The sequence below is a fragment of the Harpia harpyja genome, chromosome Z (assembly GCF_026419915.1).
Source record: "Harpia harpyja isolate bHarHar1 chromosome Z, bHarHar1 primary haplotype, whole genome shotgun sequence".
In the NCBI taxonomy this organism is placed as follows: Eukaryota; Metazoa; Chordata; class Aves; order Accipitriformes; family Accipitridae; genus Harpia; species Harpia harpyja.
Window position 1 is genome coordinate 47,447,189 of NC_068969.1, and position 121,318 is coordinate 47,568,506.

General features: G+C 40.5%; 2 protein-coding genes and 3 long non-coding RNA genes across 6 annotated transcripts; 2 read left to right on the plus strand and 3 right to left on the minus strand.

Annotated features, from left to right (window-relative positions):
* Positions 1-10,593: 10,593 nt before the first annotated feature.
* On the minus strand, positions 10,594-24,557 carry LOX (lysyl oxidase). Of its 2 annotated transcripts, XM_052775645.1 has the most exons (7): positions 23,239-24,555; positions 22,675-22,783; positions 21,256-21,393; positions 18,798-18,954; positions 16,256-16,351; positions 15,999-16,114; positions 10,594-14,432 (listed from the first exon to the last, which is right to left on the minus strand). In XM_052775645.1, exons 1-7 carry the CDS (start codon positions 24,023-24,025, stop codon positions 14,426-14,428), a joined length of 1,410 nt encoding a protein of 469 aa, XP_052631605.1. In that variant the 5' UTR covers positions 24,026-24,555; the 3' UTR covers positions 10,594-14,425. The 2 variants fall into 2 exon arrangements, with proteins under 2 accessions (XP_052631605.1, XP_052631606.1); XM_052775646.1 differs by lacking the exon at positions 10,594-14,432 and having other exon boundaries at positions 15,995-16,114; positions 23,239-24,557.
* Positions 24,558-49,922: 25,365 nt separating this feature from the next.
* On the plus strand, positions 49,923-52,638 carry LOC128137089 (uncharacterized). Its single transcript, XR_008233551.1, has 3 exons — positions 49,923-50,335; positions 50,989-51,401; positions 52,367-52,638. It is a non-coding gene; the product is annotated as an uncharacterized LOC128137089 (long non-coding RNA).
* A 19,121-nt stretch (positions 52,639-71,759) lies between these two features.
* On the plus strand, positions 71,760-84,166 carry LOC128136654 (zinc finger protein 474). The gene is given in 3 exon segments (XM_052776575.1): positions 71,760-72,668; positions 80,432-80,612; positions 84,015-84,166. Coding segments are annotated over 3 exon segments (1,035 nt in total). The 5' UTR covers positions 71,760-71,966.
* Positions 75,283-79,002, minus strand: LOC128137799 (uncharacterized). Its single transcript, XR_008233847.1, has 2 exons — positions 78,887-79,002; positions 75,283-77,507 (listed from the first exon to the last, which is right to left on the minus strand). It is a non-coding gene; the product is annotated as an uncharacterized LOC128137799 (long non-coding RNA).
* A 14,062-nt stretch (positions 84,167-98,228) lies between the features above and the next one.
* Positions 98,229-103,337, minus strand: LOC128137233 (uncharacterized). The gene is made up of 4 exons (XR_008233620.1): positions 103,066-103,337; positions 102,496-102,569; positions 99,135-99,302; positions 98,229-99,004 (listed from the first exon to the last, which is right to left on the minus strand). It is a non-coding gene; the product is annotated as an uncharacterized LOC128137233 (long non-coding RNA).
* Positions 103,338-121,318: the final 17,981 nt, after the last annotated feature.

Here is a 121,318-nt window from a genome sequence, read left to right on the forward strand (position 1 = left end):
TTCCATACTCTTGTATCTTTCAAAATCAAATTAATTCAGAAACTTGGTAAATGACTGCAGTAGGTGTAAGATAATACACTGTACAATTCATGTAGCATTTTGTAATGCCCAAGAATAGCCCTGCATCAGACTAAAGGTCCATCTAGCTTAATACCTTCAGCCACAGTCAAAAAGGGATGCTTTAAGCATAGGGACAGAGGAAGTACACAGTGATACATCATCCAACTTCCAACTTGTCGAGCTTCCGGTTTTATAGCTCAGGGACATCTTGTGATATTGTAGCTGATTGTGTTTAATAATCCTCAATGGATTTCTTTTCTGTGGATTTGTCTGCTCTTAAATCCATGTAAACTTGTGGAAGCTGTAATCCCTTAAGGTGTAGAAGTCTGTCCTATGTATTACACTCTTACGAAAAACAGTCTGTTTCTATGTCTTGGCGAAGAAGGCCAGCAGCCTCCTGAGCTGCGTAGAAAGGGTGTTGCCAGCAGGACAGGGAGGTGATCCTTGCCCTGTACTCCGCACTGGTGAGGCCACATCTGAAGTGCTGGTTCCAGTTCTGGGCTCCTCAGTACACGAGGGACAAGGACAGACTGGAATGAGTCCAGGAAAGGGTGACCAAGATGGTTAAGGGCTTGAAATATATGACATATGAGTAGAGACTGAGAGAGCTGGGACTGTTCAGGAGGGGAGAAGGCTTGCAGGGGGATCTTGTCAATGTGTATAAATATGGGGCGGGGGGGGGGGGGGGGGCTGTAAAGAAGATCGAGCCAGACTCTTCTCAGTGCTATCAAGTAGAAGGACAAGAGGCAATGGGCACAAATTGAAATACAAGAAATTCTGCTTAAACAAGAGAAGCCATTTTCAGTGTGAGGGTGATGGAGCACTGGCACAGGTGCCCAGAAAGATTATGGAGTATCTATCCTTGGAGATACTCAGAACCTGACTGGATGTAGTCCTGGGTAACCGTCTCGAGGTGACCCTGCTTGGACAGTGGATTTAAGCTAAATGATACCCAGAGGTCTCTTCCTACCTCATCTACTCCTTGAGACTTTGTACACTTAGGACTGAGTCAAGCGATGACTCCCTAACCATCAGCACCTCCACGGGAGAGTTATTGGATGTGTCTAAAACACGTAGTCACTGTGTAATACCTCAGTGTATTCCACCTGAGATGACATTAGAGTCATAGCACGAACAAGTTCAGTTTTTTTAATGTAGTGTTACTCTGTTGCTGGTATGGCCACCTTTCTCTCTCACCCGCAGACTTTGTATTGTAATATTTATAGCCCAGCAATTTCTGCCCATTCTCCCATCCTGTGTTAAGTTCTTGAAGGCTAAACGTTCCACTTGGTCCATTTCGTATTACTATCTAGGCATGTGTCGTGGTTTCAGCCCAGCCGGTAACAAAGGACCACGCAGCCGCTCGCTCACTCCTCCCGCCCCCCTCCGGTGGGATAGGGAGGAGACGGAGGAGAGAAAAGAAAAAAACCTGGAACCTCGAGGGCTGAGACAAGGGCAGTTTACTGGGACAACACAAAAAAAAGGTTACAACAACAACGGTAGTAATAAAAGAATATACAAAATGAGTGATGCACAGTGCAACTGCTCACCACCCGGAACCCGACGCTCCGCCACCGAAAGTTGAAAGCCCTCCCCCCAGCCCGTTCCCCATTTATATACTGAGCATGATGTCACATGGTATGGAATAGCTCCTTGGCTATTTCAGGTCAGCTGCCCCAGCTATGCCCCCCCACCTCCCAGGTTCCTGTAAAAATTAACTCTATCCCAGCTGAACCCAGGACATTATCCACCCCTTATTCTATACCATCTACATCATGCCCAGATCTTACATTTTCCAATCAACCACTACCACTTTCCTTGTCTTATATATATATATGTATATGGACACACCCCCCCCACACACACACACACAAATAGTATTCCCTTAGTCGATGGGCTATCCCTCCAATGTGTCCATCAATTTTATTTAGTCCATGACTTTGGGGCTCCATCTGTTGTAACAGTTCTTCAGGATAAGAGAGATGGTGTGAGGTGTTAGGTTGTTGTATGCTGCCTCTGGAACTTGTGGCCGGTACATTTGGTGCAACCCACACCCTTGGCCTGCAGGTCGAAGAGGCTGATCTTGAGGAAACTGCTGGGCACCAGTTCAAGTTCTATCACTGTTGTACTTGGCTCAGTTTCAAAGTCCATCCTTCAGTCATTTGGGTAATTCTTACAGTAATACCCTTGATATGGCATATAGACACTATAGATACAATGACATACATTGGCAGGTTATTTAGCAGTTAAATATCATACAGCCTAATTCACTGGCTATTCTCTCCCAAAATCAAATCTCCCTGAGGTACACATCGAACTTCCCCATCCTTCTGCATCACCCACCAGGTGTACCCAGGTCCCTGAGCAAAAACAACCCCTTGGATGGGTTTGTCTCTGCTTGAGGGGGGACTAACCCAGACTGCCTTTCCTAACATACTTCTCATGCGCACTACAGGGACTTTATCCCCTTCTACAGTATGTGGAAGTCTTGGTTGGGCGGGGCCAGCCCGATTGGCGGATCCTCTAGTATTAACTAACCAGGTGGCTTTTGTTAAATGTGTATCCCAATGTTTGAAAGTTCCACCCCCCATTGCTCTCAATGTAGTTTTCAGCAGTCCATTGTATTGTTCGATTTTTCCGGAGGCTGGTGCGTGATAAGGGATGTGATATACCCACTCAATGCCACGCTCTTTGGCCCAGGCGTCTATGAGGTTGTTTCGGAAGTGAGTCCCGTTGTCCGACTCGATTCTTTCTGGGGTGCCGTGTCGCCATAAAACTTTCTCTTCAAGGCCCAGGAGAGTGTTCTGGGCAGTGGCGTGGGACACAGGATATGTTTCCAGCCATCCAGTGGTTGCTTCCACCATTGTAAGCACATGGCACTTGCCTTGGCGGGTTCGTGGGAGTGTGATATCGTCAATCTGCCAGGCCTCCCACTGTTTATATTTCAGCCATCGCCCTCCACACGACGGGGGTTTTAACCGCTTGGCTTGCTTAATTGCAGCACATGTTTCACATTCACGAATAACCTGCGCGATAGTGTCCATGGTCAAGTCCACCCCTCGATCACGAGCCCATCTATATGTTGCATCTCTTCCCTGATGGCCCGAGGTATCATGGGCCCACTGAGCCATAAATAGCTCACCCCTATGTTGCCAGTCCAGGTCCACCTGAGACACTTCAATCTTGGCGGCCTGATCTGCCTGCTGGTTGTTTTGATGTTCTTCAGTGGCCCGACTCTTGGGTACATGAGCATCTACGTGACGTACTTTTACCACTAGCTTCTCTATCCGAACAGCAATATCTTGCCACAGTGCGGCCGCCCAGATGGGTTTACCTCTGCGCTGCCAGTTGCTCTTCTTCCATTGCTGTAGCCACCCCCATAGGGCATTTGCCACCATCCATGAGTCAGTATAGAGAGAGAGCACTGGCCACTTCTCTCTTTCAGCAATGTCTAACGCTAGCTGGATGGCTTTCACTTCTGCAAGCTGACTCGATTCACCTTCTCCTTCAGCAGTTTCTGCGACTAGTCGTGTAGGACTCCATACAGCAGCCTTCCACCTCCGATGTTTTCCCACAATGCGGCAGGACCCATCAGTGAACAGGGCATATTGCCTCTCATTTTCTGGCAGTTTATTATACAGCGGGGCCTCTTCAGCCCGTGTCACCTCCTCCTCTGGCGACATTCCAAAATCTTTGCCTTCTGGCCAGTCCGTGATCACTTCCACAATTCCTGGGTGACTGGGGTTTCCTATGCGAGCTCGTTGTGTGATCAGTGTGGCCCACTTACTCCACGTGGCATCAGTTGCATGATGGGTAGAGGAGACCTTCCCTTTGAACATCCAGCCCAGCACTGGCAGTCGGGGTGCTAAGAGGAGCTGTGCTTCAGTACCAACCACTTCTGAGGCGGCTCGAACTCCTTCATATGCTGCCAATATCTCTTTTTCAGTTGGAGTATAGCGAGCCTCGGATCCTCTGTATCCCCGACTCCAAAACCCCAGGGGTCGGCCTCGGGTCTCCCCAGGTGCTTTCTGCCAGAGGCTCCAGGTAGGGCCATTCTCCCCAGCTGCAGTATAGAGCACATTTTTAACATCTTGTCCTGCCCGGACTGGCCCAAGAGCTACTGCATGAACAATCTCCCGCTTAATTTGTTCAAAGGCTTGTCGTTGCTCAGGCCCCCATTTAAAATCATTCTTCTTCCGGGTAACTTGGTAGAGAGGACTTACAATTTGACTGTAATTTGGAATATGCATTCTCCAAAAGCCCACAACACCTAAGAAAGCCTGTGTTTCCTTTTTATTAGTCGGTGGGGACATAGCTGCTATTTTGTTGATCACATCCATAGGGATCTCACGACGCCCATCTTGCCATTTTGCTCCTAAGAACTGGATCTCCTGTGCAGGTCCCTTGACCTTACTTTCTTTTATGGCAAAACCAGCCTTCAAAAGGATTTGGATTATTTTCTTCCCTTTCTCAAAAACTTCTTCTGCCATGTTGCCCCATACAATGATGTCATCAATGTATTGCAGGTGTTCTGGAGCTTCACCTTTTTCCAGTGCAGCCTGGATCAGTCCATGGCAAATAGTGGGGCTGTGTTTCCACCCCTGGGGCAGTCAATTCCAGGTGTACTGGACGCCCCTCCAAGTGAAAGCAAACTGTGGCCTGCACTCCGCTGCCAAAGGAATGGAGAAGAATGCATTAGCAATGTCAATTGTGGCATACCACTTCGCTGCCTTTGATTCCAGTTCATATTGAAGCTCTAACATATCTGGCACAGCAGCACTCAGCGGTGGCGTGACTTCATTCAGCCCACGATAATCTACTGTTAGTCTCCATTCCCCATTAGATTTCTGCACGGGCCATATGGGACTATTAAAAGGTGAGTGAGTCTTGCTGATCACTCCTTGGCTCTCCAATTGGCAAATCAGCTTATGGATGGGGATCAAGGAGTCTCGGTTGGTGCGATATTGCCGCCGGTGCACCGTCGTGGTAGCAATTGGCACGTGTTGTTCTTCAACCTTCAGCAATCCCACAACCGAAGGGTCTTGAGAGAGACCAGGCAGGGTAGACAGCTGTTCGATCTCCTCTGTCACCAATGCAGCTATACCAAAGGCCCAACGGTACCCTTTTGGGTCCTTGAAATACCCCCTCCTGAGATAATCTATACCAAGGATGCACGGGGCCTCTGGGCCAGTTGCAATGGGGTCTTTATGCCACTCATTCCCGGTCAGACTCATTTCAGCTTCCAATACGGTTAGCTCTTGGGATCCCCCTGTCACACCAGAGATACAGATGGGTTCTGCCCCTTTATAACTTGATGGCATTAGGGTGCATTGTGCACCAGTGTCTACTAGAGCCTTATATTCCTCTGGGTCGGACGTGCCAGGCCATCGAATCCACACTGTCCAGTAGACTCGGTTGTCCCTCTCCTCCACCTGGCTGGAGGCAGGGCCCCTCTAATCCTGGTTAGAATATCCGTTACTCACTTTTCGCACACATGAATCAGAAGTCCCTTCAAGAGGATCAGAAATGGCATCAGCCCATCTACTGCATCTGGGGGACTGCTCACGGGAAACTGGAGCAGCAGCTTTCCAAGAAGAATCCTCTTTTCTGGTTGCTTTTTCTTGCAACTCCTGTACCCGTGCATCCAGGACTGAGGTAGGTTTTCCATCCCACTTCCTCATGTCCTCTCCATGGTCACGCAGGTAAAACCACAGGTTAGCCCGTCGTGTGTACTTTCTCTCTCCTCTCTCTTGGGCAGAGGAGTGCTTACTCCCAATAGCTGCGATGCGGGCCTGTACAGGTAGGGAGGAGGACATATCCACTTTGAATTGCTGGAACTCTCGGGACAATTCCTCTACAGCTGAGACACAGGCCCGTAGGGAGGAAGAGAGACTTCCTTCGTATTGCCGGAGTTGGACAGCCAATTCATCCACCGTTTGTCTATTGCCTTCTTTCCAGGACATTACTGCCAATGAGTTGGCATAGGTTGGGGCTGCACTTCGTAGAAACTTCCGCCACATGGGTTGTGTGCATTGGACTTCATCTGGATCTGGGGGTGACTGCGCATTTTCTGGATCATTATAAATCACCTCCAGCACAGCTAATTCCCTCAGGTACTGGATGCCTCTCTTCATGGTGCTCCACTTGCCTTGGTGACATGTAACTTCATCCTTGAAGGGGTATCTTTCCTTTACACCTAACAGAAGTCGCCTCCAGAGGCTGAGGACTTGTGTTTTTCTCCCAATTGCCTTGTCGATGCCCCCTTCCCTAGACAGAGATCCCAACTGCTTGGCTTCCTTACCCTCTAATTCCACACTACTAGCCCCATTATCCCAGCATCGGAGCAGCCAGGTAACAATGTGCTCACCTGGGTGGCGGCTAAAATCTTTTCGCATGTCACGCAACTCACTCAGGGATAGAGATCGGGTAATTATTTCAGGTTCTGCCTCTTCCTCCTGTTCTCACGATGACCCTGGTTCATCTTCATCTCTCACTAAGCGAACTGATTTCTTTGTGTGTTTCTTTTTCTGTACTGGGGCGACTGATACTGGCACAGGTTGGTTCTCTGGTTTAGCTGCAGTATCTGTCACCGGGGTTGGGGTAGCCACACTGCCTGTTGCCGGGGTAGGGGTAGCCACACTGTCTGTTGTCGGGGTTGGGGTAGCCACGGTGTCTGTTGTCGGGGTTTGGGTAGCCATGGTGCCTGTTGTCCTGTTTTTCATCTTTTCCCCCTTTTCCCCCTGAGGGTGCTGCCTAATATCAAGCAGTGTTTTGTAGATACTGGCCAGGGCCCAGCACAGTGCAGCGAGTTGTACGTCTTTGGAATAGCCACAGCATTTTTCTTTCAAATATTCTACCACTTCATGAGGGTTCTGTAGTTGTCCGGGAGTGAACTTCCAAGCCACTGGAGGTGAGAAGTTCTCTAGATACCTGCCCATATCCTCCCACATGCCGTGCCACCCATGAATATCCAGCTTTGGGGCAGATCTCTGGGTGGTACTCTTAAAGAGCCTTTTTGTAGCCCTAAACAAGACCTGAAACATATTCAGGAGGCATAGCACTAACAGCACACTGGCTTGCGCGTCCCAAGGATATTCAAAATTCTCAAAAGCTGTTGTAATTAGTCGGAAGGAGAGAAGGGAGGCAAATGGATGGGGGGAAGTATCCCCCCCTAACTTCCCCATGGAGTGAGTGTAATTACCAATAAAATCCGATAGAAGGTGCCCGAAGTATGGAAATGATATCACTGCCTCATACAGATACCAGCTTAACCTCATGACCAGTGATGTAATCATTTCTCAAGTCGACATTGCCCAGTACAGCAAAATGATAATACCAATCACTCTCCCAGAGGTGAGAAACGTGGCTACAGGCAATACATAGAGCACATAAGAACTTACAAAACGCCACCATGTAAACAAATGAATCAACATTGTGACTAACATCTATTTATCTAATATAAGAAATGCGTATGACAAATTTGTTTCAACACGCTCTGGCCAGATCTGTCGTTATCTCAACCCTTCGAGCCCCACGTTGGGCGCCAAAAAGGACTGTCGTGGTTTCAGCCCAGCCGGTAACAAAGGACCACGCAGCCGCTCGCTCACTCCTCCCGCCCCCCTCCGGTGGGATAGGGAGGAGACGGAGGAGAGAAAAGAAAAAAAACCTGGAACCTCGAGGGTTGAGATAAGGGCAGTTTACTGGGACAACACAAAAAAAAGGTTACAACAACAACAACAGTACTAATGAAAGAATATACAAAACGAGTGATGCACAGTGCAACTGCTCACCACCCAGAACCTGACGCTCCGCCACTTCCCCCACCGAAAGTGGAGAGCCCTCCCCCCGGCCCGCTCCCCATTTATATACTGAGCATGATGCCACATGGTATGGAATAGCTCCTTGGCTAGTTCAGGTCGGCTGCCCCGGCTATGCCCCCCCACCTCCCAGGTTCCTGTAAAAATTAACTCTATCCCAGCTGAACCCAGGACAGCATGTCTTTGCCCCACTTGGTTAGGCTTTCTTTTCTGCATCCTAGAGAAGTATCAGTTTATGTGGTGTTAACTTCCTGAATGGCATTGCTGCTCAGATTAATTAGAAATTCAAATAACCTTCCATTTCCCAGTGTTTTTTGTTGTTATTTTCACTGTACCATATGGAACAACATTTAAGGCCAGAAGCATCAAAACAAAACATGGAAACATGTTTACTCTGGTTTTGTAGGGAAGGATCATATTTTGTAGAAAAAGCCATGCATTTACCTGCTATATACAAACTAAGTTTTCCAGATGCAAATGCTAATCCTTAATGCTTTAAATAAATAAGCAAATAAATCCTAGTGGAATGTGATGCCAAACAAATTGTTTGGTTTGTGACTTCTCTGGTTCCAATGAAAGGCAAGAAATTTTTCATGGATAGCTTATCTTTCTTTTAGCAGATGAGGACCCCATTTGAAAAGTTGATTCACATTAAAGACAAAAAAGTTAAAGATTGCAAATAGTTTGTAAAAAAAAAATACTCTTTCAGGAGCTTATGTTCTAAAGTGCTTTTTTGCATATGCTTAGAGATCTAGGAGCATTGGTTTATCTTGGCATTTGAGCAAGTTTCTTACTCCATTCTTACAGCTGTAATTTGTGGCCATAGAAGTCTTCCTGAAGGAAGCCTGACTTATCAAAACATCTCTTTTTTCATCTTCAAAAACACTTCTGAGCTTTTACTTTAAAGAAAAGAAAAAAGATAACATACACTGAACATGAATGAGAGAAGAAAGATTAGGTTACTGGCATTGCTTTGTATTTTAATGGGTTACTACTACTTCTGGCTGGTGCTTAGTGACTCACCTGGATCACAGCCTTAATGCACTATACAAATGAGTAGTGGTGGTTGAAGCTTGATAATATTTTTTATGTGCAACTGGGCAATTTTTTTATGAACTGATAAACCCCATGAACTTGCCTGGACATTGTTGATAAAGTTCAGAACATTTTCTCCTCATTATAATAACATAACGTTTTCATTATATCCATGATTTTAACATAACTTGTATCTGTAATACTGTTTAGACAGAGACCTCTGACAAAGTACTACCAATTTATTTTTATAGTGATATGCAAAGTTACTTCATTCTGCGATGACTAGTTCTAAAAAACCTTGAGAACCATGCTTTCCAGTTCAGTACCATACCATAGAAGAAATGTTCTCAGTCAGGGTACCTACTGTCAGATACTACTAGACTGCTTCAGCTGCCCAATTTTTTCACTTCAGACTCACCAACAAAACAATCTCAAATCTTTTAAGAGAGTTATTAGTTTAAGTGTGTTGGTTTTTTGTTTTTTTTTTTAAAGACAGACAGGTGTACTATTGCTAGCACCAGTTTGAAGTTTTCCAAGCAGGCATAAATATTTCGCTCATCAGTTTTTATGGACTGATTAGGTCAAGAAAAATAGGGCTTGAGAAAACTCAGTTACAGCAATACTTTCTTAACCAAAAGTGTTGGGCTGCTTTTTAATTGTAGACTGGTGATAGATCATTTTGTGCTACTAGGCAGGTGATCTAATGTGAAAATGAGATAGTAGAACAGCAAGTGGAAGATACTTGGGAACTAGAGGATGCTTTATTTTCAATAAATTTGCATATACTTTCTGCAATAAATGTATGCATTTTTGACTGCATTTTTGTATTTGCATGGATTCTGATCCACACCAAGTTCTGCACTTTAGGGATAGCACTTGCAGGAATTCTCAGTTTGAAGCTCTTAGCTATAATATGTAGCAGTATAGGAATAATTTTGTTAAGTAAATTATAGAAACATCATCACAACATTGTTTATATCTGAAATAATTCTACATTTATTTTATGAATTTTAAAAAGTTATACATTGCTTTTGCCTCCACTTACTTAAAGCCAAGAGTGCCACTAGTTGATATTTAAGTGTTTGACAACCTCTTACTAGAGTGAACATTCCAAAGTTTTTAACCCTGTTCATCTGTATTAATCCATCAGTGAAGGGACAAGAGATGCTTCATAATTCAGCCTATTTCATCAGTTTAGTATACAGATTGAAGAGGCAGCAGGATGTTGCTTTGTACTTGGAGAATGTAAATAACAAAGGATAAAATGTATCTGGAGTAACTGAGTGTTAAACGTGTTAGTCAATTTTCTAGATTTCTAACGTAGGCTGCTCAAATGTTTTTTCCATGAAAGTAAGGTTTTGGGGGCAGAAATTGTGCAAGTGTTTTCTAAGTTCCTGCTCTTACAGACACAGCCAACATGGTAAGGAAATCTTGTATCCAGATGAATCATACTTCATCCTGTTATGCCTTCACATATCAAGCCTTTGTGTAGTGTAAGAGGTAATTTATCATGCCTTGCAACTTTTTCTTTCTTGTTTCTATCTTGTGACACTTCTTCTGAGACCATGTCAGCATGACACAATCTTCCTCATTTTCATATAGATATAACAACTTTAATTGAAGCTTTCTCACTGAGAGATGGATCTGGCCTGTGCATTAAGTATAATACTTCGACAAGTAGAACGCTTGAAACATTTTATTCAAGTCATTTTCACATAAACTTGCAACCATAATACGGGCATGTAACACAAGAATATGAAAGTGCAATGAAGAATACAAAGCTAGTGCCTGAATATTATAAATTAGAGCTCTTCAGATAAAGATGCAAAGTTATTGAAATTAAGACTCTTGGAAGAAAAGTGAAGGAAATAATGAAAAACCTTCAAAAAAGATGCAAAAACAAGTGGCATTTCACTGTATCTGTAGCATTTAGTTGCATAATAAAAACCTCCCAATAACATACTCTTTGGTTTTAATTCAAGTTAAAATCTTTCAGCACCTTTTAGGATTTGGAGAAAATGAAATGCCTTATCGGCATAAATGTGAGACACAGGATAAACCACCTTTCAATGTCTCATTTATGAAATTCACCCTGCTGGTTTTGAATGAGTACACTGCAAACAATGCATTAATGACTATAGGAAGGTACATTTGGTGTTTGCACTCATTCAACACGGCATAGTAAACTTTGGAGCAGAGAGAAAATGAGTAGACTTTTACTAACACAAAAACATCATCTACACAGTATGTTGGTTCCATTGGTGACCAAGCTGTCATTTTTGTTACACTTTCATCTAGAAATATGCAAATATCAAATGTATTTCAGGATTAAAAAAAATACATAACAAACCCCTTCTGTAATGAGCCTGACATACAGTATGTTCCTTATGTGCAATTTTTATCTAAAGATCTGAAATGTGGGACGTACTTGCTTCACACACATTTTTACGATTTGGCTTTTCAAAGGAAATTTGAGACTGCAAGACAGCAAATTTGTACTAGAATTCTCACAAAATTCAAATCTGATTTTGCTCCTGCTGAGACAAATGGCAAGATACCTTTCAAATATGATGGGAGTAAGACCAATGTCTGGTAAAAAGGATTCCAAAATATAATTTCCTGTATAAAACAAGCTTTTATCAAAACAGTTTTTATAAATGTTTTTCAACAAAAATGCACGTAATCCCATAAATATATTCCAGTATGAAAAAAGTAAGTTAAGGTGTCCGGGTCAAAACTGCAGAGCCAAGATACTGAAAATACTGGTTGGCACTCCCCTATTTAGAACTACTTCTACACATGCTATATAATAAACTCTTCTACTGTGTTGTGATTTACTATAGTTAAACAGGGGAAGTTAAAGTCACATTCCTTCATTTTTTTTAATCCTAAAATCCCTTGTTTTTCTAAATAGACTGTTCATGTCATCTTAGGCAATTTTTGTGCTATTGTACATCACTGTCATGTTGCTTAACACACATTTCAAAACAAATACAATATTTTGCTACGGAAAAAAAAAGCTACATTTTTGTAGCTAAAATATCCCCAATATTCAAAGTTATGGCGTTCAACACCTTTCCAAACCAGGCCATTCCCACTGAAAGGACTAAGTCCAGTATTAACAACTTGCTCCACCTACACAGATGCTCAAGGTCCCCTGGCTCCTTGCTGACTTCAGTGGGGTTCTGCAAGTAGTTTGGGTATAGACATGTGAGCAGGTTACTGCCTCGTAAGCCAAGGGATAAACTCAATTTCTGTTACTGCTCTGTGTCCAGTTAGTGCTCTCTTATCCCACATTCAGCATCAGGCACAATGAGGTACGAGCACACAACCTCTTACCAGGAACCAGCCCGTGCCCACAGCCTAGCTTCCATTACAGTAGCTTTTGTGTCCATTGCCCAAGCTGCTATCAGGACTTTCACCCCAATTTTGACCTAAGTCTATAGAAAGGTGAATGCACTTGCATCTCTTAACACCTCTTAATCTTAAAAACTCTTTGGGCTGAGACTTCAGAAGCCTAGACTTTAAACAGACCCTCATTTTTGCAGACATATGTAATAAATGGCTTTCTAATAAATCTAGTTTCCAAATTTTGTTTCTGTTCATTGCCCATATGGGTGACTGATTGCTAAAATGGATCTCTCGGCAAATAAAAAGGGACCTGAAGGAATAAATGGTATTCATTCTGCACCTGCTCCCAATGTTGGGTAGTAATCACTGGGTTGCTGGTTCTTAGATTCTTTTTAAGTATACATCTTAGTTGTGCAAATTTGTAACCAAGTTATGATTAAGGTGGAAGTACTTTATAATTGCGAAATAAGCTTAAAAATATGTAGTAAAGAACAAGCTGATCCTTAAAGGGTAATAGAATAATTGATAAAAATTCCAAATTAAATCCGTAGGGTTCTATTGCGTAAAATACTTCCAAATACTGCCTGAAGTATTCTCAATAGTGATAATAAAACCTCTCCATACTCCTCAGATTTTTCATTTCTTAACTATACTGAATAGCACATGTATTTTTCAAATTTTTTAAAAAGATATTGAGCTTTCCATGTTTCATTAGGTGTTTTGAATTGCTGATTAAACTTAACCAATACCAATCAATATTTCTAGGTCCCTTTGTTTTAAATGTAGATCCTTCATTTTACATGATCAGAAATCTTCTGAAAAAAACGCCAGATCCCCTTGTGATATGTTATTTCACAGTTTAAAAACAAAATCACAGCTACTGTAGCTTACAGCAGGGTGCACTGCAAAAGCAAAATAATTTGGGGATGGGAGGAGGAGTGGTGTACCCAGCACCAGTTAAGCAGTTCAGCAAAAACTTTAATTTGGGCTGGAAGTTTTTCCCCTTAACAATGTTGTATTTGGTTCCTGAACAGCCTAAAGTAGGATGTTAAATACATTGACTTTTGTTCTCCCTCTATATATAGTATATTTTCAACTTCATTGTTTGAATACTGAGATACACATTTTTAAAGTCAAATACAGTACTTAAAGGGGAAGCAGGTAGTAGGCTTTTTCACAATAAAAATACTTTGTTAGAGATTCTGACCTACTTCTGTTTGTGGTGCCACCTGAGTTAATTGCCTGTATTATTTTGATGGTTAACCTCTTCAGGTTGGATGTTTTTCACAGATGACTACATCAGGGACTCTTCATCATCTCAAGAGCCCTTTTCTTGACAGGTATTTATTTTTATCCACATTAAGTTTGCAGAAGTCTTTTAAAAGCCCCACCTTGAAAAACCTCTTGAACATAGAAAGGTGGATAAGTTCTTTAATTCATTTCCACAGATTAAAGGTTTCTTTCAAAACCCCATCTGTTTTTTACTTAAGAAAATGGAAAAATTTCTAATGTATTAAAAATGTAAACATAACTTTTCTTGCAGGGGTATAACTGATATATATATATATATATATACGTATTTCTCTGCTATATGTTAATATTCCTTGAAAACTGAACATACTTTTCTCATTCATGTCAACGTGTCCTAGCAAGTTTTATTTTAATGGTACTGTAGCATTACTTTTAAGCTAATTTTCATTCTGGTATTTTCGGAGATAGCTGGCATTAGTACTTTCTATTGCATTTTATTTAATTCATTTTACATAAATTTTTGCTACCTTTTAAAATATGTTCAACTCATTCACCACTAATATTCCCACTGAAGTCTATTATCACCTACACTCCAAATTTTCAGGAGTTAAGAAATGCTTATATTTTCATGAATGAGTTAGATTTTCAAAAATTAAAGTATCTGTGCATGAATCACCAGTTCCACACATTTCAATAGTAACAAAAGTAATGCCAATTTAAATGCTTAAAATCCAGTTACAGAGTTGGTTTAGAAGCAGCTGAAGTGCTTCAAAGTCACATAAGGTGTGTGGGTGTATGTGTGTATGTTCTGTAGTTTCGTTTCTATAGTGTTTACATCCTATTGAAGTTTATATAATGATACTTCAGTTCAAAACATTTGGCACCATCTCATCCATTTTCTTGCATCTTTCTCAGTATCTGTCGAAAGAAAAAATACAATGTTATGCAGATGACCAAGCAGATACAAGAAGAGTATCTGCTAAATACCCTTTTGTCAGCTTGAAGGTGCAGGTCAACAAACAATAACAGCAATTTTGATTCCTCACCCTGCATGAATATATTTACTTGATAACATTTACAGAGATAAGATGGGGAGACTACAAGTTAAAGGCATGAAGCATCGATTTCCCTTCCACATGGATCTGAGCAGAAACAGTGTTCCTAGAAGTACCAATTAGTCCTGTTACAGAGAAATGCTTTAAAAGCTCCTGCCACAGCTCCACCAAAAATAATCACTCATGACCCGCAGGACGCCTGTTCTTTTTCCCTCAGTTTTCTGCAAGTCTGACCACCACACAGCAAGAACAAAGAGGATTTGCTGAAGCCATTTAACTCATCACGTTTATGACCAAAGTGTGATTATAAATGCAGATCTCCACACTGGTGTGAAAAAATATTTCTTATTTTAGCCTCATTTAACTAGTGGTTTCCTAATGTGAAATAAGGAATGAATATTTTAAAGGCTAATTAAGCAATAATCACATTAATTCGGTATGTTTGTTACACTGATGCTGTTATAGCAGACTGTACTCGTCACTTATTTTACTTTTTCATTTACTGCTCTGGAATTTATCTCACATGAACCTCTATACAATGTTAATACTCAGTCCTTATGCAATACAATGAAACCACTTGATAAGTATTTTGTATGAGCAACTAACATATTATCCTGAGAACTGCTTACCTCTGTGTTACAGAAGACTGACTGCTTTGTGTGTGTGTCTTTCATAGATACTAAGATACAGTAGATCTACCATAAGAACATTAATTAAATGAATTTGCCTTTTTGGAGGAAAGAAAAAAGATGTAATTGTAGCATTGTTTAAACTTCTGAAGAACTAAACTGTAAATGGAGTGTGTCTGGAAGAACTGTTTCAGGGAGGATGGCTGCAGTGTCAGCAGCAGCAAAGTAACATACATGTGTGAGATTTTGCAGAATGTCTTAAGAGCTCTGTAACTGTTCAACAGTTTTGTGTGGATGCTATAAATGGGTATTGAATGAGCACAGAAAGGTTTTAGTGCAAATACAAAGAAGGCATGAGCCAGAGGTAGTTATCTAGCAGCCCAGACAGTAGCAGCAATTTTGAAAGTGCTATATATCCTGATGGCACAATTGCAAGAGCAAAATTCTCACTTCTGATTGTTTTTCAAGACTAAATAATTTTTAAAAATCAGTGCTAGCCTTATGGAAATAGTTTAATTATCAGAGGTCAGGATTTGAAAGCTATGCAGTTATCAACAGCAAAGCAACTGTTCCCATGATTCCTGCCAAACAAGACCTTTGAAAAGTACCATCTGAATTTTGAATTAACAAACTAGATCCTGAAACCCAAGAAACAACATACTGAAGAAATTGTTTTCACTAGAATTAATGGTGGGAGTCATTTTTTCAATATAAAGTAAATCTCTAAGCTTCACAAATCTGTTTGTCAACTTTAATGCTATGAATATAAAACAGTTGCAAAGACAAAAGAATGTACTTACGGTGAAATTGTACAGCCAGAGGCATATGCATGGTGGCCTGTATAGCGTATATCGCAGCGTACTATATTGTTGGAGTAATCAGATTCAGGCACCAAATAGCTGGGGTTTACACTCACCTTAAGGGGAGAAAGCACAGTGTTGTCTACTTCTAGTTTTGAGTTGATAACTTACATTCAAAAGCACATACACATATGATTTGCTTCTTTAAAAAGACAACAAAAACAACCCCCAAACCTCCCCACTCCCAATACCCTTACCTTCAGAATGTAATTTCCAGGTTTTACATCTGTAATATCAATCCACTGGCAATCTATATCAGCATTGTAAGTGTCGTAGCAGCCAGGGCTCAGTCCCTTAAAAATGAAGTTAAGATGGATGTCAAAATATCATTGGGAATAGTAACATTCTAGACATTAGGGACACTCAGACTGAATTTCACTTAACCATCACATTTCACTAAGAAAATTACCTCAGGATATGAGGCTTAATTTTTATGGGCATTTTATTTGAATATCTAAACTAGAACACGTAAGTTGAACATACCACTTTTATAGACAGCATGGTACTACTACTGCATAAGAAACACCTATACTATTGGTAGTTGTTCATCTTTGCAATATCTGTATTTTATTATCACTTGTTACAGTAGTCCTTTTATGTAAATATTGTTGATGCTATTACTCACTATTCTTTCCAAAAGGTGAGAATAAAATCAAAACTGACCAAAGACTGGACCTAAATATCTGTAAATGTCAAGTAAATAGCTTCTGAGGTCCTTGAGTACAAACTTGATCACTGTGTTGGAACCTGTCTCTACCCTTAGGAATGATGCCACTTTTTTGCTATAGGTGTACTCTGCCAAAGTGCCATCTTTGAATAGCAGAGTCTAGGGCCATTTTCACATTGCGTTTTGCATGGAAATGGCGTCTCTTCAGGCAAATAGTGATGCAAGAATCTGAGAGAACTGAAAATGTAGCCTTTCTTCTAGATGAATTTTTTCTGAAAACTTCCTTGCTGTTAGGAACATTAGAGAATCTCCATATATGATTCTATCAGTGGTTCAGATCTGGTGTCTTTAACCGTGGCCGATACAGATTGCTTTCGGCAAAGCTGATCTGTTCCAGCAACACACGGGATGCACAGAACCCAAGTCCTGCAGGAATTCCCTCTTGACCCAGCTGGTGATCAGCTCAGACTCTCGCATGTGTGTGCCAAGTCTGAGGCTGGAGGAAAGTTTTACAGTTCAATTACAAACCCCTGAAATATGGGCTTCCAGTGGAAATGCTGACACAGCCATGATTCTAGTGACACAAATACTCCAGCTGTAAAATATGTATGTTGCTTAGTTTGATGTCATAGTCTACAGCAGGAGAAAAGGTATTTATAAAACCTCTTCAAAGCCTTTACGTATTGCAGATCATTCATTATATTTAAGATTCAAATGTGGACACGTCAGCCAGTGAAGCATAGCTGTCATTTCTCTGTGATAAAATAACTACCTCCTAGATTAAAAACTGCAGAATAAGGGATACAAGTTTATGTATAAGTATGGCCACATTGAGTTAAACCACAGATCCATCAAGCTCAGTGTCATGTCTCTGACAGTGGTCAGCAGCAGATGCTTGAGGAGAAAAGAACATAAGAAATGGGATGTGTAATGTCCTTTACCCAAGCAAACTCCTTCCACTGGGCATTTAACTGTATTTAAGACAGGAGGTACCATCAGATTTTTATGTTTAATAGCCTCCATTACTTTGTCTAAATTTTTTTTGAACCCATGTAGATATTTTTGATCTCTGCAACATCCTATGGCAAGGAATTTAATACTTTATTCGTGTGTCAAAAGAGCACTCCTCTCTGTTTTAAAGCTGTTGTCTGACAGTTGTTTTGGATCTCCCTAAATTCTTGTACTGTGAGAAACAGTGAATATCAACAATTTCCTCTTTCCATCCAGCACCACTCAAGATTTGGTATTATTTCTGTTTTTCCAAATGGAATAGTCTATGAAATCTCTTAGCGTGGTAGCCATACTACACTGCTGATCATCCTTGTTCTCCTAGGGTTGGTGGGTTTGGTTTTTTAAGCTTTTCTGTAGCAGTTTTGAGAGGTGGTGACCAGAACTCCATGCAATATTCATGGTAGGAGTCTATCATGGATTTGTGTAATACCATAATGGTACATTCCATTTTTTATCTATTCCCTTAATAAGCCCTAACACATTTAGGCCTTTACATTTGTATATGACCCATCATAATGTTCACATGGCTGCCACTCTCTTTTAACAGCCTTCTATACACATATAAAACTATGCTGTAAGTTTTCAGTGCTGGACTGCCAGCTGGTAGCTATAGATATTAAGGGAATTGCGCAACTTGCAGCCTCGTGCTCTGCAAGGGAGAAAATATCAGCTATGAACTCTGGGACCAGCCAAGGACATCACCGAGCAGTTTGTGGGGGATGGACACTGGAAGCGACTTCTTTACTGACTCTGTCTTGAGTTCCCTTTAGCTCGCTTGACCAGTTCTATAACCACAAGAACTTGTGGTGCGTTTTAATATAGTTCAGTTACCAGTGATGCTAGGCTAATGACTGTCTGTGCATTTTAATGAGACACCCACATTTAGCAGCAACTGGGTAAATGACAAGTTTCCAAGTTGCTATCCTGGCCTCTATGATGGAGAATTTCAGAGCTAGTTAGGGCATCAGATAATTTAGGGCATCAAATGATTGGTAGAAAAAATATCCAAAGATAAATTAGTGGGGGAAAAGAAACTTGGTTGTCTCTGAACCAACTCTTACCTGCGTATGTGCTGTACACGCGTACCGTCTATAATATCCATAATCACAGGAGGTATCTTCAAGACAGAAACTTGCTTTGTGTCCTTCAGCAACTTTTCTGTGTGAGCTTGCATCCAACAAGTCATAGTGGCTGAATTCATCCATGCTGTGATAATGTCTGTTAAACCATAGATACATTATTAAAGATGGATCAGATCTTGTCAGTAACATTATAATCTATTCCTATTCTGTTAGAGCTGGCCAAATTTTATTTATTACACAGAATCTGAGTGTTAGTATGCTTTCCTATTATTTGCCATTCAATTAAGTTTTATTTTCATTATTCTAATTTTCAATGACTATAAAAATGCCATCTTCTATAAATAAATAATAGATTTTAATTTATTACGGGAAATACTCCATAGCAGCACTGTTTTCTCCAAAATTTTCTGTTTCAGCTCTTTTCCAATAACAATAGCAAGTATTAAGTAGTTCATATTTGAATTGTACATCTTATAACTGCCTTAAGCCAGAGTTTCGCTAGGAATGCTTACCTTACATACTATAAATTCCAGGGAAGTTTGCTACTTGCTAGCAAAAACCCAACAATTTATTTTCACATTTCCATGGCCCTCAATCAATGTAACACATACATAACATGAGTGAAAACAAAATCTGCATAAAGAAATCAGTGTCTGTGTACTGGCAAGGCAAATCTCTTCCAATGTCAGTGATTTCTGTAATCTATACTTACTGTAGTCTCGATTTCAGAAGTGTGTATGCTTTTGATCTAGGCACAGTGATGCATTTTGCTTGCTCTCACACAAAGTGAGCTCTAGCTCTTGCTGTGGACTTGAACACCTATTACTTTTGTAATTTCACTTTTTCTAAACGCGTGGAAAACTAAACTTGTACTATCTACCTGCACTTTGTCTGTGCAGCATTTGGCTGCTGTTACTTATGAATGCTTTCACCTTGAGAGGTATATGAAAAAGATATAATTAAACAGACTTCAAACCTATTGTTAAAATGAAGACGAGCACACGAGTCTCACAAGCATGCATGACAAGAGCACAAAACCAGTCCACAGATGATGATGACTAACACTGAAGTCTGATGGCTAGCCAAACTTATTGGCAGTTATACTTCATTTCCAAATGAGCTTGTTTCACTGTCATGGAAATGATCACGAGAAATGCATTTTTTTTTTTACGCAATGTATTTTCTGTCCAAGAACTGAATCCACATCAGAGACACTTTGCATCTGGATAGTGATAGCTGGGCTATTGTGGCAGAGTAAGAAACTGCTTTTCTACAAATGGAAGATTTCAACTGCTCTCTACCCATTTCATCCATTTATCAACTTTGTAAGCACCAGGATTAGGGTTTTCTGTTGGTGGTGGTTTTTTTCAGGGGTGGGGGTTAACTAAAGCATTTATGGAGGCTTTTTGTGTTTGGTTTGATTTATTTTTAGCTTTTTGATCCTTACAAGTTTTATAAACCAGTAATACCAGTCTTTTTTTGAAAGAATTTGTTCTAATGATACTGATTTTTCATTCAAAGCTTAAAGTCTCTGCAGCTAGAGAGAAATACTCCATTGACTTCAGGGGCCTTTAGGTCAAGCCCACAGTACATACTATTTTTTTAATAGAATAATATTAAGTTATCACTTACATACCTGTAATAGCAGAATTTTATTTTAAGTAAGATGGAAGTAAGGTAAGCTTTCTAGCATTTTACAATTGGTCCTGCTATGAAATAGTGAAAATTGGAACAAACCTGCAAAGTGTTGCATGTGAATTTTCTGAAAAGCTGCAAGTTCACAGTGTTACCTGCTCCCAGAATGTTGAAAATGTTCTACATTTGCTTGCCATGTTTCCAGCAGTTTTGCTATTTCTAGAGCAATAGTGCTATGTGAAAGTATCATATGATAAGGATATTGATAATAGGATCAGTCAGCTCAGTACCTTCTCTTTTCCATATTGACCAAACCATTCCTTGTCAAGAACTAACCCATGAAATTGAGCTCAAGAAGTATGAGTCAATGTTTACAATGATGTATTATAGGGAACATTCTAGTAAATGTAGATTTTAGGGTTTCCACAGTTATTTTTACATGATTGGGACTTTTATTTACTGGTTCCACCTAAATGTAACTGGACTATAACCTATGTAAAATATACTGAAATGGAGAAGGTGCCACGGCCAAAACTGATTTGAGACTTGTATTTATAATCAATTTATACTTGTAAGAGTTTTATACTTATAGATAAGCTTCATATCCATTTTGGTTTCATGTGGCTATATAAAAAGTAATCACCACCACCATAAAATTAATCAGACAGTAAAAGGCTAAAGTTTCCCCATGGTTCCCCCCCCCCCCCCGCTTCACTGCAGTTTTAGAAAATGTCACCTTGTAAGTGACAATTTGTTAGTGAAAAAGATAATTAGAAGGTACCATACTGAGCACTTCACTCACTGGTGACAGCTGTGCCACTCCCATGAGTAACGGGGTCTGCTGGGCAGAAAATCTGACGTGCCTTGATTTTTCACTCTTTGGGGGAATCTCAGGAGCACCCGATTGTCATAGTCTCTAACATCTGCTCGATAAGCTGAACTGCAATAATGCAAAAAAGAGCCATAAGTATATGCAAGAAACACTTTAAAAAACACTTTATATTGTCTCAGAAGTAACTGACAGCACAGATCTTTTCAGCCCCCGTAAAGCTTGTGCATTGGAGACGCACAAGAATTCCACACGGTTTGCTCAGAAGTGCCTGGTGTCAGACCAAGACCTGAGTAAGATTCAGATCTGCTTCTAATAATATAAACAGGAGTTTGACCACCGACTCTCTGCCTCCATCTCTAAAGCAGATCACCGTTTAGCTGTAAAATTACTCTGGTACCAAAAATACAATTTTGTTAGTTGCTGTTAACCAAAATAATTCACTGTGTATGTAGGATCACACAATAGATGTTTCTGTTGTAAAAAAAAAATAAGTAAATGTATGCCTCAGGCTATATTTTCCCATTCCACATAGCTATTATCTACAGTCTTTTAAATACTGGAATATTTTAATCAATTGATAGCCAGCAAGAACATTTCAATCAGTCTTCACTGTAAAGTTAGCATAAAAAATACTGCTTTTTATGCCATGTTTTCTTCCAGCAAGTGAAGAAAGAGCATGACCCTGGAAACAGTCTGACATGAATTAATGATGCTGGTAAATAAATAAATCTGTTTTGTATGATAAGGTATCAAACGAGTTAAAATGGTTAAAAACAGCCACGTTGATTTCTTTCCAAACAAAACAGGAAAAATCCCTCCTTGCCAGCTGGACAGGACCTAACTCATAGCAAAGCTGTTATTTCAACCCATTGAAAGACTTTGAAACACTTTTCAGGGAGATTTTAGCCTTAAGAGACATTACAAGGCATAGGCCCAGAAACAATTAGCATGTTGTAATTTTAATAGTAACTTGTGCTGGTTAAGAATAGGTGGGTTTTTTTTAAATGGAGTAGAGTATGATCTGGTTGGATTAGAGGAGGGAGATGAAAATCACTGGATTCAAGTGGGTTTTTTAGGTGCCTCCATTTTACAAAATTCAGATATGTTCAAATGAGCCTGACAATAGAAATGTGCAATATAACTTTTCACAGAATGTAGGTTCTTCAAAGCATCTGTAGTTTGTCTCTCTAATATGGTGGTATTGTTTTCTTATGTGCGCACCCTACCATCTGCCACCGGCTTAGAAGAAGGTTACTAAACTGGGCTACATTTCCTCGGGCCCTCCACCCTCACTTTTCTCCACTCTTCACCATGTCCTCAGGTACTCTGCGGTGGGCACAGGAGCACAAGAACCCACAGCGAACGGGCAAAAGCCGGGGTGATGCCTACCTTGCCAGGCAGTTCTCCTCGGCAGCACATCTCAAGTTATACATGGACATCCTCTGGACATATGTGGACGCCTGGATGTAATAGGGATCCGGGACTAAGTCAGGGAGACCTGCAGTTCATCAAACCAACCACATAAGAGCAAGATCAACCCAGGACACGTCTGCAAGTACTTGGCTTCCATCCCAGTCGCTAGGAGCCGCCGTTTTGCTACGGACCCCTGCCCCCCATCAAGCTCGCTCTCCCCTTTTTGCTCAGGCCCTTCGGCTTTTCTCAAAGACCGCATCACGAGCACGACGCTCGGACACCCGCCGTGGGCTTCCCGCCGTGCCCCCGGCAGCTCCTTAGCCCCCACCCCGCAGCGACTGCCGCCCACCGGGAGCCGTGCAAACGCCTGCCCGGCCCGGTTTTGCCCCGAGCGAGGGGCGGGCAGGGCCGCCGACCCCCGCACCGCATCCCCTCGGGGCGCGCCGCGCTGGCACCGGCGTGCGCGGGAGCGAGCGGGGCGGCGCGGCGGGGCCGGCGGGAGGGCCGGGCCGGGATGGGATGGGATCGGAGGGCTCTTACCGTACTGGAAGTAGCCGGTGCCGTAGCCGGGCCTGTACCTGCTGCCCTGGCGGGGCCTCTCGTAGGTGTCGTAGTAGTTGTAATAGGGGTTATCGTCCGTGTACTTGTAGGGGTTGTAGGGGTCATCTCCTACCATGACATCGTCCCGCCCGGGTCTGAAGCTGCTGAGGGGCGGCAGGCCGCCGGCTCCGGTGCTGCTCCGGTTGCCGTCGGTCCCGGTGCCGCCGGCGGGGCTGGTGGGTCGCGACGCCCCCGAGGAGGCGCTCCCGGCCGCCCCGGCAGCCGCGGGGGTGGCGCCCCCCCGGCCCCGCTCCCCGGCGGCCCCGCCACCCCCGGAGGGAGCCTGGTAGCCGGCCTGGAACCAGTGCCGCGCTCCGGAGCCCCCCCGGCTGCCGCCGGCGGGCTGGGGCTGCGCAGCGGCCGCGGGCTGGGGCTGGGGCTGCGCGGCGGCGGCGGCGGCGGCTCCGGCCCCGGCTCCGGCTCCGGCTCGGGCGGCGGCGGCTCTCCGCGGCAGCGTGCCGTTGTTCCGCAGCAGCAGGATGGGGCTGCCCGCCGCCTCCGCCGCCTGCCTGCGCCGGGGGGGCTGGTACTGGGAGCCGAGGCTGAGCAGGCTGTACACCTGCCCGTTGTTCTCCCACTGGATCCGCTGCCTCCAGGCGGCTGGGGGCGGCGGGGGGTCGCGGCGCAGCGGCGGCGGCGGCTGCTGGCAGCCGGCGGGCCACAGGCAGCTCCAGTAGATGCACGCGTGGAGCTGGGCGAGCAGGAGCCCCGGCGGCGCGAAATGCATCTTCTCCTCTTTCCTGGGTGCCGACGGGGCAGAGAAACGGGCGAAACCGGGGAGCGAGCGAAGAGCGAGGGGCGCCTTCCTGCCCGGGATGGGGCGGGAGGTGGGGGGGCGGGGAGGTGCGGGGGGGTGCGGGCTGCGCCTCTGGAAGGGTTAGGCGGGCGGCGGGGTCTCAGGCGCGGCGGCACCCGGGCGGTGCCATCGGGCAGGTCGGGCCGTCGGGAAGGAAACCCGGCCCGGGGGAGGCGGCGGGAGCGGCTTTTCTTCTCCCCGGTATTTATAGGCGAGGGGATGCGAATGGGAGCCGGAGCAAACAATCAGCCTCTCATCGTCCTCCGGCCCGCGCTGGTGTCTGGAGCGAGGGAAGGAGGAGGAGGAGGAGGAGAGACCAGGGACTTTAAACTTGCTGGCACGCTCGCAAAGTTACACAAGCCCCGCTGGCTGGGCTGGCTGCGCCCCCGCCATTTGTTCACGTAATGCGGCTGGAAACGTGCGGCCCTGACAGTTCCCCCACGGCCGCCCCCCGCCCGCCGCCGCCGCCGCCCGCCCTGCGCGGGGGCGGCCGGGGGGGCGGAGGGGGGACGGGGAGGCGAGGGGCGGCGTGGCGGCGGGGGCTCCGCATCCTCCCTCCCTCCTTCCTTCCCTCCCTCCCTCCCTGCCTGCCCCCCCCGCGCCCCGAGCCGCGCCGAGCCGAGCCGAGCCTGCGGCGGGCGAGCGGGCGCGCTCAGACACACGTAGGCTGCCAGAGTATGCCGTGGGGCAGTGCCAAAGTATGCAAAGGAAAAATGCTATTAGCTCATCAGCGCTGGAGAGACTAGAAACGGGGTGGCGGGGAGGGGGAAGGGGCCGCTAGCGAGAGAGGAAACATGTTTCTGGAAAATGTGCTGGCCGGCACATCTCCTGGGCTGGAGCAGCTGCTGGGGACCTTCGTCTCAGCGCTGAGTAACAGTCGCATCCCCTTAATGACCTCTTAATTAGGAGAAAACCTCCATCAAATAAACTCTTGACTATTGACTTTTGAGTTTTCTGCATATGAGTCAGACGAGAAAAATACACTGGCGGTGCTCCTCCCGGAGTAAGTTTTCATTGAAAAGTGAAATTTCACATGGGAGAGGCTTAGCCCCGTCACCAGAACAAATAAACCTGGCTCGGGCAGCGTCTCCCCAAAACTGTGTTGGAGAAGAGGAGCAGGCTGTGGCCCGAAAGCCTCTCCCTCCCTTCTTGCTTTTACAAGAGTTCATCAACGCTGTGTTTTGATAAGTCCAATCACCCAGCGAGGGAAAGGAATTAAGGTCCGTGGATTTCAGCCAAAACTCCTTTTGGGTGTATTTTTCCAAGGGCTGTTTGCTTATGAATCCTTGTAAAGGAATGGCGGAGAATACACAGCAGTTCTCCTTCACCAAAAGTTTGCTGGTGAGGATATTTCTTAAGTGATTCCCATCAAAGACAATTAGCCCAGGCTGGAAGTTTTTACCCTACTGAGCTAGATGCAAGGCACCTTCCTGCCGCTGCTGGCTTCCCCAGGTCAGGTTCACAGTCCACATGCTACTGGCTGGGCAGATATTTGCCACTGTACTTTGATGTTCTTGATACAGTTCTCCTGTCATTTTCTTGTGTTGTAGTTTATTTTAATTGCATATTACTTCAAATGGTTCACACTTCATAACCAAAGTCCTGCAAAACGTGGTCCTGCAAAACGTGGTCCTGCATCATGGCTGTGATGGATTGTGAATGCTGATTTATACTGCTATCCCATTAGTAGTAGTAGTACTTAGCTTTAAAGTAGCTCTTTGTAGCCCCTGAAATCAGCGTTGCCATCCTGGGCTTCGAAGTTACCCCTGCGGACGGGTGGGTCAGAGGCTGTGACCAGTGCTTGGTACCTACCACTTGCCACGCCAGGCTTGCCTGCTCTGCTCTTGAGCTTGGGAAACCTGTACTGCAGGCAAGTGTGCAGCCTAGTGGACTTAAGCACTGTTCACTTCCCTGCAGTCACCCAAACAACCTAGAGGATTAAAATCACCGGAAAATCAGCAGTTGACTGTAAAAATTCCCAGCCTGGAGAACACCGAGGAGCACAGGGCAGGTATGCATCGAAGAGAGCAAAGTCTTCTTACTGGGGAATACCCCCATATAAAGCGGGTGTTTGTTACCACTGCTAGCAAGCACCAGGCTGGTGGGGACCATCCGCTGGACTGGGCCCCAAACCAGAACCAGTAACTCATCTCTTCCCAAAAGCAGGTTGTGCCTGATGCTCCAGCTAGTACTAGCCTGGGCAGCCTGCTACAGAGGTGGTTGGGTTTGGGTTCTCTTATTCTTCATATCTGTGGGCTGCTCATCCCCTCTGATCTTTCTTATTGTGGCTTTGAAAATATTATTCTCCATTTATGGGTTTGCCCGGAACAATCAGTGACTAAGACTGAGTAAAATGGAAAGGTTGAAGATAGGGAAAATACAACACTGAAGGAATGAGGTTTCTGTCTTTCTAATCTTCCTCTAAATCTTACTAGTGTTACAAACAGCAGGTTGTTGCCCAATGTGTGATATTAGACAATGTTTCCACACAGTGGGATTCTAGCCATATTTTTTTTTTTCCTTAATAAGTAACTATTTTTCATGAAACTGGAGAAAGCATAGCTGAGGCTAGTCCTGCCCATTTATCAGCCATTCACATTGTTTGGAACTTTTTCCATAGCACTAATTTAATTTTCCAAAGCATTAGTATAGGTTTCATGAAGCATGAAAAGCACTATCAGCATCCCTAGAGAGTTGCATCCTTCACTTATCATTAGGTGCCTATGTCCATTCAAATACTGTCCTCTCCTCACAGGTTACCTAATTATACTTAGCTTTTATACCTTGGGTCTCTCTAAACCATTAAAAAGCCCACCAGTATATGTGACAAGAAGTATGGATGTGAAATTCTCTGCAATACTTTAAAAGTCTTGTAAGCAAGCCAGGTACTGTGATTGCATAAAATGCCCTAAAAACTCCTGAGTACTCTGGTATTAAGCTTTCTCATTAGGTTAATACAGCTTCTTTGTAAAGCCCAGTTCTGATACTGAATCACAGTTAATTTACTTACTTAAGCATTTGCCTACATCTTTCACTTTGGGATGAAATGACTGGTATGTCTGGGTACTTGTTGCACTGGCGATTTTGATTTCTGCCACCTACAGAAATAAATCCAGTCTATATCAAATGAGAAATTAAAATTCCCCTCACCAGAAAATGACACTAATTAAAGCAGGTATCAGAAAGTAATCACAATAATTTCTCAAAACCTGAGATCAGGAGGTATTTTATATTTACCAATTACCAATTAATTGGTAGATTGTTGAAGTCCTCATTCAAAGGTTACAAACGGAAAAAATGTCTTCAATGGCATGCGTAGTGTTTGAAGTCCTCCTTATGTGTACACCACTATTAAACAGCAGTTGTGAATCTCAAAAATGGAAAAAGATTAACCTGTTCTTCAAAAAAAACTTTAACAACAACAACAAAAAAACAGAACCAAAGCTCTTTGAATTTGGCATGTCTTAGTACATGTCCTAAGAAAGACAATTTAAGGTTCTCTAAGCTCACTGTTTTGTGTGTGGATGAAAAAATTGTGACAGTATAGAAAAGCGGAAGTTATTTTAAATGACAGACAGTTTACACCAGTCACATTATTTGTTACTTTTAATGTTATTTTTAAAAAAATCATAAATTCTGTTGTTATAGGATGGCTAAATTGTTTTCTTGCTTAGTGTTAAATTAGGATGCTTAGCTAGAGTAACATACGTGAAGCAAGAAATATAAATAATTTTATAAAATCCTAACATGAAACTAGATAAACTTAATATGTGTTAAGTGTATTTTTTTGAAGCTTGTATTTATTTGTTTGGGATTGAAGGGTTAGTTATTGAGGAGTCGCTATGAAAAAAGTTGAAGAGTAGTGGCTGGTTTCAGCTTTCTGTATCTGAGAAAAATTTAGTTTAATCATCCAAGTTATGCTTGAGTAGACAAAGAACTTACTCTGATTCTTCTGTTCGCATAAACACTAATTTGCAACTAGATTATTCAAATTTATCTTGTTTTGCAGATCTTATAATATTTTTTATAACTTGTAATTTTTTGCATTCAAATATTCAAAATGGGGTGATTTTGTTGCACACTAGAACACTATGGATTTTTCTGAAGCAGGTTTTACAGCAGGTTGAGGTATATTTATTTAAAAACTCACTTGTCAATGTATTGGAATAAAAGGCTCCTAATTGTAATGAATTTCCCTTAATAACTGGAATTAAGATGTTAAGGTATCCTTTACAGTACGTGAACTTCACTAGAAACTAAGAACACTCTGTAATGAGTTGTTTTTTTTTTTTTAACAAACCAACTTAATTAGAGACCAGGGTTATAGGCTTTTTCTGACATCAGTAGTCTTTGGGGCAGATTGCAAGGATTTATTTTCACAAAAGTTAATCCTCTAGTTAAATTTAGCTACCATTTATAGGTCTGATTTTGGAGTCTCTAATCAGGCAGCTTCCTACAACCATAAGTAAAGTGCAAAAGTAAACTTTCAGATTTTTTTCTGCTCTGAATTTATAAAGGAACACATAGATTTTTTTTTGCTTCAATGAACTTGTAAATGTGTTGAAGAAAGAAAATGGTTAGAATTTTATCAGTAGGTAAACTCCTCAATTCAAAATTTTCAGCCAAAATGCCACCTGGCCCCTATCTAATATTTTGGGTTTATTTATCTGCATTACAAAACTAATTTGTAGTTACTTTGTTTTATACACTGTGGGCAGAGCTACTGAATAGCACGTATCTACTCCCAGTGAAGGAAGTTAAGCACACTTGTCCATTTCTGCAGGATCTGACAGCATTATCAAGAAAAGCAGCTACAGGACCTGAGATAGCTGTTCTTTTCTTGAATGAGACCTGAAGACAAAAGCCTTCTGATGTCAGTGGATTTTTTGTCAAATCAGGGTTTGCAATGAGCAGTATTTTTTAAGTTTAGAATGTTGATGTGTTGGTAAAACTGAATATGAATGGTTTCACAGCATGCAGTTAAATGGTTTCTTACTTGAAGCTAGATTTTAAAAGAGCACAGTGAAAGTTAAACAAAACCTCTCCCTTCTTGAATTTATAGCATGTTTCATCTCTGAATATTGTTTTCTAACATTTCTATTTGTTTTCTGTTGGTCTCCCAAAGGTTTCTATAACAAGTGAGATTTCTAAAAAAGTGAGATAAATAGACAAATAAGTAGCTACTGCAAATTCAATCAGAGATTTGAAAATCCACTGAAGTTATTTCTTTTCTTATGCGTCAATGTCTGTAATGAAAGCTTCCCTAACTATTGTCTTTGAAGTATTCATTGCAATGGTATACAAAACTTACCATCAGTAATATAACTGGGTATGTTTAGTTTGATTTCAGTAAGTTGTCTGATGACATGTACAAAGGAATAGAAATCCAAGACACTCACAGTAAAAAGCCCACTGTCTGTGCATTAATTCCTGTGATACGTACCAGTTAGCTTCATTTAGCAAGGTTAATAAAATTAAAATTAGATTTGTACAGTGCATGTGTAAACAGTACATTTTTGTTTAGGGAGTTCAGTCCTGAATTGTCTTCATAAGCAGAGCATATGCTCAAGAACTGCCTACCATCTCAGTCACAACTACCTAATTTTATTCAAGTTTTTGAATACTGAGAAGAGGTTATCATGATAAACTTGAAAAACCTAAGTAAATTCAGAAAAAGCAAATGTTTGGCTGAACAGTTCTATACACAGGCATGTCTTTGTTGTGGCAAAGCTCCGTGATGATCCTTCCCTTCTGTGTGTTTTGCACAAAAGCAAAGAAATCCAGCTAGTAAGTCCAAGCTGAGGAAGACTTGAGAAAACAATTAGTTTTGAATTGAGGCATTCACCAGGCTGTTCTGAGATTAAGAATGTTATGTATGAAGGGAGAGGCATGGATAACATTTGAAATCCATCGTTTTCCTTTCCTCTCCAGCAGGGGAGAAGTCCTTGTAAATCTATCACAAAGTGGAACACTGTTAAGAGCAGAACAAGTTGGCAGAAATTTTGGAACATGATTTAACTATGCATCTCATCAAAGATAGTTAGACAGTGCAGCAGTGATATCTCTAAAACAAAGCTAACTTTGTAAAAATAGCATAAAGGAGTTCCAGATTCATCATGTCTTGTTCATCATATCTAGGTTGCTTAGTTTACAAGTAGATATAAGTCCTAACTTTCCTATATACCTGGATCTGATAGTTCTTTTCCATCTAGCATCATAACCATCCCTGAATTTGCATGGCTGTCACAGAGACAGGCAATTTTCCTTGTGAAACTTTAATGTCTGATGTAAAAATACCAAAGAAGAGCCCACTTTCAAATCCCGAGGTGAATTTTCATAATTGACATTGGAAAATAATCCTGTGTTACACTGACAAAGTGGCAGACAAAGGCTCAATTAAAATAGCAGTCAATAATGCCATTCATAACACAAATGTGAACACGTAAAAGGTGGGACAATGATGAAGGTAATAAAGAACTGGCAGAGGAACTCCTGTATCCCTATGACTAGGATTTTAATTGTCTGCTGCTTTGTTTTCACTGAAGAATATATACACAGTAAACAACAAACAAAAACCGCCACATCTTTGCATTAGAGAGCTTGTTTCAGAGGTAAGTATCAAGGACATCAAAAATACAGTTTGCAGTTTGTATTCAAAAAGAAATGAGGAAAGAATAGAAACAGATGGATGGCCCAACTTCTCCACAGTGAGATCTACTTCTAGCAGGACTCAGAAACTTATCTAAGAAAAGGTCTTCTGATAGAGATGCAGGTTCAGACTCATAAGGTACCTTATATTAGCCATAGAAAAACAGTACAATTTAGGCATCTATCAGCCCTTAATCCCTCCTAGATGTCTCCAGCAGTGTTTTGCTGTATGTGATGTTGTCAGAGTGTAAATGTCTGATCAGGGGGCAGGATGTTTCTAAAATAAATACCCTCACATTTGCAACTCAGTCTTGGTTCCTAGCCTGGTATTGGCAAGCAAGTGTTTGATATTATTAAGACACATTGGCTCTGTTTTGCTTATCAGACAGTTATGTGTAGAAAGTTTCATCTGTAAACCCTGAAAAAGGCTTTCTGTGTGGATTATGTAAACAGATGTGGTGCATCCTCCTGAAAGCTATGTCCAAGGCATACAGATGACAGAGAACTAATTAGATACAGCCAACATGGCTTCACCAAGGGGAAAATCCAAAGAGTTGCAGTCAACACCTCAATGTCCAAATGAAGATCAGTAAAAGGGGTGTCCTTCAGGCGTCCATATCGAGACCAGTACTGCTCAATATCTTTATTAATGACACGGACAGTGTGATTGAGTGCACCCTCAGAAAGTTCGCGGATGACACCAAGCTGAACGGTGCAGTTGATTTGTTAGAGGGAAGGGATGCCATCCAGAGGGACCTTGACCAGGCTTGAGGAATAGGCCCATGTGAACCTCATGAAGTTCAACAAGGCCCAAGTGCAAGGGTCAGGGCAATCCCCAGCATTAGTACGGACTGAGGGATGAATGGATTTAGAGCAGCCTGCAGAGAAGGACTTGGGCGACAGTGGTAGGTGAAAAACTGGACATGAGCTAGCAACATGTGCTTGCAGCCCAGAAAGCCAACCATATCCTGGGTTGCATCAAAAGAAGGTTGGCCAGCAGGTTGAGGGACGCAATTCTGCCCCTCTACTCTGCTCTCATGAGACCCTACCCAGAGTACTGTGTCCAGCTCTGGGGTCCTCAGTACATGAAAGACATGGACCTGTTGGAGCGGGTCCAGAGGAGGGCCACAAAAATGGTCAGAGGGCTGGGACACCTCTGCTATGAGGAAAGGCTGAAAGAGTTGGGGTTGTTCAGCCTGGAGAAGAGAAGGCTCTGGGGACACCTTATAGCAACCTTTCAGTATATAAAGGGGGCTTATAAGAAAGATGGAGAGAGACTTTTTACCAGGGTCTATAGGGACAGGACAAGGGGCAATGATTTTAAAGTGAGAGCAGGTAGATTTAGATTAAATATAAGGAAGAAATTCTTCACTATGAGTGTGGTGAGGCACTGGAACAAGTTGCCCTGAGAAGTTGTGTGTGCCCCCTCGCCGGAAGTGTTCAAGGCCAGGTTGGATGGGGCTTTGAGCAACCTGACTTAGTGAAAGATGTCCCTGTCCACATCAGGGAGGTTGGAACTAGGTGATCTTTAAGGTCCCTTCCAACCCAGACCATTCTATGATTCTGTGAAAACAGGTATATTTCCAGTCCTGAAACAAATCAGCTTACATACAATAGTGGAGATATGCCAGTTTGCCTAAATTGATGGTCTGGACTGGTGAGCATTTCTTTGCTGCTGAGCATTTCTTTCTCTGGGCATAATTAAGTATAACTATTCTAGGAAGATTGAAAAAAGTAGTGTCTAATTGAATGAGTCTTTGGAAGAAATGACTTTATTTATTTACCTTCCTTATAAGATGAAGAGAACACTAAACCTATTGAGAAATTTTTTGTTGTTCATATTCTCATCCTTTCCAAGTACATGATTTTTGTCCCATTATCATTCCTCTCTACTACTCTCTTGGTTTTTTCCAATTGTTATGCCCTTTCTCAGGCCAGTCTGTAAGCTCTCCAGGGCAGGGACCATGGCTTCACATGTATAGGCTCAGTGACGCTCACAATAGGGCACTGAGCCTATTACTTTTGGTGACCGCTGCAATATGAAGAGCAGCACTGAATACAGAATGCTGTATTGAACAGATGTGACATTTAGAACATGTGAATGCCCTCATGCAGCTGTGTGTATTATTGAACAAAGTTGACACTCAGCAATTCTGACTCAAATGAAACACCCATAGTGGTTTTCCCTTTGGTCTAAATTTCATCATAATATTTTGTCTTACATACCAATATTATGAACTCTTTTACTATTCTGCTTTATAGTAAATCCTTTTTGAAATACATTCCTAATCTAATTCCTATTTTCATCCCCAGGTAATTATCAGATTTCACTTTAGGTCTTCTCATTGCTCAGATGATTGGAGAAATTACTTGAAGTAAAACATTAAGTCATGCATGTAGCTTGAAAGGAATGTTTATAGAAAGATGTTAAAGGTATACCAGGGCAATGACTGTCATATTTGCTTTACCACCTAAGAGTAGAAGAAAAGAGATATACTTAGAAAGTGCTTGTTTGGCTTTAATGAGCTGAAATAAAAGTTGACAGTAAATACTATTTTCTCCTCACAGTGAACAGACTCAAGCAGCTACTAATTGAGGACCAATCTTTGAGCATAAGCTCAGAAACTTTCATGGTATGCCAGGTTATTCTGTCTGAGTTGAAGCCTAACACAATAGTTGGTGTAACTGCACTGCATGTGTGTCATTTCAAAGCATTCAAAATTATCTCAACATTTGATGTTATGTAGCCAAACAGAAACTTCCATGAAAATAGATACATTATTCAGGAATGTATACAATCAGTTGTGCTAATTTCAGTTGAATACTGTAGTGGCAGAGGTGGCTGCTGCCTTCATCTGAGAAAGTGGAAGCCCTTCCCCATCCCTCCAGCTGACTTGTTTTTTCCTCTGTGATCTATGTCTGGGCTGTGTGACTGCAGCAGGTCAGGCAATGGGGTGATGCTGCCAACAGTATCTGCAAGAGGATAGGCAATGGGATGAGGGAGAGAACAGATGAGAATCGGTCAACTCTGGTGCAACACTGACTTCTCTGTAGCTTTGGAGGTGCTAGGGAAAGGCTGTGGTTTCACACAGTGGCTGGATTTGTATGAGTTATCTGTGTGGTGGCATGGGAGCGGGACGTGAGGACATGAGATGGGGAAAAACAGGAGCAATTAAACCCCTTACTTATCTTCCCCAGTAAATCTACAGCTAAACCCACAGTAGTTTTTCTTTTAGTCTAGTTTTACCATGCTAATTTCCTTCTGTACTTGTTCAGCAAAAACTCCTGTATGTATCTATCTATATAACATTGTATCTAGGTACAAGTACCATATCCCAGCATAGCTTGAACAAAATCAAACTCTTGAAACTATACAAATACACAGACCATCCTAAAAAAATACATACAGTCCTAAGCTTTAGGAGATTTTATATTTCTGGTCACCATCCATGCTTTGTTTTGGAGAGCTCAACAGTAGGGTGGCTGTTCTGCAGAATGGGGTGTCTCACCAGTCATAGTATGACAGATTACACCTTCTAGCACAACGATCTGAAAGGACTATAGGGAGGTGTGACTGCTCCTAGGTTTTCTGCTTTTCCTAGTGGAAGCTTACTGTGGCTGCTCCACTGAAGTCAAGCTGCTTAGAGAAAGCCAGAAAGAGTTTCTCCAAAAAGCCATGAGAAATCAATAAGGAAAAAGAAAGTCTTGACTTGGTGACATTGTTTTGTTCAGTGTCATGGACCTCTTGAGGAATAAAGAGCAGAGCCTATAGGAACTCCTATAGGCCTTCTCTAGGAATCATATTAGCAGAAGAGACGCTGTAGGAAGAGAGAACCTGAATGAGCATTGGCAAGTTTAAGAAGCAAAGATGCTGCTTGAGGCAGATGAAGCTTACTGAATGTCTGGTTCCAGAAGCAGGTGTTTCCCCTACAGACACACAAGGAATACAGTGTGTCTGAATTCCCCTTTAAAGTTTTGTGGACAATACTCAATTCTAGTGAACAATTCCCATGGAAATCAGCTGGGTTACACCAGGGTGGGACTTTGCAGCTGAGAGTAGAGCATTTAACATGTTTGTATATGTCCTGTGATATATTTTTTAAGGAATGAAAATTCCTCCAGATCCTGTATTTTTCACATTTTTTATTGTAACTCTGGCTTTGCATTTCACTTTGCATTAAAATTAGAATGGTTTCCAGCACAACTCTCCTGTTGTAAAACTTTGGTTGATTAAAGGTTAAATTTGACTATGGTGGGAAGTAGAAGCAGAGCACAATTTAAAATGCCTGTGTTAATTAAGAAGGGCAAGATACTGTCTTTCTCAAACTACCTTTTGCCTTTCCATCATTACTGTACTGTCCTTACAGGTTAGTATTTGGCAAAGACTAAACAATAACAAGTAGTAACTTTAGTTTGCAATACATCATGGAATTTATTATAGAAAGCACATTATAGAACATTATAGAAAATTATAGAAAAAACATTATAGAAATCTCTCCCATCACTGTTCTTTGCACACCACTGAGGAAGAGCATGTCATCTCTGTTAAAGTAGTGTTAATGAGCAGTGTTGGAAAGGAAGAAGATGAAATATTCTTTTATAGAAACCTCTGGGGAAATCCATAAGTAAGATTACATGTGTTAGAATTTGGATTGGAATTTGGATTTACAAAATTTTAAGCCAAGAAGGACCTATACGGTCTGATCTTCTGCATAACACAGGCAATGTAATTTCACCCAGTAATTTCTGCATAAAGGTCATAATTAGTTGCTGAGCTAAGATATCTTTTTTAGAAAGACAGTCTTGGATTAAAGAGGTCAAATGACAGAGAGTACACCACATCCCAAAGTCAGCTGATGCAATAGTTTTTCCCTTCACTTCAAAACAAAACAACAAAACGAAACTGTTCCTTATTTATAATTTGAATTGAACATCTTCACTGAAGCTGTCATTCAGGACAGCACCTGTAGTAAAAAAGCACCTGCTAACACAAGCATGAACATGTTTTAAGCATGAAAAGCAGTGACTGGAGAAGTAAGAAAAATAAAGCAAAGTTTTGTTCACTGTTCTTGTTCACTCACCTTTGTAAGGTCCGTTACTTTTCCCTTCTGGCTGCTTTCTTCATAGGTGAGGACCAGGGTTGTGCTAAAGAGCTGCAGCAGCTTTGAAGAACCTTTTGAAATGAACACTACCATTATCCGTTCTTTGGAGTGACTGTCCTTCACTGGTTTTCTACCTGTGAGAAAGGAGCGTGTTGCTGTAAAGGAACAGTTTCGGATATGGTATCTGGTGTGCTGAAAATGTATTTATCTAACTTCGCATTCTTCATGCCAAACAATGGAGTGCTAGTGGACTGAAAAACCACCCGTGAGTGTCAGCTGGGGGGAAGAGACCTGCTTACCCCCCAGAAGCATTTTGGGAAGTTTTGTGAAGACAGTCTGATGCCTTTTTCTCAAGGAGTCATTGAACACATTATTTAACAGAAATTGCTAACTCTTCTCTTTTGTTACATGGTTTTTGCTTTCTAAACACTGAGATCAAAATGAATACTGAATCACTTGAAAAAATTCAATTTCCTTCACCACTCAAAATTTATGTTCAGAACACACAATCATAGTTGTAGGTTATAAAACTACATTTAAGATCCACATTCTAGTGAAAAGGCATAGTGGGTGGAGGGACTGCTCAAAAAAAGCATGGTACCCGGAGACTGCAGAGCTCCATGTACTCAGTCCTACATCATGATTTGCAGCTTTTGCCTAGGCTTAAAATACATCAGGTAAACTATATCCTGTACCTGAAGAAACTGGCCAGGTTCCTTTCTTTGGGGTTAAAAGATAGCAAACAGAGGCCAGAAACAAAGGACAAATTTCCATTGTTATTAGTGTGACCCAGTCAGTCCTGTCTCACCTGTGCACCCCCAGCTGTCTGGTCCAGCTCCACGCTTTATGTGATCAAATCCTTACCGAGGCATACTCCTCTCAAGCAGCCTACAAACAAAGTGATAGCACCCCGATTATAAAAATAATGCTCTTATAGATAATAAAGTTTGTTCTGTTTAAGAATGTAAGATTTACTTCAGTCATTTTCTGTGACAGAAAATGGTCGTGTTGTTATTCATATCACATTAAATCATGTTTTCATAAACTATACAGACATTTAAAATACATTATTTTGGAAAGATGTTCCAAGCAGTGAACAAACTATGTATGTCAAGTGTGAGATAGCGATATCCTTGAGAAACACAAACTCAACTCATTTGAACCCATAAGAAACTAAGCACTGAGGTTAAACCATAGAATGTGGTGGGCAGTTTCTCACTATGGTAAACCACTAGACTATTAGGTATGCAGGCAATATGTGTTTGTTTGCTCCCGTGGATACTGAAAGTATTCTGAATTCCTCAGGACTTTAAATATTATGTTATAAAATGTTAAACCAATACCTTTGGGACAAAACCAGAATCCAACACATGCCACCTAAATTACTAAGGTTGAAAAATAAAAAATCAGGACTCAAGCTTCTGAAGAATTTTTTTTTTGTGGAACATATTTCCACTTCATCTATAAAAAAATTCAAGTTTAAACCCCTGTCCTTGTTTACACCTGAGAATAGTGATGTACCTTATTCATTTGCTTTTGGAAAAGGTTATTTTTGTTTCAGCCAAAGCAGCTCTTTTTTTTTTCTTTTTTTCTGTTTTTTTTTTTTTTTTTTGTATTACAGCATCTTTGAAGTTAGAAGTTACCCTGTCTTTTTAAAGGGAGTTTCCTGTTAAAGAAAACTAAGAAAATTATATGCCTCAATCCAGCAGGACAATTTATTGTTGTTTATGTCTGCAGTGGACCTAACAGTAACAGATATAGCAGCAAGCTTTCTTTTTGGGAAGACCAAACAAATGTTGTCCTCCTTTTGGTAATGAACGGATAGATTTTTCAGAGTTCACCAGAAGTTAAAGGTTCTGAAAGAGATCAAAATGCACTAAATAGGCTGCCTAAAAATAATAACAGTTGGGAAAGAAGGAGCTCAGAAAGTGCATTCATGTGAAGACTGTTGTGAAAGCAATTTCTTAGAACAGATCTTTGCAATGGTTTTTCCACTTCTAAATGCTGATTGTTGGGTTTTTTAATGTAAATTTCTGTGGCATTAATTCTGGGAATTTTTCCAGTAAAACACATTCTTCCATTTAGCCCAAGAGGAAATTCTCAGCAGCAATTCTGAATTGTTTTTTATTTTAGCAAGATTGATGTGGAAACTTTTTTTTTTTGTTTTGAAAGACCCTTAGAGTTGTCATGTGCAATGTGATAATATTTAACCTCAGAAATGCAGCTTCTTCAGAGCCAATGATGGGGCAAATAAATATTTACTGCCTGATTAAAAAAAGGAAAATACCATAGCATTCAGGAACTTGGGCCTTTCTAGCTATCAACAATATTCTGTGTGCTCATTGCCCTCTCCTGGTTTCATCTGGTAATTTTTCAGGTTTAAAGTATCCAAAATGGGTCTCCTGAGAACATTATGCATTCCTCTGACAGTTTTTTTCCTTTTCCAGTCCAATATATGACTCGTGAACATGGTTCTTCAGGTAGTACAAACGACCTCTCTCATCAGTGTGCTATAAACAGACAGTTTTTCAGACCCAGTGAACTCTGTTTGCTCCTTCTGCTGTTGTGGAATTTGTCTGCAACACATACTTAGTGCAATCCAGTCAATACTTGAACTTAAAAAATGCTTTTGATAACATCCTTCCTTAAATACTTACAACAAAAGGAAGCCATTATGAGATAATAGATCATTACAGGTGGGTATCTCTCATAGGGTAAGAGACCCAGTTTTAGCAGTTTGTTCAGGGCAATGCCCAGACAAGTTCCGAATATTTCCAGGGATGAAGATCCCACACGCTTTCTGGGCCCATCCAAGTGTTTCACCACCCTCACGGTAAATTATTTTTCTTAATGTTAAGTCAGAGTTTCCCATGTTCTAATTTGATGAGCTTTTCCTTAGAATAAGATCTTTCATTTCATAAAGGAGAAAACAGATGAAGGCAGAGGAATGATAGACATTAAAAATCATGACTGGTGTAGAGAAGGCGAATAGGGAGAAATTTTTTTTAGTACTCAAAAATATGACGATTGCCAAGTTTACATTAGAAAAAAAATTAAAAAGAGAAAAAAACTTTTTTTTCACCAGGATATAATTACCTTGCGGACTCACTACTGCTGGGTAATATAGAGGGCACAATGCAGAAGTTGTGAACTGAATTGAGAAAATAATGGAAGACAGAACCCATAAGCATCTGCTCAACCCAGTAGTCTGAAAGCAGCTGCGCTCAAGAGAGCTGCAGCCTGCTGACTTCTCCAGGTTAGGTATGTGTTTCCAAGGTGGATCACCCCAGACACAGCCTGTTGGTATATTCCCCCACTAGACATCCTGTGCTGGGTAATAGCAGGGGAAGCATACATTATACAGGTGGCATATGTGGTACAGGATTTTGAATTAGGAACCCTGTGGCCTGCATTTATTGTCCAGAAGAATGAGAAACTTTAAGTGCAGCTTTAATGGCATGAGATGGAAAAGACATTGAAAAGAGAAGTAGCACTGGTTCTGACTCCATGTAAACAGTCTTATTATGTAGGAGTGTGGGATCTGATTTCCCACGTTCATAAATTTGAAGGAAATCATCTTGGATACCCATATAGACTGAAGCTTCTTACTGGTATGTATATCCTGTTGTATGTATCAAGTGCTTGTTTTCACCTGCACTGCAAACCTATACTATCAGGTGCTTATTTTATTTATATATATATTTATAGCTATATATATTTTGTGTGTCTATTATGCATGCATGCAAATGTGTACATATGTATAAAATGTAAACAGAATTACTACATTTCATTTAGAAAGTTATTCTCTGACCCGCTGTCCTGTTTCTGTGAAATCAGAATGCTGGAGTAGTAAAAAATGAGACTGTAAAGGCCCACACCTGGGGAAAGACTCTCACAGCCAAGGAAGTGGGAGGGACAGCCAGCTAGCCAGGTGTTTTGCAAGAACACCTTCATAAGGATCACATCAGGAGTAAGCCTGGGAGTGTGACTGAGACATAGTACTGAATCATCCTAGATTTTGCTGCTTTTAATGCAAGGCCCTGTGTTTTATAGTGCAAAATCTAATTCCTCATATGTGGCATTTTAGTTTACCAAACCCCAGTTACTTGATCTGCTAGAACAATTACATGAAGATCTACAGTTATTTAAGCAAAGTTTTGGATCTCACAAATTCATAGACTCTCACAAACATGCCGATATAGTGCTGTCCTGAAAGCCAGAATATTGGGACATTCTTGAATCTTCACTTTTCCTTTAGCTATGTTATTTATTAATCTTCTCCATCTGAAGATAATTCCATTCAGATCCCAAATTGTCCAGGAGGAATGTTGGTGGTTCCAGGACCTCCCAGGCATAAGAGAACTCTTTAACTTGTGATGGGATGAGACTTAAACTGAATGTTTAGACTAAAGAATTTGTCTAAAATAACTTCATAGTACTCCCAAAATAATCTGTCTGCCAGATTTAGCAGACATACTGGTAGGTTTTAGTGGAAATGTCCACATCCTGGAATCTGGCTTTTATATAACATGGTAACACAAAAAGGAGTTAGAAGTTTCGGTTGCCCTTATGGGTAAAGAAATAAAGTGACTGTTAGTATAATAGGAAACAAACAGTAGTCACTAGGCATCGTATGCTACATTGAGCTAGGTAGATCTGCAGCCAGGTTATAAAAGAGGTTACATCATGTGTCAGGTAGAAGGAGTGAATATCTAAGGCACATCAGTGTTTTTAAGTTCAAGGTGAGAGACTCCTGGAGTTTAAATTGAAAATAAAGAGATATGCCAGAAGTGGATACACTTAGATTATTCTTTGTATATCTACAAGCTTTGTTCAGAACAGGTCCAAATCCATGAAAAACCCTATGGCTTTTAAGAGGACATAATGCATGTAAACTGTTAGAAAAGTAAGCATCACTTCTGTCTTTCTTTTAGTAAATCGTCATGTTTGTACAGTAGTTTTTACAGTAAGGCTCAGGGTATAGTTTTAATTTCTATCAAGACAATAATGTTCCCTGGTGAAACAAACTCAAATTCATCACCCAAAGATTTTGTGTGGTTTCACATCTATTTCCCACTTTGTTTCTACTGTGTATAAAGTTTATAAGATAAATTGGCTTTCATCTTCATCATCTTGCCATTTATTCTTTGATAAGGTAGTCATTTGCTTCTCTCCTCTTAGCTTCAGGGGGGGGTGTGTGGCAGGGGGAAGATCAACTAACTTGATTTTTCAAATAGTGGCACCAAATTAATATCCAGAGATTTTTAATTATACTTTTAAAACATTATATTTTTCATGGCATTTTGTGTTCCAATCTCATTTCTAAGTGATATGATTTATTTAACTAAGATCAGAAAACCCACTGGAGATTGAAAAGTGGCAAATATTTTTCTTTTAAAAATATTTTTAATGTATTTAGTAAACCATAAATATAAAGCAAATTTAAATGGAGAGCTGGAGATTAGCTAAAGTGATACAAGAGAATAGGTGAGAAGAAATACCTTAAACGTGGTCCAGAAGAAGTTAGACCATATGTGGTCAGCTCTCTTTGACTCTTTGAAAGCATACTGTTATAAAATACTGCACTATATGGTGATAATAACTCACTGGGTGACAGCTTGCTTTTGAGTCACTGCTACCTAACCCTGTTGTCCAGCACAAAGGGAGGAAGTGCTGTGTTGCTCCAGGTACAGTATGTTACATGAGATGAGGGTAGAATTTGGGTTTAGATAACTTGCAGCCATTATATATCTAGAAGTATTCATGAAAGAAAGGATGTTAGCCTTGGCATAAAAGCTAAGTGATAATATGAGTAACAACTACACCCATATAAATTCCCCTTTATACTTGCATCATACTGATTGACACAAAAACTACTTACAATTTATTTTCTTGTCAAAACAACATATTTATCAAGTATAAGTGAACAAACAGAATTTTGCAAGGCTGATATGCCACCGGTATTTATAATTCACATATTCTTCACCTATATAAATAAATTCAAATCAATAACTTAGCAGAATAGTGTTTTTAATTGTCAGACAATTACAACCTGAAAAATCCCCAGCCCAAATTAAATTCAAGAATTTTTATATAGTCAAAACCAGACACAACTCTATATAAAGCTTTAATTATACCTGTGAATGGTACTTAGATTTTTTTGGCACTCCTGGCAATCTGATGGCCTGTGATTTCTCATCAAGACGATTCTATGCTCCTGGGTCAGGTGTGATCATCCCAAATAGAAATTTTCTCTGAACTGTTTGTCTGTTTCAGGGCATAAGGTTTTGCGTATTCTATTTTTTTCCTTCAGTTCTTCTTTCTCGGCTACTTTTCTGATTAACTCACTCCAAATGTGCATTTGTGTTTATCATCCTATAAAACCTACTTTGTCCCAACTAAATGGACATGATTTTTTCATCGTTTTGCACTACCCTGCTGACAATTCCCTTCCCACAATTTGACAACAAAGGTCCTGCAGCTGGTAGCCCTGCCATTTCAGACTTTTAGTCAGTATGAACCACTTCCAACATATGAACTAAAGCACTAGTTGCTTTAGTTCACTTCCCAATTTTACAGGAAAAGAACATTATTTCCAAATATTATTGCAGTTTATAGTCAAAGTAAAGACGAGATATTATTTATCAAGCAAAAGACACTTGTTTTAGCTAGATCTACAAGGACAAGATGGGGAAACACTCCAATAAGCAGCATGAAGCAAAAAATCCTGGAGCACATAGTCTTGTACTAGCATTGCTGTCATGCTTTAGCCTCATTCCAGGGCAGGATGTGATGCCGTATACGTATGGATAAGTTTCGCTTCTTTCCTTGCATACGGGGAAAAGAGGTATAGAGACAGGAAAAACCAGAAAAGTTGAAATGGTCAGTTTTCATTAAAAGTAGGTGCCACATTATGTCTGAGGCAAGTGAATAAATCATACAGTTTCCCACAGCTGATATGGTTTCCCACAGCCTCCTCCTCAGAGAAACTGATGTGTTATGGTCTAGACAAGTGGTCTGTGCAGTGGGTGGGGAACTGGCTGACAGGTCGCCCAGAGGGTGGTAGTAAATAGGTCCTTTTCAAACTGGCAACCTGTCACAAGTGGGGTCCCCCAGGGATCGATATAGGGCAACGCTGTTTAATATCTTCGTAAGTGATCTGGATGATGGTATCAGGTGTACCCTGGTGAAGTTTGCCGATGATACGAAACTGAGTGGGGAAGTGGACACTTTGGAAGAGAGAGCCACCCTGCAGGAATACCTGGATAGGCTGGAAGAATGGGCTAGCAGGAACCTTATGAAGTTCATCAAAGACAAATGTAAGGTCTTGCATCTGGGAAAACATAATCCAGGAGTGCAGCACAGGCTGGGATCTACCCGGCTGGGGAGCAGCTCTGTAGAAAGGGACCTGGGGGTCCTGGTGGACAACAAGCTCAACAGGAGTGAACAGCGTGCTGCTGCTGCGGCAAAGAAAGCCAACAGGATGCTGGGTTGCATCAACAGGGGCATCACCAGCAGAGATAAAGAAGTCATTATCCCACTCTACTCAGCACATGTCAGGCCACAGCTGGAATACTGTGTTCAGTTTTGGTCCCCGCTATACAAAAAAGATGTGGACAAGCTGGAGAGGGTCCAGAGAAGGGCCACAAAGATGATCAAAGGACTGGGAAGCCTGCCATATGAGGAAAGGCTGAGAGAACTGGGTTTGTTCAGCCTTGAGAAAAGAAGGCTTAGGAGAGACCTTAACACCATGTTCCAGTATTTAAAGGGTGGCTACAAAAAAGAGGAAGACTCCCTTTTTACAAGGAGTCACATGGAAAAGAGGAGGGGTAATGGGTACGAGCTAGTCCTGGGGAGATTCTGATTGGACACAAGAGGAAAACATTTCACAATGAGAACAGTCAGCCATTGGAATACTCTCCCAAGGAAAGTGGTGGATTGCCCAACATTGGACACTTTTAAGATTCGCCTGGACAGGGTGCTGGTCCATCTTGTCTAGACCATGCTTTTGCCAAGAAAGGTTGGACCAGAGGTATCCCTGAGGTCCTTTCCAACCTGGTATTCTATGATTCTGTGATTCTATGATCATTCCATACAATAGACAGCAATACAGTTGCTAAGTAAAAGTACTACTTAGCAATTTAATCATTTGTATGTATTTAGAAAGTGTTTCTGTTATGGTTTCAGTAAGAGTTGAAGGCACAAAAATCCCTGACCTAAGGAATTGTCATTGTATTTTAATAAAGCAATTCTTTTGATTGTAAACATTCTGGGAAAAGAGACAAATAGCAACTGTACTGCTATGAAATATAAAACACTGATAGCCATATAAATTGTTTTTTCCTCCAGCAGAAGAATTCATAGCAGCATCCTCTCAATGCTTAGTCAATTCGACCCTATCCTGACCTGCAGACACTCTCTAAAACTGAATTAAAACAGTACTTGATCTACCGCATCTCTCTTTGTGTGCCAGTAAGTACTAAAACCAGGAGAGGTTTTATTTCATATATACATTGAGTGACCCAGTACAAATCATGGGTCAGTAGGAAACTGTCAGACAAGTTTGTCTAGGGCAGCACCACTCCTGAAACATATCAGCTAAAAATACCTCTTTTTCTCTTTCAAAAATATCTTTTTCTCATTTCCTCCTATCAGTAATTTTTACTCTAGTCCTGTTTTGAGAAATAATGAAATTCTGAAAAGACAAGAAAAAAGGAGGCTAGGAAGAATAAATATCTCTCAGAATCAAAAAGATGAGGACTGGAAACTTCTTCTTGTGAAAATGTTTGTGTGCTTCAAAAAAAGCAATTAAATGTGAAAGCATTTCCCTGTTTACTTCACCATACTTCAGGGTCCAGCGCAACCACAATGTGTTTGCATTGCATATATAATTTTTAACTTTCAGAATTTTCCCAATGGCAGATTTTTCTGCTTCTTGCCCACATGATACACTGCATTTTATTGCTTATAGTTTGCGTAAAGCTTAGGCCATTAAGTGTTAAGGGGCTGTTACAGGAAGGATTACTAGTCCCAAGAGTTCAGGACTTGTTTTAAAGTCTGTAGTTTCTGTAGTTGCCTTCATAATTCCTTTCTTTAAAATACTTGTTATAGGTGTAATCTCAAACAGATGCTGATTTTTCTGTGATGTGTCATAACAGATTGAATCCTATATGCTTTAGCCACCACTGTCTGCAACAGATTGCTTTTTTCAGCCAAGATCTGACACCGTAAATTGCCTTCCATGCCTGAAATTCTGTACAACTCCCTAATCCTTTTTATTTTACCTCTATGTTCCTTCCAGTTTTGGCACTCCAGCAGAGAAATGGAGGGATCTTTTACAGTACAGATTGACTGGGTAAGTTACAGGCAGGTGACCACTGTGTGAGCCTAGTTCAGTCTGCACCAATGCATATGTTTTCTTTTGCTGTAAATGACTGCATCTGTGGCTGTTTGCATTGCCTCATAAGGTCAGGAGTGTGCAAGTTCCCAAGTTACCCTTCCTCCTTCTCTTCACACTCTCCCCCTGTCCCCCTTTTTCTTTCTTTATCCCTCTCTTCTTCATATACACAAGCACACACATGCGTATCCATACATATCTGGCTGCCGTCTTTGTGGGTACTGGTCTCTTCTATCAAGTAACTAGTGATAGGATGAGAGGAAATGGCCTCAAGTTGCACCAGGGGAAGTTTAGATTGGATATTAGAAAAAAATTCTTTAATGAAAGGATTGTCAGGCATTGGAACGGGCTGCCCAGTGAAGTGGTGGAGTCACCATCCCTGGAGGTGTTCAAAAAACACGTAGACATAGCGCTTCAGGACATGGTTTAGTGGACATGGTGGTGTTTGGTTGATGGTTGGACTTGATGATCTTAGAGGTCTTTTCCAAACTTAATGATTTGATTTGATTTTGATTTGATTTGTTTAGATGATTAAACTGCTGTAGATACAGTATTTGTTTTCTTTTATTTATATTTCCTTTCTGTTTAATCTTCACACCTGGTTCAATCTATGAGTTTGTATAATGTTTTCTGGAAGGTGACAGAAGGATGCGGAGAAATTTGCTGGAAAAAAGAACATGAAGAGTATCTTTGCAAATCTTCAACACTACTAAACTGTAAGTTTTATACCACATGCCAATCACAAATTTTTGTCACTTTGCATTACACAATGTCACAGCATACAGTAAAATAGCAAAACAGGCATTATGGCAAGCACGTCTTTGTACAGCTAGGAAAAATGATAGTGTACATTTGTACTGGGTGTCCATGGCAAGGTTTTTACAAGGACGGGCCTCTGTGAGAAGAGACCAGGGCCTGCCCCATGCTGGCGACAGCCGTGCCCAGCCAGCTTCAGTGGACCCATCACAGGACACAGCTGAGCCCCTCAGCCACGCTGGTGGTGCCTCTGGGAAAGTGTGTTTAAGAAAGGGCAGAAAATGCCAGAAAGAGAGAAGGAGAGAATAAAAAGAGTGAGAAACAACACAGGGAAATACCAAGGTCCAAGAAGGAGGAGGGGGTGGTCCATGGCAGAGTAGATATTCCCTGCAGCCAATGGAGAACCCATGCTGGAGCAGGTTTATCCTGAAGAGCTGGTTTATCTCATGAAGAGGACCCACACTGGAGCAGGAGAACAGTGTGAGGAGGAAGGAGCAGCACAGAGGCAACTGCTGTGTACTGACTGCAACCGCCCTGTGCCACTTAGGGTGGGATAGAGGAGTCAGGAGTGAAGGAATGAATGTGGGGGTGGAAAGGTGGGTTTATTTATTGTCTTTGTTTCTCACCATCTGAATCTATTTAATTGGCAATAAAATAAATTAATTTTCCCCAAGTCTAATCTGTTTTGCCCATGGCAGCAACTAGTAAGCAATCTCCTTGTCTTTATCTCAACCCATGAACTTTCTTGACCTATTTTCTCTTCCAGTCCTGCTGGAAAGGGGTGGTGAGCAGCTGGGTGGGAGTTTGGCTGTTAGCCAAGGCTAACCCACCACAACGTATTACTGTGTTATGGTGGCATGCAGAGGTCTCAGTCGTCATTAGATGAGGAATGACCCTTGACTGTAAAGATTATATAGGAAGACCACCCAGGAGCAAGACACAGAACTCCTGTGCTACACATTTGTGAATCAGCTACACAGTCACTGGTCTTTCTGATGGTCTAACATATGTCATTGGGGAAAAGTGAAACCTTGACATAAAGAAACAAGCAAGCTTAATTGGTACCTCATGTAATGAGTAATTACTGATTTACATTGCAACTTTCAAAAAACTGGACTCCATGGAATTTCTGTGGTGAGACACTGCAGTCAGGATAACTCTGGCAGCAATGAGCACTCATCAGTGTGTTTAAAAAACAGTACAGGAAGGGTTCCTTTCTCTTCAATTTTCTCTAGTGAATAGCAGCACATCACAAGAAAATTTGACTCCACTGAGATCATGACAATGTAAGTGAGAGCTGGATTTGGTTTGAAAAGGATTTCAGGTGTATGCAACAAGTCAAATGAGGTCTTTCCTCTGTATTGTCAACTTACTTTCAGCTGTCTTTATGTCCTTAAAAAAAAAAAAAAGCTGGGGTGGGGTGGGGGTGGGGCGGGGAACCTGAGCTGCTGAGACAAACCCATAAACAGCAGCACTCTTCCCTTGCCCACGCTGCCACTTATCTTGTCCTCAGGAACAGGGTTTCCTTTCCTTAACATTAAATGGAGTCCAATACAGCTTTAAACAAAATCTACTCAAAGCACCAAAGGAAGAAGTACGGCTTATATTGGGTTTGTTTCCTTGGAATTTATGTTTTTAATTAAAAAAAACAAAAACCCAAAGTCTATGCTTAAATCTTCATTCTAAGCTTATTCAAAGTGCGTGCTCTCAATGGTTAGGGATGAAAACAGTTTTCTCTTAAGGGGCATTGGGTTGGCTGCCTGTGTTGCTACTTGTTTGGGAATAGTCGTGCACTGTTCATCGACTTTGGTAATGATCTGCATTTAATCTGCTAAAAAAGAGAACAAGCTAAGATACATTACACTGCTCATCTTTCTCTTTATGACGGGTGTATCAGCATGAACAGTTTATCTTTTTGTTCAATCAGTATTTATTATTTCAGAGACATGTTGCCTTAAGGCTGCTGTGTAAGTCCATTAAACTGTGTTGCATACTAATGCCGTATTTTCATGTAAGGTTACAAGTTCATTACACCAGACTGGTTTTTTTAACTTCTGCTGTGACAATTGCAGCACCTATACCCCAGTTTAAACATGTAAATAATTATTCATCTGAGTAGTGATGGATTTTGGCAAGAGGTGTTGCCTTAATATTTCATAATAAAAAAGTAAAAAATGCTTAGCGAAATATATGTAAAATCTTTTTGTTTACCCAGCTGGACAAGGCCCTTGTTAGAAATTTTTTGAAGTGGATGGATACTGATGTAATTTTGGAAAATGCATTACACAGGGAAAAATGTTTTTCTTTTATTATAAGTCAGTCTCAGGAGGGAAGGAAATACAGTAAAATTTGCCGTAAGCAGTCTCTCGGGGGAACAAGAAAAATTGGCTGCTTAATGGACACAGTCTTCTAATAAATTTGGAGAAGAATTTATTGGATTTTGTAGGGATATTCAGAGGCTGTTGGTAGACAAAGCTGTTGTTTGATAAAGTTTGTATTTTGTGTAGGTCTCGTGTAATTTTATTAAGGAGAATGTTTGTTCATAAAAGAAGTCTCTTAATAATCAACACTTTGATTTAGTAATTGTTCTGCAACAAAAAATCTTGCATAGAGTAACGTGCTGAAATATGTGGTTTCCCATGCGATTAGTTGCTGTTTTCTAAATGTTTGTTATTAAACCTTCAGTATACTTTCCCCTTGAGCTGTATTTCACAGTAAGGCTACTTGAAGGGACTACTAGGTCCCTGCAGGTCTCTGCTTGTACTTTGAATAGCCAAGCATTTTCCAAAACAGGAAAATGTTTTATTAAGCAATAGAGAGGTCAGGCATAAAATGACAGTGGCTTCTGACTGACTGGCTTTATGTGGCTGGGGGAAACTGGACCCTATTCTTGATGAGAAGAAGATGTGGAAGCGATAACCTATACAAAAGTTTTCCTGTGGAGTATTGCTAGGAACTACGATGCTGCACTATGTAGGATAAATGACTCAAAGATACTGAGTATAATCAATCTTACATTGTGGATTTTGATCTGTTAATAATATGGAATATGTTTGTAAATAAAACTCTCCGTAGTTACACTGTATATGTCAGGTTCCCCCATGATGCATGGGAGGATTAGGCTTCCAGAGGACCTGTGGTGCATCAAAGTGACTCCAGATCCCATGAATTTAGTCAGGCAGACAATTGCACAGAAGGTTACTCCTTATTGATAGCCATTTAATATTTTACTAATGGCAGCATATCACTACCATTGGCAAGTTTCAACTGAGGAATAGGTCCCTGTATTCCCTGGTCATAGCAGAGAGAAAACTTGCCCTGTCAAGATTACAGTTCAGGTGTGTGATTAGAGACAAAAGGTACAAGCGGAGAATTCTTGTCAGAGATAGTGTTCTTAAAACTAAAACCGAAGCTATCTGAGTGTGTGAGGATTTCTGCTTTTATTGAAAAATCAAATAACTTCTGATCCTAGGACTCTGCTGAATCTGGCCTGTTGTGTTGCCATAGACCTGCAAAATGCTGATGTAATAGGCAGTATGAAATACTGGCTGTCTGGTCAAATTTACACCCCATGAATCTGGGACTACATTTGTACCTCCCCTTACAGGCCAGCAAGGAGTGCTTTTCCACTCAGAAGGCAAATCAGCAGAGCTCAACACTGATACTTTGCTAGGGTTAAATCCCATGATTTTTAAACTATGGAGGGAAGTCATCACATTGAGATAACAAAAATGGCACTAACTAGAGTTAGAAGTTATTTTCAAATGCTTGCCACCAGCAAGGTGTAGTTGGCCTTTGTAAAAACAATGAATATGTTTTTGTGCAGCTTGTTCTATAGGGAGGTTACACCTTACACGGACTCAACATTTAATAAATGCCATGTTTTATCTTTAGGCTTCAGGCAGTTGTTGTATCTCAGGGGGTACATGAAAGGAGGAAAAAGGCAGTCATTTAACAAGAGCTGATTGGGAATGAGAGGAGGTAGGAGATAGCAAGTGGCAGGAAGTTACAGCCCAGTGTTGCTTTAGACAGTAATACAACACATTCTTTACATTGTTTTTGACTTCAAGCAAGTTTTCTTGTCTGTATTTCACCAATTTGTTTGCAACCATGAAGCTGTAAGGTTACATATAGGAAAGCCAGACTGTGAAACAGCTTGACTTTCAGAAATCAACCGTGGAGAGATTATGAAAAGTGGATGTAATGCAAAACTGAAATAACACGAAAAAAGAACTCCTAAGAAACAATGTGAAACCTGTGGTGCCATTACCCATGGTGGCTACACTGGAGCTGCAGCAGTTTGCCACATGGAGGATACAGCCCACAACTTTTAACTTGGTAATTTCCCTTTAAGGATCAGATAAACAAAAATGTCAATGACCTTGGCAACACGACATGAGTGTCTTAGTTTCACTAGGATGAACTGTTCTTGGAAAAAATTCTCCCCTGTCTGAGTCACAACCAGGTTTTTCCTTCTGGAGTAGGAATATGTACTGTTCTTCCCTCTTCTCCCTCCCCAGTCAGCAACACAGGCAAATTCCAGCTTGCTAGTCTGGCATTTCGATTTCTGTAGGGTCTTCTCATGTTATGCCAGCATAGAAGGTTTCACATTTTTTTGTAACATTATTTCAAAACAGAACTGCTCCAGAGCACCTTGCTGGAGTGCAGTGGCTAGGCTTTGAAAAGGATGGGGGTTTGCCTTTGTTCACAAAATGGATGAAAGTAAATTCTATTTGTTGTGTCGTAACATAAGGAGAGACCTGTAAGCAATGACTGCAGAAGTCATTATATGTAGGCTTAAGAGTACAGTGGTAGGGGTATTCATGTGAGAAAAAAGATGACGCTACCATGGCATTTAAATGTTGATTATATTGTGAATAATAGATGTTTTTACCTTCTGTTGAACAAAAGAAGTAAAAATGTATGTATTGTTCAGATCAAACTGCATTTAGTGACTTTCTGTTTGTTTCTTTCTGTCTTTTTTTCCACAGGCATATAAACTCCCCTCCAGGAAAGAAATCATGCAGGCATTTCACATAGTTTTGAGACAGTGAATGCAGATGGCACTGCTTTTTACCAATGGCGAAGTGTCCAGAGCAGTCTGTGACATGGAGGATGCAGATCTGATGCCTCCCTCAGGTCATAGGAGCTGTGGTTTGAACATTCTGAAGCAAAGAAGAGCTCCCTGCTCATGCGGCCTAGGAAGTATTGAGATGGATCTGTTCTCAAGCCCTTGGCCTGATGCTGCTTTGTTACGGAAGCTGGTCATGTTCACCGCCAGGTTGGAAAGTCTTTCTGTCCCAGTAGCTGTCAATGCATTTTGAGCAGAGTAGGTTAAGCGTGAATAAACAGAGGTCCTTCCTTCGAATTTGCCTGCCCCAGTGGTAGGACACTGATGCGACAGGTATGTAACGTTTGTTCAAGCCTTTGCCCTGCGTCAGGCTGAAAGGATTTTTGCTGGGGTTTCTGATCTCTTAGTCTGACCTTCAGTAACACCATTTTCCCCAGAACAAAGGAACCATATGCTGGCATGAGCCTATTCTGTATTACACCATTCTGAAATAGCTCTTAGCAGCAGTACACCAGCCAAAAATAATTACGGTGAATTCTCCATTATTTGACGGAAAGAAACAAGCACTTTCCCAGTAGTAGAAAAACACGGATGATGCAAGTACTGGGAGCAGCCACGGAACCAGTTCTCATAAGACTGGCCAGGCCTAGGAGTATCTTTGCACTGCACCCCCCTGACACTCCAAACTGGAGGAGGACTTACTCATTCAGACACAGCACCCAACCTGAACTGATTCTCTGAGTGCACCACATTGCAACAGAGCTAACAAGCTTTCTAGGAATCCAGAGTGCTCTGTAGCATAGTGGGAGCCAGATGATGCTTGATATATTATGAGCACAAGTGCATAAAATCTGCTGGCCTTGTGCTGGCAAAGAAGAGCGCCTTGGGTGTACCTCCAGAGGGTTCCACAGTACCAGTTCAGCATGCATGGCGTGGAGACAACAGGTCTGGCTCTCCACTGAGGTAATCCCAGTCCAAGCCTATGCTATATTCTGTGTAAAAACTGCCACAATACTCCTGCATTCTGCCCCAAGATAATAACTCAAGGAGTCTGGATAGGTTCTTGCAGAGCCAGCTGCACTGTCTTATCTTTTGTGGCACAGTTGATCAGCAGTACAGATCCACTACTCACAAACAGGCAAGTGAGGAATATATGGAGAAATGTGTTATGCTCATGCCACTTGGCTTCTTGATGCTTGCTGTCTTGCCACCTGCAAGGAGGATATGGGAGTCAAACAGCACTATGTTGTCCATGAAACCTTGATACAATGCTATTGCTCTCTTTTCGCCTTTTACAGCATCCTCAAGCACCTTGAAGGCAAAGCTGCAAGAGTCTGCCACTGGCAATCCATGCTCAAAGAGAAGTGGCAGAGAGAATGATGGGAGATGAGAAGTAAAAAACACATGTGAAAGGAAGATAACAGTAATCTAGCTTGAGTATATATCCAAAAGTGCCAAACCTATACACTGTCTTTAGCAGTCAAAGAACTTCCATGTTTTATTAATAGACTCAAAACTTTTCCTCATGGTATTGTACTTACAGTGTAACTGATGCCAAGCCAATAAGAACATGAGCCCCATTCTCACCTCTAAATAAATATTGAAGTTGAAAATGCAAATGAGTCACAGTCTTTTTACACTTGGCAGCTACCTATTACAAGGTGGTTGTTAATATTTTTGTTCTTTGTAATACAAGCAACGTCAAGATGAAGTAATAGTAATGAGTTACAATGAGGTCTGAGCTACACTGCAAGCTTCTTTAGTAATGCAAAAAAACCCCAAACAAATGCAGTATTTGCCATCAAAAAAATTATAAAACAAACCACAGGGATATGATTTGCAAAATTTTCAGCTGGATTTCCAAGCAATGTAGAGTAAACTTTTCTAAATTATTTGACCATGGAAATGTTCTTCAAAAATAACCTCACATGCCCTGTTTAATCTGTATTGACAGTATTCAAATCACAGTGCACAGTGAAGCTAAAGTGAAATGGCTGAGCAAACAACTCATTCTCAGTTCTCAGAAGACAGTAGGATTGAGCATAGTCTTGCATTTTTCATGAATATGTGTAATTTAAAAAATAGGTTTAATTTATAGGCAGTATCTCACTTTTCCTTTCCGAAGCAGGTAACAAAAATTCCACTCTTCTAATGGCTCATGAAAGTTCCTGTTTAATTCTTTAATACCCAAAAGTACTGTTCATATACAGTCAGAAGCAGAGTATAGAAGTCTGCGTAGAATTAAGGATGAGAAAAACTATGAGGAGGTAGACACAGAAATGTGGTGTCCATACAGCTTGTGAACAATTCAACAAAAGGCAACTATGAATTCCTGCCTGGAGTATCTAGATAATACTATAGGTACCTGCAGCCAAGTACAGAAAAAAAGCAGAGCAAACAAACAAAATCCCAAACTGCCTGCAAAATGAAGTGAAATACTGTTCTAAATCCTTTATTTTTTGTTATTAATGTTACTGTTTGTGTCTCCCTCCTGCAGCTCTTGGCAAACACTGAACTTAAAATACTTGGAAAAACAGTTGGTTCTTCCCACCTCATCCGTGCTTTTCCTTAACCCCTGAAATCATTAAGCATTGTGGTGCTCACTGAAATCCTGTTTACTAACGCTGCTTTGTTATGTGGGTATTTTCAAGTTTTTAAAGGAACTCTTTGTTCCTACACAGTGAAGTCTCCTCATGTCATGCTGCAGCCAAGTTAGCCAAAGTGCTGATAGCCCCCTGCAGTGAAGGAACGTAAGGAGAGAGAAAAACTGGGGGAAACAGAGCACTTTTTTCAACCGACAACATTTATTTAAATGTAATCATGAAATTTGGCTGTTCCTTGGGCCTTGTGGTGTCTGCCCATTCTGCAGGGTGGGGCTGGAATTACTGCTGGCATGAATTTGTTTGGCCTCTTATTTTCATAACCCTTCAGAGCCACACAAGGGGAAAACAAGAGGCCACATAAGTACATTCGAGGGCTAAATGTTTGTCTGGCATGCTTGCATCATACAGGACTTGGAAGGGCTGAGGAAATCCTCTGAGCTTAGGGAATGTGAAGTGAGCTGCTTAGTTTAATATGCAGAGGGCTGAGGAGGATACAGGAAGGGAAAATACTCATGCAGGTACTGAGAGGGGTCAATATGTGGGGATCACCTTCAGAGGAGAAAACGGGTAAAAGATTAACTTCATTGCCTTCCATTATTGTGGCTTTAAATCCACTTATAGCAAGAAGATGAATGGGGGTTTTTGTACCATGAGGCTTCCCCTCCTACGGGAAAGGGATATGCCCCTTCATTTCATCTAGCACTCTGATTTTCAGAAGCCTTTTGTGGCCGCTTTTATTCCCCTGCAGACCCTCTGGTTTCTCCTATAGTATCTTGGCCCCTACCTTCTCAGAAACCTCATTGTACAGCCCTCACCTCATCCCTCTGCAGCTCCCCTCCTTGTGCTCAGCCAGATCAGTAGTGTTCCTCACTTCTCCTGATCAGGCTGTTAGGAAGAGAAGGGTGCAGCTGCTGCTCCTGCTTCTCAGCAGGCAGGAAAGATGACTTAAGCAGGTTATGCCAATTAGAAATGGCTCCCAGAGTACGTCTTCAACTCCTCTGCTTCTCTCCAGCAGCAAAAAGTGAGTATAAAATCATGAGGATGGAAGATCCTAGAGAACTTGTAGGCCATGGTGCTGTCTAGAGAGGCTGAGAGAAACCTAGAAGATGACTGAAAGGATGTAGCAGAAATACTGAAGTGTTGGAAGTGTTTTTTGCATGGGTGAATTAGGACTTCAACAAGGTGCTTCCAGTTACAGGTTACTCACATATATTGAATAGTAAATTAATATGTGCCTGAAGAAAACAGGCATCTAGAAGAGTATCCCTGACAAAGAAGGATGGTAAGTGTAGATGTCTGAGAACAGGAACGTATGACTGAAATAGATGACTAGCTGAGAAAGGAGAGATAAAATGCTCAAACGGTACAGCTGGGCAATGAAGACAAAAGGGAGAGCATGCTGAAAAGGGAAATGAGAGGAAAAGCAAACTGGGGGAAAAGAGAAAAGAGGATGAAGAAGGAAGCTGGCACTGGCAGATTTGCCACAAGAGAAGAAAACAGCATTAGGAGAGTCAAGTGTTAGGAGGATATAGGGTATAAATGGAAAGTGATAAAGAAAAAGTTGAGACAAAGAAAGATTACAAAATGGAAAAGGAAAGAGGAGACAGACAGAAGAAAGGGAGATAGTGACCAATGTGACAGTGACAGATGCTTACATTTATTATTAATACAAAGGGACTGCCGATTTTGCAAAGTAAGCACTCTCTGCTTCTCAGACGAAGGCTCTGCTTGGCCTCTTTCAGAATATAAATCCACGTTCTCAGGAAAGGCCTTGGTGGATGTTTTACGTGTTTGGCATATGTCTACTTTGGTGCCTTGACAGACTGCACATTGGAGGCCTTCAAGTGTTTTCAGACCCATCTGAAGACTGGAGAATCTCTGACTTTCATCCCTGCTTGGTTGAGTGCAGAGAGATTTAGATCCCATGTCACATTTATGATATGCAGCTGTTGTCTTAGTGACATCTTGGCTTAGAAGTACGGGATAAAAACTGGTCTAAGTGCAGTTCTTGTCTTTTTTGGCCTTAATTAAATTCTGGATCTTGCTTAAGAGGGATTTTTAAGGAAGAACTGGAAATCAGTCCTTTCTGCTGGCTTTATTTCTGGCTTATTTAATTTCCAATGCAGTTAATGGATGGAAAAAGGCAAAGGATAGGGAATCACTTGTAGCTGTTCTACTTGGAGACCCATTTTGGGGGGGATACTGTGAAGAAATTGGAAGTGAGAGGCTGGTAGGTAAAAAAAAAAATAATCTTTAACATGTAACTGCAAATGGAAATGGTAGCGGTTTAAGTGACTGAGGCTTAAATCCCTGTGGGGACCACTTGGGAAGAATTACTTGACTCATAGATTTTAAAGCCAGAAGGGATCAACAGATTGTTAGTTTGACCTACTGTGTAACATGGACCATAGTATTTCATCCAGCTAATTTTGCAGCTAGCCTAAAGCTTTTCTTTCCTAAAGTCAGGTGGACTTGATTTGAAGATTAGAGGGGATGAAGAATTCTATGCATCCGTTAACAGTTTGTCCTCTGGTAGTTTATTCCTTGTTGGTTTAAATCTGTTTGTTTTCTATTTAACTCCACTTTATACAGCTTTAGCCTCTTTTTTGTTGTTGTTTTGTTAAGCTTTTTCTGCTGTATTGGAGGCCTTCATTACCTATTATTTTATTGATGTGAAAGATGCTTATGAAGTGAAGGGTGTATGCTAGGTACAAAAGATATGTGAAAGAAAGGACATCCTCTGTCCAGACTGCAGTAATAGAAGTGACTGGAAGGGTGAACATCTGTTCTCAAGAAAATTGCCTCATTCTGAAGTATACCACGCGTAGCTGGGCTCCCCTGCAGCTGATATGTTGCTGTTCCAGTTTGCATCTAGGTATCCAGCTAGCAGGCTGGGGGCACAGGCTCATCGACAGCTCTGCAGTACGGTAGGAGGGTAGAGCAGGCTGCCCTGGAGACAAAGTGATTCCAGCTCTTGGGACAGTTTTTGGCAACAATAGCTGCCTATGTGGGATGTAACGAGAAGTGAGAGAGAGTGAAACAGCAGACTGCATGAGGCTGCAATGAGTCAGCCACTCCGAGGGGGCTGGAATAAATGTATAGTCTGTATAGAGGAGCATTGGGCTGCCCTGAGCTGGAGGCAAGGAGTTTGGATTTCTGCAAATCCAATTCATCTGATGTTCTTGGCAGTCAGGAGAGGAAACTCGCAGCAGAGAGCTCTGGTGTGTGAGGAGTGATGACTCTCAGCCTGCCTTCTGGGAAGGCAGGCCAATAAACATGGTTACCATGTACTGCAACAACAGTCCTGAAGAGGGAGTGTAAACTAATAGTAGTGTCCAGGGCAATATAAATTGCCTCCTTTGTGATGGAGTGAGCAGTGTATGACTAAAGGCTAAAGCACTGCACAACCATTCACAGGAAAAATTTACGTATAGATGTCTCTCATAACTAATGATTTTACCCCTTTTTGCCAAAAGAGATTTTCAATGCGTTAGTTAAATTCTTCTTCATGCAAGATTTTTTCCAGGAAGTTCATCATCTCACAATCTTCATGCTGCAATTTATTCTTCTGTTGCTTCTTCTAAATACTGGGTTTGTTCTTCTTCTGCCCAAACATGAGGATCCTTTCCACCCCCTTATTGCGTTTTGGAGTTTCAAAATTCAGTCTCAGAATTTCTCTTTCTCCTGTTAATGGTACTAAATCAGGGGATCTGACATTTCTCCTACCAATCTCTGTTACTAAGAAGTATTATCAGAGGTATTGTAGGAGCATAACTCTGAGGTAATAGAGTTTGGGGGAAAAAAAGCACAAGGTATTTTCAGGTGGTCACACAGTGAAATGTCATTAACACTGTGTAATTTGCTTGGAGTAGTCCAGCCTTGGCATGTGTGGCAGTATTTCACTACGTGAAAAATTATTGTTGCTTCAGCTGCAGCCATATCCATCTCCCCGGGAAGGCTTCCAGCTTCAAAGGGAAATCTGGTTGTACATGTTTGAACTGTGTTTTTAGCTGCAACATAATCTTTACTGTTTTCTGGCTGTCCATTAGAAATGGTAATGAAAACATGGCACACGGTCCTTTCAGCCTCAGTGTAACCTTTCTCTTTCTCAGGAAAGAAAAGTTCCTCAACGCAGAGACTGATTCAGTTATTGACATCCTTTCAGATGCTTTAAAGGTATGCTTTGTTGGAGGGTCTGCATGCTAATCTGTAGAGTAAAGCAAAACAATGGCACCCACCAAGGCAACGTCAAAAAATAAATACGTTGGTCCCCTAACTAATGCCTTCACAACAACTGAATCACATGAAACATAGACAGATTTCATGGGCTGAATAGTCAAGTTTTTAAATCTTCAGTTAGCAAAATGTTGTCATAAGAAAGTCTTCAGTGAACCTAACATTGCTGCTTAGCACACAGGAGAAAAGAAACGCTGGTAATGGAAAAGCCATATAACAAACATTTCTGAACTTTCAGAAAGCAAGCTAGAATGTAAAAATAATGGACTTCCCTCATTTATTTTCTCTCCATGAGCAAATGAGCTGTAATAAACAGTAAAACTAAAGAAGTCCTAGCAATTGATGACCTCTCACCTCCACTCCATCCAAGCTGCTTTTTGAGGCATTTTTCATACTCTTGGTTTGTTTATTGTTCCTCTGCTGCTTCCAAATTGACCTTCAGATAGGATCCCACCCAGCGTTTTGCAGGAAGCAAAATAGGGCAATAGAAGCAAAAGAGTTATTAGCTGGAATGATGGTTACAAAAATATGTGCAAAGTAATTATATCAGGGCTGTTCCTGTCTTGCTCAGATACAAATATTTTGATTGATGTTTGTCTCAGACCCTTTGGGAAATTTTCAGACATATTGATATCCTATGATAAATTTTTGTATTATTTCTTATATTTTCTCATGGCTTTTCTATGACCCTTCCTGTTGCTCCAGGATGCCCTCTTTGAAAAACATTAAGTTTTATTATTATTATTATTGATTAAGTAATAAGGAAAAATAATAATAAAAAAAGAGTAGACTATATTCTTCTTCATATAAATTGTCCCTAATTGCATATATACATGAAATGTAAATTACTTCATATAATAAAGCCTGTTCTAGGGAGTGTCTTGTCCATTATGTGATTTAGTCTGGCTTAAAGAAGATACACAATGGAAAGCAATTCACTTCTGCTGTTTTTCCTTCTCTGGTATCCGGTGTTCGGCTGGGATAATTTTCACAAGAAGCTGGGAGAAGGCACACCCGGGACAGCTGACCCGAACTGGCCAAGGGGATATTCGGTACCATATGATGTCATGTTCAGTATATAACTGGGGGAGCTGGCCGGGGGGAGGAAGGAATGTGGCTTGGGAACAGGCTGAGCATCGGGTTTTGGGTGGTGAGCAACTGCATTGTGCATTACTCGCTTTATACATTCTTTTATGAGTATTATTGTTATTACTTCCTCTCTCCTTGTGTTATCCCATTAAACTGTCCTTATCTCAGCCCATGAAGTTTTACCTTTTTCTTCTGATTCTCCTCCCCATCTCACCGCGGGGGAGGAGGGAGCAAGTGGCCTCATGGTGCTTTGTTGCTGGCTGGGCCGAAACCATGGCATCTGGTAAAAGTAATTCCTGTGTGTTTTGTTTGTATTTTATCTAGGCAGCAAGGGTTGATGATGGAGTACTGGAAAGATACAAACCAAAAGGGATTAAAGGCAATTTGGTACCATGCAATTTAAAATAGCACAAAGATCTGTACCAGTCAGCTGCAGTAAACCACATGTATGGCGTATGTAATACAGCAAGCATTTTTCAGGGTTGTCCATTTCTGCTTTTCAAGTATCTAAACATCTGCACACATACAAGCATACATACATCCATCCATAAAATGCCAACCAGGAACTTAGCTGGAACATTGTCACCAATTTATAATATATTGTTAGTATGAATGGATCTATGTAAAAATCTACCAAGTTTTATCTCCATAGTAACTTATTCAAAAATTAGTCTATTTTATTGACTGTTTTTGTAACATAAAATATATTCCATCACCTTGATGAGAACTTTTTTAAGGATTGGGGGGGGCGCTTTTAAATTGGAGTTATCATTTAGTTTGTTCCTCATTTCTAATGATGTGAAGGCACTTTTGTTTTTTCAAAGGAAAAAAATGGTGAGCTTTTCTTTTTTCTAATAAACTTGTACTCTGAATACTTCCCTTGGCTTTTCCAGACATTTGCAGTGGTATCTGGGACAGGTTATGTGGAAACAATAGTCTTACCTGTCTACCACTCACAGGGGTTCCACCTAAAATCTTACAATGGAGAAAAATACTTTTGTATCTTCTGAAGACACATAGGTGAATGTAAGTGGTTACAAAATGCAAGCATACTTTTATTTCTTCTTGTAACTTTTCTGTTAGATCTGTGAAGCGAAGGGTAACTTTAATCTTAGTAATTCCTGGATTTTGACCCTGTAACTGCAGTATTTAGTATTTATTTACCTGTCTGTCACATGTAGTCATCACGGTTTCATATACCTCGAGTAACTTGAAGCTCACAGTCCTGGGTGACAGAATCAGTGCTGAAGGTGAAATAAGTTTTTCATGTATTTTTTCTGGCATCAAAGCATCCTGCAAATACTGGCAGAAAGCCAGTCTGTGACTAAATTGCATTAAAAGATGGGAGCTCTGTGTCACGCTGACAATAAATTTTGTGCAATACAAATTGTGTTTAACCCCTAAGGCTAGGTGAAGGTTGAATGCCATTTCCTTGTAATCCAAGTGTTATTCATTTGATAAACACCTTTTGCCATATGTAGCATAAAGTTGAATTAATTGTTTGGCATACCGGTACTGCAGTGTCAGAACGCCTAACCTACTATCTCTTTTCTCCATTACACACTGGTATTTTGCCATGCAATTCATTCAGATCAGACAACCCAATTTTACTTCTCTGAAAGCCTTTTGTCATTTTCCTTTTTGTATCTCAGGCTTGGAAATTAATGTGATTTAGAGAACTTGATAAAACTGCCAGGGGAGATGGTCAAGGAATGTGATGTTGTAAAAACAGGTTGTTGACAGGTTTGCTTCATGTCAGCCTTAGCAGCATACCTGCCACACCAAAAATTTCAGTGTGAAACGGATACTAGAATTTACTTGCAGATCTCTGTTGCTTAACAGAATGCAAGACATGGCCCTTGCCAACACTGTAAGCAAATGATGCCTGTTGTGCATTTTAAGGTTTTCAGGAACTGGCAACTGAAGCTTGTTAATGCAGAAAGGGGTCAAATGGAAGCAGCGCCGTGGGCTCGCGCTTGGTGCTGCAGCAGAGAACACTTGCCACGGGAATGTTTGAACCAGTGGTGTTTTCTTGTCGCAATTATTTGTCGTTGTTTCTGTAAGATTCATTTCCGTGGAAAATATGAAGCTTGCAAAAGTTAAATTTGGAAAAATGTTGAAACAATTTGTCCAAAACGTGTGAAATTTTGAGTGATAACAGTGCCTGTGTAGGAGATGGAATTGGGGCTCCTTATGCTCTTCCTCTGTCGCCTGGGCTTCCCGACGAGGCCATTCGCCCCTTTTCACCTGGTCAAGAGGGGACAGGGTTTGGGAGAGCAGACCCTGCCCATGGACGCAGAGCCTGACCGGCGGCCCTTCCCATGGAGCAACTTGCCGGTGTCAGGCTGACCGAGTAGACTTTCCCCCCCACGCATACTTCTGCCGCTTGCCTGGCAGGAAAACACGCGTTTTGCCCCCAGAGCTGGTCAGTCCAGGCCCATCCCCCCGCCCCGCCCTGCCCCGCCCCAGCCGTGTCTTTCCAGCCAGAACGAGCGGGGACGAAGACCCGAGGGCCAGGGCCCCGGGGGCGGAGCTGCCTTCGCCCTGCCGAGCACGGACTCCCTCCGCCTCCCTGTGACCGAGCCGTGGCGCCGGCCAATCGGCGCCCGGGCAGCCGGCAGGGAATTTGCATGCGTTGACGCGTTGCCGTGGCAACCGCGGAGCGCGGGAGCCGAGGGGAGCCGTCGCCCTGGGCCGCTCCCCAGAGAGACCCCGCCAGGGCTCCGGCCGGGAGTAAAACCAAAGTAAAGCGGGGGTGGCGGAGGGGGGGAACCTAAAGCGTTCCAGGGGTGTTCGCCTAACTTTGCTGTTCGACCCTTTTCTTCCATACAGGGCAAACTGAACCGAGAGGCAACATCAGAGAAGCCCAGATCTTGTGAAAATTAGGAATTTTTTGAGCCACTCTTTGGAGCGAAGGTAATGTTTAGGAAGGCATTACGGACGCGATGCCTGGAGCGTTGAGCCTGAATAAGGCTGGGGAGTTTTTGAGGGCAGGACGCAGGAGGAGTGGCCGGGAGAGGAGGCACTGTGGTCTTCCCAAGCCCAGGCAACGCTCCTGCTTCGCCAGCCGGCACGGCCAGTTGCGGTCCTCTGAGCTCGGATCCCAGTTTTTCTGGTTTTCAGCTGATTTCCTTGTGAAACTCAGCTGACGGTACTGATAACGTGCCTGGCCTGAACCTCCGTAAGCCAAGGACTAAATAACACAGTCCTGTGTCCCCGTCCTCATCCCATTGCATCAGTGCTTGACACCAAATTACCCGATGACCAGATTCCTGCAGAGCTCAGAGGCCTGGTTATATATAAGTAAAAAGGTTGGTGAGCAAAGATTTGAGTGACTGTCTCCCCTCAGACCAGCTAGCTGCTAATAAATGGGTGTGTAATAGTGCTTACTGCAGGGATAATGCACTTATTCTCTAGAATGCACTTCTGCAGAGATTTGCCTGGCAAAAACAGTGTGTGAGTAAACAGCATTTGCCAGGTCAGATGTTCTGGTTTCCCAATACCCCCCTTCACTTCTCTTGGGAAGTGGGCCGAGTTCATTTATGTGTGTGTTTTAAGGGGCAGGAGAATACAATTAGAATCATCATGGGCAACCATTTGGATGTTGAAAGCTAGAAAAGTTACTCTGTGTGGAATATAACCCTACCTGGCACATAATTACCGATTGTCCTGTATAACAGAAATTACCTCTTTCAGTTCTATTCCTGGAAAATATGTGGTGCTCAACAGTAATGAGAAGGTTTACTATAAAAGCTAGAATTTTTTTTTTTGCTTGGAAAGCACAAGTGAAACAGAGAACTTTGCTGTCATTTCCAATTGGTTTATCTTAAAGCGGATTACAAAATTTCTTCTTAAGATACTCTCAGTGAACTGATTGCTCAAGTTATAAATTAACACCATTGACTTCATTACAAATGTTGGGTTTTTTTTTAAATTAAATTAACTTTTCTATTTACTTAATTCCCTAGGACATTGTTCTACAATAGGATGCACTGGTTTCTTCTAACCAGGTGAAATTAGGGTTACACAGTAAAAAGTTCAGACATACATGGGGTTTTATATGTCTCTTCATTTAACCCACATTATCTGGGGAAGTTTCAGGTTTCTCTTCCATATGTATTTCTACTGGCTCGTGGAATTTAATAATATTCTGTTAACTAAAGAATTATAAAACAGGAATCAGGACAATATAGAGAGGTACATAGATAACAGCTTCAAATCTAAAGTGAGAAAAAGACCACCACTGAACATAACAAATTACAGAATCACCAGGGCCCAGTGGTACCAGGTAAAACTTCATGAATTTTATCAGCCATGTCCTCTCACATCAGTTATAAATTACTGTTGATCTAATCTGGAGGAGAAAAACAATAATGTAAAAGAATGATGTTTTTAAGATTTGTTACCAACAAGACCCTTAAAAATTAATGTTCTCCTACCAGTAGCCACTATCAGCCTTGTGCAATAAATGCCCTTATGCCTCATGCTGGATATGATGAGTGTTTTGGTAGTCATCCTAGCATGCTGTTTTCTATAACAGAAATTTAGTAGGTGGCCATTTTCTTTTTGTGTCACTACATCATGAATGTTCTGCAAAGTATTAGAATGTGCTGTATTCTTCATGCAAGATACAACGAGGAGTATTTAATAACTTCTTGTTAGGTTTACCAACAATTCACAAAAGAAATGGGATGTCCAGTGTTTCATTGTTCTAGCCATTTTCCACTTCAACTCGTTTCATCTGCTTGTCTAGATTCCGTCTGTTGGTTCTTTGTTATTGTGGCTTTCTGCTCACCATTTAGTTTTCTTGTTACTTTCAATAGCTGGTGTATCTTACTGAGCATAGGAATTGCCATGGTAATCAGATTATCTAGCTGAATATCCTGTTCATGACAAAAGTACCAAAAACCTTAGTTTGGTCAGCAGTCAAAAAAACTTAAGCTTAGTCACTTGTCAGCAGGAGCACTTTCTTTCTATTGAAAAATTATTAAGGTTGATTTACACTGTAAAAGATGAGAATATTTACCCCTTCTGATTATTTTATCTTGCATAATGTAACTGTGTTAATTCAGATTATTGAGAAAGGTGTCTTTCCTGCACTGAATCACTCCACAGTTTTAGTGACAGGCTCTCAGTACATGTACATTGTCATCCTTCCTCTGATTACCACTGACTTGTGTCGGTTTGAACAGGCTGACATGCCTGGCTTCTATTTTTTGTATCAAATGGACTCCTAAATGATTACTCATTTATCCACCCACCTATTTTTCTGCCTAAAAGATCATTGTACTTTCTTGAAATTATTGCACAAATTGCATACTAACCCTCAAAATCACTGGGAATTGGCCAGATTCTGCACACATCAGTCCCAGAAATGGAAATGTTGAACAAAGACACCTGAGCTAGGAAGTACATGTAACTCACTTTGAGCTGTGTAAACTTACTTGCTTCAATGTCTGCTTGTTCTCATACTCCTGTGCTGTGGGCAGGGTGAACACACCCAGTCTATTTATTATTCGATGCATATCTGATATGCCCTCTATGATTTGCATAATGTTAAATATCACAGATCTACTGCAGTTACTGACGATGATTTCTTTAAGAATGTGATGCACAGTATCCCCAGTGTCACCCAAACTGGGAATACATCTATGCTGATTTTTGCACAAGAGTAAGTGTGGAGGCAGCGTAATATTGTTCATTTAAAATAGGAGATGAGTGTGTTAAATGATTGTATGTGAATAAAACTAAGGTAGTCTTCACCCTGATAAGTTGTAATGCATCACTAAGTACAATATGAAAAGCAAGAAGGTTGTTTATAGAGCATAAAGGACATCTAAGAGAGAATGGCATTGCAGGAGCAGGTCCAGAATTTTGAATTTTGGAATTCTGACAAATTAAGTTTTTTCAACTAAAAATGTTTCACTTTTTCCATATCTTTTACCTAGTAGCAGTCATAATTCCTTCATATAAGGTTATGTTTTCAATCGAATCAAAGGAATTATTTCTTATGTTTGGGCAGAGGAGGACATAGTAGAACTGCTAGGTCACTAGAACCAGTCTCTAGCATTCTCTGGCAACGCTGACAAAAACTTAAATCAAATAAAGTTAATTAAATAAATAATTACTGCATAATTATACATAGGGTCTCCTCAAACACCAAGTATACAATGACTATTGACATCAGTGAATTTTGGACTGACCCATAAAGTTCTAGGTAGCAAGAGAATCAGATCCAAAGAAAGATGTGGGCATTTAAATAGGTCAGAGTAAAATTACAAAAACCTTTGCCCAGGTTGATTGTCTCATCACAGCAAACACCTTAAATAGTTCTTTATCAGAATCATATAGAAACCTCAGGGTTGTATATTTTCCTTTTCTTACATCCTAATGAACCTTTGTGTGCGCGCGCACACATACACACACACACTAGTGATTTCTCTCATTCTTGTCTAATTGATAGCAGTTTTTGCTATTGAAACACCTTTGAGGAAAGTTTTAGTTTTGTCTAACAGACACTTTAAACCGTGGGAAAAATGTTTGTTAGAAAATTCCCAGACAGTTCTAGACCATACATCTGAAAACAGTGGCTTTTTAACCTGGTATGTTTGGCTTTGAGTATTCTTGTCTTGTCCTTTTAGCTGGCCGCATCCATGTTTAATAAAGTCGTAACCACCAGCCTCTGGGCTCCAGATAGTATGGGGGAGAAGGTACTGCTATACGTGCAGCTGACTCTGATGGAACAAGCTTCATACTTGGATGTTTCTGAGTGTGCGTTGCTCATAAGACATTTAAGCCAGGCTGCTGTGATGTTAGATTTTACAGACTCACAAAATCTTGAAGCTGCCAGAAGTGGGGGTACATGCCAGTATTTGTGTGTTCAGAGCTTGCAAATCCTTTCCTGAGATGATAGGAGGATGCATAAAAACATGGATTGTGCTCAGCTATGACAAGATAAAGCATCCTGATGTAGAAAACTATGGATTTCCTACATCTCAGTGGTCTTTATTTAAGTTTAATCAAATAATAGATTATTCTTTTCACATGACCGAAGGAAAAAACTAGTCTTTAGGACTAATCAAAGGAGACTCCTCCAGCCAGGAACCGTGGAGAAAAAGCAGTACTGAGCTGGAAAAATGTGAGGCTTTTAATGTGTGGTTAATCTGCTAAAAATATTTTTGGAAACATAAGAATGTTTTTTCCTTTTATCTTTCAGTAAAAAACAGATCCAACAGTAAGATACTACAAATTATCCAGTATTTTTGTCCAACTTTCATTTGAGTACTTTCTCTTAACAGATTTCTAAAATGATTTATAATTGAGCAGTACAAAACAACATTTAGCACAAGAGAAAATACAGCTTAAGAAGTTGGTTTAATTTCATTTGCTTTCCCTTAAAGAATAATGGGAAGCCTCATAGAAAACATTTTATTTGGAAAGAGCCTGAAGCAAGGCTTTTTGGCAGTCAACACAGGATGTCAGTTTTGTCCTTTTTGACACCTCTTTTATTCGTAAATATAATGAAAACCCAGTAAAAGGGAGAAAAAAGACTTACCTTTATCTTGTCTATAAAGTTAGGGATCAGACCTAGAAAATCCTGTGACCGGATTGATCTAGTGTTGGGGCACTGGAAAATCTGGATGAACTTCCTTATCTTTCTGCCTTGCTATGTTATGCTCAGTGGATCACTTCCTCTCTCTCTTTCTGTATCTTTTGTCCTCTTAGACTGAGTTGTTCTCCTTTGTCTTTATACACAGTCCAACCCAGACTGAGAAACCAGGATCTCTGGGTACTATTGTAGTGCAAGAAGTTGTTGCTTATTGCTTCTGATTTAAAGCTATTTGAGACATCTATAATTTATGTAAAAGTAAGTTAGGTATTACAACTGCAATAACTTTTCTTTCATGAATCACCTTTATTAAATGACTCACCTAACAACAACTGTGATGTCACCAATGGAAAACTTATGACTTCAAGCACTGAGTGATGAACAGGCAGAATGAGTATACAGCATCAAGTATAGTATTGCAAGCAAACAAAGGCAAAACTTCTCAGAGTGAAGTGGGGGTTTGCATAAATAAAGGCTTACCCAGCCAGGAACCCTTGAATCCAAGATACTGGATTAATCGGTATCTTTTGCAAGCTAAAATTAGTTTATTCTTTTTTGACACTGACAGCCTGATCTGTAGCTGGGCTTCCACCAGAGTGTTGTATTTGGATACCACCATTTTGGAGCTATATGTTTCCGCCTTCATTTAATGTATCTCTGTGGCCTGTCATAGACTTCCTCAGGCAGACCAACCCACACAGACATTCTCATAACTCTGTTACACAAGTCTTGATTTTGTAAGCACTCTCCAATTATAGATGACCTCTCCAAAGAGCCTCCTGGGTGTAAGCCACTGCCACCTCAAGCAAGTACTTCATATAAATCCTTTTCATAGCTTTATCAAGCAGTGTTTTAAAAATAGTAAAGGAATCAGTTGTTCCCACTATTTGTTTTGCTTGTTTATGGTCCTCCCTCCTAAATCCAGATGTGAAAATTGTCTCTGCCTTTAGAGGGAGTCAAGCATGTCTACGGGGTATTCCTTTGAGATGTATAAGCCTGAAAGCTCTTTGACCTTTGTTTTAGCTTTGTGTTTATCTGGTGCAAGGATTTATCTTGTCCCTTTCTGTGCTGGCAGATGGGAACAGTGACAGTAAGCCAGCCATACAGTTTAAATGGAGTTTACAGAGATTCAGCCACACATGGAGAGGCTGTGGTACCAGTCAACATTCATAAACTGTACATAAACACATTCTCCAAATTGTCACAACTATTCCTTTATTTTGTCCATTGAATAAGCACGGTTGTGTCCTGGCAGCAGGAGGCTTCATGCAATGTGTTCTTCCACAAGGTAAACTCTGTTTTTTTCAGCTGGGAGGTCTCCATGTGGAATTCTAGCTAACTCAAAAGCAGTAGTGTTGAGGATTCATTGGAAACAGCCAGTTTAATCCCCCAGCTAGCACAAGTATGTTTTGTTCAATTTGGTCAAGGAATCCAGGCTTATAAAATGACCTTATAATGGGTTTTGAGGAATTGTTTACATGAGAGAATCAAGAGAGATGAAAAACAGAGAGGGTCACTCTTCAGAAATGGGCTGCACACAGGAAATAGGAAACGTATGTGTCAACCTTACTTCCAAGTTCCAACACTGACATGAAAGAAGACATAAAGAAGGCCATTTCAGGGAAGAAGTTTTCACTTGCCTGTATAGGTTCAATCACACATGGCGGCTAAGAGACGGCAGCATTACTGAAGCATGGATAATAATGCTATTGTTGCAATTTCTGGTTAGGATAAGCTTAAAAACACTGTGCAAGAGTTCCAGTTCCGTCTTCAGGACAAGAAGATAAGAGGTGTACTGAGCTATTTGCACTCTTGTCATTCTGTTCAATTTTAGGTGAAGTGAAGCTCTCAGCCTGATGCTGAACCAGCCATAGTATTTCACTCGCTTTTAATTAAACTGAACTCATCCATTAGTTGCAAATGCCCTGTCACTGCAGTTCATGAGATTGTTTTTTAAGTATTGTACTCAGTGGAACTGCAGAGGAGAGGAATGTTTTCCCACAGCTATATGCAATGATCAACTGTACCTTCCCACTTTATTAAATAACATGTTGCAACATTTTTAAAAGGAAAAAGGAAGTTTTATGTTTTGAAATGTTAAATCCCTATCCTGATTTACTTCCACATCTTTACCACTGAGCTTGAGAAAAGAAGATTTGAACTGCTCATATGCCTTTTCATTTCACACTGAATTTATAGGAAGTTTCCAAATGATAATGGTCAACTTGGCAGGAATAAATGTAGACCAAATGGTGTAATCCCCACAAGGAAGCATAATTCTCTTATGAAGTATTTACAATAGCAAGCTTGGAAATCCAACAATAGGTTATATTGTTAATAGGTTGTTTATAGCATCTTTTATTGACTGATTCATTCTTAATGGTAACAGATTTAGTCACATAACATTCTTCATGTGGCAGGCAGTTCGATGTCCACTGTTGCTTTAAGAATCCTCTCAGGTAGCAGAAAGTATCGTTCTGACACAAATCAATAAATAGGACGTAAATAGGACCTTGCAAAGTTCAGAAGTTTCCTGAAATGTAGCTGAACTTTCTGATGCTCCCTTCCTGTGACCCTCCAATAACCCTTATCTTCCCTGCCTTCATGACCCTTTTAATGTTTCCCTGGCTCTCCACTCCCTTCATCCTCCTAAAGAGCTTGGCTACTTCCCAACTTGGATTCATTCAACAGGCCACCCTCCTTGGAAACTCTCCCAGTCTTTGAAAGGGCCTTGCAGTAGAGTAGCCTCAATGCTAGTTTGCAAATTTAAATTTCACATACTGTTGAACCATTCACCTAACTGAATCACATGCATGACCTGGTCAACACTGGCAAACTCCTGCAGTGGCAAGTTGTGGTACAAAGTGATCAGCCTTCTGTGAAGTTAAGATCAGAAAATTTAGGCCTTCTAAAAGGAAAACAAAGGAAAGGCTTTGGGGTTTGTTGCACATATAGCTTTTGTAATACTTTCTACAGAGTTAACAAAGTTTTTTGCATTAAGGGAACATTGCTGGTGAGGGCAAAAATTATTTCTTTAAAATGAGATATCAGCAGTTTGAAGCCAGCTAGCTGCCCAAGTATTATTAATTGTTGCTGTCCAAACTGCTTGTAACCTTTGTTTCTTTGTTAGTTTGTAGTATGCTTTTCCACTGGATATTTCACAATTATACATTGTGTAGGAGTCAGGGAAAAAAAAGTTCTTTTGATATCTGAAACAAAAATTCCAGTGCTACAGTTTTGTGTATCCTTTAACATACATTATACACTTATCTGATAGCTTCAACCATGGGAAGATGCTACAGCCTTGTACTTTACTATATTTTTCCACAGACTGCAGTTATCTAATAGAGTTTTAGAGGAGAAGTTAACTTTGATGCTAAGTATAATGCCCCTCAAGAATTTTATTTTTAACAGCTAACTGCAACATACTTGTTTGCAGAGATTTGTTCCAGTACAAATCACAGATTGGCTCTGACAGTCTTCACATCTTCCAATTTGTGTACAAACAAATCTGAGCTTCACAGGAGATTTTGTAAAGTGAGAAAATGTCACATGTGTCCCTGGAATATGCAACTTTGTGAATATTTAGGCAAGCAGGGTGAACACAGAAATCTAAACATCTTTGTGTGCCTGGCAAGAGGATGATTAATCATGTGAACCTGGTGACAACTTGTTTTTTCACTGTTACCCATGTCCTGAAGGTATCCCCTAGAATATTTATGACAGACTAGAATCAGCTTAGTGCTTCTCAGTGGCAAAGACAAAGTTTAAGTTTGTCATCTCAAGGGTAATGACAAAACTGTGTCCTTGCCCTTGGGTGTAGTAGAACTCAGCCCCTGGGTTCAGAGGTGGGTGTGATAAGGGTGAAAAGGCTGTTGAGTGGGAGCAAAGTCTCCCAAGGTGACATGACAAAAGGGCAGTTCAGAGCAAATCCAGGTTGGTTGGTGGCAGCAGAGAAAGTGACCTGGGATGAGTCAGTGGGATCTCTGGGTACATAAGTTTGGGAGTTAGGAACCCCCTAAAAGTTTGGCAAGGTTGAGATAAAGTTTGGAATATTCGGTAAGGGCAAGGTGACTCTTAAGTCAAAGGAAGAGCTGCCAACCCCAGAGCAGTGGCCATAATGCCTTGACCCTATCCTTGGAGGCAAAAGAAGTAATAATCAGCTGTTTCTTCTATTATAGATGAAGTAGACAATGGTGACCTTGCTGTCTTTGGCAGTCACCTGTCTATGCAACCTCTTGCTTGCTTATGACTAAAGCTAGCCTGCTGGTTATTCTGTATTCTTGCACTAAAACATAGTATCTGCTGTAACATGCTTACAGTCTGAATTTTATTTTCCGATCCTTGGAGGGCCAGCACAAAAGATTGTCTGTGTGAGAAATTAACATTTAAGTGATACAACACAATGATGTTGTGTGTATACTGTGATAGACTGCAAATTGAAAAACTGAAATATGTTTACCGCTGTCTTCTTTAGACTAAACAAACACAGTGACCTTAGCTTCTCCTCATGTGGCATGTGCTTCAGCCCCCAAAGCACATCTGTAGCCCTTATTGATAAACTTGCTCCATTTTATTAATCTCTCTCCTGTACTGGGAGAATCAAGACTGCTCAAAGAATTTGAGATACCACCTCACAAGTGCTGAGTAAAGAGGCCTAATAATTTCCTTCAACCTACACACTGGGAATGTTTTCCTTGCTGACTGTCCCTTTGGAGATTGGACATTAACATCCCTCTACTAAGGGACTTCTTATTTTCATTTCTCTTCAGACAGGGAAATTTTGTTTAACTATCAACATAAATGGCTTAGAAATTAAAGACTGTGTCAGAAATACCAGTTCTATTAATAATTGAAAATAAAGCATATTGATTTTACTTAAAACCCCATGTACTTCAGCAGCTTCAGTTTGTGCAAACCCATCTTTTTTCATGTCCTTCATGACTTTACACCCTCTGCGACTAGAATTTCAGATTTACATTGTTCAGCTGATCATTAGGAGTAGGATATATTTTATGTTATTTGCCTGTTATTTAAAAATATAACAGAGTAGTAAGGTAAACTGATCCTTGTGGTAAACCACTGGTTGGTAATCTTAACCAGAGAGATGGTGCTTATTAATATGTACTGATTTAATTTGTTTCAGGATCATGTAAGACCAAAAGGCAAAACAAAAATACACAGAAACCCTGTTTCCCTACTGGAATGGGCAATAGGCACAGTTTTCCAGCTTTGAAATCCCTAGTATATTCCAGCCCATGAAACTGGATTAAGAAGATGGAGCATCATGCTCAATAACAGACTTTCCCAAGCCCTTTATGTGTAGGAGAGAGAGAAGTATCTTGAAATGTTGTACCCTTCATGGAAACAAATGTCAAGAAAAAGAATGTGAACAAAGCCTGTAATGCTCTGCCAAGTGCTGGAGAGGCACCTGCTAGTGTCTCTAGCATCTTGTGTTCAGAGAAGGTTTCACCATCTAAAGTGTCAGATCTTCCCAGAATTTTGCCCAAAGTAGTACCTCTAGAAGTTGGATCCCGGAAAAGGTGACCAGGCACTGCAATAATGTCAAAACGGTCAGACTCTTCAAATATGTCTTCGATGCCACTGAATCTGCCTGTCATCCCACCAAGAAGACCTTGCTTCAGGGTATGCTATATCTGTGGCAGAGAATTTGGGTCACAGTCTATTTCTATACATGAACCCCGGTGCCTAGAGAAGTGACGTATTGAAAATGATCAGCTACCAAGGCATCTCAGAAGAGTGGAGCCCAGGAAACCTGAGGTCCTTACTGGTGGTTCCTGTACGCTTACTGAAAATGAGGCAGCTTATCAGAGTGCTCAAGCCCAGCTCTTGCCCTGTGGAAACTGTGGCCGAACCTTCCTTCCTGACCATCTCATTGTGCATCAAAATTGTTGCAGAGGAGGTGGCAGCAGTGTGGGGCTGTCAAGCTCTATCCCCCATAAATCTGGTAAAGGCCCAAGCTCTGGGTCTGACTCAGCAAATGATGATCCTTCAAAGACCCATCAAGGAAAGAGCGGGGCTGCACCAGCTGTATTAGACAAGGTAAAATGCTAAGCACGTGCTGTGTGAAAGGGCGTGGATGCATTTTGATGCTAGTCACTCCAGGGGAGACTGGGTTCCCATCAAATTTAAAATCACTTTCCTTCAGAAGGATCTTTTGGCTCCATGCAAATGTTTCTCTGCTGAATAGTAAGCAAAGGAAAGGGCAATACAGTGGTGTTGTGGTTTAACCCCAGCCAGCAACTAAGCACCATGCAGCCGCACACTCACTTGCCCCCCACCCAGTGGGATGGGGGAGAAAATCAGGAAAAGACATGAAACTCGTGGGTTGAGATAAGAACAGTTTAATAGAACAGAAAAGAAGAAACTAATAATGATAATGATAACTCTAATAAAATGACAGCAGTAATAATAAAAGGATTGGAATATACAAATTATGCACAGTGCAATTGTTCACCCCCCACTGATCGACGCCCAGTTAATCCCCGAGCGGCGATCCCCCGCCCCCACTCCCCCCAGTTTATACACTAGATGTGACGTCACATGGTATGGAATACACCGTTGGCCAGTTTGGGTCAGCTGCCCTGGCTGCTTCCTGTCCCAACTTCTTGTGCCCCTCCAGCTTTCTCGCTGGCTGGGCATGAGAAGCGGAAAAATCCTTGACTTTAGTCTAAACGCTACTGAGCAACAACTGAAGACATCACTGTTATCAACATTCTTCTCATACTGAACTCAAAACATAGCACTGTACCAGCTACTAGGAAGACAATTAACTCTATCCCAGCTGAAACCAGGACAAGTGTGCATAAGGGAAACTACTTATTCCTATTTCTTTTGGTTTTCCTGTTGAAAGGGAGTAGTTGGGTTCTCATATTCTGTGGTCCTGTGAGAATTATGTCCCCAAAAGGGAGCACTGCGTGCTGTAGTTCCATAGGAAATTCTGTTGAGCACCTTAGGCAAGCTTTGAATGTTATATGTTTTAGCAGGTATTAGGTATTTTTATTTAGGTAACAAGAAATACAGCATTTCGTTATCCTGTAAGCACTCCAGTGATTTTAATTTTTTACCATTATTCATAACCTTGGCATGGAACATGAGTTTACTGAGGACTGCATGTTCAAAGGCAGCAACTCAGACTATAATAACAACAAAATAAATAAGACTGCACATTTCTTTCCACTGAATTTGATTCAAGATCCAAGAATAAAGAAGCTGATTCACATTATCCAAAAGCTACACAAAGTTTTGGAAAATGGCATATTTTTTCTGCATTTGTTTCTGCAAAGCTGTGTTTTGGCCAGGACTTTTGTAAAAGGATAGATGTCTAAATTTAGGCCCAGTGTCTAAAATAAAAGGCTTTTTTTTTTTTTTTTTAATGAGGGTTGGAATCCTGATTGCCTACATTACTTTTGAAAATGGGATTTAGCTTTCTCAGTCATCAAAGGAATGCAATGCTATGCAAAGTATTTCTAAAAATGTTTTAAAAGTCAAAGCATGCTGTATTTCAGTTTTCCAGCTGCTGAATAAAATGGAGATAATAACATTACCCTAACAAACATAAGAATAAAGACAATATGTGAGGCATTTTTATAGTATGCTATCTGAGGCCACTAATTGATAGATATTGGCATATTAGGTCCACTCCTCAGGTCTTTTATCAGCAAATTTCAAATAACCCACAAACAGTTCAAAGTGCTGCACAGGTGCATCTATAGCTATAGGAAAGGAGATGTTCTTGTCGTGTTACACTACGTTTTGCCATTTTCCAAAGAACTGGCATTGCTGTAGAGGTGATTGTTCAATGAAAGGCATGGGTGTGAAGCAAAGAGTTTTGTCCATCACACAGAATTCTGTATGTTTAGTGAAAAACGGGGGGCAGGAGGGAATGTCTACAGTTATAATGTCATAAAAAAACAAGTTTAGAGTGTGGTTTGGCATTGAGAGTGACTCTGTAAAAATGTTGCCCTCTTGCACAACATATCTGCTCCCTGTGTGGATTCAGTCACATCTGCTGACTTGTTGAACAACATTATTACCACTTTTTACTTCTGTGAGCTCTGCAGAGCCAGAATGTAATGTGTTCGAATCTGTTCTTCCTTCTGTGTGAACAATAGGTTTCCTCATTTACTTCCAAGCAGTTACAGTTCATCAGCTGCAGCAGAACTAATGAGGCTGTACAGCTTGCAGTTTGTAATTGGCTCTGAAGGACTTTATTATTAACGATGACATTCAGGAAGGAATGATGGATTTTACCTCTCTGAGGTCCTTTATTTTATTATTTTTAGAGCTGTCCTTTTGTACAGAGGTACGCATTAAAGGCAGAGATAGGAATGGAAAGAGTGAAAGAAATATCCTGTGGATCCCAGGGGCTGTTCAGGATTGGCAGACTGCACCTAAGAAGTGGTCAAAGAAAACCTCTTTTCCATAGGTTTAAAATCTCTGTGTGAGGGTCTCCACTTCCAGTGGAAAGTTTTGAAAGGTCCACACATTGGACGATGTTGAAAAGCACTAAGCTCACAGAAGGACTGCAGATTCACTATGAACAAGGACAAGGTCTGGGTGTCCTCTCCAGTCTTCATCTTCTTCCAACATATGGTTTTAATTTTGCTCACCTCACCAGTTACTCAGCTGCTTATTAATTCTGTTAAAAAATACCAACAGTGGAGTGAAATGGCAATCTGCTTTGGTACTGGCAGGAAAGATTTTGGGGCAGTCCATGTCTCACTTAACAGACCTACTCACTGTGACAGTGAATTATTTAAGCACCTGTTTAAAGTCCTGATTCAGCAAAACATCAGAGGGAAGGAATAACTGAAAAAAACCCCAACTCTTATATAAATGTATTTAAGAACTGTAATGCTACTGTCAAATTAATTTATGCAATGAAAGATGTCCTAAATTAAAAAGCTGGATTTTCCTCATTTTAAAAATAAAGATCTGACTGATTTTGTGGTACACCATGTGAAGGGCATTGTAACTTTAAAACTGCAAGCACTTTTGCCTTCATGCGTCTGTCCTAGAGCTCTCTCTCCCTTAGCAAGTGCAGGATCAGTTAGACCAGTATCATCACTGACACTCAGTTTAGCATTAAATGCCTTTAGAGCTGGAGACTCAACAGCCTCCATAAGCCGTCTCTTCCACTAACTGCCCTTGCTTTCAGAATGCACGAACGCATCTGAGTTAATCATGTCTGGCTATGTAAAACAAACAACACCCTGTGCTTGAGAGACTCTTAAGGATCACATCAGCTCAGAAATTCTGTTCTGGATTCTGCTGTGATAGCCCAGACAATGGAAGTGATGTCTGGAACTACTGAAACTCAGACTTGCACTACAGCAGAGTGTGTTTTTTATTCTTTCATAGACCAAAATGTCTGCTACATGTAAGTGAGTATTAATGACTTGCTGTGGGTATGTGTTACAGTTTTTTTGACAGCAGATAACACTGATACTAAAAACCTATCAGACGTGTCACTAGCATCTGGTGCTGCCATCTGCTGTTTTCTCCTTATCAAGTTAACTACCTAAAAATAAGATTTCAGTGATCTTCCTTCACTGTATTGTAATGCATTTTAACACAGCATAAGTCTTGAACACTTGTGGAACAACAAAATGTTGATGTTGTATCTTGCTCTAGCATAAAGTCATCTAGTCACTTGGTAAAACGAAAACTTCAGATACTGTGTAATTCTAATGAAGGTAGGAAGTCAATGATAATCTTTGTTTGCCTCAGTTGCAGCAGTTTTGAGCATCTAAGGAGAATATTGACAAGTATATTTGCAAATATAGAAAGTTAGAGGAGATTGGACAGTGAATGGATGGTTTGAATGAAACTTAGTGAGTATTATCATTGGGAATGATCGAACTTCTTGCCTTTCTGCTTTTACACAGATGCCATGTTCATTATACTGATGTATTTCTTTTAAAAGATAGCACATCAGGAGTAAAATGGGATATTCTAGTGCTTCCAGTGGAGTAAAATCTTTAACTACCTGCATCACCTGGCAGAACTACCTTGCTGTTCAAGGAAACTTCATACACAGGCATATGACCAGTCCTAACGTGAGTCTGCTGTTGTGTCGGGGCAGTGGCTGAAAGCACTCCAGAAGGCTGTGAAATGCACCTTTGGATGGTCATGAAAGCCACGCCACAGCTTGTCCCTGTCCCTTATGCAAAATGTGTCTTACTTTCCAGAGAGGAATGTGTGGAAAGGGCTGTTTTCATACAACATGATGCTCTTGCTAAGTGTTTGTACCAATCTTTTCCTGAACCTCTGTACCTTGGGCGATTCAAGCCTGTGACGAGAGCTCTGGCCTGGAGCAGGAGGCCTCCTCTCCTCCCATTAAAATACATGGATAATTAAACAAATAAGAAAGGCAAGGGTGTGTGCAGTCCTGGATGATAAATATTTATGGAGAGGAGTTTCGGAGTCAGTCTTATTGGGTGTACTTAAGAAGAAATTAAAAGCTTTGTGCAGTATGGGAGGATTTGACCTCACGTAACACCATAACAGCAGCCTGGGGCTAACCTCAAGTAATGTCAGTTCTATTGAAAATACATAGTTGCATAGACCTCTGAGCTAAATAACTTCATTCATGATCACACAGACATACTTAGCAGTCTTGGAGAAAAAAGAAAATACTGAGACACCAAAGGAAAGCCTAACTGCACTGTTAGGTATTTGTAGGTATTTTTATAACAACACATATCCTCAGGAACAGACCTTCCCTACAACCCTTTTTAAAAGTGAAAAACAAAGCAGTGAGCAGACAGCCTAGCCACTGGCCTGTGAGTAGTTTGGGTTGGAAAATTTTGGTGATTCCAAAAATAGTTTAGTTTCAAACTGCAGGCCTCCAGATGTGACATTTGGGGTAGGAACACTCTGAAAAGAAAAAGAAATGAAGGATAAATATCATCAGCCATAGAAATTCCAAATAAAGCTTATCATACCTCACATTCCACAGTTAAGCAATAAAAGAGATGTTACTACCAATTGTAAGGATATTCTCCTTCAGGTTTTATTTTTCAGCTTTTTAACATGTGCATATTTGCAGAGAAGGATTTGTGTATATAATTTAATGTGTGGTGATGGTTCAAACTCACTACATTTCTGGAAAAAATAATTCCATCCTTAGAGTGATCTGATTCCTTTTAATTAATTCTGGTCTCTGCTATTGTTTCTGTAGCATTTTTAATTGTGGAAGTTACAAAACAGAGACATTTCTACCTGAACAGATTTCTTAAACATTTTTTTCACTGAATAGGATTTAGTTATGAATCAATCCCAATTGATAACTTTGGAAAAAAGAATCGTCTATTTAGCTGGAGGCCTGGATTTGCTCAGCTGCAATACAAACTCAACCTACAAATGCTCTGTCGTGATCTGGAGCGATCACAGTACTGTTTATTCAGTTTTTAGGTTTTCAGGTGAGACTACCAAAAAGACCATCTCAGAACTGTGGAAGTGCAGATTGCACTTGATGGAGATCACTAATTTCTGTCTTGCAGGTCTCTGGCAGCTGTTCAGTAGAAGGACATCACAATGACTTTAGAACAAGTGTAATGGATTTGAATAAAGCAGTCAGCGATAAAAGATTATCTCCATTCACTAGGGAAATATTTTTAAGACAAAAAACTGTTTGATTTTAACAATGGTATTTCTGTGTGTCTTTAAATTTATTGGGAGTATTTAATTTTTAAGTGATTTTTCACCTGTCTTATATCAGGACTTTAAGTCCCCTTGAAGCTATACATTTGTTTTTGTTATACTGCCCCATACAGTGGCAATGATTGTGACACTGCAGGCTAAGTAAGTGTGATTTTCATTTGTATGAATGGCAGGAACCTAGTTAATGAAAACTAGAGAGGAATATGTGTTCTCAATATTTTTATACCTAGCATTTTTTTAGAAAACCATTTCTAAAAATGCTATAAACATACCCGTAACAAGCATGCACACTGAAATGAGTTCCCTGACCTGAAGGGTTTAGACTATAGTATCCTTATCTAAAGCTCTCCAGAGCCTACCAAGAAACATACACTGCCTTCAAAAGACTCTGTATCTGGACCCAAAGTCTTATCTCCAAATCAGACAAGGTTTAGCTCAAGAGCTGAAGTAAAGAAGTAGGTGAAAATTGATAATGAAAAATTAGAGGCCATTCTTAAAACAGCTGTTGCTATATTCAGCTATGAATAGGAAGAGAAGTTTATATATATATATGTCTATATATAAATATATAGACATATATATATATAAAATACCTTGTTATCAAAGATGCCTAAGAAAATTCCATTTGAAAGTTAAGAGGACGAAAATGTCCTTGGAAAGACTGTCTTTGGAAAAGTGGTATTTCAATTCACTGTGAGAACTTTCCAGATGAAGTCCAACTTTTCCCAGCAAAAATACACTTTGTAGAGTAGTATTTCTTCATGTAATTGAGTTTACATGTGTGATACAGGAAAGAAATCTTATGCAGATTGTTCACTAATGACATTTTCAGACTGTAGCATAAATGTGAGACAAGCTGCCCAGAATTTCTTGAATACACTGATGGGCTGACAGAGAGAGTCATAAATACTGGAACAGGTTACGCTTTGTCTTACACAGCAGCAGAGGAAAAAATGAAATCCCCACCTCCCTTGTTTGAATGAGGAAGGCTTCCTGTGTTTGGTCTGGCATGGCTGTCCCTCTACCTTTAGGAGGGCAGGGAATAGCTTGTCTCTTACTAGTATTCCACAGTCAGGAGTGCAGGAAGTGCTGGCAGTTGTGAGACCCATCAGTGTGCCTCAAAGTGCTGTCTCTGCAGTACGTTTTTACACTACTCCTGGAGCAGGGCTGGTAATGACACCACGCCTAGCTCAGGACGTGCCTAAGGACACAGTCAAGTCCATAATCTGCAATACCACAGTAATTATATATTTTTCAAGCTTAGAATATGTATTTGTGGGGCTTGGGGTTGAGGGTTTTTTTCTTCTATTGAGCTGTTTTTCTCTGCGAACAAAAGCAGATGTGCAGTGGAGAAACAATGACTTGCTTAGAGTCCAGTTCTGCCCTCGCTGCAGTCACTGGCAGAGTTCACACCGAGGCCTTCAGGAAAAACAAGCAACACTTCCTATTTTGCCCTCCTATCCTGAAATATCCTAAATCAGTTTTAGTCCTTCAGGGCCAAGAATTCCACCAGCTGACTGATCTGCGGCAGAACTAACGCAGGGTTAGGGTCCACAATGACACGGTTGTAACAGCTGCCCCCACTGTCAACTTACAAGAGTTGCTAAGGCTGGACACAGCACTTTAGCTGTGTTCTGCCTGAAGATGGGGTCTTTCTGCAACTGCACTAGACATCAGCAGCTCAGCTGAGGAAGGTTTTGTTGCTCTTTTCCATGTTACTTCTGTTTGGTAGATAAAAAAAGGTCTCAACATTTAAGACGGACGCCATCTGCAGCAACCTGATCAAGCAGAGTAGTTGTTTCTGCACGTGAAGACTCAGCATTTCCATGAACTTGATGGTGTGAAAATAAAAGAGCTAAAACCTACATCACTAAGTATTAATTAAGTGACACACATGGATTTTCAGCCCTGTATCTGCAGAAGGAACCTATCTGCTCCAGGTGGCCAGTTAATGAGGCAATATCTCTTACAAGCTTCAGACTTAATCCAGACAAAACAAACTGATAGAAACAGTTACACTGATTTCACAGATATGAATTGGTGTCTTAATCTACATGATTGTTTTCATCCAAAGTTGTTTTGATTCAAAATTATTGTCAAAAACAATATTTATTCTTCTTCACAATTGTTATTTGCAGGCACAAGTGATAAGACGGCCACGAGCAGTGATTTGTTACATATGTGGCCGTGAGTATGGAACAAAATCTATTAGTATCCATGAGCCACAATGCCTGAAAAATTGGCACCAGGAGAATGACATGCTACCCAAGCACTTGAAAAGGCCAGAGCCCAAGAAGCCTGAAGTCAGTCCCATACAAGGTAAGCTACAGACGAAATGAGGAAATGGAAGGAAGAAAAAATAAGGATTTTAAGCAGTAGCTTAATGGTTTGCAAGTACTTCTTTCTCCATTTTACTCTGAAGAGAAGGTAGCCATCATGGCTTCTTTTAAGCTTTCTGTTAAGTATCCTGTTCTCCTTTTGAGCTGCATCCATGAAGTAAGAGTAGTTGTTGCCTTTTGGGACATCCTCCTGGGACAGTCCTCTTTATATGTCAGTATGTTCTGAATCAAAACAGAAAAATATTAGCAACCTGCTTCACAACTACATCGGTACCTTTTGACAACATTCAATGCTGTAGAAAGGCATATTTTAAAATGGGCAAAAGCATCTAAGGATAATGTGCAATCTTGACACATACAGTCATTAAAATAAAATACCCTTCAGGCAACAAAGGCATAGATACTTCAGCCAGGTTTTACACCTATAGCATCAGTTATAAAAAAAGCCTGACACTAGCACTTAGCAGTAGTAAACAGCGAGTGGCCTCAAAAATAGGAGTTCTGTGGTAAAATAAGAAGTATAATACTGGATACATGACGACTGGTACAAAATAAGGTATTTTTAAAACCTACCTATAACATATACTGTAATTTCAAGGTTTTATTAAAATATATTTATAGATAAAAATGCAGTATCTTCTACAAAGAACATCCAGGGGATGTTATTGGTCCCTTTTTATTTACAAGTTAGAAGCTGTCTTTGTGAGACATTAAAATACAAACACAGTGGGAAAAAAATATATGTAGTATAAAATAAACATTTTATTTCTGCCAGTTATGTGTATTTGTGCTGTGGGTTCTGTTCTGTAAGATGCCTAGATCCCACTTCTTCAAATCAATGAAAATTGATGATCCCCAGCACCCGACAGAGCTGGGCTCCCGTATGTATCCCAGGGGTGTGTGCTCACTGTAGGACCAAAAGGAAATCTTATCTGTGCTTTGCCTGGAAGCTGCTCCCAGGACTTACCCATTCCGACATAAACTTATTTCACCATTTCAGCTGAATGCTTTCCCTGGCCCTGCCAGCTGGTCTGAGCTACTATGGGCCAAGTTTGGACCACTTGCTCACAGGCAGTTAATTCACCCACTTTTTTTTTATATTCCCCATAATTTCCTGCAGCTTCCCCTAATGTCTGGAAAAGTAGACAAATTCTCCTACAACTCACTGTGAAAGAGTCATACACTAGATCAGTTTACAGCAGTACAAAGAAATATGTCCCCAGAAGACACACACAGAAGAGAGCAGGATCACTGAGAACACTAACCAGCTGTTCAAAATAATAATAATCGCAGCTCAAATAATATCAAATCAGGACTTGGTTAACAGATGCCAAGCAGCAGAGTTGAATCTGTAGTAAAAGATAGGTTCAAAAGACTTTTTCATTGTATTTGATCTTTTTGTTGTTAAGCTCTTTTTAATTATTACATGTGTGGTAAAAAAGATGGAGAAAATGAGAATTCCATCTGAAAGAGGAGGATGCAAAAGGACAAATCAGGTTATTTTGAAATACACTATTCTTATTTTGAAGGAGTGAAAGCAGAAACACAACCACTCTTTGAGAGAACAATCCAGCAGAAGGCTCCCAGATATGAATCAGAAAATTGTCTCATTTATGCAATGAGTCATATCAGGCGCCGCACATCTCCTATGAGGTGTTGTGTGCCCACACTTCCCCAGGGGACACTGACCTGCTTCCAGCATCTGTCCCTAAATGCCTGCTGATGCAAGTCTGATCAGTTCTGTAGCTTGAGCTAAAATTGTTGTTCCCCCTGCAGTTGCCTCATGCTCCTGGCCTCGAGAAAATAATCTCAGTGTTGTTCTTTTTCCATAAGACTTACTCTTGATCATCTGTTAAATGCTATAACTGACCTTGAGACCACATACACGTACTGCATGTCTCACAGTTTCTCAACTTAGGGAGGAGGGATTACCCCTGTTGTTGAATGGAACAGGCAATGTTCAAAAAAAGCTCAGAAATATTAACTGCTTACATAAAACTTTTTATAACTTACATAAATCTTTTTCTGAAAACTCAAGTGTCACAGGAAGACAACCACTGCCCTGATTACACAGTGTTTTGTTTGTGGATGCCTAACACATGCCTGCGAGGAGAAAGTCATCTCTCTCGCTCTTTTTTTTTATATTCCATAAACTTTCCAAAGTACAGAAAATACACATTCATTTCCTGCAAGCAAAGGGGATATTTGTCTCAGCCAAGAAAAGAAACACTACTTGGTTGCTCTTCTAACAAAAAGAACATTAGGAACAGGCATATTAAGAGATCTAAGGCTTATTGTGGTTATGTGAACCATTGGATATGAATCATATTAAAACTGTATGGGTCTTTAATGAAGAGCTCTATCATGTGCCAATGACAGAAACCATGGAATATTTTTAAATGCAAAAATCCTTTTCTTTTAAAAATCATCTGCTGCTAACAGTTCAAAGACAAAACCAGTTCTTAAGTCTTTTTCTGTATTGTCATACCTTTTGAGAAGGGTAGAGCAAATACATATTCAAATTGAGCCATGTAGATTTTTTTCTGCATGCACTTTAAATGAAAACTCTTAAGATCTAAATACAGGTATTAAGCAACTACCTGGCCTTTTTGGAAATCATTTTGAAACAACAATAGGTGAAAGTCCATTTCAAGATGATAGTAAACAAAATTTTTTTCATACTCAAATAAAATCTTGAAAATACATCTGATGTGAGTGCTTGAAGAATGCTCCTGAGCTTTCAGAGCAGTCACTCTTCCCACAGTGGAAAATAACTGAGGGTAAGACTGGGTTAGTGTTTAGATGACAATGGATGCATCAGTGCAATGACGTCACTGGAAGTCTGTGGCTTAAAAGAGCTGTAGGTTTTGTCTGTAAGGTTTTAGGCTTACCTAAGCTTTACTCCACTTATTGGCAAAACTTGCATAGACTTCAACAGAAATAAAATTGGGCCCCTCATCCAGAGCAGTACAAAGAGCATATTCTCAAGTACGATATGCCTCCTGCCCATTAAACAGAACTTGAAGTAAAGCCAAAAAGTGAAATTTGCTGATAATAATATGCATGTAAAGATGTTAATAATTAGCTGAGAATGCATATTGTAACAGAGAGCATGAAGTTTTCTCTGTACTCTCATACAATACAAAATGATTCAGTTTTTGAAGTTAATTTAATTCAACCCCTGGGACAAAAAGCAGAGTCTTTTTATATATTTTTTACTCTTTTGCTTCTTTCTTTTCTTTCTTTTTCATTTGCAAAAGCAATATGGTTTGGTTAAACTGAAAGGCTCAGTCAACAGGTATTTCCTGAAAATATTTTCCATAAAGAGTTGAATGTGGGTCTCCAGAATGAAAGCTGATACTTTCTTTTTTTAATTTTCCAGCCAAAGGTTTCTATGATCTTGATTCTTTAAATGAGGCTGCCTGGATCAGTGCCCAGAACCAGCTAGTTCCATGTGATATTTGTGGGCGTACTTTTCTTCCAGACAGACTGATCGTCCACCAGCTGTCCTGTAAACCGAAACCTGCAACGTGAAGTGGATGTAACACACATACGTACATATGCATGCATGCTCACACACACATACATGTGTGTGTATGTGTGTGCATGAATACACACACATGCACCCATACCCTTCAGCCAAACCATGAGAGAAATAAAATCCAGCTGGAGAGCCATGGGCATCAAAACTGTAGTGTGTTGTCAGACCACGTGATCCAAAAGCCTCCAGAGTAAAATCAGAAGTGTCTACTGAAAGTGGCTAGCGTAAGGTCAAATATGGTGATTTTTTTTTTTCAGCCTAGCAGTAGCAAAAATGCCTCCTCATTTCTGTCATTCAGGTAGCATCCTGAAATCTCAGTGGAAGCAAAGCCAGAGTGATGTTGATCAGGAAAATTAATTCTTTGAAAATTTTGTTTCCCTTCTACCTAAGACTTATCTAGTTACTGTAAGGACCTCCAGCTGAACTTGACTAATGAAAGAAACCAAGTAGCTCCTTTGAGTTTGTTCTATTGTGGGGTTTTTTGTGTCCATGTCCATCTTTGGCACAAGACTATTCATTGATTCCCACTCAGAGCTTTGATCCATGGAGCACTCCAGTGTTCACATCCTTGTGGGACAGTGCAGCTCATGAAGCCCTTGACTGCTAGAAGTGAAACATTCCCATATAAAGGGATCCAGCCATGGGGTGGAAGCAGAGACTGGCTGTTTTTAGAAAACACCCCAAAAGTGCCCTTTTCTTGGAGCATTTCTTGCCTAAGAATGATACTGACCATGTGATTTATCCTCAGCTCAATAAACTGATCATGCCAAAAATTTTATAAGTCAGAGGAGCACCTTTTTGTTATGAACTTGGTAAAACCCCCCATATTTTTATGTCAAGACAAAACAAGCACGGTGTGTTAGATGGCTGGAATAAAATACCACCTGCCCTCTGTGCCAAATGTGACCATAATAGAGTGCCAGTATGGGCAAGAAGGGTAGGTATTATACAAGAAAGCAGTGGGGAAGGTGTTTAAATGTGCTATTTTGAAAAATGCTGTTATGTTACATAGCAGAATCAGTGCCAAAACACATCAGTGAATACGTTAAACTCATGAAGGAAGTAATACTCTAACAAGGCACAGCAGAGAGCACTTTTTATCATTCTTTTACTTTGAAGAGTTTTATTAAGTAATCAGTGAGGTTATTCAAAAGGTATGACAAAATCCAATACAAGTTGTTAACCAGCAATATAGGCTTCCTGATATCATGAAAGAAACTGTACCTCATGTATGTTTTCACCTTCAGGCTTTAGGCCTGAAGCTGGCTGTTACATAACGTGTGACCAACACGACTTTTCTCAGAGCATTCACACTTACTATTGTACTTACAAATCAGATGAAGTGGATGTCTTCATACACACTAAAATGAAATATGGGTACCAGCAACTTCTCTCTTCCAAGCTATCAAGCTGTGTGATTTGTGGTGTAAGTGAAGTAAGAAGTAATATCATTGTACTGTTATTAGAGGAACGCTCCTGGCTCCAGCCCTGGCAGACAGTTAATTCAGACTGGGAGAGGTACCAGCATTCTTTGGTGAAAATAATTTCCAAAACAATCAATGGCACCTTAGCAGCCCTTTCATCTTCAGAATGAGAATTGTATTGTCTGAAGATAGATATCTTCAGGAGTCAAAGGTTCAGTTTCTGTTCTACAGTGCAAAGCTGTGTAAACCCTGCAGATCGGTCCTTGTTAGTGTCTCCAGTGAAAGGACAGTTGCTGGTAGAGCTGGACCAGTGCCATCCCTCCTCCTTTTGGCTAGGAGGAAGCATGTGGCCTGAGGAAAGAAGAAGGGCTTTGGTTTGTAATTACTAGACTGGCTCCTAGGAGCTGTTGGCAGGCAACATACACTGCAAGACCCTGGAGTCTGTTGTAAGTCACATCAAGTGCTGACCCAGTGACGAGCAGCTTGGTAATTGGAGGATTATGGATGTCATGCAATCTCACCTTTGTGTCCTGTCTTCCTATTCTTGGATCCCTCTTCTTTTTGTCAGACATGATAGCATTTTTTTGGCTACATCTGCTTCACTGGGTCATCAAGATTCATTACAGAGTCACTTCAAGAGCAGAAACATGTTTTAAAGAAACTAAACAGCCTTTGCAGTCGCTGCAGTCTTTGGCATTAAAAATTTAGCCCTGCCTTTTGGTGGAATTCAGATGTCAGAGTCCCTGTGTCATTCTGAAGGTTGGACTCGGAGCCCTGTTGATTTTAGATCTGTCAGAAATTTCACCCAGAACAGTTTTTCAGTGTTTTGTTGTCAGCTCTATCCTTGTCTATTTTTTATTTTCTGGATTATTATCCGCAAAAGCAATAAAATCTGCCTGATGAGCTGAGCAGAGTGTTTATAAACTATCACAAAAGTGCTGATATTAACTGTACTTCTACTTCTAGTGTGCTGTTGTGTCTTGCCCAGAAATACCAATGTATGGGAGCTCCTGAAGCCATAAGCCTGAAGTGTGGTTTCTACATCTGCCTCTGAGGGAGTCAAATGAGGATTTGACAAATTAAAAGCTGCCTCTGTTATAGGTGATCGCTGCTGAACTCTGAACTTAACGTGGGATCTATGAAACGGTGAGCCTTACCTCTCACAGAAGCAAGTCAACATTGGGCTGTGAGGGCTGATGGTGAGACCAGAGCATGCAGGAACTAAGCAGGAGGCAACAGCCCTCAGAAAGATCTCAGAGGCTGTAACATCCCCTTCCCTCCATAACATTGTGGGTACAATGATTTTCAAAATATGTAGAAATGTAAAAAGCACTGGCATGGGAGTGCATATTGTTCCATTTCAAACACTGACAAGATATCACTGTCACTCACACCTCCAGGTTACTCTGTCACGAGCTTTTCTGCTGAGCTCACCAGCCCTGCTGTTAGTTTGTGCCAATGATGGTCAGTTCGGTAGCAAGATTTATTCACTGGGAGAAACACTGATAGTACCTTCATGGTTTGCTCTCAACAGAGTTAAAATGAGATCTTTTGAACATTTTTCATTATTGCTTGGCATTTATCATTCTGACTTTTTTGCAGAAGAGGAAAGGGAGATGAGAAATTGAGCTACTTTTCTTCCTTAGTTTTGGTACTTCAGTGATTTGTCACTTAACTTTATCTTGTCCACTGTTGGCTCACGGTGATTTCTAGCTCAATCCCATGTTTCCTACTGGCACAACACATTCAAAGAGCTGAAAAATGTTTTCCTGTACTCCAAAAACAATGACATTCCATCTAGTTCACCACAAATGTGCTGATAGCAGCTGAAACTATTCCTGGACAAAATACATAGAAAGTCAGAACACAGATTGACAAGCAAAGTTCAATCACATTAAGCAAATGAGCATCCACTTTCAGACTGTAAATAAAATCCCTGACTGATGTTTTAGTTCAGCCAGTTGAACCTACCAGTTCTAATTTAAAAATTAGACATTTTAGAAAAGCAATCCTGAAGATCATAGTCAAACTAGATGAGTTTAACTGCAGACTTCAAAAATTGGACATTAATGAAAGAACCCATAACTGCAGATAAATATTATGTGTAAAGTGGTATAGTTTAACAACTTGAGAGCGTCACAGCCCTTTAGTTACCATACAAGCTTCAAAAGGTCCCACATCTTTAAAAGCAGTAGCAAAAAAATGCCTAGCGGGCCCTAACAAAACAGTTTCATGGACCCTTTTTCTTAAAGACTACCAGCACTTAGTAGACCACAGCTTGAGGAACAAAAAATTTCTAAATGCAGTGTCAGTTTCTATCTAAAAGATGGTGAGAACCTGCATAGATCTGTGAATTCTCTCTGCATGGCATAGACTTGGATATATAGCACCATACAGAAATTATGTTTTCAGCACTGCCTCCTGACCACTGACAATTCGTATGCTTAAGCTTTAGTTCAGGATTTGTAAACATGAAATTTGATTCTGTATGCACAAAACCAAATCCCACACTAGCATATGGGTACAGGATGGAGCCAGAAAAGCTAAGGGATTGATCAGATGTTGACACGTATATACCTTAATCAAATTAGTTCCTGGAAGTTTTTGTGATGGCACACAATCTTTCATGACCTATGTTTGTTTAACAATAGAATTTCCTAACTGAGAATTAAGTTTGGTTTTATTACCCAGTTCAGGGAGCTGGTGTATGCAGAAGGAATTCTAGAGAGGTTCTTGTCTGAATCAGTATTTTCTTTGGGGCTCCTGTCTGCACAGGTGGTTAGTTTTGCTTCACTGTCAGTGGGATAGGCTTTCCTGAATTCTGTATTTCTGAACTGTGTCAGCCAAAGTGGGTTCAAATGAGTTTGCTGTATCTGGAGACTTGCCACACTCAGCAGGACAGTGGGATCATGCAAAAGCAGGATTCAACAGGGCTATGAGGTCCACTAGGAAACAAAACCTACAAGCCTGGAAAACCCTCCAAGAAGTTGCCTGAGGGACTGTCTACATTCTTGCATGCTATTACTCTCTTGCTCCTTAGCCAATATCATAACTGACATACACGGAGTATTATTGACTCTAGGGCACACAAGGGTTAGGAACTGATCCTAAATCTATATTTCTTAGAAAACTTCTGGTATTTGCAGTTCAAAAAAAATTGTTATGATCTGCATAGGGCTGAGAAGAGAGACATGGCTATAGAACCGGAAAATCTACCTGACAAGTGAGATTCCAGGAGCTCAGACTACTTAACTTTTCAAAAAAAGATTAAGAAGTGCCTCACTGATGGCCTGTACATACCCAGATTACAGAGCCTTCTTTCCAGAAGAAAAGATTTAACAATCTCCAAGGCAGGAATTTGATGCTAGACAAACTCACAAATAAGAAACTCAGAACTTTCAAACAGTGGAGCAGCTTACTGAGATTTGCAGTGGATTGTCTATAGTAGAATTTTTACAAATGTGCTGGTTTGGGCTGGGATAGAGTTAATTTTCTTCATAGTAGCTAGTATGGGGCTATGTTTTGGATTTGTGTTGGAAACAGTGTTGGTAACACAAGGATGTTTTCATTACTGCTGAGCAGTGCTTACACAGAGTCCAGGCCTTTTCTGCTTCTCACCCCACCCCACCAGCAAGTAGGCTGGGGGTGCACAAGAAATTGGGGGGGACACAGCTGGGACAGCTGACCCCAACTGACCAAAGGGATATCCTGTACCATATGACATCATGCTCAGCAAGTAAAGCTGGGGGAAGAAGAAGAAAGGGAGGGACGTTTGGAGTGATGGTGTTTGTCTTCCCACATAAACATTACGAGTGATGAAGGCCTGGTTTCCTGGAGATGGCTGAACACCTGCCTGCCGATGGGAAGTGGTGAATTAATTCCTTGTTTTGCTTTGCTTGTGCGTGTGGATTTTGCTTTAGCTATTAAACAGTCTCCATCTCAACCCACGAGTTTTCTCACTTTTACCTTTCTGATTCTCTCCCCCATCCCACCGCAGGGGGAGTGAGCGAGCAGCTGTGTGGGGATTAGTTGCCGACTGGGTTTAAACCATGACAAGAAACTAAACATGAACTTTAAAAAAAAAAATTATGCATAGGTCTAATATGAATAAATTCAGGCCAGCCTTGTGTTATAATGTGGAACATTGGACTAGAAGGCTCTTTCAGATTATAATGAAATATAATAATTGACATACAATTTTCAGGACAAAAAGAGTTTTCAAAAGTCTAAGAAATATATTACAAGTAGCCAATGGTATCTCTGAATTAGGTAGTTAGACTTCAAAGGTAGCAATTAAAAAGTAGAAACTGAAAGATGCATGTCTTTTAAAAGTCTTTGCATCTTCAGTAGCCCTATCTCTCCAAGAATGTAGACCCCATCTAACATGTAAATAACAAGATAAAACTGCTTCTGAAGGCAAGAGCAGTTGACCTGGGGTAGGATTTGTACCTGGATTTGGAAATTGAATCAGACTGCGAAGTCAGCTTGGGATAAGAAGGTTCAGAGCAGCAGTGAGAGAGATCTCTGGACACAAAATTTTGAGATACAGTCTCAAATGGAAGATAAGCTGCCAGTCTGGTCAGAAAGAGGAGACTGATTTCAAAACAAGTAAGTGCTGTGCCTTATTTGCTTTCTCTGGCACCTTAAGGGGAGAAAGATTTAGCTAGGTTAGCTCATAGGACTTGTAAATCTAAATGGTTAGGAAACTGGCTCTTTCAGGTCAGTTTGACACTAACATTTTTGTAATACATCCAATTCAAAACAAGTTATACTTACCACTGTCTATTTATACCAGGCTTGAAGGCTGGAAAGATGTAAAAAAAGGGTACCACCAGATGCAGCTTGTGATAAAAACAGATTTCCAAGACTTCCTTCTCCAGTCTACTCCAGTCTCCTTCCAAGCTCCTTCTCCAGTCTACTCCCTCTTTGCACAAGTGCTGGGTTTGTTGGCATCTAGGAGGCACTCAAGATATTTCAGGAGCAAGATCAGAGCACAGACTATGGTGCCAGACCTTGGTAGTGATGCAGTCCATTAGGCAATGGGTAGTTTACTTATAAAAGAGAACCCCATGGGCCCCATGCAGCCCAGACTCAGCTGAGTATAAAAAATGCTATAAAAAAGCCAACATAGCCTTCCCTGTAGTTGTCTTCCTCCCTGTGTCCCCTCCTCCACCATTTAGCCTTATTTGATGCATTCGGACAGAGGTATCTTCTCCGAATACCTCTTGGAGAAGTTGCATTTCGCAGTATATTGCCATGAGATTGCAAAATAGGTGCAGCATGGAAGAAGCAGGAGTCAGAAACACAGATCACACTGCACACTCCATGTTATGAAGTAGTAAGCTGGATGCACTGAAATAATATAGCAGAGCCACACGGAGGGTTTTTAATCCCTTAATATGTAATTTTTACATTATATCACTGGGAAAATAAGATTTAAAAAGAACACACAGCTTGAAAAACACAGTCGTGGCTGTGAGAATAAAGAGGGTCAGCCTGTTCAGCTTATCGAAGGGAAGACAGAAAGGCTGTTTGATCTGTCATGTATGCCATATTTCAGCTCTGAACTGTTAAAAAACAAACCAAGTTCAAGGCTAGAAATGAGCACTTAAAATCGCAGAATTCCAGTTCTGCATACTTAACCTTGACATGCCTAGGATCCTGTGCATGTTTTGCAAACTCATCTCACTTAGGTAACACAACTGACTAGATACCAGATTCCTCACTGATGTGGCACTAAAAATACCCTGTACAATTTTCAGAATACCTGGTTTAGGAAAACTTATACTTCTGAAAAGACAAGGGAGGACACCCAAGACAGCTTAACTCAGCCTTTGTGAAACAGCCAGTGGAAAGTGTCTGCAGGTCCTCTGGTGGTTTCCATACCTTATGGTCTGTGAAACTGACCTGAATGCCGGGGAGACTAGCCCCAGCCAGTTGGTAAAAATGTGACTATGGTATGAAGTGGTCTGGACAGGCAATTTCTTTCAAGGGAGGTAAGAGGCCTTTCTACTTCACCTGTGAGTCTGTGGTCAAAGGAGATAGGTGCTTACATACCTCAAGAGATCCACCTGTGTTTAAATAGAGAACTGTAAGCTGCCTAAATGATGGAGTGAGCTGTTGGCTTGTGCAAAGGTTTATCACATGTTAGGAAGGAGCTGAAGATGGTCTGTGGACTTGATTATGAATAAGTGACAAGTATAATGTTAGGCAGCATAGTATTTCTAAGAGTGAAGAATGAAGGGAACTCCTATTGAGTAGAGTTCACAGCAAGGATACATATATTATGGGTGTCTTGAGGTTTCTTATTAGAACTAAGAAAATGTTTCTGGAGTTGTATCAGAGCTATAGGTTGATTCCTTCCTGACTGTGACCCTTTCAGATTTTGGTAGACTCTGCTATTCTAAGGAAAACCTGTGTGCACAGAAGAGGAGGTAGTAGCATATGTCCCGAGGTCCCTGGTCAGTTACGCCAGAACAGGAACGCTAGTGCTAACTTCCATGTCCGGGGTGCATGCTGAACGTCAGTGCATTCCAGGCAAGCCTAGGAGTTTCACAGTACTCCAAAAAGCTCAAGAAGGACTCTCATCCTTAATACCAGGCATTTCTTTATAACACAGTTCCAGCAATCCAGCCTGACGTACAGGGAAAGATCAACTCATAGTTATCTGAAGCCAAAGTTTAACACAACACAGCACTTAGTCTGTTTTCTCTGCTTCTTGAGAGCTTCCTTAGTCCAGTTTATAGCCTCCATCTGTCTGTATCATCCACCATTTGAGTCCTGCAGTTGTTTTCATGCCCAAAACCTGATTACAACACCTCTCTTCACAGATGGTTGTTTTGCTGGTGACTTGGTTGGCTCACTTATGGGATAGATTTCCATATTTTCTTTTCAAATTTACTTTTCATCATGTATTTTCATTCCTTTAAATAAAATTGCATAGAAAATTCTGCACAGTACAATTATACTGATACAGCTAATTAGATTAAAACAACCATATGAAATAGCTATTTCTGGGCATCCAACAGCTGCAGTACCATACCAGTAAAATGAACCAGCCCCTGCAGAACCATTTAGAGATATTTTTTATTGACAAAATCAGCATGAAGGTACATCAAAGCTTTGCTCCCCTCATTAGTGAAAACTATCAGGAAAACCCAGCTTAGCTGGTATTGGGACTGGTGGTCTCCAATACAAGCAAGATGTTTGTCATGAATAAAGAGTACAGCAGGAAAAGGATGACAGTTGTTGAGAGCAGAGTTCCAGTACATACCCACTGCTTTTCCACACTGTGGTTATATAGATGTTTCTGATCAGTTCCGCTTGGGCCAATGAGGAGGTTTAGGACTTTCTGAGAGGAAAAGCTGTAACTGAAGCTGACCAACAACATGGCTATGCTACACTCTGCAGCATTGCATTCAAATGTCCAGCTAATTTCAACTTAGCAAGATCTGACCTTGAAAGCAGTGTAGTGATGATGGTCCAAATAGGCTAATATATTCTTTTTGCAGGCAGATTTTGCAGCATGTGTGATGTTCCTTGCTGTTAAGGTCAAGTTCTGAACTGCACCTGCCTGAACTCCTTAAAATTCCCCAGATATTTCCACTCATGTTGTATATCTCGGTGTGTATCACCTTAAGTCTAGGAGCAATAGCAAGCTAGGACCCTTTGGAGAATGCCAAATATATATGTAAAACATTTTTTTCAATTACATGTTTTCCCAGAAAAACTTGGTTAAACATTTGTAAATCCTCTGACCTGTGGGGGTGGGAGAAACAAAACGATTACACAAATGAAAACTGAACATTTTTAGGCTTGGAACTTTTGCTAGGTTTAGGAAGTTGTTTGTTTGTCCCTGTTCAATAGCATAATGGTGAAGGGAGCAAAATCAGTTTAGGATAAAAGACGGAGGACGGAAGCATTTCTACAACTTTGGTTTTGAGTTTCAAAAATATCTTTTCCCACCTTATTTTTTCTTTCCTCCAAAGAACTTTCAGATTCAAAATTTCCCCAAATATATTGTCTCCTTAGTTTTAATTTCATTTGTTTCCTAAAAGCTATTTTTGTGGAAGAAGGAATATTATTACAGAACATATGACACTTTAATGGCAAAGTCCTATGTGTAGCAGTTTTCTACTAGTCTGTACTCTCACGATTTTTCTAAATCTAAAGACAGAAAAGGTGTTTGGAAAACACTTTGTTTGCTGCAAAATTGTCACCAATTTTGTCCATCACTTGCATCTACACTGAGTTTGCTGCATCATCTTGTAGATGAGCTGCATTGCATAAAACAATACTAAATGATAACTGCATTGACACGGTTGATTAGGGTTTGAAACTGATATAATCTCACAGTAGCATGCATAGCAGTCTACAATATTTGTATAACCACAGAAGTGACCAAAATATTCAGGATAGAGGAGGTGTAAATTATTCTAGAAAAAAGATTCAAGTACTTGCTGTTACTCTGTCTTCCTAGTATTAGATACTGCACTGTAGCAAGAACACCCCACTATTCAGCATGTCAAATATATTTTGTCTCTTCTTGTAAAAAGATACTTTCACATGTGCTAAGAGTTGCCAAACATGCACCTTAAAAATGGATTTACTTACATTTTAACAAAAAACAGTTTGAAAAATTAATAACTTTTGTGAAAAGGAGTTGGTGTTTGGGGATTAGCCCAAGTATAAAATAGTGAGAAGTAGTCTGCTGGAGCCATTAACACTGATGGGTTTGGGTTTTCTTCTGTGACTCTGTCTGTACTTCTAACTTTATATGATTGACCACTCTGTATCTGCAAGAGGCATTTGAAAAACAACGCACATTGGCGTCAGACCTTGTTGATCTGCCTTGTTTGCGCGTGAATCAACAAAGCCCAGCAGGTGGCAATATAAGCACTTCTCGTAATTTGAAATCATTAAACTCTTGTCGTCCAATAGCATTATTATGATTTAGTCATTTATAACTCTAACTTGCATGGAAAATAAGCTTCAATACTGAAGGTGATTTTATTCACTAAAATAATGCAAATTCCATGTGTGAGAGTCTGGCATTCTTTCCATCTTTGGATCCTTCTTGTGTCTTTGGGATTTACCAAGTACTATTACATTCATCTCAGGTTGAACAGCGTGTCTTGCAGTTGCTGAGAGCAGATTACATCTAGAAACACACCTCAGACATTTTCTTTATTTCTGTAAGTTGACAGAGTGAGCTCTGATCAGAGATTTCTCCTGAAATGCTGTTCTAAGCGGGTTTTACACGAGTCACACGAAGTAAATATTCTCATCTGGTTAAGGTTTCAAAAGGTTTGCTCTATCTGCAATTAATCAACTTCCTTCAAAAGCTCAGTATGACTTCAAGGTCAAGGCTCCTAATAGTTAACTGGTTGCCAGTTACTTTTGTACATGAATGTATACTGTTTAGAGATGAGTGAAAATACTTGCGATCAGAGTAGAATGTTTTACTTCTAAACAGACTCAAACAAAGAGCTCATGGAAAAAGGCATGTGTAGGTTACAAAGGATATACTTAAAGAAGGTGTTTCTAGCTATAAACTGCTTTCATAAAGTGACCTGAATATCTGTATATGCCTAGAGAAATATATCAAGAAAGTAAGCCTAGTGGACATCAAGTTTTCCTCCGGGCTTCTAGGTACTGAAGTAACTGGAGAGTCCCCAACGGTGAAATTAAGAACCAAAAGTGCTGGAGAACCTCTGGGAACTCTGCAAGGACTGCAAAGAGATCTGACAGACTCTAATAACTGTAATACTTTGCACTCCCATTGCACCTTCCATTCAGAGCTCTGCAAGTACTTTAAAACCAGCCATTAGCTAAGGCTTACAGCCTTTGCCAGGCAAGGCTCATTAATGCCATTTTAAAGTTGGGGAACAGATTGCCGGAGTGCAATGTTACAAATCAGTCCTGTTTTCCTCTGCTCACCTTGACCTCCAAGAAATGGACCCTGACTAGGCTGTTTGCTAGGAACTTGAGGTTTGCCAGAAGCCTGATCTTCTGAACTATACCAGGCAATCTAGAAATTAAAATTTTTATTTAATATTGCAAGACCAGTTCTAGAATAAGTCAGATGCAGATAAACCAATCTGTCTAGGTAAAATCTTTGCATTTTCTGTAATGTTGAGGAGAAACAGGTCTCTCAAAATGAGGTCCCAAACAGGGATTATGGAGAATAGAACTAGTTGTTTCTGCTCACAGTGGTACAGTTGCTTGAGAAATGTGTGGAGTAACCTGTTCAATGACAGGTCCTTTATTCCTGTTATACTCACATAATACCTACTACTCACACTTATGTCATGCATCTGGAGTGAAAGATGCCTTCACTGCAGACAAACCATGTGTGAATGAGAGATTAGTTCACTCCAAGCACTCCTCTTGACTCCCAGATGCCCTTACATCTCAAGAAGGAATCCTTCAATAATTTCTCAACCCACCATGTGCCAGGGAAGCCAGGAGCTATCCTTATGTTATATGAGAACAATTCAGAGGATGCTATAAATACCTACTTCTGACACGCTGCACAGCAATTTTCTTAACATTTTGCCCTTAGCTTTCTCTTTTGCTTCTAATTATGGGAATTTTTTTTTCTTTCCTATTTTGCTCTTTTCAAAAAAAAAAAAAAGAAAGAAAAAAAGAAAACCAAACCAAAACCAAAACAAAAATAAAACCCAACCAAAACCCAAACACTGCTGTCTCAGGCCCAGGCCCAGTCCTAGTTGCACATGAAGTCCAGAGGAGATCATTGTCTGCCTTCTGGCCAGGCTACGCCAGGAGAGGGCTCATGGTTTTAGAGTTAACAGGTCTTCCCAGAGGCAGCACCAGGAACCTGAGCAGGTTGCTTCTGCTGGCTACGACAAGAGCTGAGGCCTTGTCAGTGAAAGAGATGAAGACCATTGTTTTTCTAAGTAAAAGTCAGACTGTCTGACAGCCCCTCATGTGAAGAGACCACAGTCTGACAAGCCAAAGTCTCCTGCCAGCACTGCGTCACCGTGCTACTCATGGTCTGTGACTCTCTGGCCTTGAGGCCTGGCCTTCAGATGCGTGGAAGAAAAGCACCAGAACTCTGGCCCACCATCACCATCTGGGTTTGATGAAAACAACTCAGAGGCGAGGCCACCCAGTAAGAGCTGGGCACGGACACCTCCCCTTCCCCAGCTATCCAATGTTACGTGGACCCTCGGCCACCAGGCAGGAGCCCCACCACATCAGTGAGGATGCAGCTTGGCTAACACGTGTTTCAACCTGGGGAAAGAGGAGGTGGGAGGTGGGTGGGAGAAGAAACACATTTGGGGGGTGCTGGGTGGAGTATGGGAACTGTCAGCAGCTTCCAGCACTTTCCCACATCACTCCTCCCTGCTGTGTACCACCCACAGCCTGCACGGAGGAGCTTGCTGGCTTAGTGGCAGCTTCCCATGCCCAGAACTGCCACTACTGCATTGCTGCTTGCCTCCCCCGAGCCCCGAGTGATGCACACAGTGACGGCGATGATTTCCATTGTACGCAGGTCTCCCCGACAGCCCTTACAGGCGTCCACAGCCTGCTGCAGACCTGGCACTGATCCCACACACAGGACACTGCACAGTGAGCAGTCGCAAGGGATAGGATGGATGTCTCTAAGAGAGATTCGGCTTCCTGAGTTTTGAAATATATCGCAGGATCACAAAGTCCACCGTTTACTCTTCTAAGAAGGGGAAATCCAAGTCATGCTCATCAGAGTAGTGTCATAGGGCTCAAATTTCTCATGCCCAACCTACATTTGTTTAAAAACCTGGGTGTCTATTGAAAAAAAAGGCATACTAGTAATGCAGGCAAGGACATGAGCCTTTTGGGTTCTAGCAGGTATTGATTTTATCTTCTCACTACATTCTTTGAGCCCTTTCTGTTTCATCTCTTCTTTCCTCCCTTCTATTTTCATTTATTATCTATCTATCTGACCATGTCTATGTTAGCTTGCTTTAAGTTTCAGCAGACATACTTTAAACGTTGCCAAATCTTGATGGGGAGAGTTTCATTGTGTACACTCTACTACAGACTTAGAATTTTTGTGGATCAGAAACTTGGTGGAATATCATATTTGCAAAAGGAAAAAAAAAAAAAGAGAGAGACTGAAGCCTGAACCTTGGTCTTGTTTACATCAGAGAATACAGTGAAATTATTTTTGATTTCTGTGTGTGTAACTGAGATCAGGCTTTGGCTGTAGCCATGTATTTTGTCGAAGGCAGGAGACCACAGTCACCGTTAGGATAATGGTCAATTATAACCATCAGGCTGCCTTTCCTGTGCAGGTGGTGCAATGTCATATCATGTGTTTATTCTCCCCAAGTACCTAACTTACTAGATCTGCAAACTTTCCAGTCTCTATGAGCTGTTCTGTAATGAGGAAGTAACTAATGGTCAAAATCAGTGATAAGCCACAGAGTTCAAGTCCAGTCTGGACCGTTGTAAGAGCTGGGGCTGGGAAGGAAGGTTTGGTTATAAGGTTTCAGCTCATCTAATTAATGTGGAGCAGAAATGGATTGCGGGAAGATGTCTGGCACCTGCAAATGTCTGCAGGTGCTCAGCACTGATTTAGGTTCGGCCCAGTGTGAGTATTCACAAGTGTAAAAAGAAATTGGACTATTCCTCACACATGCATGCAGGATTACAGAGAGCAGCAGGAATAGCATTTACAGTATCCTCCTGACCCTGAATTCACCTCATCCTTTTTCAGTACATAAACTACTGTAAATATCAGATGTGACATACTGCAGTTTGATGCAAGCCAGTACAAAATTGCACGTGGTTCATTTAAAGAAATACCTCCTCTTTTAGCAACTGGATAGAATCAAAGATGATCACATTTCCACTGCTTCCTGTACGCACCTGACATTTGCTTCTACAAGTTCTCAGTTACTACTAGAAACACAGTACATCTTGTGCACTAATGCCAAGTAGAAGAAAATGTTTGCATTGTACTGAAGCATAAAGATGGTTCATTTTTATCCTGGCAATGCAATTGATCTCTTAATACCCGCAGCAAACCCTAAGCTGAGCATTATTTTAGGGGCTGGTGAGAGATACATTTAAAGTTAAAAGGCAGCCTTCCCAATCTCTACCCTATTTCCTTACTGAAGACAGGAATGGAGGATGTCATTCCTGTGATGTGTTAGAAGACAGGGAGGGCCAGTGCAGGTCTCCACAGACTCTGCTTGCAGGAATATAGACACAAACTTCTAAAAAATCTGAGCATGTACAGTGAGAACCCCTGAACCTGGCTTTGGAGAAGAAGAATGTGCTGGATGCTGGATTAGTATCTAGCTAGAAGAAGCAACTGTTAGATACTGGATTAGTGGTAATTCCCAACAGTCCTCCTTCCTCTACAGTGTCTCAGGATGCCAGGAAGAGCAGCTGCAGCTGTAGGAGACAGGCGTGCGTTAACCAACTTCACTTCTGAAAGCTGTCACCAGTTTTCAGTGGGGAGAATGGCTGGCCTCTGTTTCCATGCCAGAGTCTTCTCTAGGGAGATTACATTTTTCTTACTCACCAGGTGTCCAAAGAACTAATACCCTCCTCGATCTGCTGTGTCAACCTTGTCCTGATGCTAAAGCCAGTATATCAGTTTCAGCTGGGGTTTTTTTCTCATCACACACATCAGCCAGGCTCTGTCTCCAACAGTCAGATGCTCTCCATGTGCTCTTGTGATGACCTAGCACTGGAACAGAGCCTTCAGGTCAGGTTTCTAACTTGGAGACAAAAGAAAGGGCTATAAAATTTGAAAGTAATTCTGAAAAAGAACTAATAAATATTTTAAAATAAAATTCATCCTCTTCCTCAACAAGAATGTTGACTATACATGACCTAACCAGTAAAAAATACATTTGAGAACAAAACCTATCCTCTAATGTGGAGACAAATACTTCTAACTCCATCATTAGGGTTCCTGAAGAAAGAACATGTCCATAAATATAATGGGCAATGTTAGGGTTTTACAAGTGATAACCAGTTAAATCTTTTGCAAAGGATCAACTGAGAAGGAGACCAGAAATTAAGAATACTGAATTACCAGTTAGCTTTTGCCAAATTCTTGCCTTTTGTCTTTGTCCATATCACAAACTTTGAATTCCAGTCTCTGTATCTGTGAAATGTTCTAGGAATAATAGTACTTAACAAAGTGCAGGTGCTATGCAGCATTAATGTATTTAATATCCGCAGGTTATATGGAAAACTATGTGAAATACTTTTGAATACACAAAAGTATTATTTCCTGTTCTCTAACTCATGCCTAAGAAACATTTTTTTCTTTACAGTCATAGAAATTTTTCCTTAAAGTGTATATTTTTATTATTCAATCATTACTAAACACCAGTAAATATCTAAAGGGAAAATCACCCAACTTCCAGACTTAATAAATATACCCCTATAAATAAGCTAATCCACAACAGTAGTGTATACCTCTGTGTCTTTGTGTAGGTGTGTCTATTAGGCAAAGAAGAGGAGGAACCAAAGATTACCTCCAAAATTAACTACAGAGATGAAATATGTATGGTAGGATTTTTTCAGCATCTCCAAGGTTGTTTATTGTATAGTTAATTTACTACATTTTCACAAAGTATGAAATGTGCTCACAATTATGGGTGCAACACAAACGTGTCATTCTTTAAAAGTTGATATATAGTACCAGGAAACACCACAAGAATGGATTTTATCAACAACAAGGACTGGGCGAACCTGGCAAGTTGCAAGGTATCAGTAGCCAAAAGATTATCATTCCCTAGTGGATTAATTTTTACAATACCAACTCCATTTTATTTTTGCTCTGTTGGAACATGAGTTATATGCTGTTGCTGGGAAGGGATACTGTAGTTTGAAAACAAGGACAAAAGCTCCATGGCAAGCAAAAGACTGTTTGCTAAGACTGAGTTTTGGTTGTTTGGAGCACTCCAGAAGGGTCTGATCTCAGCTCTGTCACTAGTGTGCCATGTAACTTTACAGAAATGTAGTGCTTCAGTTTCCAAGTCAGATACTGCTACTTAGCCTTCCCAGTGATGTTATTCCACTGTCTCAGGCATGTATGTTAATGAGGGGAATTGCAGAAGTTCAGTTTACAGTGCTGCTGTTGTTAGTCACGAAGCATAACAAATTAAAGTCCAACCGCTTTCTAGTGCCACTGAAATGACCTTTTCCATTCTTTAGGGCCTTGAATTTTATCTTTGTATCTGTTGTGCCTTTGTGTAAATCAGTCTTTGTAGCCAAAAAAATGTAAAGCTAAAATCCTGACCCTAGAAGCCAATAAAAACATTGTCATTGATTTTGTTGGAGCCAAAAGATTCTGGGGCATTTACCTGACATATAATTAAGTTGTACTGTATTAGTTGATTATTCTGTGAACATTAAAATAATCTGTGTTTCTAGCAGAGAAGTAGCCATCATTTTCTTCTGTGGCATGGAGTTGCAAAATAGTCTTAGCTCATTACACAAAAAGGTTATGATCTGTTAGCAATAAACGCTTAAGTGAAGCAACTCTCTAGACCTCCAAAACAATACCCATAATTTGGGTATTTTTGAAGGCTCAAATTCTTTTTCCTGTAGGTCCAGATTTCTTGCCATATCATTTCAACCAGCCTTTTAAAAATTGCTGTAATTATCTTACCTCTAAAAGACAATTTATTTAGCTTGACGGATGGCTTGATGTAAAATTTTTTGCCTAAGTGAATACTTTGTTCCTGTAAGCCACAAATTCAAATCCTAACAGCATCAATTCACCTACTCTTCAAATCAAATCAGAATTTCATGCCCTTTTATTTGTTAGAAGATGATGAGTTATATTAATTATTCTCTGGCATTTTATGCAAGAGATTTTTCAGTACTTTTGGTCAATTTTCCTTTCTTCTCTTTATTGCCTAACATATTTCATGTGCATTAGTTTTCTCTCCTTCATGGCAGAGGAAAAAAACAACTAACTGGTGATGCTGCACAGCTATAATCCCTAAAGTGCTTTGTAATTGTCCTGGTTTCAGCTGGGATAGAGTTAACTGTCTTCCTAGTAGCTGGTACAGTGCTATGTTTTGAGTTCAGAGCGAAGAATGTTGATAACACTGATGTTTTCAGTTGTTGCTAAGTAGTGTTTAGACTAATGTCAAGGATTTTTCAGCTTCTCATGCCCAGCCAGTGAGAAAGCTGGAGGGGCACAAGAAGTTGGCACAGGACACAGCCAGGGCACCTGACCCAAACTGGCCAACGGGGTATTCCATACCATGTGACGTCCCATCCAGTATAGGAACGGGGAAGTGGGGGGCAGGGATTGGCCGCTCGGGGACTGGCTGGGTGTCAGTTGGCGGGTGGTGAGCAATTGCACTGCGCATCATTTGTACATTCCAATCCTTTCATTATTGCTGTTGTCATTTTATTAGTGTTATCATTATCATTATTAGTTTCTCCTTTTCTGTTCTATTAAACCGTTCTTATCTCAACCCACGGGTTTTGCTTCTTTTCCCGATTTTCTCCCCCATCCCACTGGGGGGGGGGGGAGTGAGTGAGCGGCTGCATGGTGTTTAGTTGCTGGCTGGAGTTAAACCACGACAGTAATAAAACACAAACAAAAGAGTCACTGCTATGTGAAACAAATGTAAAATACTGCTCTGTATTAAAATGGTTTTGTGGCACAATAAGAAGCTTCAAAAAGAACATTTTTAAAAGGTAAAACAAGAAAAAGGGTGGTAAAAGATTATCTCAGCATTCTCCCAATGCACTAGTGCCCTGTATGACTCATGCCAGCCTGTAAAATACAGTTCTGATTTCATCTTTTTTATTAGGCTTTTTTATATTCCTAATTTACCAGTGCGTATAGGAATTGTATTCATTAAAGGCTTGGAAAAGAATAAGTCTTGTTTTCCTTTTATGCTTACACAGTCTTTATGCTGTCTTGGAATGTTTATCCAAAGCATGCTTGTTTCCAAAGTATAATGGCACTTGGTCCTTCCTTCAGTGAAGTGGGCAAACCAAACAGCATCATTTTTCAAGGAAGCAGCATCAAAAAAATAAAAATATAAACATTCTGTGGGAAGTACCTGATTTCACTGTTCAGTCATTCTGACTAAATATTCCTTTCTTCTGATTTGAATTTATGCCCACTAAGACCTCAGTTCTGCAGTGCTCTGTGTTCAGACACCAACCCACAAGCAAATGTTAGCACAGCAGAAGTCATGGCATCCTTTTTCTCTGTATGCAGTATTGTGCACCTACATTAGTCTGTCATACTTGAAACAGTCCGTTTACAGTATATGAATAAGAAGGTTTGTAACTGTGAATAATGCCTGCATTTTGCAAACTTTCAACAACAATTATATGGAAAATAATTCACAATAAGAAATTATTTTTTTGTTGTCATTGATTTGGAAACAATTTCCAAGATTTCTAGATGAGAATTTATATTATTGTCATGACCCTCGTTTTAGCTATAAGGCATATGCAGTTACCTTTACTCCAGCTAGTGTCTTCTCCTTGAGTGGCAATGGCATTCTGTATGAACAGAATCAGACTTACTGTATAAGACAGTAGGACAGGACAGTAAAATCTGTCTTGCAGCTCCTTTCTGCCAAAGTACTGATACAAAATAGCTCTAAAGCTGCTGTAGCTTATGACAGAAGCCCAACCTCTGGTAGTTCAGAATGATAGTCAAGGCTTGATATCATCATAGCCTGAATAGACCTAAAATAGATGAACCAAAAAAAAGACAAATATATTTTGAGTTTTCTTGCAACCCACTCCGCCCCCATCATACTCGGTATTTAATATTTCAGGGTGTGTTTTGTGGTTAAAAAAACACAAGCCAAACCGAAACCCACACTTGTCAGAAACAATGGATTTCCATTTTGGAGCACTTTAAAAAATAATAAACAAGAAAAGATATGACAGGCTGGGCTGGCTGACAGCATCCTTTTTTAATGGTAGCTCAATGCTGGAAAAGGGTTTGTGAACAGTCTTATTTTGAAGTCTTCCACTTCGTATAAAGCACAAAATAGTTGTTGGAAGACAAAAGTTCTTCCCCCAAGAGAATGTCAAAGGCATCCATCAACACAAACAGCACCTGTGTCCTCCTTCGCAAAGGAAGCATTTCTTACAACGTGAATGGTCTCTCTGAGGAGGAGGTGAACTTTCTCATTTGGCTAATCCTTTCTGAGCTGAACCTGAACTCAAATCTATTTGCTGCCTGAATACTGTCAAGCTGAACTCGTCAACCATTTCAGGATAAGCTGTATCATATTTGAGGGAAAAGGATGGTACTACTCACTTAGTGCCACACAGTTTAAATTGTGACACTGCAACCACTGACCAAATCTCCAGAATTTGTCCTACTAGCCAGTAACATCAGCAGCCAGGCTGCCTGTGCTTACAGGATGCTGGAAAGGCAAAATGAACCTTGGAAACGGGGAGAAAACAAAGGATAGAAAAGTACTTCACTTTTTGTTTTTCCTTCTGATTTTGCATGACCTCAAACGTAGTTGAAAACCTATGATTTTCCTTTTTTATTATTATATTATTACATATGCAGTGCACGGATAAAGTGGACGTTTAAAATACCAAGGTCCATCTTTTCTTTCATTTCCTGTCTTCAGGGCTTCAGTAAGTCTCTAACATAAGAGCCAGAACAACAGCTTAGTGCTTCTTTCTCTCAAAACAAAGGAAATTAATGAAGGTCTTGATTAAGCCCTGCCTGCCAGCCAGCAGAGCCTATGCCTATGCCCACGGGTAGGGGGAAGCCCAGCTGGGAGGCTGCCTCACACAGGAATAGGTGGGCAGCTTGCAGACCTGGGCAGCAGACACACAGCACTGACCTGGGGCAAGAGAGCAGCCAGGGTGTCAGGCACAGCTGCACTGAGGATCCTGAGCCCTCATCAAGCTGGTGGGCATAATGAGCACCTTCCACCCTTCCCTCCCCACCAGCAGCAGCAGCATCTGACAGAGCCAGAGAAGCCCAGAACAAGTCCTCCTTGTGGCCTCCAATACCTGGTTTTAGGAGGTAAGGGAGCTCAGGGCAAAGGAAAGTCTCAGTTTACCAGCAGGAAGTTGTTGCTGTTGCTGCATGCTTCCCATACCATCCACCTCCTCTTCTCCCGCTCTCACCCTTTCCACCTCGATCTATGGGTCTGTCCCTGTGTTGGCTGCACAGTCAGATTTCTGGTCTGTGGTGGGTCAGAGGCACCAAAACATGGCAAATAAGAACAATACAATCATGTAGTGAGTAACACAAAAAGGAAGTAAAAGCTACTTCAAGTTGCCCTGATATAACCAGGCACTGTAGATATTCCACATGCAAGTACCATAATGATTGGCATTAAAAGTATCTCACGGTGTCATTTTATATAGTGTATATACTGAAATAGCCAGCCAGACCAGGGTGAATTAAGGACCTCGTTTTGCCTTTTTATGTTTAAAAGAGACGATTAACTTTAATTGATGTAGTTTTTCCTTACTTTTGAACATAGCATCTACAGTAAAACAAAAACAACTCTTATTGTCCTTGTACAACTTCCAAAATCCAAAAGGATCAGTTATATCCATAGGAAGCAAAGCCCCTGCTATTGACACCATATCCTGCCTGCAGCTTCTTTGGATCTGATACATCTGTGGAGCCATTAGCAGTGTGTGCCTTTTGTGAGACATTGCCTCTGATATTATTATCAGACTCTCCAGACATGGTATCATGACAGCGCTGTCAGTGTGGTGCTGTGATACAGTATGTCACTGACTTTTTCCATAATGTAGCTGAAACTGTCACAAGAAATGGCTTAGTATGGGTGGTATGTGAGTGCACACAGCTTGTGTAATGGGGGAGTTGTTTAAAGTAGTGAAAAACATCATTTCATAGTAATAGCTAAGGGACATAGTCTGCATTTCTTTTATTGTTGCCAATGGCAGCTTCCTTTATCCAAAGAGATTAAAATATGCTTTTAAGTGCTTGCAAAGCCCTGGAATGTGTGGTTTACAACAGTATTAAGAACTGACCTCTAATTACAAATAGACATGGCACTAGTAATTTATTTGGTAAGCTTCTGAAATGCTGACTGTTTCATTCCTTCTTATAGATTCAATTTAGGTTGTACAAAAGCAGGCAAAGCAGAAGGTCATGGTTTCTCCCCTGCCTCCCCTTCCCCTAGGAATTCAAACAAAGTGTGTTATTTCTGGATGCAGTCTGGATCTGAATGTTTCGTTTCCTTCAGAATCCAGGGTACCAAAGCATCCCTGGCTGTCTAACCCAAGCCGATGCTGGTCCATTGTTTTTTATTTTATACTCTTATTGGCAGGGGTCATCCACTTTATAACAATGATGTCTGCAGACAAAGCAAGAGGTCAACAAGGTAACTTTAAAAAGATTGGGAATTCCTTATAGACACTGCCTTGCTGGATAAGTCCTCTCTTGGAGGAGGAAAGCTTTGCCACTTTGCAAGCATCAGAAAAGTCTACACACTGATTGCTTTCCCTGCACCATGTGAAAAGACTTTAGCAGAGACTAGCCAGGAGAGAATGGAGGCCTTTGTCTTTACAGTTCATTTGATGTACTTGCTCAGCCACTCATGTGAGACTGAAATGTACCCATCACCTACAACCAGAGGACTAGCCCTCAAAACAGGGCTTAAAGAGTTAAACTGGGAATACTGCCTTACATGAATAAACTGGCGACTGATTTTGTTGCTATTGTTATAAGATTTACAAGTCAGCTCAAGTCAGTTTTTTTAAAGTAATCAAATTTTCAGTAGTATATCGAACATTAAGAAGTGAAATCCACTTGGGCTTCTTTTAAATTAAGGTTCATGCAAAACCCATGCAAATTTGTTGTGAAAAAAGCAACTTGTAATTTTTCATCAGATTGTTGTTATACAAATGGCATTGATTCTTGTATTTAATCAAGCTGTGTAAAGAAAAGGAGTCAGGGGGGTTGGCCAACTCTGCTTTCTTGAAAGAACTTAGAAAATGTTCTTTTCATTGTATATGTTGACCCACTTATTTCATCAATGACATATTCAGAAGTGGAATCCCTGAGATTAGGTATTATGGCAATGGCAGAAAATTATGCTGAAAAGGCAACCCTGTGTCAAGAAAGCATAATTTGAGAATTTCAGGTTCAAAAGTTACATTAGAATTCTTAAAGTCAGTCCTAAATAATGAAAGAGATGATTTCAGGATTGCCATTTTGGAAGTAGGTACTAGCTGGATCTGTTGCTATTATGCTTTTTCATCACTTTCTTCATTACGGTCCTTACAATTCATGAAATGACATTAGTCAAAACTCTGACTCCTTCAAAATATTTTTCCTTTAAGCATAAGAATTTGTCTTTACCAAATATTATGACAAGAAAAATGGTAGTAAAATTGCATGATCTGTTTTAATTAGTGTTTACAATAAGGTTAAAGTGTCATGATGTGGTATGCTAAAAGTAGCAGGTGGAAATGGAAGGTGCTCATAATGCTTATTATAGAAAGGAAGCTAGAAGTGTGTCTTCTTATGCAGGTGCAAACCCCACTGCTTGTGTCCCAAGCTAGATGGTGATGGGTCTGTTCCAATCTGGAAGTGATTTTAGTAGTGGTAGTCAAGTGCTCCAACTAATTCAGCAGGGCCAGCTGAGTTTTGCTGAAAGGCAAACATATTATCTCAGGCCCACTGCCATGCTAAAGCACCATATAGCTTCAGCTATCCATAGTAACCAGAGAAAGTATTGGTCTCCTTGCAGCCTCTCATACAGACATGCTCTCAGAGTCAAACTCAGAAATTTAGTCCTAATTTTGCCATTCATTTGGTATTTTTAACTTCAAGAAATTGCAACTATTCCATCACAGATTTTCCCAGGAGTAAGAAAGGACAGAAGCCAACTGAATACTGGAAAGGGTTTACAGAGAATAATTTAGGTTGGAAGTGAGTTCTGGAGGTGGACAGGAGGATATTTTTAGACTTGCCAGCTCTTAAGGAAATGCTGCTTTAAGTTGGATTTACAGACAGATAGGTATATATATCCCTATTTTAAGGAGAAGAAGCAGCAGAAAGAGCAGAAAGTTTCAGTGAAGCAACCATGTGCTAACCTACATAGGAATAGGAAAAGAGTTTACCCCAGCCTCTGGCCCAAGGCTTGGTACTGAAAAGACAAATCAAGAGACACATAAATTGGTGAGTACTTCACTCAAAAATGACCAAACATCTTCAGAACAGGGTACCCATTTTCATGAATGCGACAAGAGAAAAGTTAATTTACATTTTTTCTCTCTGTATTTTTTTAAATCTTGTTTTCAGTGATTCTTGGCTTTCCGTCTCTCTCAGTTGAGAGGCAGAAAGGTGCTTTTGATTCTGGTAACCACATCATCAGACAGCATATAGTACACCTGCAGAAAAGGAAAAGGAAACACATGTTGTATTCCTTCTGGTACTTCCTTACCTCTGTTTTGTCTCACTTAAATGTTCTAGCCCTCTCTGTGAATACAAAAGAATGAACTGGTCGCGTAACTCAAACACCCGACTGTGACTGTCAAATGTCTATAGCAGTCTTTTAGAGGACAATTCACAGGTAAGCTGTTGGCTTTAGTATATCCCTACAAATCATTTTACATTAGTTACTGCCTGAATAATGGGCATATTCACATAGGGTTTTTAACGGTAAATTCACACCAACAAAAAAGAGCTGAATTTGATGGTTATTTGCTATAAATAAGTAACGGAGACTGTCCAGCGGTAGCAGAGGAAAGACAAACTTCATCATCTTTTCTTCTTGGATATAAAGGAGGTAGCATGACAACCTTTACAGAAGAAAAAAAAAAAATAGATTACATTAAATTTGCAGTTGTAAATGGGGAAGTAACAGAAGAGATTTAAGTTACAAAGAAAACACGTTCTCAAAGACTTCTAGAAGAAAAGAGCTTTAAGTTCTGAAATATGGAAGAGCGTTACTTGTTCCAGTTACAGGCATGAAAAAAAGCTGGGTGATATGAACAGAGAATAAACCTCCATGCCTCAATCTAGACTTATTCCACGTGCCAAAGGGTAGTACACAAATAGCAATCTGCATATTTTTATCTCCATACTGTCCAGCCTTAGTCTGAGTTCTTCTATAATGCATTTCTTATTTCGTATCTTTTCCTTCATTTTACTGTCTATTTTTCTTGTGGCCTGCTTACTTTGGCTGGTTATCCCTTTAGTCTTATCTACTGTCCTATGAATAGAGAGCCCTTCATCTCTAGTCTATAATAAGCTAGTTGTGACTGTGTACTTCATGGATGCTGCTTTGAATCAAATTTCATGGAGGATATAGTGAAAGATATTAGTGACTTTTGGGGTAATGTGACTGGATATTTTATACTTTCAGAAAAGGTGATCACAAAGGACAGGTCAAATTTCCATAGTTGTACTTTTATTTTTCAAAGTCATACCAATTTGCTGTGGTTGTTACAGTTGACCAGAAAGTATGTAAATTCTGCTGTGCTTGCAACACCTTAATACACTCAGGGGTATCAGCATTTCGGGAGGGGAGCTGGGGGAGGAGGTAGTTTTGTTCATGTTTTTTTCGTTTCCCATCACCCCCAATAACAATACGTGCAATGCACCCACCCATTAGGGTCTTCAAATATTTCAGCTTATCATAGAGTACAAGTACTTGAGTTTGCTCTTCTTACATACAAGCAAAATTCATTGCAGCAAAAGAAAAGATTGGTCTCATGTTCTGTCCTTTATTTACCACAAAATTTTCTTTTTAAAACAAATGAATTTACTCGCATGCTCAAACATGAGCTGATAGATCTAACTTCTGCCCTACTTTTGAGACTGTGCTAGTCTCCTTGAGTGAAAATCTTATATGATAAACTTCTCATGAACTGGACTTCCAGGATTATAACTGCGAAAAACACTGACTTATAAAGGTGTTCTTTCATGCGTAAGGAGAGAGGTTTATCCAGCTTGATCCTATTATAGACTCTGTTAGCACAGCTTATACTATTACCATGGCAGTGCTCCCAAATACTTCTGTAGCAAATCTGTCAGCAGTTTTCCAACACTTATCTCTTTGAACAACACCCACCTATTCTTTTATCTCTCTTAAACTTCATAAAGATATGTGTTTTAAACAATTTGCTTTGGCTAAACAAGGTACATAGATATATATAACTGTAGTTGTGTGAGATTGTAGGCTGCGTTATGTACATTGAAAATGTGCAGTAACATCAAAAGCATGTGAGCAAAAAAATATAGTGGTGATGAACTTATTCCTTGGTTTTAAGAATGACAGCTTAGGGGAATAAATAAGTGTCTATTTCCATCAACTATCTTAATTTTTGTCTTACCACATGATGTCCTCCCTAAATCTAAAAGAAGAAACGAGAGCCTAGGCTTACTCCACCCTGAAATAAAGCATTACTTTCAAAACTGTTTGTTTAGCAGAACTGAGGGATCCGATACTTCAGGACGAATCTGCAATCTAACCCCATTCCTACAAACCTGGAAGTATTTTGTTATTTTAAGCAGTGACAACAGTTTAATTTCAGAAGTATAGAATTACATTGAATAAAAGATTTCCTATTTTAGCAGTTGTTGCACTCTCTGAATCCCTCAGAAAGATTTGAACTTTATGGGTCTGCCTCACAGGATATGCAAAAAGCAAACATAGGTTAAGTGGTAAATGAGTTGACATTTGCAATATGGAAACATGGCCTCTTTCAAGTAAAATCCTGACCCCAGTGAAGCCAGTGGAAATTTTATGTTTTTCCTTTCAGGAAAGCCAGAATTATGCTCTGCATGGGAGCTTGCAACACTTTGACAACCCACTATGAACCCTGTACATCTTTCAAAAAAAAAAAAAAAAAGGAGAAGCACACTGAAAAGGATTGTTTTAACTTTTTAACTTAGTTGACCCAGTTCTCTTCACCATGGATTTAGTGATGGTGTGCAATTTACTCTGAACAGCTGTGTCGAAACAGCAAAGCAAACAACTAACAACATATAATTAATAATAGGTAGTTCTTGAGAGGCTGAATTTGTCCACACACTATTGAAGATGGAGTTATGTTATTATATGTTTCATCCACCAAAAAAAAAAAAAAGAAAAAAGAAAAAAGTCTTCCATTACCTTCAGGCATGAAAATATGCAGAAATGGTGAACTAAAATTCACCAAATGCAGATGAAGAGAACTCAAAGAAACTTTATATTATTTTTGTATACTTACGTTTTCCGTGAAATCTTAAAAATAATGAGGTTTCTGCAGCTAGCCATAACTCTGACCTTCAACCCTCATCCACTTACCTAACGGGATAGTTTTTCAGTGTATCATGATGTTCACAATAGATGTAAACTTTCTGTATTCCTGACTACTTATGTTGGAAATCTGGTTTGGCTCTAACTCGGAGAGAAATGGTGATAATGGACAGGGCTTGCCAATGGACATGAGTATCTGAAAACGTGATGAATTTGCCTTGTCTGTTGTTGATGGGATAGTTGATGGAATAGTTGAAGCAGGTTAGAAATTAATTCCGCTGCAGCATGTTCACCAAACATTCTCTGCATCCCTAGCACATTTAGCTTAAGCCATTCTGCAGTCAGAATGAAGTAGACATTCAGCTCTAAGTGGCATGTGTACTTTGTCATTACTTGCCATAGTGTCATGATGCTGACCATGTGGGAAAATGCAGGATAGATATGGAGTGAAAGTATGGAAATGCAGGTTTCCACAACTGATATATCAAAATGCAAGGAGCTAAAGTAGGAGGAGAGAGAAGATGAGCGATGAATACATCATGTCCAGCCCAGGGAAATTAGATGTGGCAAGTAAATTTTCATTTCATTTGGACAACAATTACCTATGTGGTTGTATACAGGATTTTGGATCAGATGAGGTTATTTTGTTTGTTTGCTTTTCCCTAATGATACTTTCGTTGAGGTTCTCTTCTTGTTCTTTATCCCTGGTTAGTGTTACATATGGAAGAATGACATGAACTGAAAAAAAGAAGCAAATAGAGCAAACAAAAGGGACATGTCAAGTCAAGGATGTTAAATCTAAAATAGCAGCTGGCTGAGAAAATGTTTGGCAAGGGGAAGACCAATGCCAGAGATATGCATCTCAGTGCTGGGTCGGGATTACTTCATATTCAACTGCATGAAATGTTTTACTATTTCCTTAAAGTCAATAAGTCATTGAGAAGCCATCCAGTAGTCCAGGGACACGTGCTATTTCTATGCAATGCCAGAATAGATGGTTAACAACGAGGTGACGCTGGCAACAACATTGGATTTTTGTGTAAAAAGACAAACAAAAAGAAAACATGGAAGAATTCCTGTACCTTGTAAATGTCAGTTGGGCACCTATGCGGGCACTACTCTCTGTTCTCACCAACAAAAGAACAATACATTTTATAATTGCTCCATATGGTCTGAAATTTCTTGAAGATATTTCTCTTGCAGTTGACACCGTTCTGACATATTTTCTCTTTGGATCTGCTGACTGTACTCCCACCCTTCTTACATGCCATAATCAAGTTCTCACCCACTCACTCTAGACCCAGTATAATCCCTCTCCTGAATGTTTCCTATTTTTCTCTATTCATTGTGCCTTCCTTTTCTGCTGTCAGGATTCTCTCCACTTTCATGTTCCAACCTATGTTTGGAAAAATTTTGTGAAGTCAGAGTGCTTAACCTTGACAGGTGCTGAGACTGCAAATTCCCCTACTTCCCTTAAATGGAGTAGCTTCAAAGGGAGAAGCAGGGTTCTGGTACCTGTCAATGTCAGATCACAATTACTCTTGTTTATTTTATCCTTAAAATTCACAAATCCTTCTTAGCTAATTCACAGTTATCTCCATGATCTCCAATGCTTGAACTTTCACTTACATTTTACTTTTGCTGATATCAGCCTTAAGTGAAAGAACTGACCTCAGACTCTTAGGTCTGGTTCTGAACTTGGCCTTCTCATGCTCCACCATTACTAGGTACCCAAAAAGGTACCCTAAAAGCAATAGCTGGCAAAAGTACCTTGGCTTTTGTGGCTGGCCAGGAGACAGCCTGTTTTAGCAGATGGAAATTTGGCTAGGATGACCAATGAGCTTGTGAGCCTTCAGGCTTTTTTATTGCAGTGTACCATATCTGGCCCAGAATAATCTCCCACAGGGTGAAGGATGTAACAGCCTATCACTGTACAAATTCTGATAGTACAGATACAGCATCTGATCCAGTACGTTTCTGGGTTAAACTCCTAATTCTTGATGCAAATTCTCTGAGGCATTCAATTTGGATTTGGCAATCACATAAAGGGGTGTGGGGGGGAGGAGGGCTGAATAGCTTTATCCTTATATTGGTCCAATGCCAGCTCCCAAACAGTTTAAAGCAACCAAAAGGCATTTCTAAACTACACCAGCTGCTAGCAGCTCCAGAAGAACCATCTGCCAGGTTAGCACATCCCAGTGCAGTCATGGCTTGATTGTGCTGCTTCCAGTTCTTGCACTGGGAGGACAAACTGTGTGTAAGAAACCAGCTAGATGTTAACATAAGGCTTCCTTGGAAATTAGGAAATTCTGTTCTGGCAGCTGACAAGTTTCAAGCCCCTTTGTAATCCTCTCATACGGCAAAGAGACTAGAAGAAGGAGAGAAGATACAATTTCACATCTTCATTTTCCAAGCTCTCAACAGGCTAAGTATTCTGGAGTTGTCCTCATTATGCAGGCACACCACAATAACAACAAATATCTAGAACAATGGAGTTGTCACTAAGCGCAGAGGCTGGTACTTCCATGGTGGCCCATGGGTGGGGAACATGCTGCCAAGAGAGATTCAAATAAATCTGTTTTCTTCTGGAGAAAAAAATTGGAACCTGTTTCTTTGCCAGTTCAAATAACAATAATATTTCAAGGGAAAAAAAACACAAAAGAAGGAGGAGGAGAAAAGGAAACGTCTGGAGAAAAGAGAAAAATAACTCTAGTGTAATACACAATACTAAGAGGACAAATACAAAGAAAATATGAATACTACACAAGATGTGTTATCATTGGCTACTGTTATGATCCTTATTGACATATTGGAAGGAAAAAAATGAAAGATCAGAGCTGGAATCTCCATGGTTGTAAATCAGCATCATTCTTCCTTGGCTGCAAAAAGCTATGACAACTTAGAACAGCTGTTATTTGGCCTGTATTGTTTTTTAAGGTTTTTTTCTGGTTTTATTTTTGTAAATCACAGTGATGATCACGGGACAGAGGATAGATTGACAATATGAGCTGTGAATCCCATGGGACATGTCTGCTGTTTCGAGTTTTCGAAATCTTTTGAATGCTTAATGCAATGCTATTTGAATAACTAACAAAGTTTTCTTTGGCAAAAACCCTATTTGGTATCAGAACAACTAAATGATGACTTCAAATGATAATTACAATTTTGTGTTATTGCTGGTTCATAATTGCATGTTTGAGTGTTGGGAGAGGGAGAAATTAAATTCTGTATTATTGACCATGTCAAGAGAACTGGTATTCTGAGTTCAGAGGGAGTTAGTTTAGACTTCAGTTCAGCTTTTGCTTTGAAAATATGCTTTCTTCTTTGTGAAGAACAACATGCTGTTTCTTAATTAGGTTTTGGTCTGTTTTGCCCACAGTCCTTATCTGCTTGTCAAGGATATTTACAAAGAGTACCACAATCCAATACACCTTTATAATTGTGATTCTCTTACAAATTATTTATTGCAGACAAATAGGAGTAAATATTACTTAGTAGCAATGGCAGAGTTGTAGAAAAAAGAACATAAATTGTATCTTCTTTAGTTCACAGTACTTTAAATAGCTGTGTGCTAGACATCAGAGATGGCAAATAGATAAATACACACAACAGTAAAAGAAAACAACACCGAAATATAACATAGTATAGCCAAAGGAAAATGCTGTCTGAAATAAGCTTGTTTGTAACTGCCTCTGTACAAGGGTAAGAAAAACAAGTTTCCCTATACAGTCATCAAGCAGTCAGGTTAAGTCAGTTTGAAGATTCACCGAACAATTCACTTTATCCGTGAGGAATGTATAATACTGTGTAAAAATCTTTAGTTCAAAATGTTAATTATAGTAAATGAAAGCACAATTCTCCTGGGCTTTTCTTTGTTCACATTACTATTTCAGATCTTATACACAGAAGTTCAGGCAGGGAAATGGTTTTAGTAAGCTCTGGTGAACACAGATTTGCTCAATAAGAAGTTATATGACTCAGAATTTTTTTTCTTAATGTGAACTCTAATGTTCAGAAGCATCTTGTCAGCCACTGAGGAGGTGAAAACCCTCAACACCTCAACACACAAAAATGAGACTCCCTTTTCTCTGATGCTACAGGTAAACTGGCTGTTTTCCAGGACAAAGCAGCACCTTTAGCGAACATGGCCGTAGCCTCCCGTCGACACTGATCCATGAAATGCCTCTCCTCAACTTCTATGCAACTGCCATGGTCATTTCCCATCACCTGTCTCAATATACTGAAACTCTGTTATTATTTTTACCCAAAGTAGTGCCTTTGATCTTACAGGGGTATTTTGACGGGTTAAGAAGGCATCACAATGACAGTGGTCTGTAACTGTGTAGTGTGGCCACTGTTAGCACCCTTACTTTTATAAGAAGCAAAGCAGACCGCTGTATACTCTTGTTTTTTGAGCTAATACAACAGATGAAACCTGTCTTCTAAGTGATTCACAGAGAATTAAGAGGGATAAAGCATTGGTGTTTGCTTCCAAGGAATGATTTTCAGGCCTAGTTTTAGCTGTCGCTGTGACAAGTTCCTTTCATACAGATAGATATGCAGATAGATGTGTGTGTCCGTGTGCATCTGTGTGTCTGCATGTGTTGTTTGAGATCCAACAGGACAAGAAAACAGAAAACAGCCACCTCTCTAACTGCTTAGAAACTCCTCATCTTGTCTCTGTGGCCTCCAAGTTGCCTCCACCAAGAATTATTGCAGAACTCTTCATTTCAGCAGAGAAGTACCAGGCCCCAATATAGGCATTTGGTCAACTCCCAAAGTTGAAGCTTTTCCACCCTAACTTTTTAATGAGAAATAGTCTTCCCTTCTCATGTAAAGATTTATTACAAAGTAGTCTAGAAGTCTTACTTTGCCTTCCTTTTAGGCCTTTATTAGACAGTCAGCTGGTTTCTAGAGATTTCACCAGACTGTTTTTTCAATATCATTATTTTAGCAATTAAAGATTGTTTAAAATGTCTTGCTTTGACCTAATTCAAAAGATGGAGCCTTCTGCCAAGAGATTGACACTAAGCGTGGATTAAAAATTTCTCAGAATAATGTTATTAATGGGGGCATCTTCAAAACAGTTGTATTAGTACTGATCATAGAATCATAGAATCATAGAATCATTTCGGTTGGAAAAGACCTTCAAGATCATCAAGTCCAACCATTAACCATGCCCCCTAAACCATGCCCTGGAGTACCCTGTCCACTTGCTTTTTGAATACCTCCAGGGATCGGCTATAGCTGTAAAGTTTTTCGTTAATTCATAGGGTTGCTCTGATTAGAATTCATTTCTAGATCTCACAATAAGTTTATGGTGGTACACATTTTGCTTAAGGCTCGAGTGAAACATAATATTTGGTCTTAATCCAATTTAATGTGTTGCCCAGTCAGGATTTCCTCTAATGACTCATTCATATTCCTACTGAATTGAAAAGGATATGTGTAAATTGACATTGAACTTAAACTCCAAGACTTTTGACTTTTTATCTTATCTCTAAATTGGCACCATACAACATCTTTATATTCTAATGATATGAAAAAACAACCTTTCCTCTTTACCCTGTTTTTCTTGTCTAATGAGGTCACATCAAAGAATGCAGGTTACACATACAGGATGGGACATAAGCAGAGTGTAATTCTGGACAGACAACTACACGTGTATTCCCAGTATGAAACAGTAGCTGAGTAAACCCACAAGCAAGCTATAATGCTGTAAGCTAATGCAGGAGCCAGTGGGGTTCATCTACTTCATGGGATCTGCTTCTGTTCACACTCTAACCTTCCAATGAGTGCAAGCTTACTTGCCCCTCAGCAAGAGCACATTCCCTTAGCAAGTGATCCGACTTCAGCACAGGAGAGAGAAAACACTACACCAGGGCAGTTATGAAGCGGAGGATGTAATCCACTACTTACCTTGTGGTAGCTTGTTTATGTGGCCATATCCAAAGGTGGTCGTTGTACATATAGCAGAGGAATAACAGGAAAAAAAAAAAAAGTATTACCAGCTGTAATTTGTTTTGAGGACCACACTTAAAAGCTTTCCAACTTGCCAACATTAATTTTCAGATTTAAAATTTGTGATATCAAATATTCATGAAGTCAAAGTTGTGGTCTTGTATTATTGTCAAAATCTCAGGGAATTCCAATAAATCCTTTATAATCTATCCAAAAAACTTTTGAAAGGAAGCTTGAAAATATACTGGAAATACATGGGTGGTAAGAAAATCTATGAGAATGGACAGCTTCTTATTTACAGCAGGCAAAGGAAAAACTAAAGCCAGTGTCTGAATTTCTAAACTCAAATAGCTGAATGAGGAGCTGGACCAAGCATACATAATTTAACAGTGAAGCTAATTATCTGTTACAACAATGTTGTTAGGAGTGTAGTGATCAGGATTAGATCACTTTCTGAAAAACATTCTTTCTTTCAACCAGGGCTTTGTGCCAGAAGCTAGGGTAGCTGATTATGGTAATTGTCCCCGACCTTTTGATCCAGTAATGCCATGTAGTAGTCTTCCAACCATACATATTATGTTCAGTTCTTCTGCACAGTTCTGCTGAATGTGTGAGCATGACATTGGATGCCACACTGTGAAATTTTCTGTGTGATCCACCCAACAGAATAGATCAAATCAATAAGCATTTAATAAAGCCCAGGCTTGAGAACCCTCTCCCCTCATGCTAGTTGACACGTAAATGGCCTCTTAAGATTGCAGAAAATACCTTCTTGCACTATTCCAGAAACAAAGCTACATGCACTGAAAGATGTTTTCAAACTAATTATTAAAGTTTTCATAATCCCATCTCCTCTTATGGATGAGGATCTGACCTACATTCTTTTCAAGGCAACCTCTTGCTTTCTGAAATTTATTGACAGCAGGTTGCCCCATTGTGGGCTAACAGATCAGGTTCAGACATTAGAAACACGAAAACAGTACAAAAACACAGCAGAAAACCAATTCATTTTTACTGCAGTTCCAGGTACACAGTCTCACAGTTCCTTCAGATGTTGCAATTTTATTAATCTAAGATGGTAGACTTATTCATTAGCATGCGTGTGGTACTGTTTGTCATGATCAAAGTGAAACAGTAAGTCAGTACTTCTAACAGCCTATGCAATGTTGTCATTCTCTTAGTCTAAGAGAATTATGCCTATACTTATATTTGCTATATTTTTACATGCTTTTCAGAATGAAAACATTTTTCCGAATTGAGTAAAATATTTGATATATTGTAGGGCAAACTGAAGGTAGGAAAAAATATGAACAATGTTTTTTGAAAGTTAGATGCAAGGTTAAATTGATCTGTGTCCCATTTATCTCCACCCAGAATCTGAAGGTAAAGGTAGGAACAATGCACCTGGTTTGGGCTCACTCTTTTGAAGGGAGTACACAAATTCTGTCATACTCTAAAAATGGTAGTTATTCTTACTGGTCCTCAAAGCTGAATGGGATTTTTTTTGTTTGTTTAAAGAGAACATCTAAGTGCCCTGATGACTGCTTTGAATGACTGTGAGTCATCATGGATCATCATATGATGAAGTTAAAGCTTGCTCTTTGTTACTTCAGGAGGTACACTTACTCTTTAATTGCTTGGGTTTGCTCAATGTGATACAGTTGGTGATGCTACTTGGTGGAGATGTCACACATCAACAGTCCAAGGTCACCATCTGGAAGTCCACAGGCTGCCTTTATATATGAAGTACTTTAAAAACCCTACACTTTTACCAACTGTTTAAGTTACCTGCACAGCAGAACACTGATTCCCAACCTTGCTGCTCTGAAAAAATTGGCAACATACTGTACCTTACTGGACTCATCTCTTCCAGTCTTCTGCTGCCTCCTTTCTATTTCTGCCCACATTTTCCATTGCAGGACTGCTGCACATTTCCAGGAAAAAGTGAAGAGGCATCAGAGTTGCTCCTCCACAGGAATAGAAAAGCTCCTGCAGGACATATCTCCATGAGCTTCGTGCCTTAACTAAAACGTGGTCGTGTCTTCATGAGTGGTATTATCAAGCACCACACTTTTAAAACTGTCTCAAGGTCATCTCTTAGGGGAGTTTCAAAAGTAATGGAGGGTTTTCTCTCATATTCATTAACATCGATGGATGTGATCACTGATGGATGATGCTGACCACCACGGCTCCTTGAAGGGGGCCACAGAATTCAGTTTTGCAAGTGCTGCTAGTCCACAGAAGATCTGTCTTTTCCCATGTGCATCCAACCATACACTGTGCAGTTCTGACGCAGATACCAGCCTTGGCTTCATCAAGTAGGAATACTGAGATTCAACAAACCATTAAATGATCCTGGAGAAAGGTTCTAGAAAAACAATGTGCAAGACATTTTCAAACCACTTTACTCCATTGGGAATAGGATTACCAATGAGGAGTTGTTTCTATTTCAGCAAAATTTTCTATCTGGTCACACAGTAAGAAGAGAGCTAGTGTTCTGTGATTTTATTTTAGACAAAAAATAATGACGGTGCCATGTAACTGGCAGTAAAAATCCATCCTGAAATTCTTACAAGAACTGAAGTTGTATATCATAATTCAGTTTTGTACAGCCATGTAGGCTAATCAGCACTTCTTATTCAAACAATATTTCCAGCAATGAGTTCAGAAGTAGATATATAAACAGGGTTATCAGCTCTAATTGAGATACTATCATACATAACACATACAAAGACACTTGGCAGGCTTTTATCTTACAAGCTGTATTTGCATATGGATGGTATTTATAGCCTCTAAATTAAAATAAGATTTTTTTGGTTTTGGTTTTTCATCAACGCTGTTCGTCAAGCAGGCCATACTCCTATATGACATTGTGTTCTGGAGCTGACCTGCATTCCTTTCAAACCATTTAATCACACACAGCTGACCAACATTCCTGTATAAAACCACCTAATCAAATGCGTTACAAATACCCCAAATGGTTAGTTAATCTCCATATATGTACAAGTGTGAAATGTGCAGTGTCCAAATATGCCCTTTCATAAAAGCAAATGACATAAAAGCAAAAGACGTTTCCAAAGTAAACCTCCCTCACCCCCCCCCCCCCCGCCCCAATCAGCACAGATATTTTTAAGGTGGTTAAGGTAGTATTGCTCCACGTAGTTGGCCTTGCACTTGAAGATTAGAATTCCCTGTAATTTGTATTCAAGCTGGTTTTCTACACATCTTAAAAATGTAATTTAAGAAGAAAGAAATAGAACAGCTTTCCACTACTGGGCAAGTATGTCAAATGAGCTGCAAAATATCTGAAAATGCATGATGCTGCAGCACCTAGATAGCTCAGGGAACACACCCCGGAGGACTGACTATATGTCCTTTCATCTCCAAGTCACTGGGTTCAGATGAAAAGCTTCTCAAGGTTGTTACTGTCTGAGGACCGTGTCTCAGGATTAAGCGGAATGAGTTATATTTTTATGTCCAGTAGCCACACTTTGATTAGCACTTTCACTAGAAATCCCTATAGGGAGGACAGAGACACACTGAGCTGGAAACTGAACTGTTTTCCCTGTTTCCAGAGATACTCGTCCAGAGCAGTGCTACATGCTGACTGGTGTGGGCACACTTGTGGTACTGCTGAGTGTGCTCTATGTGTTCCGTGGGCAATAGTTTTCCAAAATGCCAAACAAGCATAAGTTCACTTTAATTTCCTACATGCATCTTTTGGGATTTTGCAGTGTTTGTTCACGAGAGCAAATGAAATCTACAAAGTTCTGTGTTTGAAATGCAAAAGCACACAGAAGCAGGGGGAGATGGAAAGGTATATAAAGGGATACATTTAAGAGGCAGGATGGAAAATGTGCCGATGAACAGTGAGGGGGGAAAAAAAATTCCCTGTTAATGCTGTGAAAGCACGGCCCAGGACAGGCTAAATCACAAAGAAGAAAACCAGCCAAAGGTTCACTTCTCTGCTCTTCTCCTGTTGCCATCAGATGCCCCAGCGGCAGGGTGCTCCTCGGGCCGCAGCCCCCAGGGAGAGCCTGCGGGTTTCTGGCAGCCTTGCCAAGCGCTCAGAGCGGCGGGGTGCCAAGAGCACCCTTCGCAGCTCTGCTGACCTGCAGCACTCCGAGAGAGAACAAAGGTTTCTGGCCGGGGCAGGTGAGACCCGCTCAGCGGGAAGGTGGTCGAGGGTGCCACCGGCTCCATCCGCGTGAACCAGAGGGAAGTAGCGATGCTTTCCAGGTCTTAGAGCAGACCAAGGAAAAAAAAAAACAAACCCCCAAACACCAAAAAAACCCCAAACAAAAAAAAAAACCCAAACACCAACCCCAAACCTACCAAGTTTTTATTTTAAACAGATGTGAGCGGGTCGAACTGAGCACTTTCAGGTATTTTTGGTGCGGCGCAGTGCCACGCGCTTGGCATTTGGCACGGCGGCGCGGCAATTTCCGATGCCGCGGGCATCGCTTCACACGCGCGTAAAACCCGCGTGGGGTGCTGCCAGCAAGCGCCCCGGACACCCCGCGCCGGCAACCGCGGCCCC

Coding starts and splice junctions, on each gene's coding strand:
- LOX (XM_052775645.1), bottom strand. CDS start 24,025: ATGCATTTCGCGCCGCCGGGGCTCCTGCTCGCCCAGCTCCACGCGTGC. Junction 22,784..23,238: donor CACCGGCTACTTCCAGTACG/GTAAGAGCCCTC, acceptor GATGAACTGCAG/GTCTCCCTGACTTAGTCCCG. Junction 16,115..16,255: donor CTGGAAATTACATTCTGAAG/GTAAGGGTATTG, acceptor TCTCCCCTTAAG/GTGAGTGTAAACCCCAGCTA.